The sequence below is a fragment of the Solanum lycopersicum genome, chromosome 6, assembly GCF_036512215.1.
Source record: "Solanum lycopersicum chromosome 6, SLM_r2.1".
Lineage (NCBI taxonomy): Eukaryota > Viridiplantae > Streptophyta > Magnoliopsida > Solanales > Solanaceae > Solanum > Solanum lycopersicum.
The window spans coordinates 38,619,270-38,745,767 of NC_090805.1; the positions used below are offsets into that span (position 1 = coordinate 38,619,270).

Consider the following 126,498-nt stretch of genomic DNA (forward strand, 5'->3'; position numbering starts at 1 on the left):
TTTTTTTGTTTTAATTTTTTTTACTTTTATTATTTTAGTTTTTATTTTAATTTTTATTATTTTAAGATTTGTAAAAAGTTTATTTTTTATTTTATATTATTATATTTCATTTTATTCTTGTTCTCTATCTTACTTTACGTGATTTTATGTAATTTTTTCGTATTATCTATTTCTTTACGCCATCTTTGTTTTCTCACTAGCGAAATTTTATTTGTATTCTAATTTTTAAATTAAAATAGAATTTATTGTTAAGTAAGGTTACAGATTTTCATTTTTTTTAAAAAAAAAACATATTTATACATGTTAGAAATTTACTATAAGAGTATTATGTTAAATTTATTTGTTTTTAATTTTTTCAATTTCATTTGTTTTAGTAATATTGAATTCACATTGCACGATATTTTTTAATTAGACTTGATAGATTATATTTTTATTAAACATTTAATTACTCATGACTTTTTATTTATATATTACTCTCTTTATGCATTTCAAGATGTTCGTACAAATTTCATACTTTTAGTTTTTACGATCAATCAATTGAAATATATTAATTTGAAAAAAAATAATTCAATTATTATTTTTCATATTATTAGTTAAAGAAATTGTGTTTATTAATTTATATATTTTTAAAAAAGAATATATATCTTAAAATATTTAATTTCATGTCATTTATAAAGTTTCTTATTTGTTTAGTATAAATTTTAAACAATTAATTTTTATTTTTGAAATTTAGTATAATTTTATAATTGTAATTGTGCATCCAAATAGAACATTTGTAATTACACTGTGACATCCAAGCAGAACAGATGTAATTACACTGCAATTACATTGTGACAACCAAACAGGTCAGTGTAATTACTAGACTAATAATTACTACTCTAATAATTACACCAATTTCAATTGTTAGATGGCTTTCTAAACAATGTATATATCAAATGAATGAAAAATTATCCACATAAACATTTGAACTAATCAATGTTTAGATATATTTCGTTTATCATGGGGGTGGTAATTCAAATAAAAAAAATTACACGCATAATAATTTAATTACGAAACTCAATAAAATGGATAGTTAAAATATTGTTTTAATCCTTAATTTTAATTTAAATATATAAATACAATTTACTGCAATATAGTTGGCTTTAAAAAAGAATTTGGTGGTAATATTAGTAGTTTAGAATTAGTCACGTGCAATAATGTACGTGGTCACATAGCATTGGCATGTGTGATACGTTTTGGGGTGCTAAATATGCCAGCCTATCGCAGCTAAATATTTTTATTATTTTTATATTTCACCGTTATTCGATATTTATGTTAAAGTTTGATTAAATTTAATTTTGTATTAATAAGTCTCACATTATCAATTAAATATATAATTTGTGTTCGTAAAAAGCGAGAGAAATTGTTGTAAATTACTTTTTGTTTGTGTAAATTTATTTTGAAGAGGCATAATAAAAGTATTTTTTGTCATGATCGTTGAGGAGTATAAAAAAAAATTAACGACATTCAAAATGATAAAGCAATAACTAAAATATATGAATTTAAAACTAATTGTCATAACTAAAACGGATTTCATAATTTTGAAAAAAAATTTATATACTACTTAAACTAAAGTAGAACAAAAGAAGTAATTAACTTTAAAATATTTCCGAATCACGCTGAAGCAGGCGTGTCAACGGAGTCATGTCTGCTTCAACGTGAAGTCTTGAATTTATAGTTAAAAGTCATAGCTAAAACGGATACCATAATTTTTTTTAAAAAAAATATACACTAATTAAATTAAAGTAAAATAAAATAAATAAATTTTTATTTTTTTCAAAACATATTGAAACAGGCACGTTGTCACGACCCAAAACCGAGCCGCGACTGGCACCCACACTTACCCTCCTGTGTGAGCGAACCAACCAATCTAAACCTTAACGTTTCAATATAATATCAACAGAAAGTAATGCGGAAGACTTAAAATCATTAATAAAATCAATAACTATTATTATCCCCAGAATCTGGAAGTCATCATCACAAGAACATCTATGATCAAATTACTAACTAAAAATGTCTAATAAGCTAAAAATACATAAGAAGCTAGTCCATGCCGGAAGTTCAAGGCATCAAGACTTGAAGAAGAAGATCCAGTCCAAGCTAGAAGCATTAGCTCACCCTGAATTTCCGGTGTAGTAAAGACTGGCTTGAATTACTGTTGAGTCGAAGACGACGGCACGTTTGCTGCACTCCACAAATAAACAAGAAGAAAACATAAAAGTAGGGGTCAGTACAAAACACGGGTACTGAGTAGATATCATCGGCCAACTCAAAATAGAAAACAGTATATATTAAGCAATATCATAAAATCAACTAATATCCTTAGCATGCAGCATTTACAGTTACCATAACCCTTGGTTACAACACCGAGCACATCAATGAGGACTCACGCCTCCTCATCATACTTATTTGGGAATTAAATTCATTAGATTGAGTATATTAATATCTTTCAAGATTTCATTATCTTTATTCCTCTCGTGTCGGTACGTGACACTCCGCTCCTCATATACTATCCTGGTACCGGAACGTGGCACCCGATCCATATTCTATCCTGGTACCGGAACATGGCACCCGATCCGTATACTATCCTGGTGTCGGAACGTGACACTCCGATCCTCATATACTATCCTGGTACCGGAACATGGCACCCGATCCATATACTATCCTGGTGTCGGAACGTGACACTCCGATCCTCATATACTATCCTGGTACCGGAACGTGGCACCCGATCCATATACTATCCTGGTGTCGGAACGTGACACTCCGATCCTCATATACTATCCTGGTACCGGAACGTGGCACCCGATCCCCTAATCTCACTACTTTCGTTCATCAAGCCTTCTTTTATACCAAGGCATCATCATTAACAAAGTAGATTAGGGTTTCTCAAGATTTATGATTCAATAGTTTCATCATGCTTATTATATTACAATTACATAATCACATTCATGCAAGCATACAATTAAGCATATAGAAGGGTTTACAATACTACCAATACATATTATTCGCTATTAAGAGTTTACTACGAATAGCATAAAAACCATAACCTACCTCCACCGAAGATTAGTGATCAAGCAAGCAAATTCCCAAGCTTTGTTTCTCTTCACTTCTCCTCTTTCTCGTTCAACTTTCTCTCTCTTTCTCTTGTTCTTTCTATTTTCTTTATTCAAACCCTCTTTCTTTTACCCTAATTAGTATATAATTAAGAATAAAAGATGGCAATAATAACTCACTAATTAACTTAAGGTTACCTCTTTTAACCCCCAAGTAATTAACATTAACCCACTAACTTTATAATTAAGGCAGGAATAGTCAAAAACGTCCCTTAAAATAATTAAGGAAATCCGACTCAGACTGGGATTACGCAGCCTGTGACGGCCCGTCGTGCCTGCGACGGTTCGTCCTGCTGCCCGTCACAGAGTTCAGAGACTCAATTTCTCTGAAGAGTCTGTGACGGTCTGTCACACCTGTGACGGTCCGTCCTGCCATTCCGTCGTGCCCATGACGGTCCGTCGTGCGGTTCGTCGTCTCTGCCAGTTTTCCAGAAATAAAATCTGCTGCTCAAAACGACTAAACAGGTCGTTACAATAGATACCAATTTACCCATCGTTCGTCCCCGAACGATCACAAGAAGGAAAACAAGGGCGAAAAGGAGTACCTGAATCTGTAAACAGATGTGGGTATCTTTCTCGCATATCTGCCTCCTTCTCCCAAGTGGCTTCTTCAACGGGTCGATTCTTCCATTGAACTTTGATGGATGCAATCTCCCTTGATCTCAACTTGTGAATTTCTCTATCTAGAATGGCAACAGGTTCCTCCTCATAAGACAAATTCTCATCAAGCAAAATTGAATCCCAACGGATAATGTAGTTTCCATCCCCATGGTATCTTTTCAACATCGACACATGGAATACCGGATGCACTCCGGACAGCTCTGGAGGCAAGGCTAACTCATAAGCCACCTCCCCTACTCGCTTAAGTACTTCAAATGGACCAATATACCTTGGGCTAAGTTTACCTCGCTTACCAAACCGCATCACCCCTTTCATTAGCGAAACCTTCAACAAGACTTGTTCACCCTCCATGAACTCTAAGTCTCTAACCTTTCGGTCTGCATATTCTTTTTGCCTACTTTGCGCCGCTAGAAGCTTTTCTTGAATAGATTTCACTTTCTCTAATGAATCCCTCAAAAGGTCCGTACCCCAAGGTCTAACCTCAAATGCATCAAACCACCCAATGGGAGACCTACATCTTCTCCCATATAGTGCCTCAAATGGGGCCATATCAACGCTTGAGTGATAGCTATTGTTGTAGGAGAACTCTGCTAAGGGTAAGAAGCTGTCCCACTGACCACCAAATTCTATCACACATGCACGAAGCATATCCTCCAACACTTGAATCGTTCGCTCAGACTGACCATCGGTCTGAGGATGGAACGCAGTACTAAGGTCCAACCTAGTACCCAATTCCGCATGCAATGTTTTCCAAAACTTAGAAGTAAACTGCGTACCTCTATCTGATATAATGGAGAGTGGAACCCCATGCAATCGCACCACTTCCGAGATGTAAAGTTTGGCTAACTTCTCTGCATTGTAAGTCACCTTGACCGGAATGAAGTGAGCAGACTTAGTTAACCTATCAACAATTACCCAAATAGAATCAAACTTTTCCAATGTCTTTGGAAGACCAACCACGAAATCCATTGCAATCCTTTCCCACTTCCATTTAGGAATGGGCATTCTCTGAAGTGTTCCTCCGGGCCTTTGGTGTTCATACTTTACTTGTTGACAGTTTGGACATTTGGCAATAAAATCCACAATATCACGCTTCATTCTACTCCACCAAAAGTGTTGCTTTAGGTCACGGTACATCTTGGTTGCACCCGGATGTATCGAATACCTTGAACTATGAGCCTCTGTCAGAATAGTGTTGATCAAATCATCGACGCGGGGTACACATACCCTTCCCTTAATCCTCAAAACACCTTCCTCATCGATTGTTGCTTCTTTAGCCTCTCCTTGCAACACTTTATCTCGGATTCGGATCAATTTTCCGTCATTAAACTGCTTTCCCTTAATCTTGTCAAGGAAGGAAGATCTTGCCTCCACACGAGCTAAAAATCCTCCCTTCTCATTTACTTCTAATCTCATAAGGTCATTAGCCAGAATCTAAACCTCTCTAGCCAATGGGCGCCTAGAAACTTGCAAGTGAGCTAGACTTCCCATGCTTCCCGCTTTTCTACTTAAAGCATCTGCCACAACATTCGCTTTTCCCGGATGATACAAGATAGTGATATCGTAGTCCTTTAGTAGCTCCATCCATCTCCTCTGTCTCAAGTTCAAATCTTTCTGAGTAAAGACATACTGAAGGCTATAATGATCCGTGTAGACCTCACACTTAACCCCATATAAATAGTGTCTCCATTGCTTTAATGCAAACACTAATGCAGCCAATTCCAAATCATGAGTTGGATAGTTACGTTCATGCACTTTTCATTGCCTCGAAGCATAAGCAATCACACTCTTCTCTTGCATTAGCACTGCACCCAAACCAGAATAGGATGCATCACAATAAACAATGAAGTTCTTACCCTCTACTGGCAAGGTAAGGATTGGTGCGGTAGTCAACAAGGTCTTGAGCTTCTGAAAGCTTTCTTCACACTCGTCCAACCATACAAATGGAACATTCTGCTTAGTCAAGTTCGTCAATTGGGAAGCAATGGAAGAGAATCCCTTGACAAATCGGCGGTAGTAGCTAGCTAACCCAACAAAGCTCCTTATTTCTGACACATTAGTAGGTCTTACCCAATTCTTCACTGTCTCAATCTTAGAAGGATCCACCATCACTCCATCCTTAGAAACCACGTGCCCCAAGAAGGATACTGCATCTAGCCAAAACTCATACTTAAAGAACTTGGCATAAAGCTTTTTCTCCCTCAACATTTCTAATACCATTCTCAAATGCTCTTCATGTTCCTTCTTGCTCTTTGAGTATACCAATATTATCATCAATAAATACGATCACAAATAGATCCAGATATGGCTTAAAAATCCCGTTCATCAAGCTCATGAACGCAGCAGGGGCATTCGTAAGACCAAAAGACATCACTACAAATTCGTAATGCCCATACCTCGTTCGAAAAGCAGTCTTTGGCACATCCGTTGCCCGTATTTTCAATTGATGATAACCGGATCTCAAGTCAATCTTAGAGAAGACACAAGCACCTTGTAACTGATCGAATAAGTCATCAATGCGAGGAAGAGGATACTTGTTCTTAATAGTTACCTTGTTCAACTGCCGATAGTCTATGCACATCCGAAAACTCCCATCCTTCTTCTTTACAAACAAAACCGGAGCACCCCAAGGAGATGCACTTGGTCTAATGAAGCCTTTGCTCAACAACTCTTGAAGTTGGGCCTTTAACTCTCTCAATTCGGCGGGAGCCATTCTATAAGTGGGTATATAAATGGGGCGAGTACCCGGTTCAAGATCAATACAAAAGTTAATATCCTTATCCGGTGGCATACCAGGAAGATCTGCAGGGAACACATCCAAAAACTCACGGACTACCGAAACTGACTCAATCGAGGGTACTTGGGTAGTGTCATCCTTAAGATGTGCCAAGAAAGCTAAACACCCTTTACTAACCATTTTCTTAGCATGAAGAAAGGAGATGATACGCACCGGATTGGAAGTGTAGTCACCCTCCCACACTAACGGATCTGTCCCAGGCTTGGCTAACGTCACCGTTTTAGCATTACAATCCAAGATCGCAAATTGCGGAGAAAGCCAAGTCATACCCATAATTACATCAAAATCAACCATTTCTAAGATAACCAAATCTACATAAGTGTTGCTCCCCACAAAGTTCAAGACCTATATACCTTTTTAACTACCACAGACTCACCCACCGGAGTAGAAACACGAATAGGTATGTCAAGTAATTCACAACGTAAATTTAGACCATTAGCAAATGAGGAAGATACATAAGAAAATGTGGATCCAGGATCAAACAATACAGAAGCCATGCAATCACAAATCAAAAGATTACCTGTGATGACAGCATCTGATGTCTCCGCTTCAGATCTCCCAGGAAAAGCGTAGCAATGGGCCCCATTACTTGTCTGTCTGTTGCCCCTACCATGTTGTGATGTAGTGGCTCTAGTTTGCCCATCACCCCGTCCGTTTTGGTGACCACCATTACCTCGACCACCGCATCCTCCAGAATGACGGCCTCTTCCATAACCACCTCTACCTCTAGCTATTGGGGGTCGGTAACTCTGTTTTGGACAATATCTCTTAATATGTCCAATCTCCCCACATCCATAGCACTCTCTGGGTTCATGCATAGGTCTCTCAGAGAAGTGTTGACCGGTCTGAGGTGGACCCCCAACTACAGTCTGTAGTGAAGACTGAATTGGTCGAACTGAGTAACCTCCGGAACCCTGTTCTCTAGAGTAAGAACCATTAAACTCACCTCCCTTTCGAAACCTTTTTGATGTCGATGTCATGGTGAATTCATCTGGCTTCACTCCTTCCACCTCTAACACGAAATCTACCACTTCTTGGAAGGATTTTGCCGTAGCCGCTACCTGTAAGGCTGAAATCCGCAACTCTGACCTCAACCCCTTCACAAAACGACGAATCCGCTCTTGTGGACTGAAACAAAGTTGGGTTGCATATCTGGATAGTGCACGAAACTTAGCCTCATATGCAGTAACCAACATCCTACCTTGCTCTAGACTTAAGAATTCATCTCTTTTCCTATCCCTCAAAGTCCGCGGGATATATCCATAAACAAACTAGAGAATGATGCCCAAGTCATAGGTGTTGCCTCTGTCGGTTGACACTCAACATGTGATCGCCACCACATTTTGGCGTTCCCTTGAAACTGATAAGTCACAAACTCCACACCAAACCGTTCTACTATACCCATCTTGTGTAGTAGCTCGTGACAGTCAACCAGAAAATCATAAGCATCCTCTGATTCAGCACCCTTGAAGACTGGAGGTTTCAGTTTCAAGAACTTACTGAAAAGTTCATGCTGATCATTTGTCATTATAGGCCAGTAGTCAGACGTGGAAACGTGCCTATGTCCAATGAGGCATCCATACAAGGAGCCATAGTAGCCGCATGTTGCACCCCCGGAACCTGAGGTGCTGGTGCAGAAAACACTGGAGGTGTCTGGCCCTGATCAGATAACCCACTAAGATAAGCGAGAACCTGATTGATCATCTCTAGGGTAGGTTGGGGTGGCAATTCATCATTTTGCACTTGTTCATTCTCCCCTTCCTCACCCTCTCTTACTACTTCCTCAGTCGGTGGAGGAGTCACCGCCCTAGCATCAGATGGGCTAGGTACTCGTCCTCTCCCTCTAGAGGACGTCCTCCCACGACCTCTACCACGGCCTCTTGCCGTTACTCTTCCTCGAGCCACAGCCCCAGTGGCTGGCTCAGACGTTTCTTGTCTTGCCGGTGTTGGTGTTGGCGCAGTCGTTGCTCTAGTTCTAACCATCTGCGAAATAGAGTGAAGATGGTCAGATACCAATTTGTATCACCTAGATACCAATTGGACCCAAGTAATAGCACAAAAGAAAGAATGAAAGAATGGAATTTTCCTAAAGTCTTATAGCCTCTCAAAGAAAAGTAAAGGCGTCAGACTCTACTAGACTCGTTCTTGTGTGATGAGACCAACGAACCTAATGCTCTGATACCAAGTTTCTCACGACCCAAAACCGAGCCGCGACTGGCACCCACACTTACCCTCCTGTGTGAGCGAACCAACCAATCTAAACCTTAACGTTTCAATATAATATCAACAGAAAGTAATGCGGAAGACTTAAACTCATTAATAAAATCAATAACTATTATTATCCCCAGAATCTGGAAGTCATCATCAAAAGAACATCTATGATCAAATTACTAACTAAAAATGTCTAATAAGCTAAAAATACATAAGAAGCTAGTCCATGCCGGAAGTTCAAGGCATCAAGACTTGAAGAAGAAGATCCAGTCCAAGCTAGAAGCATTAGCTCACCCTGAATTTCCGGTGTAGTAAAGACTGGCTTGAATTACTGTTGAGTCGAAGACGACGGCACGTTTGCTGCACTCCACAAATAAACAAGAAGAAAACATAAAAGTAGGGGTCAGTACAAAACACGGGTACTGAGTAGATATAATCGGCCAACTCAAAATAGAAAACAGTATATATTAAGCAATATCATAAAATCAACTAATATCCTTAGCATGCAGCATTTACAGTTACCATAACCCTTGGTTACAACACCAAGCACATCAATGAGGACTCACGCCTCCTCATCATACTTATTTGGGAATTAAATTCATTAGATTGAGTATATTAATATCTTTCAAGATTTCATTATCTTTATTCCTCTCGTGTCGGTACGTGACACTCCGCTCCTCATATACTATCCTGGTACCAGAACGTGGCACCCGATCCATATTCTATCCTGGTACCAGAACGTGGCACCCGATCCATATACTATCCTGGTGTCGGAACGTGACACTCCGATCCTCATATACTATCCTGGTACCGGAACATGGCACCCGATCCATATACTATCCTGGTGTCGGAACGTGACACTCCAATCCTCATATACTATCCTGGTACCGGAACGTGGCACCCGATCCATATACTATCCTGGTGTCGAAACGTGACACTCCGATCCTCATATACTATCCTGGTACCGGAACGTGGCACCCGATCCCCTAATCTCACTACTTTCGTTCATCAAGCCTTCTTTTATACCAAGGCATCATCATTAACAAAGTAGATTAGGGTTTCTCAAGATTTATGATTCAATAGCTTCATCATGCTTATTATATCACAATTACATAATCACATTCATGCAAGCATACAATTAAGCATATAGAAGGGTTTACAATACTACCAATACATATCATTCGCTATTAAGAGTTTACTACGAATAGCATAAAAACCATAACCTACCTCCACCGAAGATTAGTGATCAAGCAAGCAAATTCCCAAGCTTTGTTTCTCTTCACTTATCCTCTTTCTCGTTCAACTTTCTCTCTCTTTCTCTTGTTCTTTCTATTTTCTTTATTCAAACCCTCTTTCTTTTACCCTAATTAGTATATAATTAAGAATAAAAGATGGCAATAATAACCCACTAATTAACTTAAGGTTACCTCTTTTAACCCCCAAGTAATTAGACTTATTAACATTAACCCACTAACTTTATAATTAAGGCAGGAATAGTCAAAAACGTCCCTTAAAACAATTAAGGAAATCCGACTCAGACTGGGATTACGCAGCCTGTGACGGCCCGTCGTGCCTGCGACGGTCCGTCCTGCTGCCCGTCACAGAGTTCAGAGACTCAATTTCTCTGAAGAGTCTGTGACGGTCCGCCTGTCATTCCGTTACGAAGTTCAGAGAGTCGATTTCAGTACCCAAATTTCAGAATTTCTAAGTGTTTTGAAACGAGACTCCCTCGACGGTCCGTCGTGCCCATGACGGTCCGTCGTCTCTGCCAGTTTTCCAGAAATAAAATCTGCTGCTCAAAACGACTAAACAGGTTGTTACACACGTCGACAGAGACTTTCCAGCTTCAGCGCGAACTCTCTTATATACATAAAAAGTATAATAATAATTTGTTACTAAATCAATATTATATTTTATAGTACTCCAAAATTAAGTATCTATCATCAGTAGGGATGTCAAAAAAATATGAAAAATTAACTAAACCTAAACGAAACGACTTGATTCATTTTATTCTTCAATAATATTGCGAACTTTTATTTGAGTGTATAAATATCTGTTTACTGATTGACCAAGTTTCCTAATTAATTTATTAATTAGGAATAAAAAATCAAATGGAAGCTCACATAATACACGCCAAGTAGAAGTAGTGTTAACCTATTAATTATAATTTACCCTCTTTTTTTTTTGGGCAAATCGATATAATGTCAATTAGCTATTATATACAGTTTAATTATATTAGGACCAGATTATGACAGAACAATAATAATTACTATAAATAATTAAAAAAAAAAAAAGGTAAGCTGAAAACAAACACAAAAGAAAGGCCTGAAGGCTCTGCAGATGACAATTAACTATTGATACTGTAGGAAAACAGTTTAATTAATTAAATAATTCAGCCATATATGAGAGTCCATTTTTCGATATGAATTTGAATTAATTTAAATTCAAGAATATATAAGAGTGGAAATTTTAAAAAAAAAAAATGCTACACCAAATAAAATATATTAAGTGTCATTACAGACAAAAGATTCAACAACTTAGGTTAAATATTTTTCATTTTCTTAGATTCAGTAGGTCAAATATTTTAAAAAATATTTCTTTTTAAATAACATATTCCTTAAAAATGAAAGAAAATACTTTTCCAAAATAAGTTCACAAATGGTTTTCATGTCAACACACCTCAACTTCATCGCCTATCCTCCACTCCCACCTCCTATAGTATAGTATTTGCCTAGACTAAAATAGAGAAATTTGCATAAATCCACTAGTTTAGGACCTGATTATTAAGATACACTCTAGTTTATAATACTACTTATCGTATTAAATTTTGGTGTGTCTAAACACGTTAAAATTTGTTTAAGATACATTGTATTTAAGTGGGCTCGCATATATCTGGGATACAGAATAAATCTTGTTCGCCTCCTTTGCCACTCTCTCATGTAGCTCACCACTGTCCTATATATATGGTATACAGATACATACAAATACATATATTTTGTTTGTCTTTAATGTATACACATGCATCTAGGATCATAACAAAACTCGCTCGTCTCCCTAGTCGCTCGGCTCTCTCCCAATTTTAATGTATTTGATAACAAATATATTTATAATTCTATATTTATATAAATAATAGGAAATTGTTAACTAGGGTTATCTTCAATCATATCCTCTATTTTACTCTTCAAATATAAAATTCTCCATTTCTTTTTTAAAATAAAATAGAAAAATTATTAATTTAGGTGAAAGTAGTAACTTGTTAATAATATATTTTAATGTAATATTAAATTAAAAAATAATTACAAATGATAAAGACTCAATTAGAAATATAAAAAAAATAACAAAGATGAATTGGAGATGGCTGACAAACTCATTCCCTGTTTTACCCTTTAAATATAGTGAATGGAAAGTATAATAGAGATGGATTAGAGATGGTCCTAGTAACTCATATTCTTGGCTTTTTTGCTATTCCATTTCAATTTTTGGGAATTTTTCACTTTTTAATAGTCAAATTAACTAATTTTTAAAATTAATTTGAATTTGTTTGATTGAATATTTTAAAACTAGAGTTTAAATATTTTAAAATTATATGAAAATATCATAAGTTGAAATTCTTTTCATGCTGATATAATTAAAAATAAAAATCAAATTTTATATAATTTAAATTTTGGAAAATATAATGTGTCATAATTAATTGGGGCGTATATGGGAAGTAAGTTAATATTATTCAATGAACAAGTATAGGCATTCCATTCTATAGCTCATATAAAAGATATGGTCTTTATATCATTGGAAAATATTATACTAGCTATAAATGCAGGATTACCAAACTTTTTGGAAGGAAATAATAAAGAAATTTTATTATGGTTAAGGCTCGAATTAACTTAGTTAATTAACACATAATCACAATTATAAAAGAAATATATGACACTTAACTAAAGTTTGTATTTAGCCAAGCCTAGAGTTTGATTGAATCAGTCAAAAAATACATATTTATCTTCAATAGAATGAAAAAGAAAACGATAGATATTATATGATACCAAAATAAAATTGAAACAATCTATAAGTTTTTAAATTTTGATGCTAGCGATCTGTTTTTGCTCGTACTTTTCACTATTTTTCTATTTCGAAAGGGTTAAAACTTTTGCTTTCTTTTTGTTGGTTAACTATTTTAAAGTAAAGTCTACTTTCATTTTTAGAATTTTAACAAATCATGTCATCCATATAAGTTTGAGAATGAATGGATGTTTTCAACGAATCATGTCATTGATGCAAGTTTGAGAATGGATTAATGTTAGATCAATGGTGTGAAAACATTTTTTGCGATTCCTTCTATACAATTGGTTAAACCATATTCAAGTCAATAAATCGACCGATTACAATTAAAAGTTGCGCGAAAATACTTTTCGTTAAAAAAAACAAACAATGTTACTCTATGCCTAGTAAAGAAAAATATATACAAAATGCACCATATTCGTAAATTTTATTATACACCTTGAGGATATACAATTTACATGGTTGTATATCTTAATGATAGTGTGATTAAACTATCTTAAATATTAGGACAACTTTCACATATAACAAACATAAAATTAATAGTTGTATGTTTTAACAAAGTTAATTGCGCTCCATAACAAACTTATATATATATAGTTCGCTATACATATACAATTCAAACGAATTGTATAAAATGAGAAAGAGAGAAATATATACAATTTGAATTGTATAAAACGAGAAAGCGAGAAAGGCATAACTGAATTGTATAAAACGAGAAAGCGAGAATTTATATACAATTTGAATTTGTATAAAACGAGAAAGAGAGAAAGGCAAAAAGAAACTTCTGCAGGGAATATACAATTGAATCGAATCGTATAAAACGAGAAACAGAAAAATTATATACAATTTGAATTTGTATAAAACGAGAAAGGCAAAAGAGACTTGGGCAGGAAAATATTTGTATTGTATAATTATAAATGTATAGAACGAAGATATATGTATTTGCATGTGTTTATACAATTTTCTCTCGCTTTATACAATTAGAAACACAATAATACAATTCTATTGTATCAAGAGAGAGAGGCAAGCGACGTGAATAAGCGAGCGAGAGAGGGAGAGTGGCGAGCGAGAATATGAGGGAGAGAGGTACTGACAAACAATTTGCCATGGAACACAAATAAATCAAAGGATAGCTATTATATTTATTTTTATATTATTAATTTATCATTCTATACAATTATCCCTAAGTATTATAGTTATATTATTTAGATACATATGAAATGTAAATTGCATATCCTAATATATACGTGATAAATAATAGTTAGTCTAAGTTTTCACGGAAAGAACTATATTATATATAAGTAAATACAAGCTAATAAATATTTTGCTCCATCTTAATAATACTGAAAGAAGACGTAAATAAAGAAGGGGGCTAATCCCAATTCTCAACTAAAATGAATAATGGACCAAGACTCGGCCTCATTAATCTGCACTCTTTTTGAGAGCGTAATTTTATATTTATGTTATTATTTTTTTAGTTTGAAAAATATATCTCTCTCATTATGGTGTGTGTAATATACTGTCTTTTTTATTTTTGAAATTGTCACATCACATTTCACATGAACAAAATATTCAACTTTGACAAAAATTTTAAAAATTATTAGTATTAGTTAAAAATTAAAAACTAAAAAATTATTATCCAAAAACACAATTTTTTTTAGAAATAAAATGTAAAATATTTTTCTTAACCATCGATCACTTCCTCTCACCCCCCCCTCCCCGCACACAAATACTAATTTAGTTTTTTTTAAAAAAATTATTCTACCCACCTCACCTAATCTAACCCTTTGTTTTCAATTTTTTTTATTTTATGTTAGATATATACATCTCGGATATATTTTTTTCTTGCTGCCGCAAGACATTTTTAAATTTTTTACTTATTTATGTTATATTCGTTATACTAGGAGAATTTTTTTCAAAAAAAATATATGTAAGTACATATCTAACACAAAATGAGAAAAATGTAAAATAATAATAATTAGGAGCGGAAGGTTACATGAGATGAGGTAGTATTTTTTTTTTTTTTTAAAATAAAATGATATCAATTTTCTTTTATTTATTTTTTTTTGGGGGGGGGGGGGGGAGGGGGTACATGGAGGAGGTGGTGGAGTGCGGTAATTAAAATAATTTAAATTTTATTTTTAAAAATAATAAAATTAATAGATAATAGAACTTTAATCTTTGATTTTCAATTAAAATTAATCGTTTATTATTTAATTTTTGTTAAAGTGAAATATCTTATCCATGTGGAATGTCATGTGTCAAGGTTTTTTCAAATAAAGAGAGTGTATTATATACACCACTGAGATGTGTATCTCAAACTAAAAAATGATAGTTTAAATATGAAATTCACACTCTCAATAGTTTAGGTATGAAACTCAAAAAAGGAGGATAGTTTAAGTGTATTTTTGACTTTAAATGTATTTCTGACACTTATCTCTAAAATCTACACAATTATTATGTGGATACAGGGCTTATTTTACTCCTTTCAATTCCGCTTTAAAAAAAGTATGATTTATATAAACTCGTAGTGTTAAAGAGTTAATTAGCAGATATCCAGTTGCATAGGAGAGGGATGTATACAAGAATGAGGGTTTATCAAAGAAGAGAGGACATCTTATACATAAAGGAGAGATTTGTCAAAGAGGGAAGGAATTTATCAGAGAGGGGATAAGACATCTTATACATAAATGAGAATTTTATCAAAGACGGGAGGGGTGTATCCGAGAAGAAAGGCAATGGCGAAGCCAGATCAATAAGGGGGTTCAAAATTTGTAAAAATAGACACACGGAATAATCGAAGGGGGTTTCACATCTACTATATAAATAAAATATTATTTTAATATATATAAATAATAAATTTTCCGTTGAAAGAGGTTCGAATGAACCCCTTTGTACCAAGTGGCTCCGCCCCTGATGAAAGGGATGTATCAGAAAGGGGAGGGGTGTATCTAAGAGAGAGAGAGACATATATATGTATTGGTAAGAGCAGAGTAATGTAATCGAGACGAATTTTTGAATTTTTTTTAAATGATTGAGATTTTTGAAATTATGATAAAATAAGACGTGTATTTAAGTAAATTTTTTCATAAAATAATCACCTAACAAAGCTATACTATTGGTTTAATAATAAATTGACATGATTATACCCAATTTTTTGTCTCAAGCATAATAAGATGTTGTATTTGACTATTTTTCTCTCTCTCTCTCATCTATATCATTTATATTTCTCTCTGTCATGACTCCACCAATTTAACACAATTTACTTTTAATTTCTTTAACATCTAGTTAGAGATTCTCCTAAATTCACATTTTCATGATTATCCATATTAGGTAAATAAATCAATTCTGTAATGTATCGAAAATGTATCATGATATATCACATTTTAAACAAGAGGGTATGTTGCTTGGATGGTTAGCATCACTCACTTTCACTTCAAAGATTTTAAGTTCGAGTTATGAAGAAAGTAAAAAAGAAGGAGCTCATAGAGAGAGGTAAAACACAATAGGTCGTGTAATTTCATATCTCAAAACTGTTGTATCAAAACTTGAATGTTGATACACCATAACAATAGACTAACTCCGAAGAAAATGAAGTAAACAACGCGTAAGGCGAGACATTTTATACAGTACATGGCGAGGTGTAACCCCGAGATACGGGGCGTAAGTCCCATAGATTAACGAGGCGTAGTCTTCTGCATATTCGATTTTATAGTTTATTACTAATAAAATAAGCAAAAGCAAGCCTTTTAATGATTTATGATTTTTATTTGCGATAAGTATTAATAATCAATAATGAAGAAAAAAAAGTATTATAATTACTATTTCGAGAAATATCATTACACCAATAATAGAAATATGATTTAGAGCAAAAAAAATTTTAAAAAAAAAGTAAACCAAAAATGTTTGGGCGTACGTTTTTACTCGCAGAACTTACGTTTTTATGTTCGAGGCTTACGCCTCAAATTTTAGGAGCTACACCTTATGGATATACTTCTTTAACTTACGTCCAGAGCATTTTTGGAAGGCCCCGCCCTAAGACTCCAAAGACGTTTTTGAAAACACTGGTGACAAAGTAAATAAAATTCGTCAATTTCTTGGGATAAATCATTATCGATGTCTTATTTATAGTTATATGACAAACCAATAATGTAAATCCCCTAAAATTATGTAATTGATCATACTATTATATCAATTATTCACATTAGTTAATTTAACGAGAATAAAATGAATTTTATCAATAATACAATTGCGTCAAAATTCTACACCATTTTTTTAAAGCAATATTACACAATAACAAAATTTAGCTGAACAATATAGCTAGCATTTGACCATATATTTCCAAATATTCTTGATAAATATTATCTGAGTGAAAAATTTGGTGAAATTTCACCATGTGTTTTGGCCATAGTATTTGGGAAATATATTTCACATTTTTAGAAAAATATGATTTATACCCATAAGTTTTAAAAACTATCAAAACTAACTATAAGTTTGTATTACAGTCAACTGGATGTTCGTTGCAACAATAATAAATAATGTCCATGACACCAGAGTAATATGATAGTTTAGAGTGAGTGCAACAAACATTATTCTATATATCGTGAAGTAGATAATACACATGACTTTGTTACCTTGAGTCAATTTTTCATCATTTTCATCAATAACCATATTATTATTTATTGAATATTTCAATACTACTTTGGTGTTCACGTAAAAAATTATGTAATACAATACAAACAACTATTATAGATGGTGTTTCCGTAAAAGATAAAAGTTTGAGGTAAAATTTTACTTTTCAAAAAATCCAAATAATGAGATTTGACCCAAATAATAGAAAAAACTAGTACTTGAAAATTTAAAATATTTACAAAATAATAACAAATTGTATGAGCAAACATTATTTGCCAAATTTTCTCCTAAATAATTTTTGAGAAATCTTTGGCCAAACAGGCCCATAATATACATCTATACTACAATCTTTTATGAATTTTTCTCAATTTGTTTTTTCAATAACTAATCTCTTTCATATCTCTTCCAAACTAATCCTCTAAACTCTAACCTTCCACATATAGTCCATAGATGATTTTAGCAAATATAGTTTAATATTCATTCTACTTCTATTTATGTGACCTATTATTCTTTGAACCTATTTTAAAGAAAACATTATCTTTTTCATAATTAAAAAAGTAGCTCAATTTTTTTTAATGAATGTAATACAATAAAATCTCATTAAATTAATATAGGTGAGACTATAAATATTATTATTTTGTAGAGGATTATTTAATCGATAAATTAATTTTTATTAACTTAAAAAATATTTCGATATCGCAAAAGTTGTTAGGGAATGAAATCTTAGAGAATTTAAATGAAGCCACTTGTGAAAATGTTATTCATGAATTTAAGGTCATATTTAATGATCTTGGTTACCGCAATAAAATGAACTAATAAACCTGCTGAACGGTGAAAATAATATATGTTCAGATGTCCAGACCTTAAAAGAAATTGTAGATATTATTGAAAAATATAATGTTGATGATAAAGTTGAAGATGAAATAATACATTTGAAATCAGTTACACGTAAGGAAACACTTATCGCATTAAAGATCTTCACAATTTTATGGTAAAGTTCGAATACAACACCAAAACTTTCGGATGCAATAAGAAAAGTTGAAGATGATCTTTAATCAGATTTAAATTTTAATAAAAAACTAAACACAATGAAATAATTTTTTCACTAAAATGTCTTACTTTTAAAGAACAATTAATTTTTAATATTAAAGAGATCATATATTTATTAAGAGTCTTATGAAAATATATTATCTTATCAAAATGAGTGATTTTCTTTATTGATCTAAGTCGAAACAAAAAAAAAATATTATCTTATTAAAATTATTAATTAATTAATATTAATTTAATGAGGTTTTGCAAAAAAAAAAAAAACTAGCTTAAGAATATTTTTTGTTTTGAATCATAAATTTCAAAAAATATTTTATTTAATTTAAATTTCTTCTAGCTTGAATTTATTTTATTTTAAAAGTACATAAAATAAGTGGATCTAAAAAATTGTGTGCTTCTCCTTCATTCATTCATCTTTAATGGTGCCTTCATTGCGTTGCCTTGGTTAATGGAGACACGTCTTCATGGAGGGTCCCACTCTCACATGACTCTAAAGAGTACCACTGCTCTATATTCGAGCTAATTTTAGTTAAACGATTATATTAAAGTTTGATTAAATTTAAAATAATATTAATAAATTTTAAGATAAAATATTACGTATATTATATATATTTATATACTCAAGGGGAATAAGCTTTATTCATCAAACTTACATAAATAAATAAAAAATTATTTATTTTTTTGTTATAATTTAAACACAAAATTTCATAACCTTTTTATTGGTGCTAAAATATGTAAGCTCTTTTGACTTTTTGCTTTTAAAATATAGAATTTATATTAAGATATTTTCACTTGATTTTTTAAAAAGATTTTGAAAATAACATTATCTTTAATTTGGTGCGATTTGAAATGGTCATTTAATATATTTAAATTTTTTTCTCTTTCTCGATCTCTTTAAAGTCACTTCACGGGAAATAAATATCTTTCTATAATTATGATATTAAGATAAGAATTTTCATTACTTGATAATTTCATGAATACATTACACTTTATATCACTAATAAATAGCATATAATTTTAATTTTTGTATACTAAATCACTAAAAAAATTTTTTTTTGTTGAAACTCAAATACTTTATTGGTTACTAGTCAGTGACGAAACTAAAATTTTAAGGTGCTGAGTGCCATATTTTAGAATAATTGTGTGATTTTGAAACTTACATAAGAAAACTCTAATAGCCCGTTTGGGCCCAAAAGTGATTATTGTTTTTTTTTTCCTTAAAAAAAGAAAAGAGAGAGAGGTATTTACAATTTAATCATATTTTTTAAAAGAAAATAAGTGTTTTTGGCAAGCAGCAAAAACTGTTTTTCAAAATCTTGAAGAAATAGATTTTCCTTGAAAAAGTGCTTTCAATTTTTTTTTCCAACTATAGACTTTGTTATTTGGTTGATAAAAATTACAATTGGACATAGTTGATAAAAAAAATATTTTTTTAAAAAAAGAATGGCAAAATACTAATTACAATTCATAAGTGTTTTTTTAAAATTAATTGGTCAAACAAAACTCATCAAAAATATGTATTTTAGAACAGTTTTGGAAAAGAAAAAGAAAAAGAAAAGAGAGAAATTTCAAAATAATTTCATTTTAAAAGTTTGCTCAAGTATAAAATTTTATTATTATTTTTGAAAATTAGCATATTTAGCATGTTGGTTTATTTTAATATTAAATGATCTCATGGATTCGAATCTAGCCAATCTTAATATCTTTTTTCAAATAACAAAAAGGTATATATTTGTAAGAAAAAATGTATGAGCCAAGGTTCGAACTGCTGACCTAAATAACAAAAAGGTATATATTTGTAAGAAAAAATATATGAGCCAAGGTTCAAACCATTGGGATGGCACTTACTATACTTATACCAATTTTGATACATACATACCTATAAATATAGAGTTCCGATTGAAATGACTAAGTGCCATGACACCCCACGTTACTACATAGATCCGCCTCTGTTACTAGTTCATGCTCTATATTTATGTGTCTTGTCCATTAATATTAAAATTAATAATGATGAATTCTTTTTAACAATTTTAAATATATTTATATCTTTTTTTAAAAAAAGAAACAAAATTGGAAAAGTAAAGTTGATTCTTTTTTATTTATAGTCATTCTAAAAATGTGACTTGCACTAAGTATAGGAAACATAGCATATTCTCTCTTTTTAAAAAAAAAATTATTTTTAATGATTTTATGTGATACTCATAATCCTAATAATTAATTAATTAAGTAGTGTGTTATAGAAGTGAGATTGTACTAATTAATAAAGAGTTAAAAGGCTAAAACAATCTGCGTGTGAAACCGTGTGCCAACCCACCATTGCCGTCCTCTACACACCTCTTTTTTACAAACAAAACTGCAAATGCTAAATTATGCGAACTTTCTCTAAAATTGCACCTTCCGCCATGGCTTCCTTCCCTTGTTCTAAGGTTTTTCTTCTCCTTTTTACTATGCATATTCTTTCTATATAGTCTGAATTATACTAGAGATTTTTTTTTTCCCGATTTTTTTGAATTATTCTGCGGTTTATGAGGAAATTTGAAGTAAATTGGAGAATCTGACTGATTCATTTCGCCTTTGTGCTTTTTGATGTATCTAAATCTGAATTCGTATATGTGTGTTCTTGCTGGTTGTGAGATTGATGTGAAGTATTCAACTGTTTTTCACTTGTTAATTAGGGCTGCTGTTTAGATTGTTTAGATGTTGAGACTGTTTTAAGATTTTAAAATGATTTTTTTCCCTCTTAAGTTGTGTATTAACTTTTATCTGATTTCTCGTGGTACTCAGTTAATGCTATTCATAATTAGGGTTTTAAAAGGGAATATACTTTGTCTGAGGTGATGCTTTAATTAGTGTGTAGATTCTTCGTCTTTTGCTTGCATTTCTTTTTAATTTAATTCTATTTGTTGATTTTCTTAGTCTCGGACGGGGGTTTGTGTATGGCCTGGCATGAGGCAACTTTCTCTTAGGAAGAATCTATTGTATGGGTTTATGCAGCTCCTTTCAATGCCGTTCAAGACTGTACGTGGTGTTAGTCGATCACTTCGAGTTTCTAAACTCTGTAGCATTACCAGTACGTCTTCATCTTTGCAAATTGAGCTGGTGAGTCTATAGTATTGGGCATTTTTAGGTTCTTATGTATACTGCAAGTTGTATCTTTATTTTAATAGTAAACACATAGCCTGTAATAATTTCATTTCTGGCTTGATTTCGATGTTGGGTACATTTAGAAAGAAGAGTGTGCTTAGCTTAGCGGTAAAAGGTAATGAGCAAAAATAATTACTTTATATGAAGACGCTCGGTATGACTGGGGTGGCTTTTTGATGTGGTATTAATCTTCCTGTATGTATCTAAAATCTGGCTGTGTACCCTGAAGTCACAGTGATTGATGATAGTCAGCTTTACAGTTAATACACACTGTCCTAATCATCCTGGAATTCTCTCTGCATTTCGTTGACTTTTGAGTCTTACACCTAGTTGGACAAAACAGGGAGTATGTTTGCTTCATGTAGAGCATATCTATCATATCTTCTCTTGTATGGCATAGGAAAACTTGGGTCTTAATCTTCAACCCCCCCGCACGCTCTATTCTGAATTAACTGCTGCACAACTGTAACAATCGGAATACTAGAAGAATGAATAGGGGAGGAGCTGGGTAGTTGTCCCTCATACTCTAAATGTGAACAGATTATTCCAGATTCAATATTATTTAGTTTAGACTTTTGGAGCGCTCCTCAGATTCCAATGGATGAAATTTTTGACTGGGAATACCTTTCTTTTAGTGCTTTGTATTCTCTTCTTTTTGTACTGGATAACATCCTTTTTGCCTAAATTTTACCATAAATAGGCGAAATGTTTCTTCAATGTTACCTTTGTATAACAAGAAAAAAGGCAAAATGCCCCTACGTTAGTCTTGCTAGAGTATCAAATGATTAAATAAGTTTCAGCTCAAAAAATGGTACTATGCTACTTTCATTTTGGGTGGAGAAGATGTTAAAGCTTGTTCGGTCTTATTTTCAGGAAGCCGAAGAGATTTACTAGCTGAGAATGAATAATATAATTTCTGCCCTTTCTGCTTCTCCTCCACTTCTTTCTTCTATGGCTTTCTTTTTATGGATGCGAGAGCATAAAAGAAATCATCTTCTTGACTCTACGTTGTAACAAGGATCTCCACCTCTAATGAGTTCTGCTGATCTTTCTGTTGTCAATTGTCAGGTACCATGTCTCCAGGATAATTATGCATATCTATTGCATGACGTGGATACTGGAACAGTTGGTGTTGTGGATCCTTCTGAAGCTGTTCCGGTTATAGATGCACTGAGTAGAAACAACCGTAATTTGACTTACATTTTGAACACACATCATCACCATGATCACACTGGTGGCAACATGGAGTTAAAAGCAAGGTATGGGGCAAAGGTAAGATGATGTTTTCCTGTTGCCACTCTCATTTGAAGTTGTGACGTTGTACAGAGATAAAATATATTTACTATGGAATTCAATAGCTGCTCTTGTGTTGGGATTACATTATCTATCTGTTTATATTTTTTTTTTAAGAAGGATCTATCTGTTTATATTGCAGTCACAAGTACCGTCTTATAACTAGTGTGGTTTTATACTTCTCTTAGAAGATAATACCTTCTAGTTACACGCAGCTATAATTTAAGTCTAGGGGTGAGTTGTGTTATGATGCAAAATATTTTCATGGAAAACAAGTGCTTGTCTTACTTTTCATAGTGTTTTGTAAGTAAGCAAAGTAATATTGTCCCAAGAGCATATATGTAATCTAGCATAATATTATGAGGGTGTGATGGGTGGGGAGTGGGGTTGGGGGCATTGGGTGGAGGGGAGGAGACAATGAACATGGAATGTAACTTGTGGAACTTGTTTCCCTACTATCATTAGGAAAGTCATTTTCCTCATTTTTAAGAAACTTTTTTTTCTCAGAGAAAATGTTTTGACCGATTGGGGAACATCTTCCTCATACCAAACATCCCCCAAGTCCAGTTTTTTCTGAATTACTCCAACCGTTTCATTTTCCCTTTCCTGTTTTTAATGTTTTTTTCCTCTTATTTTTTGAGTGGGTGGGACTGGAATGAGCGAATAGATAGGCAAAACTTCACCTGGATACAGGTTTTGGTTCAACATAGTTATCTTGTAAAATGGAGGAATGTAAAGTTGCTTTACCACTTCGCTCCTGTTGCCATAAATCTCAATGAAATGCTTTAAGAACTGTTGTGGCAACTGTCAGTATCTCTTCCAGGCGTTACTGGGGCTGATCAGTTCAGAGTACTTTGTTGAGAAAAAACCGTTCAGGCCCAGCTAAAAGCACCATACATTTTCAACATATTAACTGTTCTTCCAAGCTCACAATTTTGTTGTAGAGTTGGATAGAGATTTGGCTATAACTTCAAATTGATATTGCACTTAAAAGATCATTGGTAACTATAATGAGCATTTCTCTTTGATTAACAGATTAAGGATTAACATGTTTGTGCCAATTGAAATTTTGTCAGAAGAGGCTTTCATTTCGTACTTGATTTTGTAGGTGATTGGATCTGGAGTAGACAGTGATAGAATACCTGGTATTGACATAGCCCTCAATGATGGAGACCAATGGATGTTTGCAGGCCATGAGGTGTTTGTCATGGAGACTCCTGGTCATACACGAGGTTGTATTCTAATGCCTGATATCATTTGAAAATTGCCTTGAGTTGTCTCATAGTCTTCGTTGCTTTTAACTGTTAAGCTATCTGACGAAATAAATGTCCATTTCCCTGTCAAATGACACACTTCTTATTGTTTTGGTTTCTTCCTTTGTTTTTCTGCTTTTTGTCATGGTCAAACATCGGGTTCATTTTGGGAGCACAACACTATTTATCTCTCTGTAAATTTTCTTGATCTATTCTTTGTTTTAAGAAGTGACTGGTTCTTCAAGTTACTTTCTGGTCATGTGCTGAAGGAAATATCCGTTTAGTATAGGTGTTTGAACTCCAGTTGGGAGTTGGTTGACAAGTGCATACATGTTGATAAATTTTTTATCCAGTAGTATAATAACATCTAACATCTAACAAATGAGAACTTAGACTTTTACCACGATAATTATTGTCTCCTGTCTAATTTTACTCATGGAGGTATAAAGGAAAAAGATGACAGATCAAGGAAAAAATTATGTCTATCAGAAATGTGTTCCACTAAATGGAGCTGTAAAACCTTTTGAATTGCTTACTTACACTGTTCATCAGATCCCATTTCATGTTACACCATTTGATTGGGCATGTTCGTTTTATGTTACACTATTTGGTTGGGTACAATATCTAGGAGATATTTGTCACACTATTTGATTGGGTACAAAATTAAGGAGGATATTTGTTTGACGGGTAAATATATATGATATATAAATTTTAACTTTCTATAGTTTCTTCAGCTCATATCTATCTAACTAATCAGTTTAAGATTTGATGGTTATCTATTCAAAATTATCAAATATTATGCTAGTATAGACTACAGAAACTTTAGAGAGTTAATATTATTAATAGAATGATGTCAAACATGTTGGTGTGTTCCAACATAAAGGGTGTGTCATATGCTTTTGAGGTATAGTTAAAGTATGCCTCTTCTATATGGACCACAGTTGTTGGTTCTTGTCACATGATTTATAATGAGGAATCATAGATTTAGTTAAATTTAACTTTTTTAGACTCCACTGGTGGACCACACGGAGTATGTTGTTATAGATTTAGGACCAAGTGGGGAATGGGGATTACTTCCTTTTTAAATTGTTATCTTTTAGATGATCTTATGTGCGGGTTTAAAATCTCCTCAATTTTACTAATACAAAAAAATGCATGACAGGGCATATCAGTTTTTACTTCCCGAGATCTAAGGCAGTTTTCACAGGAGACACACTGTTCAGCTTGTCTTGTGGTAAACTTTTTGAAGGAACTCCCGAGCAGGTAAAGTATAGTTATATTTTGCAGGCTGCAACATCTGTTTTTTTCCTTTTATTGGACTGCTATATTGATTTTTTTTTTTTGATTTGGAGAATCAGATGTTGATGGTTGTCAACTGCCAATCTGAGTTGGACTAATTAATGACAATAAGTAAAACCAGTAGTTTTTCTTGTTTAACCTAAAGACTTGTTGTTACTGACGCAAACACGTGCTACTTTCTTCTTGTAAAATAATGGGATACATATTGTCAATTTGCTGATGGTATCTGTTTTTGTGGTATAAAAATCAAGCCCTCTTTGGGTTAGCCAACTAACGGTAGTTGATAACTGCCAAAAAATACTTTTTAAGTATTGAAGTTGATTTGTATAAGCAATTTATGTTCAATTTATGTTTTTAGATAGAAATTGTGAAACTGATGAGAAACAAATGTGTCCAAGATTTTTTTTTTTTTGAGCAAAAGGCAGAGACAATCAACCATCTGTTTTTACACTGTAAAGTGGTTAGCCAACTATGGAACTTGTTTACTAATTTCAGAGGCATAAGGTGGACTATGCCTAAAAGGGCAGGTCAGGCTCTAGTAAGCTAGACTATGAGGTGAGTGGTAGCATGGACAAAAACAGATGGAAAATTGTCCCAGCAGTGATATGGTGGATCATTTGGAAGGAGAGAAATTCGAGATGTTTTGAAAGTGTTAGCAGTCCTCTGCATAGGATTAAAACGAACTGCATTATCACTTTTTGCTATTGGTGTAGTTCGGAATTTATAGATGATCCTGTAGCGATTGTAGACATCTTATTGTAAGATGAGATAGGATCTAGAGATAGATTTTCCTTTTTTTTTTGGGTTGCTACGCCTACTCAGTTGTAAGTAGTTCTGTGATGTAAACTTTTGGGACCCAGCCTTAGTGCTGAAGATTTATACAAAAACTTGTTACCTTTGTCAAAAAAAATAAAATATGGAAGCAGACAACAGATTCTCAGTTGTTGGATCAGGAGAGGAGGCAGCAAAAGTTGAAGAAATGACGGAGAACTGTCTCACTCCGTATATAATGGACAATATGGAAAGAAAGAAACAATAGATGTTTTGAGGATAGTTTTATTCCTGTTCATGAGAACAAATGGAATTGTATTATATCCTTCTATTTTTGTGTAATGAAGAAAAAGTTGAAGAAGCTGAACAGTTAGAGGATCTGCTAGGGTCATAGAAATTGATTAGTCTTTGTTGCCTAATCCTCAAGTTTTCGGATATCTCCAGCATATCGTTAATGTTGTGGAATTCATTACCATTTTGACTTTTTTTAACAGAAAATTGGAATGAAGATATCTGGGACAAGGTAGGAGTAGCCTCTGTGTTGGACATGATGAGGTAAGGGACGGTGAGATGGTTTGGGAATGTGAAGAGGAGAAATATAGATAACCCATTGAGGAGGTGTGAGCGGTTGACAATGGTGGGTATCAGGAGAGGTAGAGGCAGGTTGATTGGGGAGAAGTGATTGCATAAGACATGAAACCTCTTGAGCTTATTAGGGACATGCCTTAAAATAAGAGGGTTTGGTGGTAACAAATTAGGGTAGAAAGTTGGTTGTTGAGCGATATCTCGCTTTCCTGAGGGATAGGATCGGTGTCGTACTTGTACCTTCTTTCTTACTGGTGGTATTAGCACCTTTCTCGATGTTTTTGGTTCTTTGATTTTGTTTATCACCTGTGTGTTTTGTGCTTTAGGTTATCACATTATTTTCGTTGTCATTACTGGTCTTTCTTTTGTATCTTTTGTAATGTTCTCCATATCACATTATTTCGTTGTTGTTACTACAACCACATATGTTTTTTCTTTTTCAACCTGCTTGGAAATGCGTTATTTAAAACGAGGATATAAGCAACTACCTTTCTAGCCCTACAAGGTAGGGGTAAGTTCTGCGTAAACGCTGCCCTCACCAGACCCCAATAAAACTGGGTATGATGTTGTTGTTTATAGTTAAAAACGTTGCCAAAGCAAAAGTGTTTGTAATATGAAAAACATTAGTTGGGAAGATCAACTTATTGTCTAGAGGGTGTTTGGATTGGCTTTTGTAAAAATAACTTATTAGCTAGATCTCATAAGTTGGTCGTATGAAACTTTTAGCCTTTTAACTTATTTTTGTACTTCTTTGGCCTAAATTAAGTGCTTTAAAACACTTTTTATCTTTCCTAAACACCACAAAAAATAGATAGAGAGCTTTAATGCCAAAAACAGTTGAAATAAGCTAAACCAATCCAGACACCCTCTTAGACATATTTTGACTTATATAAGCACTGTGATGTTTACAAAATGCATACATGAGCCATAAAGTGCTTATCAGCAAAACAATACTTGAAGCAACTAGCTGTCCTACAGTATTGTGATTTTTCTGTTTCTCTTCATTTTGTGATACTCATGTGTTTCACTTTCACCCGTTATTTTCATTTTGATTTTCCCTTTTTGTTCGTGTATTCTACTTTCTACTATTGCCTTCAAACACTGACGGTAGGTTAATTTGCTAGATGGAAACATATTTAATTGTAATCAAACCCAAAAGTCATTGCACCTTCGTTTAATGTAAAGAATGTGATAGGATGGAGTAATCCACACTATAACAAGACAAAATGCTGTAATGGTAAAAGCACTTCTGCCAACCAAGTGGTTGGGAGTTCAAATCACTAAGGGATAGAAATGGAAAAAAAGCACTGATGGTTCTAGGGAGGGTATTTTTGGCAGGTGTGGTTATTAGGAATAAGCTTACAACCTATCCGAACCATATACATGGTTGCTGTGAGCTAGCCAAGCCTAAAATGTGGTTGTATTGGAAGAAATATCGCTACCTATCCTAGGCAGTTGTTGCCTATGGTGCAGATTGATCGGGTTGTGAAAGAAGAAGTTAGACTCTGCCCGTTATAGTGCTATCTGATCTGCAATTGAAATGTGAACAAATGATGCATCAACCTATCTGAACAGATCTATGTCTGTTGGGCAGAAAATATATTTGAGAGGGATAGCTTGCCAACCAAAAATAATGAATAGTAGAGTATATGTTCCTGTTTATACTTATCATCTTAATGTTACAGATGCTCTCTTCACTGGGGAAAATCACATCCTTACCAGACGATACAAATGTCTACTGCGGCCACGAGTATACATTGGTAAATTGAGTTTTGAACAACTGTTTCTTGTTGATAACTCAGTGCTAGCATTGACAGTATCTTCTGACCTGATTATTTGACATGTTTCTTAACAGAGTAATTCGAAGTTTGCACTTTCTATAGAACCTGGAAATGAAGAATTGCAGTCATATGCTGCACATGTTGCCAATCTTCGCAGGAAGGGCTTGCCAACAGTAAGTTTATTTTGCTGAAAACTGTAATGAGAACAATTTTTCACTTGACCTGAATTTTAAACCTTAAAACTTTTGGGACACTCGTATGAGTCACGAGAATGCTTGGTTGTTTTGTATTTGACCCTGTTAAATATTTTCAACTTACGCCTTTACCCATTGGTGTGCTAAGGTGCCCAATAATATCTTAGTAGGATAAAAGATTTATTGGTAACCAGTGACATCACCAAGAAGACGCTAAAATTTCCAAAGATATACCATAGAACTTGTAGACTGAGGAATCTAGAATTAAGCTATTGACTTCTTTCATTTCAACCAAAACACTGCGTAGATAAAATCATGTGTGGTATATTTCTGTTAATAGTCAATATTTGCTAAATATTTCATTTATGGTGCTAGATTCCAACAACCCTGAAAGCAGAGAAGCTATGTAATCCATTTCTTCGAACTTCAAGTACAGAAATCCGGAAGTTGCTGAACATTCCAGCCACTGCAGATGATGGAGAAGCCTTGGGAGCCATTCGCCGTGCCAAGGATAACTTTTAGGTTGTCATGGGAATTGGCGCCATAGACGACCCAGAAAATGTGTTAAGATAACTAGTGCCTTACCATTTTTTGTACAGGAATAGTACATCTACCAGCCATGGAATACCTGATTCCTGTTCATGTTCACAATTAGCTTGTGGAGAGTCCAATTGTTGCCTTGAACAGTCTTGATTCAACCTGGTTAAACTAGACCCATTATAGATGTTACAGTGACAAGTGCTCTTTCCTTTTTTTTTTCTTTCTTCAAATTACTAATGTTTCTTTTGTGCATCAAGATGGAGATATATTTCTGTATTTTGTAATGAAGATAATGTCCATTTTTCTCAATCCTGCAATTAAAGATAACAATCTGCAAATCCAAGAAAATCCCATTCCCACACCGCATCCCATCTATTAAGCAACAACTCAAGGTATTGTTAGGGGTTGTTTCGTATGTTGGACAAGTATAGAGTTAATATCTTAAAAGATCACTCAATTTAAGGAATTTATCTTAGCAAAGTTATTAAATATATTTTGTCTCACTAATATTATTCAATTTATGTTTTTATAACAATAAAATTACTTAATTAAATTTATCATTAATTTAATATATAAAATTACTTTTATTGATTAGACCCAAATTCATTCACAATACTGCAATTTCATCTTCCTGCAATTTCTCTGTACATTTTGAGCCTGGTTTTAGTTATTACTGAAGAAGTCCCAAATTTAGAAACTTTTACATAATTAAGCTGTCGATATAGACGAACCATTTCGAAATGACACATACAATAACGAAAATATGTTGCATAACCCGTTATCAGAACAAATTGGCAGTTATCTATACTAATGAATCAAGATTTTGAATTTTTTACAACTGAAAAATTTAATAACTTTGTAAAATCATAAGCTGAATAAAATATGGTTGTAACAAAAGGGGGAAAAATATCGTGTAAATAATATGGAAGAGGAAAAAGGGAACAAATTAAAATTTGGTTTTAATTATTGCTGAAGAAGTGTGTGTGTTTTTAGTTAGGTTAGTGGGTAGAATTGTGAATGAATTTGAGTCTTAACTGTATGTGGATATAAAGAGAATATTATATTATATATTTATAGATGAATAATAAATTTAGTTGAGTAGTTTTATTGATTTAAAAACATAAGTTGAAAGATTTTAGTGATTTAAAACAAAGTTTAATCACTTTACTAAATAAATTTTCAAAGTTGAATGACATTTTGAGATCTTAACTCGACAAGCATACATAATTTATTCTTGTAGAGGCGAACTAATAGTATTGAGATTAGTTATTTTAGTATAAAACATTGAAAAGGATAAAAGTACCTTTGAGGTTGTTCAATTTTGTTTTCTGTTCATTTTTATTGGTCATATTATATCTTTTAAAATAATTATTTAATTAATTTTTAAAATCAAATTTGTTTGATACGTTAAACAACTTTTTGTATGTTAAAAAGTTATACTAAAAATACTGTAAATTGCTATCTTTTGTGTATCAATAAAATATTTTAGTGAATTTTTTTGTAATTTAACTCTGAAAAAAAATTATGAAAATTAAAAATGAACAAAGATATAAACAAAATACCTCCTTATAGTTCGTTTTATGATATCTAGTTATGCAACCTTCCCAACTAGGGATATTTATTATAGGCTAAAATATTTGCTATTGTGCATAGTTTTTCATTATTTTATATTAAAATTGATAGCGTTTAGGGGTGGGCATTCAGTAATTCGGTTCGATTTCGTTCTTTTTTCATTTTTTTTGATTTTCGATTCTTGTACAATGTGTACCGAATACTGAAACGAAATAATTCGGTTCGATTCAATTTTTATTATTTCGATTCGATTTTTATTATTTCGATTCGATTTTTATTATATCGGTTCGGTTTTGTTATTTCGATTTTTGTAATAGGCCTGCTTAGTTGGGCTATTAAATATTTACAAATTTTTTTGTTTGATTTTTCAGCTTAATGAGCTAAAAATAGTTACATCAAAAAGTGTCTTTTAATTTTTTATTTTAAATTATAATATTTATTATTTAACATTAATAATTAATATAATATAAATATATATTATAATATAGTATATTTCGGTAAATCGAAATACCGAGTAACACAAAATTACATACCGAAAACCGAACCAAAATACCAAAAAAATACAAAAACATATACCGAATACCGAAAAACCAGAACTGAAATATCAAAAAAATTCAGTTCGATACGGTGTTTCGATTTTTCGGTGTTTATGCCCAGCCCCAATAGTGTTAGACTCGAAGAAATAAATAAAATAAATAAAAGAGAAACCAAAAAGAAAAAGAAAAAGAAAAAGGACAAAGCAGAGGGTTAAATCTGTCTATTTACAATTACAAGCACATGTAACCCACCTACAACTTTTTGTCTTCAACCGAAAGCCCCTTATATCAATCGTCGCCTCTTCATCTCCTTCCCCTCTTTTAAGATAAGAAAAAAAAAACCTAAACGCCATTCACAAACCTCAATTTGCTTCTTCTTCTTCTCCGTTCAATCAATAATCTATCTTCTTCTCGATCTAATTACTACTTTTTCTAGGTATCGTTTTCGTGTTTGATTAGTTTTCTAGGGTTTCAGTAATGGCGCCGCCTGGAGAAATACCGTCGAACAATCTATGGGTTGGTAATATAGCACCAGATGTTACTGATGCAGATCTAACGTCTTTGTTCCAGAAATACGGACAGCTTGATAGTGTAACCGCTTATTCTTCTCGCGGATTTGGTTTTCTCTATTTCAAAAACATCAACGATTCTAAGGAGGCTAAAGACGCGCTTCAGGGATCCCTCTTCCATGGAAATCCTCTTAGGATTGAATTCGCAAAGCCGGTTTGTGTTTTTGATTTTCTGTCTATTCTGATTCTCATTCGGATGGATTTTTGTTGTTTATTCATCAATTACTTGTTAATTTTTTTTACTAAAATTTTCAACCTTGTGTTTCTCCTTAATCTATCGTCTAGAAAAAGTTCGCACTCTCAGAATCAAAACAAAAAAAACATATTAAAAGACCAGACTTACGCAGATCTGCGAGATTATGAGTAGATGCGTAGAAAAAATAGAAGACATAGATTAAATACATTAGGAAGAACAGTATCACAGAATTTCTTCGTAAATAGAGGAACGTATCGATTTGGATGGTATGCGATGAACGAAGATAATCGTACAATTGTATTCTTTTCATATATCTGAAAATTAAAGTTGAAAATTTACCGTTTGCAACATATATGCGTCTGGTATTCAATACCTTTACGAGATCCATTCGTATGGTGTTCATTTCCTTCCCAACCATTGACCGATCGATCTCTTTGTAACTAAACTTGTTAACTGAACAGAACTAATTCAATATAAAATACAATTAATTGTCTTGAACCAACAAAGTATGTGGTGCACTTGCCTCATCCACGGCTCATGATGTCTCGGGTTTGAGTCCTGGTTATGAAAAAATCCTTTGGTAGGGAGTGCTTTCTCGAATCTGGAATAGTCGGACTCTAATATGGTTCCGAACACAAATTAAAAAAAAACTGTTGCAGATAAAGTGATTGCACTAATTGATTTTAGTTTATGCTGCTGAAAGCTTCATTGGCGCGTAGCGATCTCAGATGTAATAATAGTACTAAAAGTCATCTTCTTCAACTATTTTTCTCAGATTTTTAAAGTTTAGACATTGAAATTTAGACTGCGAAACGTGCTCAAATTTTGATCCTAACATGGTAGATGTATTATATTGTTCTGGCAGTGAATAAATCAAAAATTTTGATCCTAACATGGTAGATGTATATTGTTCTGGCAATGAATAAATCAATTCTAGAACGTTACATACTGCTTCAAACATTGAAGCACGATCTGCAGTTAATACCCTTTTGCTTACGATCTGCAATGAATACCCTTTTGCTTCCCCAAATTTGATGCGCAACCATCCTAACATTGCAACGTGAGTTTCACCCCAGTTTTAACTTAAATATTATAGATATTTATAATTTATATATACAGTCTAATTGATAAGAGTCTTGTGCGACTTAGATTTCAAGTCCTTTTTTAAGTGTTCAAAATGTTAATTGATGTGTTGAAATATTGTTTAGGCATATGGCTGAAAGATTCAAATTTTATATAAAATTTTAATACAAATTCTATTTATTGACTACTTGAGAAATAATTCGTCGTTTCTCCAAGAGAAATGTGTATCTATATTATCAAGGAAGTCAAATACAGGTCAGAATAGACTAAAGTTTCACCTATCAATGCAATGGGTATATCGTGTACGCCATCCCTATATAAAAATAAATTAAATAAAATTAAATATAAATAATAATAATAATAATAATAGAATCAAAGAGAGAACTATATGCTGTGAATGTTTAGGCGGTATTTGTTAACATATGGAAAATTATTATATAAGCAAGCATCCCCTTAATTAAAAGAATTATTGAATAAGCATTTTGCACATGAAGTATAGGAGGTTCTTAACTCCTCCCAAAAGTATGATCAAGACTTCATAATATTCTGAAAATGACCCTGTTTTGTCACCTATTTGCTCAGGGAATAAAAGAGAACCAGGCCCTCCATGAAAATAGGCACCTGAAGCAAAGTTAAGATACTCTATTCAGTTATAAACGTGTGTGGAATAAAACAAATTATATGCATATATGACGAGTCTCTTCATATACATATTGGACTTGGAGTCTGTTTGGTTGGGCTTATAAAAGTTATTATGGCTTAAAAGCACCTAAAATAAGTTTATCCAAACAGACTCTTTAAAGCAGTGTTAAGTTTGACTTGTAGAGGGTGTCTGGTGATGCAGTTTTTAAATTCTGATTGCTAGAGGTCTGTCTAACTGTATATTCAAAAAGGTGGTTATGAGCTATTACCAAGAGCTAATACTTGCTAAGAGATACGAAGAATGAACATCCTAGTACCAAAAGTTCAACTTCTCATTCCTTGGGACTAGTCATCAAACCAACTTTAGTTGGATTACATGCACTTCTAATGACTAGAGAGCTCTCTCTCGCTTTAAATAATGATATGTAATATGTTTATCCCTCAAAAGAGGCTATATCTTATTCTGGTTATGATAAATTAGGTGTGGATCTCCATGTGTTCCCTAATGTCCTTATGTACTAAATGCATCCCGCTTCAGAGGTAGCTAGTCCCTCGGGATCCTTAAGTGATCTGCTTATTAATTTGAAATGGTTGGCAAAAGATGCATATGTATATGGATAGTTTGGGAAGGATTCAAACTGAACTATAGATGTCATGAATCAATATTTACTGGGAATAGACAAAGGGCATGTCCATACAAATAAATTTGAGTTCATTTGTTTTTTGGGATTGTGATTTTGGCAAGTATATGTGATACAGAATTGTTTTGGGATATCCTCATTAAATTAACTAGGAGACTGCTCCCTTGTACTTAATGCCTTCATCATTTTTACTGATGGTAAAATGTGCACTATGACACTGTGTTCATGTGGAATTTCTATAACTCTACACCTGTTGGTTGAATCATTGTTGTGTTTTGTAGTACTTGTAGATCCTTTACCACTATGGGTACCTTAACTCTCATCACTTGATGACTGAAAACATTTTATGATTTTTGGAATAGTAGTCAAAGTGCTGATTTATTTTCCCGGCATGATTCTTCTTGCATTTCTTTAGTTACCTGTCTGTTACTTGTGGTTCTCATTGTCTATTGTACTGTGTCAGGCAGTTAGTCTAACACCAGTTATGCTGTCTGGTTTGCAGGCAAAGCCATGCAAAAGTTTGTGGGTAGCAGGGATTAGTAAGTCTGTGTCAAAAGAAGAATTGGAAGATCAATTCAAGGGATTTGGTACAATTCAAGAATATAAGTTCATCAGGGATCGCAACACCGCATACATTGATTTTGCTAGACTGGAAGACGCAGCAGAAGCACTGAAGAACATGAATGGAAAAAAATTTGGTGGCGAACAGATTCGTGTGGATTATCTCAGGTCACAACCTACGAGAAGAGTAAGTTTTTTTCTCTACAGAAAGGTTTACTCTTACTAAAGAGATTTGATTCATTTTCTGCAGTGCTACATTTTGTTGAGGAAAATGTGTTATGATATGGAAGTAGATGTGTCAACCTTAAGAATGTTGGTTTTAGCTTTGGTAAATGTGGTTTGGTGTCTATACAGAATTTCTTCTGCGCGACAGACACCTTGCTGGCACGAGGCATATAGAGTTTGGTGATAAGAATCAGAGTCCGAATTGAAGAGGAAAGTATATTATTAGTTTTTAGTTAAGAGATGGATTGTTAAACTCTCGCATGGAAGCTTAGCAAAACTATAGTAGGTCCAAAGTCTGAATAAGAGAGGAGGATCGTGGTAGATTGTCGACAAGCTTAGGATAATTTAATTACGATGAAGTTTATGAATACTTTCTATGGGGCTTGCCTACATAGAATGTGTTCTTGAATAGATTCAAAAGGATTTATAAGTTGAAACAAAAGGATGTAAAAGACTCATATATCCGGAACCAACTAGTTTGGGTTGACGTGTAGTTGATTGATTGATTGTTTCTTGCTAGCACAACGTTTGGGTTCACCCAGTAATCTTCTTTTTGAGTTATGGATATTTATGTTGCATGCTTCCATGAATATGATGGTATCCTAAATCTTTCAGGAGCAAGGACCGGAGTATCGGGAAATGAGGGATGGACAGTATCACAATAGGAACGTTGGCCATCCTGACAGTCGGCTTATGCCTCAAGATTTTGCCAGGAACTACTCTGATCCTATGCATGCTGGCTTCAGAAGGCAACATGTAATGCTCCTTTGTCTTTGAAAGATTTCCAATGCTTTTCTTAAAAGTTGTTTTGAGTCTAGAAATACAGGATATGTTTGAGTCCTTTGTTGTGTGGGATTGTCATCTTTCCTCCTTTTGTACTGTTTGGTATATCCAAAAAAATGAAGGAAAAATAGGCTGTTAACATGGTTCTATAGTTTGAATGAAGTATGCATGTTTGTGAGTCCTAATGTTCACTCTGTTTTCCTCTTTTGTGCAGCCATTTCAGTTGCCAGTGGGACAAGGACATGGACAACCTAGTAAAATCTTGTCTATAGGTTATCCTCCTTCTGTCCATGTCGACGAGGATATGCTACACAATGCTATGATTTTGTTTGGTGAGATCAATGGAATAAGAACATTTTATGATAGAAATTTCTCATTGGTTGAGTTTAGAAGTGTGGAGGAAGCCCAGCGTGCTAAAGAGGGTTTGCAGGGCAAGCTTTTCAATGATCCGAGGATCACAATTGAATATTATAGCAGTGGTCCTGCACCTGGCAGAGAGTATCATCCTTCAATTATAGGCCCAACAACTGACTCTTATCCCAATGAAAATTCATTCCAACCAGCACAGATGGGTATGTTTGGCCATAACCGTCCTATGTTGGCCTCTAATGTACCTGGACATTTGCCACCTTTTGGTATTCATGGTCCTGAAATCCCAGCTAGGCCTTTGGGTATGCAAGGCAGATTTGACCCTACTATTTCAGGCCCAGAATATACTGATTTGCCAGTAGCCAGTAAATTGCGAGATACAAGTCCTCATAATGTTGTGGGGGGCCCAAACTGGAAGGCGGCATCTCCAACACCAGGGATGCTTTCTTCTCCTTCAGGTGTGCAGAAAGCACCGAGTAGATCTGCCATTCCTGGCCGGGATGTATTTGATTCTAGCCAACTTCAAAGAGAATCTAAGAGATCAAGGATTGATGGGGCATATGATAATTCTTATCCCCATAAAAGAACAAGTGACAGAGCTGAACAATATGGATTGGGTCCATTTGGTACTAATGTTCCTTCTGGTCCCGTTACAGTCGGTCAAGCAAATAACAGTGTTAGCCCTCTAGATGCAAGAATTTCTCCTGGACAGCGCCTTCCTGGGCATAATTATATATGGCATGGCACTATTGCCAAGGGCGGAACGCCTGTGTGTCATGCTCGCTGTGTTCCTATTGGGGAAAGTATAGAATTTGAGATGTAAGTATCATTTGTACTTACCTTATTGCTTCTTGAAGGACATATGAGTTTTTGGGATTGTCTTTATGATTTAACGCTGTTTCAAGATTTCTCAGCTTGTTGATGTCAGTCAATAATCATCTTTCCAATTTATTTTTTCAACTGATGGTCTCTACAATCTATAATTTTTTCTAACCTATGGGGGCCTGAAGGAGTGGGGGGATTCTGTCAAGGAAAGCTGTTAGCACTGGCATATGTTTGATTTTCTTTGGCTAATTGAAGTTCCATGATAAGCTTTCTTCTTTAATAACATTCATCTTTGTTAAACTAATTTGGAACTAATATATACAACATCTTATTGTTTTTTCTTCATTCAGTTGCATGCACCGTATTACTTGTAGATGTAATATATTCTTAACTCCTTCCATGTTTCTTTCTGCAGCCCTGAGGTAGTCAATTGCTCCGCGAGAACGGGACTAGACATGTTGACCAAACACTACGCAGATGCTGTTGGGTTCAACGTTGTGTACTTCTTGCCTAATAGCGAAAAGGACTTTGCTTCATACACCGAGTTCCTGGGTTACCTGGGTTCAAAGGATCGGGCCGGGGTTGCAAAATTTGCTAATGGAACCACTTTGTTCTTGGTGCCACCTTCTGACTTTCTTACGAAGGTTCTGAAAGTTGTTGGTCCAAAACGTCTGTATGGGGTGGTTCTAAAGTTTGCACATCATATGCCTAGTGGCACATCCTTGCCACAAGAGTCCAGTCAACCTCAGTATGTCGATGCACCACGGATGCCATCTTCTCAAGCTGCCTATGATGCAATGCCTTCCGTGGAAAGGGTTCCGCAGATGAACTATAATCAGGTTACTCTAGAAGATATGAAGCTGCCTTCAAAAGATTACGGTTCTCTAACTGCTGCATATGCAACAAATACTGTGCAGCCAAGTAATTCTGCTGCATACCCCTCGAGTTATGTACACCAAAGCAATGCTGCAGCGCCAGCCCAAGCAGGCGTCTCTTTGACCCCTGAACTTATTGCTAACCTTGTGAAGATTCTACCAGCTAGCCAGTTGCTAAGTGTGGAAGGAACAACCATGCCTGCAGGAGCTTCTGCTGGAATGCCTGCATCGGATGTTGCTGTTGGACCTGGTAAAGTGCAGCAACAATCTTGGAGATATGACCAGCAAGCTCCTGGTCAAGCTGCTGATCACATGTTTTCCAGCCAATTTAACAACCAAACACAGGTTTTACCACAGCTCCAAGCTCATCCGCAAGTCTTGAACACGCCTAGCCATTATTCTCAAGGGGCTACTAGTTTTAACCAAATTCAAGACCACAACCTCAACCTGCAAGCACAAGGTGGTCCTCCTCAGACATTGCCCTCGACCATCAATTCTCAAGGTACACAGCTCTCAGCCCAGCCCCATATTGATCGGCAGCTTCAGCTTGGAAGGCATCAAGATGCTGCCAGTGCTTCCGGGATAGCTCATGCCACAGATGCCGTAGGACATTATGGTTCATCTGTTCCTCAACAACAAACAAATCTTGCATCATTGACCAACCAGACTCATGGTGCTAATGTTTCCCAGCCACAAGCTGGCATGCCTGGTGCCTCTGGCATGGGGCTTGCAACTCAAATGCAGCAATTGCAGTCTGCACTTTATGGGTCAGCACAGGAGGGATCAGAATCGGAGGTTGACAAGAACGAACGCTACCAGGCAACTCTATTATTCGCAGCTAGTCTCCTCTCTAAGATACACAACCAGAAGCCAAGCAGTCAAAGTGGGCAAGGATCAGACAATCATTGAGAGGATCTCCTTGAGCTAGGTAAATGTCCAACTCTTGACTTGTGGATTGCTTTTTAAAATTTTTCACTCTCGAGGTATTTTTGTGCTTAATGGGCTCTCTCCCTTCTTTTTGACTAGTTATGTGGTTTCAGTGTCTAGTCCACCTCTTTTATCCCCCTCCCCCTTCCCTTTTGTTTTTTTCTAAAAAAAAATGACTGGTACAATCCATTCAAAGAGAAGAGAGAGGATCAACGCTCTAGCTAGTAATTCTTTTTTGGAAGTGTAGACATTCAGTATTTGTAGGCCTGGAGATGAAAGTGATCTAGATGCTTAATGATGGTTGGGTGTTAAGTTTGGCATCAAATAGAAATATTTCAATAAGTGAAAAGCTTTAATGGTTGCAGAAAGATTGTGACAAGTTGGAAGTTTGCTTGTGAAATTAGTTATTACTGGATATTTTTACTGTAGTCTTGTTAGAAATTTTCCAGGAGGCACTTTCTTTGTCCATATGACTATATTTAATAGGAGAAATCAACGGGATAAGTCAAAATGATTCATGGACATTTGAACAAGACTCCATATTCAATTGGTTTTTCAGTGGTGAAAATTGACGAGGGTCATAGATGTCTAGCATCTATTGTTTGCATCAGACGTTTTAGGTTGACAAACTTTAGTGGTGGGATAGTAGTTCTATTCTGAATATATTGCCTTTAAGCCTTCATGCTCTGGAATTCTGTAGATCAGTAGGGATCCTCTCTTTACCAGTGACACATTTCTTTTTGTGAGGCGGTCTCTCTTTTTCAATCTGACCATTTATATCTACTGATTGTTGAACCCAAAAAAAAAAAAAAGGAAATTATCTATTGAATGTGTTCGCCATGTCCAGTTGTTTAGCATTTTTAGAGCCTCGCCTTTATGCACTCTAAGCTAATAACATAATATTATGTGTTAATTACTGCCACCGTCTTATTGGTTTAGTGGGAGCATTCTTCGTTTTGCCTGCATGATTACCCCAACTTCTCTTATTTGTTAACTTTTTCACCATATTTTTGTTGCTACTTTTATTTTGGTCTCGTGTTTTTCATATGCATTAGTTTAGGATATGGTGGTTTATACTGATATGGTATTGTAGCTTTCTTTGGATGAGCTTCAGTATTTTGACTATAGTTGATCTATATTTTCTGTTAGTAGAATTCAAATAACAAATGCTTAATATTACTAAGTTGAGTTGTAAATTGGCGTTGTGGAAAACTATAATTCTACTGAATCTTGGAACATATATTCCTGCAGTATTTAATATGCTTGCTCTTCATCAATATATATTTTAGGAATATACCAAGATATATGAAATACAAACTCATTACAAATATCCAAAACTCTACGCAAGAACACTAGCCAAATATCAATATTCGTGTTTCCAGTAAAATAGGAATCTCTACATCTAGACAACACTTCTCTGTAACGACTACAGCTATTTGGCTGTGCATTTAGTTTCAACAAACCTGCACATTGACTTAAAATGCTATCTTCCAATCGCTTAAATGTTCTCTCAAATTAGTAGCTCTTGCCGCTTGCTTCCCCCTAAGAAAACCATTGCTGATGCATTCACTTGGACAAGGTGATGATAGTGCAGCAAACGAAATCGTTATCAAAGCTGGATAGGCGATAGGCTAGGCAAGTTCTTAAGTAACAATTGAGTCTAATCCCTTTGGAGGATGTTTTGGCCTTTCCATGGGCGACTATGGCTTTAGTAACCATGTTAAAATTCAAGTTTGGGGTAGGCAAAAGAGTCTACACATAAGAATGATAACTTTGTTTCACTGTAAAGCAAAAATAGCACAAAAATGTGGAATAAATGAACTTTGTAAACCTTGAAAAGATAAGCACTGCGAGTTTTTTGTCTTAAAAAAAAAAAGGAAGACCAAAATCCCCCCACTTGAAATATAAAATATCATTCGATTTAAACATACCTGCTTAAGATCTCTACTATACTATGCTTTGCTGCTATTATATTAACAACTTAAACATTATGATTTGCTGGATAACAGTAGATATGTTTTAGTGAAATCTTCCTTCCCATGTTCGTTATTGAACTCCATTCTAATGTTGCAAACATAAATCATTCCCCCATCTTCCCTTAAACTTAGGAATTGAAAATTGGAGAACATGGTTCAGTTCTATTTTATGTATGTCCCTTTCGCAACGTCCTTTATCCGTTTACTAAATGCAAAGACTATTAGACAGGCAAATATTCATATTGATGCAGCTGGGCGAGTTTTATTACTATTAAAACACTGCTCATCGCTTGGTTGGTCCGTTCCAAGAACGTGGCTAAGTGGTCAATTAAAAAATGTTTTTAAGATTCGGGTTCTTTTTTATTTTTGTCCTACTCCTTTTCTCATTTGATGATCTAAATTTTAAATAAAGTCAAGTCTCCTTTTATAAACACAATTCATAAATTAAGTAAAAATATTTAGAATCTACAGCCTGGTAAAATTCATTTTTTTTAAAAAAAAGATTGTTGAATCGTAGTCTTAACTTCTTATGTACTTGGAATAAAAATGATTAGGGACTCTTCTCATATTTATGGCAAACAAAAACCGTTTATCTATTTGACCTTTTGGCTCTGCCAGGTGGGTTTCAGCGGCAAAAATATTAAATTAGGAAAAAAGAAGCCAAGATGCTAAAGCATGTATTATAGAAATAACCTTAAAATTAATTTGGTGAAAATTACTTTTTGCGGTTACATGTAACATTTTGTGTTTTTATTTTCCAGTAAATAAATAGTATAAGACTGACGTTGACGGTAGTAACCAGAAAATTCGAATTCAATTGACTTCTTTTAAATCGCATTTCTTCTAATTCAATTGATTATCAGTTCTATTTATACATTTTATATGTCAATTTCATAGCTTAAAAAATCAAAATTTGCTTTTAAAAAATCCCTTTTTACAGTTTTTTTTTTAAATTTTTTATGCTTTATAGGTAGGGATGATGAAGATCGAGACAGAGTAGTGTGAAGGCTAAATGGACCGACGCAGATTAGAACTTTATACTCAGCGTTTAGCGTTTTGATTGTAACTTTTCTGAAAAATTGAAACAAATTTTACTTAATGTTTGTTTGTTAGCATGAGTTGTAGACATATTCAAACTCTTTTGTAGTCTCTTCGAAAATATTGATTTTCTTAAATCAAAGGGTTAGTGTTAAAGCTTATTCAATCATGAATGTTGGTAGTAAGTTTGAGTACCTTTTAATGATTTTAATTCAAGAAGTTTATAAACTATAACAGTACTTCTGATTAGATTTCGTTATATAAAAGGCCTGTTGCCTCAGGGTAAAGTGAGGGTTCGTGTGTTCAAATGAATCTAATAGTTTTTATGTAGATTATATATTTATATTTGAAAATTAAACAAATATATGTTAGATTAATTTGTGAAATTTTTACAAAAATAATTGACAGTTCAATAATATCATGAAAATACTTTTCATGCTATAATTGGGGTTCAATCCCTCTCCCTCTTTTTTTCTTTCTTTTTTTTAAAAAAAATTAAAACTCTAAACTCTTAATTTTAGCTCCGCATTTAGTTACCTTTAGTTGAAAAATTGGAGGTATTATATTATATATTAAAACCACAGTCCATTTCTTCTCTATTTTCTTTTTTTTTTGGTAGCATCCAGACATGAAATTTGAACTGATAAATCTTTCTCACCAATCTGTAATATTACAAATATTTTTCTTGTAAAGTGTGAGATTATTTTATACAAATAAAAGGAATAACTACAGTTGAATGCATTCACTTTTTCTGGTTCTGTTTTGATCGACATTAAAAAAAAGTTTTTTTTTCCAAGTGCTTTACGTTTTCTTTAAAAAAAAAAACTTTTTTTTCCTTCTATAATTTGTTAGACTTCTAATTTCAAACATTTTATCGAGCTTATTTAAGATCATAAGACTTAGAAAGAATTTTGATATGTTAACCATATCTTTGTATGATACTACTGAGTACTAAGAGTCGTTTGATAATGAGAATTGTTAACTATTATGGAATAATTCATCACGTTATTTCAAGTAACTTGTGATTATAAGGTTTACAAATCCTATTTGAAGTTTGATTTTAATTTTGATTCGGTGCTTTAAACTATAAATAAAATATTTATAAATTTCCAATAAAGTATTTTAGAAAAAAGGATCAAAAATATCTCTCAACTTTTATTTATTAGTTAATTTTACTTTTATCGTTAAAATAAAGTTATTTTTACCTATGCTGGTACAAAACTGAATGGATCTACTACCCTTTAGTTTGACGATTTCCCCAAATTAACCAAAATTATCTAATTTCAATCAAAATTACCTGATTTCATCTTCTTTTTTTAACCCAAATCCAAACCCAGCCACAAACCAAATTTCATATGACAAATTAAATTCCAAAATTAATTTCTTCTTCATCTTCTTGTCCCCTAGAATATTTTTTTTTCATCTCCCCTTCCTCCATGAAAATTTCATACATTTGCAACAACAATAACTTAAACTATAATTCTTATGAATTCCCTTGAATTTCATCTGCCATATTTGGTATGTTCAGAGGATGCTCATCAGGCTAGGCAATTCTAGTCCAATTTTTATTATTTTGGTCTAAACAAAATGTTTCTTATAATCACACCATAAATTTATATTTGAAATTTTTCTTCCCAATAAATCATTTATGAAAAAAAAGGGATAATGCACAAGTATCCCCTCAATCTATGTCCGAAATCTCAGAGATACACTTATACTATACTAAGGTCCTATTACCCCTCTGAATTTTTTTTATTAATAATTTTCTACCCCTTTTCGGCCTACGTGGCACTATCTTGTGGGTCCAGCGTTGGTTGACTTTTTTTTCAAACTAGTGCCACATATGCTAAAAAGGGTAAAAAATTACTTTTAAAATAACTTCAGGGGATAATAGGACCTTAGTATAATATAAGTGTGTCTCTGAAATTTTGAGTATAGGTTAAGGGGTACTTGCGCATTTTCCCAAAAAAAAAATATTAAAAAATATAGTAGTAATAATTTGCATCTAAAAATGGTAAGAAAAAAATTTAAATATGTATATTTAAGTTTTAAGCCTCTCAATTGAAATTTCCTCAATTTATATTAAATCGCTCCTGACAACAGAAAATTTGAGACAGAGTGAGCATTAATTATCAAAGATTGTTTAATTTAATGGTCTAATTATTATTTAAATAACTATGACATATTATCTTGAATATGGCAAATTGGCAATTATGTTTTACACATCTAAGATTTGAAAAAATGCGAAATGATTTGATAGATTTTTGTATTTGTATGAGTTTATATTTTGAATCATTTTATTTGATCACTTGTCACTTGAATCCTTAAACTCGGTGAAACTAAACATTTTAAATCCCTTTCGATGTGTGAACTTCAAAAGCTTGACAAAAATAATATTATCATCATCCACATCATATTTTAAACGGCATATCACTTATTATTATTTCTCCTTCGTCCCTTTACCTTTCTCCCTTTCTCTTTTTTTTTTTTTTTGCATTAGAGATACCACCACACCCTTCAATCACGGATACCATTACATTCCTAAATAACTAAAAATTATCGTTTGAATTTTATTCAAATTTCTTTCACTCACGGCTTTTAATCGTATTTCTTTTACCAACATATACATCTACTAATCCAATCACCATAAATCTCTTTTCCCCACTGATTAAATGATTAGCCATTAAAATATTTCAATATACTCTAATATTTGTACACAATTTTACACAACACATTTGACCTAATTTCACAAAGGCATTTAGCAATCACTTTTCATCTTTCAAGCGTGTTAAATCTTTATCACATTATAAATTATAAACTACCCAAAAATAAAAGAAAAACACGAATGTACAACAAGAATACAAATTTGTTTCTATTCCCGAGAGGAAGAAAATTTGAAAAAAAAAAAAAGAAGAAAGAGAGAAACAAGAAATTGGAAAGGGGATAAAGAAGAGAAATAGAGGTTTGAGAGTAGAAAGTAAAAATAGAAATGAGGATGTATGATTGAAAAAAGTTAATTTCCTCATATTTTTAAAAAGAAAAAAAATGTTTTTAGTCTAAAATTTGATTTTACACACTCCCTCTCTGCGTGACTATCAACTCAATAATTAAGTTGTCCTATAAGCTTGGTCAACGATCAGAAACAGAGTTTCATTGAGTTTAAGATTTCAATTAACAAATAGTTAAGTAGAGAAAGTCCAAAATAAAAATACAAACACAAACACAAACAAGTAGGTGCAGAAAATGGTTATAAGGATTATTAGGATGCTCTGGTCATAGGAAATTATAATGATCTCCTGTGATGATGTTGACCCTGACATTATCAAAGCTGGGCTAATGTAATATAGAGAGCATACAAGTTTTGTATAATTTTGTGTTCTAGGTTTCATTCTTTTGTGTTGACTATCTTAACAGGAGAAACTGCAAATCAAATGTAATATATAGACCATGCACTACAAATTTTCATATCAAAATTCAAGTTTTCAACTTTCAGTTCATAGATATTCAAAATTGATGGCAAAAAAATATGACAAAACTGACAACAGAGAATGCTGGTAGTTCATGGGCTCTCAATGTCTGAGGGTTACCTGTTAAAACCAAATCTACCTTCTTCTCTTCCTCCTTACACCTGGAAATACAAGCGGAACAGGAAGTGTAGCCAACACAATGTTTTTCTCACGAACAAGCTTGCAACCTAAGTACTCATAGAAAGGCCGCAGTGCTACAGCATTAATTCTCAAATCTTTGGCTATATCAGATGGATCACTACGAAAGTCATCAGCAAAGAGAGTAAGAACCAACACATAGTTGATAAGAAGAGTTACTTTCTCTTCCGGCAGCCTTTTTGAATCTGAAATGGAAAACATTGAAGTGAACTTCTGGGACAAGATGCCAGGAAACTTGTGATGCTTTGCCGATGATACACCATCCATAGAATGTTTATCCTTGAACTTAACAAGATGAGTAATGAATGAAAGTATGCCTGCCAGCCTTTTCTTCTCATCTTCATCCTACAACAAAGCAGGTGAATTTGGCACGCCAGATAAGGAAAATATGGAACTGTTGATCTAATACGTACGACTCAAGTGTTCACTGATAATACAGGAAAGATGATATTATGCAATTTTAAGCATTTAGTACCTGTATATGTTCCAATTTGTAGGATCTGTTGCGAACAAAGCTTGGATAAAGATCAGGTGTCATTTCTGCTCCAGCTTCCGTGAGTTCAAAAATATCCAAAAGAAAATCCCACTCTCCTTTGGAAATAATTCTGTCTAGTGGATATGCCAACTGGGGTATTGTGGCATCTAGATCATGTGGTGGTATATTCCGAGCACTGTCTGTTGCAACAGTTACTTCAAGAGCCTCTTTATTTATTGCTCCAGCTATATTCCTGTCAAATTCCTCTTGATTTCCAGTATCTTCTTGTTGACGCAGGGAATCAAGCTTCCTAGCCTGGAAAGAGAAGACTAGAACAATATAAAAAAGGCAACACTACTATTACAAAAGATTGATGACAAATTTATCTGCTCTTTCTTCTACATGGTCATGTACTAATTCGGAAAATATAGCTAACAATGACAGCCAGCTTTGCTTTTCCCACAATTGAATAAAACAAAGATATACATAGATTATGGAAACATATAACCTTTTAATTTGGAGTTCCCACTTTTAAAGTAAGAAAAAGGTGTATTTTCTAAGTTAAAAACCTCATTCATTGTCTATGAAGTCACAAAATTACACCCAGCATTCTTTATAATAAACTTTGGTAATCATTGCAAGAAAAATCAATAGAGTCCATTAAACGTTTCCATGACACACAAGAATCAAGATGAAGTTGAGATGTCAAAATGAAATTGTTGGAGTTTGTACAGTAACCTCACTGATTTTAAATCCAAATCCAACTCTAATCTTTAATCTTACAACTTTTAAGCATGTTTAAGAAAAGACAATTTGTAGATATCAGTTCCTAACAAATGCTCAAACACTCTGAAAGCAGCTCCGGATACTCTCAAAGATTCTTTAAAGTATGATATCTTAGGCCTCATTTATTTACACTTAACAAAGAGTCTCCAGATCTTAGGTCATTAATGCATTCGTTTACATTAAGATTTGCACTTATTTGGTCTAAATAGGTCCTAATCATTAAGATCTTGAACAAAATCTTAGGGCCTGTTCGGTACGAAGGAAAATATTTTCCAATTTTCCCATGTTTCAGTTGGTCCAACATTTACCTAGGAAAACAAACTCCTTAAAAATGAGTTCCCTAATGAAAGTAGAGAAAGCAACTTCTACTAGTGACATAAAACATAGATTGTATATCTTCAACCCCACTGCTCATAGCCCTCATCTCCACAATCCCACACCCTTACCTCCCTACCCCGTTTCTCATGTATTTGTCCAAACCATATACAAATGCTTATAGGATAATAGTTATTGCTTTACCTACTGAACACAAAAAAAATAAATAGGAAATCCACATTTTCCTTTTTGGAGAAGGATAAAATCCACAACTTAGTTTTTTTGAGGAGGATAAAAAACATGTTCCTTCGTACCAAACACACTCTTAATATCATTAAGTGGTATTTTTATGCGGATAATTTCACCACCACTCTATCAACAATAACCCGACGCCACCATTAACCACCTCTGCCGTTGCTTTATGGAGAGCCGTACTGTCATTGACAAGAAGTGGAGCAAGATCAGGCTACTTTTAAGCTCACTCACAAGATCTGTAGTAATGGAAGTCTCACTCTCATCAGCATCTCAATGGATAGGTTCCAATAGCACATGAAGTTGAACACAAGGTCCAAATACACCTAAACTTTTTTACTTGTTTTTGTTTTCATAATTAATGAATCTGCTGTTAAGTTTTATTAGTTCTGTTAGTTTAGTTATCTTCATGGACTAAAATAGATGAGCTTGGCAATATAAGTGCAGAAAAAATCGGTCTACTGATGCGGAGCTCTTTTACAATCAGGTTATAATGTTCAATCAGACAAATATCTGTTTTGCCAATAGGAGACTATTAGGACACAAAAGGCACTACTGATGATCCCCTGATTATTTTATCAATTATGTAGCATGAAGCATCTGCGAGACTATAGAACGAACTGTTAAATTCGAACTGTTAAGTCTTCCGGAAGAATTTTGATAAAAAATTAATTTGCAACACACATCAGAATTCTTTAAGAGAAATGTGCAGGATATATACACCTCATGAGGAAGACATATGTAAAGAAGTAACTTCTAGGTGATATCAGCATTTGTGCTTGGAGAGTGAGATTTCTCACCGATGCGCATTAAATTGCTAAAACTAATGTTTGATTAGGCTTTTAAAAATACCCCAACTAAAAAAGAACACCACGATTGATAATATGCATACCAGTGATTAATAGAAGTTTCAACAGATAACAATGGTTTCTGCTAAGTAAACAATTAAAAAAACTTACAAGTTGATAATATGGAGATAGATATCTACAAGGATTTAACCGGGAAAAATAAACAGAACAAGTAGAGCAGCAGCGATGTTCTGATGATCAAGTACAGAAAATGGGTAAGAAAAGTGAAAAGGGAAGACAACAGCTTGGTGAAAGAGTACTAGACACCGAATCTGATGTCGACAATAGAGAAGATGAAACTGTTACTTTCTCAAGAAAAAATGGAGAAGATGAAAATTGAGAAAATAGACATGGGGGAATTGATTTCTAAAGACGGAGAAGTAAACGGCACAGCTCTCTGCCGAGAACAGCATATTAGAGATGCTTAAAGACATGAAAGTGAGGACCAAATAGAAATTAGGGAAGGTTAGTTAATTATGATAGAAGAGTAATTAGCTTAAGTAGGTTTATTAGAATAGTATTTACGTAATTTAACTTTTAAATTTGGGGTTCTTGGTTTTATAATAATATACACAGATAGATAGACCAACTTTTTCTCTTCCACGAATTATCTTTGTCATTTAAGTAAAATCTATGAATTTCCAGCAACTGCAAAGTAGAGAATCCTCAATGTTCTTTACGTAGGTCAAAGATAGCGGAAAACGGGAGGAGCATACCTGCCGTATAGACTTCTTTGATGAGTACATTTGAGTTAACTCTCTCATTTTGTCATTCCTCTCTTCTGCAGTGAGTTCTTGCTTGGCAGTATCTGGATCTTCAGCATCCGGTACTTCTGACCCTCTAACTCTAGGTTCCAACCTAATTATCTGTGATCATAAGCCAACAAATATGAAAGAGAATAAGATATTGAAACAGCTATTACACTCATCATCTACTTAAAGTAAATGAAAATCAGGCTATACGAGATCACCAAAGTTATGTATGATAGCCTAGGTAATATCACAACTATTGGTTAGACAACAAACTGAGTTTGTGTGTAAAGTAGAATACGCTCCAGTTTCTAAGCATTTCAAAATGGTAAGCTCACTGAAGCTTCCTTGCAAGAACCTTTGACCAAACAAATTAACAACACATAACACTAAGCAAATGTCAAAACTCCCTGTTTTATGATCACATTCAAGCAAAACTAAAAGAATGATATGGATCAATAACATCCCGTCCAACCATAATCAAGTGGTCATTCAATTTTGATAATTATAAGACTAGAACCAGCCACACCGTAACATATTCACAGCAACATTTGATTGCTGTGTTAATCTAATAATATCTTAGCTGCTGTGGCTGGGATTAAATTTTATTTTCATTCAAGTGGATTTGAGAAAAGAAAAGAACATAACGCCAAAATGATTCCATTCTTTATTAAACATCTCATAAGATCAAACGAAGGAGCCAATTACCAAAACTTACTCTGCCTAGTTATAGACTAAGCAGCAAAACCTTCTTTTTACTCTAACCAATCAAATCCTTCAGAGCCATTTACTTTGTTATTATAATGGTAAATGTTTCTATAAAAAAGTTCCTTTTTGATAACCGAGGTGTCCAGGTCAACGTGTGCGCAAGACTAAGGTAACTCTATCCAACTCTATCCGCGAAGGCTAAGGGTAAGGACTGATGAAAGGTAGGCACCTAGTGGTTTTTTTTTTGTCTCTGTAGGGGTTTGAACCAGAGAATTGTCAACTCAATTCATTGACCATTAAGCTACACCTTTGGAAAGTTCTTACTTTTCTAATCACCAATCAAACATAACTAACCTTCGGAATCGAATTCACCTTGTGTGCTGCAATAGGGATAAATCTCAAATAAACTAGCTTCTTCTACCCACCAACCAAACACAATAACCAGAGAGAAAACAAATCTACCTTGTACACTAAAACATAAACAATTCTCATGATACAATACCTTCCAAACAACCAAAAAAAAATTACCTTGTTAGCTGCAATAGGAACAATCTTGAGAGTTTGAGTTTCCTTATCCAGTATCCCAAGCGAATAAGTACACAACTGAGCAGACGTCGCCTCGCCAGAATAATTAGTCCCAACAAAATCGACCTGCGACCCATAAGGGCTCACCACAACCTGTAACCGATTATTCCTTCTAACATTCCTATACAACTTAGTACTCAATTCCTCCACACCGTCATTTGTGTTCCTTAAAGGGTCATAACCTGATGGAAAATAACCAACCATCGGAGAAATATTATTAGGATTTTCAGCGATGGTTTCCATTGTCACAGTATGCGTCTCCTTCTTCTTCTTCTTCGACTTCTTCTTAATCGATTCGCCCATTTTGCCTTCTACTTCGCTAGGGTTTTGTTCCTCTAGCGTCTTCTTCTTCTCTTTGTGTTTAGCCACAAGGAGGAGGAAGGTGAGGAGCAACAAGCATAAACCCTACTGTAATAAAAATGAAAAAATTAGTTTTGAGTTGATTTATTGAGGTGGTCCTTTGTAATATAGAATTTTGCAACTTTAATCCTTTTACTATGTATGGGAAATGGTTAAAATATCCCTCGATTTTGTTTTATTAGTTAATTATGTCTTCATTGTTAAAATGAAGTTATTTTTTCCGTGTTATCTATAAAATTGTCACATATACCCCTCAATTAAAAGGTAAATCTCAATTCAACAAAAATAACTTAATTGACTTAAAATTTTAACCTGACCCGATCTACCAATCATTTAATCCCACCTATATTCATTTTCATTTTTAATCTAATTTATTAACCATCACCATATTACCTATTGTTATGTTCATCTCATCAAATAAAATCCCCCTTGAATTCTAAAAATCTCCCTTGAAGCTTCACGCTTTTTGTCCGTCTTTTCCGCAACTCTCATTCCAAGCATCATCATTGCCATTATAGGCAATAGCCCACTCTCTTCCTTAGAACCTCCCCCAAAATCAGCTACTTCCAGCAACGTTAGACGTGAAATCTCATTAACTATCGTTGATATTCTGCCTGATGAAGCCGACTTTGATTTGTAAATTGATGCTATGAATTTTGAACTGATTAACAATTTAGTGAAGCTGTAGAAATGGGTTTCAGAAAAAATTTGCATCATGAAATGTGAAACTTGGGAATAAACATAAGGTGTTTGACATGTGAAAATGGTTCTGGAACAATGATACAATGAACGAGAGATAAATCGATTGAAACACATCATGCTTACGACAAAAGAGCTTCTGACCGAATTGCTTGGGCTATGTAATGGGCCCAAAACAGTGATTACGACGGCAATGCGTTTAAGTGTTTGGGAGAAGTAATAAGGTTGAGGAGGTTGAGGTTTTAGGCCTACTTGTATAGACTTAATCGGATCCGACTTAGGCCTCATTTATTTGCACTTAATGGAGGTATGAATCTTAATCATTCAAATTCAACACATTAGGTATATTTGATTTTTAGGTATGAATCTGAATCATTCAGATTCAACCCATTAAGTTAATTTGTTTTATTTAAAAAAAAAAACCTCTTAATGGTTCTGAAGAAGTCTGAATGAATCAGATATGTAAGAGACTATTAACAACATTCAGACTTATTTGATAATAAATCATCACTTCTCTGCTTTGGGCCTGCCTTTTTATCTCATAACTAAAAACTTTCTTTCTCTCTTTTCTCAATCAAACACCAAATTTTTCCTCTTGATGTGGTAAGTTTTCATAAATCCTTTCACCCCACATATTGTCCCCCCCCCCCCTAAATATTTTCTCAAATTCATTCTTTTTGCTGCAAATTAATTTTTCTCATAGTTCTTTTCGTTTTGTCATATTTATTTTTTCAAAATCTCGATTTTGTATGTATTTTTGGTGACTGTGCGTATAAGGTATTGAAAAATAAAAAAATTCTATTGATAAGCTTGATGAAGCTTCAAGAATAACAAATGATTTTTGTGAATTTATGAAATATATTTAAAACGACGATTACAGATTTGTTGGTGTTGGGGTTGAGAATGATGTGAGGAACTTGTTGAATGATTGGGGAATTAGAGTATGGAATATGGTTGATTTGAGGGAGTGGGTGATGGAGGAACTTGATAATGAGAATCATTGGAGTTGTGGGCATAAGGATTTAGTGAAGGAAATTGTTGGAGTTGAATTTACAAGCCGAATTTGTTAGCTAAATACTTTTGTTGAGATTATATTGATTACATTGAGCCGTCATCGTAAAGATCAATAAAATCAAACCAATAAAAATACAATACGATCAACACAAAAAAGAGATGAGTAAATCGAAGCAAAAAACAAAAGAGAAGAAATTTGAAGAGAAAAAATTGAAAAAAATGACGAGAAACACTCAAATTTGTCCAACAATGGTGTTGAATGAAAATAAAGAAGAAAAGATAGTCTTTAAAGGTGAAACTCTGACTTTTAAAGGCATCTCATGCTCTAGTTTTGAGTGTATTACATGCTCCACGTGGAGTCTTTCCACACAGGATGCCACATCAAAAATTGTGTTTAAAATAATGTGTTTGGATGAGTTCAGGGGTTCAGATGATAAAAGGATAAGTAGAAGCGTCCAAAAAACAAAGAGATACAAGTACAACGGTCCACAAGACCATTTCGCATTATTGAAATGAAAATTTTATAATATTTTATCAATATAATATTCAATTTCACTTGCACATTCAGATATTGAAACAAACAACAATAATTATTTAGTGTTAGATTTAAATGTCACATCTTAATATTTAGATGTGTATACAGATCAAAACACTCAGATCTTAATGCTAATCTTAGTATTCAGATGTGCATTCAAATTCAGACCTCTTAATCTTAGTGGAAACAAATGAGGTCTTAATCCCTTTAGTTATGGAAATGTTATTCATGTCTTTAAAATGTATTTCCTTCCATTGTTTTTTGCTTTTATGTATATATCCAAAAGGAAAAAGAGTCAAATATGTCCCTAAACTATTCGAAAAGATCTATATATACCCTATGTTTAAAGGTTGATTCACTCATACCCCCGCCGTCCAACTTTTGGTCTAAATATGCCCTTATGGGGTTAGTTGTCATGTTAGACATATCCAACTCATTTTTCATTTCTTTAAATGTCACATGAAATTGTCATGTCATTTTAACCTTACCACATGACATTTATATGAAAATGGAAAGATATCCGGACTCATAAACACCTAGTACGACCCTTAAATCAACCCCCTTTTAAATAAATTATTCGATCGATTTTCAACAATTTTTTTTGATAAATTTCGAAAATGAGTAATTGATTAATAAAAAATTAGGAAGAATATGAAAAAATATAAAATTAATGTCGAAAATTCACAAATAATTATAGTAACCTTAAATTCAATTTAAACACTTTTGAAAAAATTATTTTTTTCAATAAATCCCGAAAATGAGTAATTGATTAATAAAAAATATGAAAAATATAAAATTAACGCCAAAATTAAGATTAAATACAGTAACCTTAAATTCAATAATTTTAACATTTTTTTAATTTTTAATTTTTTTGGCAAATCTCAAAAATGAGTTTATTAATAAAAAATATGAAAAATATAAAATTTACGCAAAAAAACCACAAACAAAAAATAGGAAAATATGAAAAAAAATATAAAATAAAAATAAATGTTAAATTGTTGAATTTAAGGTTACATATTTATTTGTGAATTTTGACGTAAATTTTTTATTTTATTTTCATATTATTCCTTTTTTTATTAATAAATTACTCATTTTTGGGATTTGTTGAAAAAAAATAAAAATTATAAAAAAAATTGTAGAATGAAATGTTACTATATTTATTTGTGAACTTTTGGTGTTGATATCATATATTTTTTCAGACTTTTCATATTTTTTTTATTAATCAATTACTCATTTTCGAGATTTACCGAAAAAATAAAATTCTGAAAAAAATATTGAAATGTTAGATTTAATGTTACTATATTTATTTGTGAATTTTCGGCGTTAATTTTATATTTTTTCATATTTTTTATTAATTAATTACTCATTTTTGGGATTTACCGAAAAAGTAAAATTAAACAAAATTATTAAAAATGAGTCGGATAACGTATTTTAAAAAAGTTGATTTATGGGTTTCATTAGGTGTTATGAGTCCGAATATCTTTCCATTTTCATATAACTGTCATGTGGTAAAGGTCAAAATGACATGGCAATTCCACGTGACATTTAAAGAAATGAAAAATGAGTTGGATATGTCCAACATGACAACTAACGTCCATAAGGGCATATTTGGATCAAAAGTTGGACGGTGAGGGCATGAGTAAACCAAATTTTAAACGGAGGGTATGTCTAGATTTTTTTTGAATAGTTTAGGGGCATATTTGACCCTTTCCCCTATCCAAAAAGATGAAGATGAACATAGGTGGATTAAATGATTAGTTGGTCGGGTCGGGTTTAAATTGATTAATTTAAGTAAATCGGGTTATTTTTGTTGATTTAGGATTTTTCATTCAATTGAGGCGTACATGTGATGAGTTTGTAAACGACAGAGGTAAAAATAATTTCACTTTAACAGCGATGGTATAAATCAACCAATATAACAAAGTCGAGTGATATTTTTAATCCTTTTCACACTATATATTTACTAAAAATTGAGCACCTTTTATCTTGTTTTATTATAACAAATAATATATTAAAAAAAAAGGTATATTTAGAAAGTACTTAAAATATTTAATTTTAAAAGAATAGAATGTTAGTTTTTAATTCAATTGAGTCAAAATTTTCTAGTTGTTATATCTGTTGTATGGCCAATAAGATTAGAATGAAGGATATTGAATTTTGAAAAGATTTTGTTGACTGTTTTGATGATAGTGACCTTCGAACCTTGGTGTAGGTGGAACATCCAAGATAGTGTTTTTTTTAACTCTCTCGTTGTCACAAAGTATTTAAAATGTTTCTCAGTTATCACAAAGAGTAAAATGTTGATCAATTGATCTCGAAAGACAATACTAGTGAGGGCTTTTCATCATGTCCCGTCGGGCTTGCATTGCTTAGATGTTTTTGCATTTCTCCGCCAGCTGTCCACTCATCCCTCCCACCCTTGCTTATAATTAGGATTTTCATCTGGTACGATTTTTCATAGATTTACATGAAAATCTTCGTTAGATCGATCATGTAATTAGGATCAATCAGATCGGATATAAACTATCCCGTTCTTTTAACTATTTAGGTATGAAACTAAAAAAAGAGGTATAATTTAGATATGTTTTTGACATTTATCTCATTTTATTTTTAAATATTTATAATTGATATACTCTTAGATATTATGTTTTTTATTTTACTTGAGATTTATATTAGAAAGTACGTTTATATATATATATATATATATATATATATTATTTTTTTTCAAATTGTAAATATAACTTTGATTTTGTTTTTAATTATTGACATAAGCGAATAACGAAACTGAAAAAATTCAAACCAAAAAAATAAATAAAACTAAACCAAATTTATTTCGATTTAGTTTACACTTCATTAAAACCAAAAACAAAAAAAAATCAAATTGAATAGTACAAAATCAAATCAAAAAATATATTTTGAAAGGTAAACCCTTCTCCCTACAAACATTATAGGCAAACAAAAATATTATTTATAACAAAGTAAAAAAAATTCTTATAATATTTTTTGTGATATTTTAATGCAAGATATTATTTGATGGATGAGTTATATGTTAGCACTTTGAAAACGTGGCAGAATAGGGGGCGTTGAAAAAATTTGAAAAATTGACAAGCGGTTGATAACTACCAAGTTGGCATGCTTATTTGCTTTAAATTAAATAAGGTCTACATGTAAATAAAATTTTCTTTTGTAAATGTAAAAAAAAATGACATTATTTTTTTAGGTTATTTAAAAAAGGGGAAAAGGTGTGATATACCCCTTAACTTTGTCATTTGGAGCTGATATACCTCTCGTTATAAAAGTGGCTCATATATGTCTTTACCGTTATACAAACGGCTCACATATACCCCTGCCGTTACAAAATGACTCACATATACCTTTCATTTGATGAAAATTAAAAAATTAGTTTCATATTTAAATTTATTACTTGTAATTTTTTTTTAAAATTATTTAGGAGTATATATGATTCTTCTATCAAAGTTCAAGGTATATTTTAATTTTTTCATACATAAATTATATTTTGACTTCTTTTATTATAATTATTTGAGTTTCTTATTCTTATTTTGTTTTTTTTCTTTTATTCCTTAGTTTAAAGAAAAAAATTTAAACTATTTCTTTTGTGTGTATTGTAATTTAATTTCTTATTTGAAGAAAAAATTTGGTCATCTACAATAAGTTTTACAAGAATATTAGTGAAACATAAATAAATTTGATTATCAAAATAATAATTTTAAATTAGTCATTGAAATTAAAAAAAAAAGTCAAAAAAATATGTTTGATGAGAATTAAATTTAAACATATGGGATTATATTTTTTAGGAAAAATAATAAAAATTTAGATTAATTTTTTTTTCATTTCCGTTGGAGGAAAAGGGTATATGTGAGTCATTTGTTTACAAGTAGAGGTATATATGAGTCACTTTCATAACAAGGGGTATATCAGCTCTAAATGACAAAGTTAAGAGGTATATCAGACTCTTTTCCCTTTAAAAAAATATTTTTTTTTCAACACTTTAACTTTAACTTTCCACATGGCATGTTTAAAATCACAAAATTAAAAGATATTTTAGTACATTTGACATAACTTTAATTTAGAACTAAGGCTGCGTATCGATCAGTTCGGTTCAGTTTTGAAGTTTATCGGGTTGTCTATAGGTTATCAGTTTGTAGAGATGCTAAACCATTATAGAACCATTAAAATATTGACTTATCGGTTATTGGTTTATCGATTTTTCATTGTTATCAGTTTGGTTATCAATTTAACCGTTGAGATTTGACACAAAAAAAAAACATTAAAAATCACTTAGAAAAAAGGTGACAAACCAAATAACCATGCACTTGAGTTCATATGTTACATCTTGGTCAAAAGCAAACACTTTTACATTGTTGAATAACCAAGTGTTTGAGACAACCAAAAATAAAAGTAGGAAATCAAACTCTAAGTCGAGTACTTTCTATACAAAATGGTATAAATATAATTATTTAATTTAGTATCGGGTTATCGGTTAACCCGTTTAGAAAAAACTTCAAACCGTTAAGAACTGATAACTCGATAATAAAAAAAATCAAAATCACTAAACCAATAACCCAATTCTATAAACCACTAACGTTTTTATCGGTTCGGCTTATCGATTTTGGTTCGATTTTGAACAGCCCTATTTAGAACCATAAGATTAAAAATTTTTATTTCGTTTCTTAAACTCCGTTCAAGTCAAATTGGGTTATTGTTTTTGAAACGAAAGGAGTAATATATACATACCATGTAAATAAAAACTATTCCAATGGAATATTATTTTTTCCCCATTCACCCCTTCATATTTTATTTTTGTTTGTTTTATATTCGTAAAAGTTTTTATTTTTTACTTAATAATTTAAAAAATTCATAATCATAGAATTCAAGATGGAATTTGTTTATTCTATATATAATTAATTCGGATAATGTCAGTATTAATTCTGTTATAAAGTAATTAGTTTGAATAATACATATTTACGTAATAACAATAAAGACAAATTTGATTTAATCGATAGAAATTTAAGTTACGTTTGAATTCACTTTTTTCTCTCTCTATTTTTTTATCAAAATTTATTTTCTTAAATACTTATTATTTTTACCCTTTTTGGAAAAGAAAATAATTATTGTCACATTTCATTTTGTCAGCTAACATATATATATATATAACAAAAAAAAAGAAGAAGAAAAAACAGAAAACTCTACGTAAATAAACCAGTTCCTCTCTTCTCTTTCATCTTAACTCACTTTGGCGTTTCTATTATCTCCGGCGGCCGGCGGTAGACGGCGGAGGAAGAGAAAAGATGGATGTAGAAAGGTTAGGTGGGCTGTCGATGCATATAATCTTATCAAAATTGACGCCTCAAGATGCTGCATCTGTGGCTTGTGTTAGCAAAAGGTTTAGGAATTGGAGCTCCGATGATTTGCTATGGTCCAAATTCTGTGCCGATGATCTTGATTTATCTTCTCCAATTGACCCACTTGGAAATCCTATGCCGTCTTTCAAGGTATAGATAGCTACTCATAACTCAATTTATGCATTTCACTGAGGTTTTAGTCGAAAGTACTTTTTTTTCGTCCTAAAATAAATGAGGGTTGAAAAATGTGATTTTTTGGTATGCGAATGTAGACATTTCTTAAATTTATTACTTTGAATTTGAAATTAGGATTTTTTTTTAACTGGGTGTTCTGCCTGTGTCAGAGCAAAATCTGAAGAAGTAAGTATAGGAACTAGCCGAAGAAGCTTAGACATCTACTATATATACAAATAAAAAATAAAAAAATTAGTTATAAATAATATGATTTTCCGCCAAAGGGGGAGTTCGGGTGAACCCCTGACCCTAGGACCTAGGCTGGCTCTGCGCCCTGGTTTGGGCCATCTTGCTTGCCTACAGAGGATACCTCCCACTACCAACTGGTAGTACCAGCTAACTCTCTTCACCAAGTCTAGAAGAGATAGAAGAAATCACCTAGTGTTTTGTCTTGTGTTAGGATTTGATCTAAGACCTCATGACGCTTAACCGTTGGATTCTTTTTGGAACTAGAAATGTAAAGGAAATTTGTGAAAAGTGATAATTTATATTCTGATTGACTCATCAGATGGTGATAGGGTTGTATATGCAGCGTGTAAAGAATTGCAAGTGATTGTAGCATTCTTGAGCTAATAATATGCTTGTACTAGAGTAGCTTTTATTAACAAACAAACCCAAAATAAGAAAGAAGAAACAAATAAGAAAAGTAAGTCATTGTATATGCAATGATCATGTGAATATGCACCATTAGTGTGCATTACTGAAACACTCTCTGACATCTTGGCATGTTTATGTTGTTTGCTTAGGCATCTTATCAAACATGGCGGGAGGATTTCAATCAATACCCATGGCCATTGATTACTCGCGTTAAAAGATGTTGGGACAGGCTAAAAGAGTGGCTAGCCATAAATTTCCCTGAAGGTTTGTCTACATTGCGTAAAGGTGCATCTGAGGAAGAAATACTGGAGTTGGAGAAGAGTTTGAAAGTAAAACTGCCTCTACCTACTAGGGTTCTCTACCGGTTTTATGATGGTCAAGAACTATCAAGTGAGGAGTCCAGTGGGAGCGCGCCTGGGAGTTTATTAGGTCTCATGGGAGGTTACTCCTTTTATGACCATCTGGTGAATGTATCTTTGTTGCCTTTACATCAAATGATAATAGAAACGAAAGAAACTATCAGACATATCGGACTCGGCAATCGATCTAAGTATGTTGTTGTAGCGGCCTCTTGTGGTCACAATGAAAAGGTTTTCTTTCTGAACTGTTCCACTGGTCAACTTAATGTTGGTACAAGGAATCTCACAACTGAAGGAGAAGTGATTCCTTGTGTACCGAGTGCCTTGATAAGTTCAGTGCATAATGTAAAAGCAACTCAACCCCAAGATGCCATGCTATTGTGGCTAGAGGAACATGTCCGTCGCTTGCAACATGGAATGATCAATGTCCGTAAAGAAGGAAAAGTGAGAAGTATCAGTCTTTTTCCAGAAGTACCTCCACTTTGTTCTCTTGCTGTTACAAATGGTGTAAAGGTAATTGTTCTGATACCATGCAGCAAATAAAATGAGCGTTGCTCTTGTCAGTTGTTTCTGGTTTTAATTCCATTCTATAGACTAGACTGATAGTTAAATCATGTCAGGTCCGTGCTTCTTCTGTGTTCGTCCCAGAGTTCAGTACCATTCAAGATGAATATGAGAAGAGTTTTTTTGCTTATTCTATCCGCATGTCTCTTTCACCTGAAGGATGCATAATGAATGGGATGGCCTTCAATTCCTGCCAACTATATTGTAGACATTGGATCATCCGCTGCAATGATAATGTTGTAGATAATGTAAATGGAGAAGCGGTGATAGGAAAGGTATCATTTTTGTAAAGTTTTTTTATGAGGAGACCACCCTTATTAATTAAAACGTTGAGCTTCTGCTGTGGATCATGTTTCTTTCAACTGTTAGCTTGTTAGCAAGTTCTTCGTTAAACAGTTTCAAAGAAAGCTTGTTAGCAAGTTCTTAGTGGCACCTTTCTCATGTGAAATGCCAGTATATTTTTTTTCTTTTCCAAAGACACAAAGAATCTACTGCCACTTGGGGATCTTCTATTTTGTTTTTCTCTCAAGCTATATAAATAATAATGATTTGCTTTTTTTCTGAAATGGAAAACAAAACTTGCTGGAAAGAAATAATAGACGAGATGATATTCTTGTTGATCAGATCACATAAAGGACTCATTCAAATAATATATTCGGTAATAACCTAGTTATATAGCTATCTTGATTTTGGGGAAGGATGATTATGCGTAAGGTTATGAATCAGCCTCTTTGCTCTTCTGCTATCAAACTACAGAAGCTGTAGAAATGATGGAAAGACAGCCCTAAAATGGACATCTTCATCAAAAAAAAGAAAAAAGAAGACATCCCTAAAAGAGACATACCAACTCTCATGAAGTGTAGGAGTTCAGGCTTTCATAACCGGCGTTTATGGAAATACATATAATACAGTTATGATAAGACTGATAAATAGGTTTTATTTGTTCGATAAGTTTCTTTGGTTTTCTTCTAGATAAGAAAGGAAGTTACAAGGAAAAAATGTATTTTTTTTAAGCCTGGAACGTCATAGCAAATGATACTTCTCTAGTTGAGGCTGAAATTTATGTTGTCTAAAATTCATGACGAAATGGATGTGCTGAATTCAGTTGGAAGTATCTTTACATTGATCTAATAAATCAGTTCAGTTGTGTTAAAGAAATATGGAAACTAGATATTTCTTTATTCAGAGAGAGAGGGAGAAACACCTTTTAAGCTAGTTGTCAAATATTTACTTTTATGGCACAAAATCTGAAGTTCTGGTGGATCTCTATCTTGACAGCGTGTCAATTTCCCCAAAGCTCTCTGTCCAACTTCTGCAGAATAAATTAACTCAACTTTAATATCAATGAACTCCTCCCTTGATGAACAGCTCCGGGCTCTTTTCCTTCCCCAGTGGCCAGGGGTAGAAAATGGCGGGGGATGATTGAAGGGTTATTGTTTTTTCTTTTTCTATGACGATTATGTAATTCTTCTTTGTATTCTGTTGACCTGAATAATTTCAACTCTTTATTAATGTAGTATTTTGAGAATTGAGATGAAATCTGGACACAATAGAAAAAAAAGAGCACAATGTTGAGGGTGGAAGTGTTGATAGAAAATGGTGGTGGAAACCTCTTCTGTTGTAGATAGTTTTTGACCCCATATTAATGAAAAAAAGAGCACAATGTTAATGAAATGACTATTTGATTTCGGCAGAATAGTCTGGTGGACCCTCGTACTTGTATCGGACTGTATTATGGACTCTTCTACTTAGTTTTTTGTCATCTGGACCCTTATACTCAACATAAAACAATATATTATACCCCTGACCATTGATCATCCTTATGTGGCATTAATATAGATGAGTTGGCAAGAGAGTGTAGTCACACGCCTGCAAAGGCAAGTGAACATTTTTGAAATTTCAACTTTTACTTTTAAGTTATTAAAATTATTTTTTTTAAAAAAATAAATTTAAAAAGGAAAAAAACTCCATCTTCTTCCCCACACTACCTTTTTTCTAGCCATTCCAACCCCAACCTATTTTTCTTTCTTATCCACACCCTATTGTTATTTATCTTCATTTTTCTTTCACTTGTTTCTTATTTCCCCCACCCATCCCTATTTTTTCCTCTTCAATCATCACTTTCCCTCTTTTTCCCCTCCCATACTTGAATTTCTATCTTTTTGCCTTTCCTTGCTCCTTTTCAACTTCTTTCTTGTTTTCTTTTTTTTTTGTTACCCTAAATAAAAAACGAAATTGGGCAAAAAATTTTGAACATAATAAGCAAAGAAAAATCAGAAATTAGTGGAGTTGTTGATATTTCTAATTAGTAACTTGACCTCTTTTGGTGTCAAAATTATTCTGATATTTGTAAGCAATTTGGGTGTGAAATAGTAGTTAGCATTGGATTATGAAAAGTTTGGTTAAATCTGGTTGTTAGGTGGCTTGGTTGTTGTTATTGTGGTTGTTAGATGACTTAGGTTGTTGTTACTTTGATCTCGCCGGTAAAATGGCGACGCCGCCGTCAAAAATGGAGACGACGCAATGGCTCCATCATTTCTCCGACATCGACGAGATCCTCTACCTTGTTTCGACTAGTTTGTATTGCTATCCATGTCGGAAAATCGGAAATGCTATATTGGGTTTTACAATTGGATTCTAATGGGTTTTACGATGCCGGCTTGGTGGCGAAATATTGAAAATAGGGAGGATTAGAAATGTCAATAATAAATTAAAATGGCACTAGCGGGGAGTGAAGTAGTTTCATGACTTTATCAGATTGCTGGATTGTGAAAAAATCGAAGAAGAAAAAAATGGGGATATGGAGATGGTGGAGTTTTGACAGTGATGGTGGGTTAGGGAAGGTGGAAAATAATAATTTTATTTTGTTTTGATAAAATAGATTTTTTTAAATGTCTTTTATTTAATATTTTTACTAATAATTAAAAAATTATTATGAAGAAAATTATGACTTGACATTAATATATATGACATGGATATAACATGTCATCTATGTAAGGGAGAGTGAGATACACACATGGTAAGAGGGATTTAAAAATCTCATTTTGGTTAAGTTCAGGAGTCCAGATGACAAAAAAGCTAAATAGAAGAGTCCATAATACAATCCGATACAAGTACGAGGATCCACCAGACTATTTTGCCATTTGATTTCCTTCATCAAAGAAAAAAATGATACTTGATTTCACAAAAGAAGAGGAAAGAAAGAAAGAAAGAAAGAAAGAAAGAAAGAGTAGGTGTCAAGGAAACACGTTTTGTTTATTGTCAAAGAAATGAAAGAACAAGTAGATTCCCTTGTGCTCATTTACCGCACTCATTATTGTGTTACTTCTTCTTTAGCTGCACCAATGACCTCTTTGACCAATATCCAAAGCTTGATGAGCTACTTCTTTTTTCCCAGCGATAGTTTAACTATGGGAGCTGGTGCCTTAATTTTCTGTTAATGTGCATTATTGTACAAATAGGCGCTGTTTGTACTGGAGATTATCTAATTTTTTGCGCTTTTGATGATACTTGCAGTTTCCACTGCTACGACCCGGGGAGGAAGAATTTGTCTATCAGAGTTGCTCATCTCAACAAGATTCACCAGGCTCGATTGAAGGATCTTTTACTTTTGTACCTGGAAGGTATGTCACATCACTGCAATTGGTACACCATCAAAATGACATTCTATTGGTTGTTCCCTTGTTAATGAGTCATTACTCCTTCACATGCACCCTAGTATGGATGGTAATTGCACTTTCATGTATATACCCTTTTTACCTGGCCAACCTGTAGATCCTAATCCGACAGATTCTTATTTTGATCCTGAAATGATACAATGGTTATGCACTCTTACTAGGACTTTTAGCTTCATAGAAGACATTTCTTGAATCCCCACCACCCACCTTCTCAAAAGAAGGCATCAGTGATCTAGTCGAATACCAACTTCAAGTATGTGTCCTTGGAGTGACATGATTTTACCTGAATAATCAGGTGAGCATTTTCTAGCCTATTAAGTTGTAGGGCAAAGTCGGTTGGTGTGTTCGAGCAGAACAGACCATATAGATTCAGTCATCCAATTGTTATATTTTATAACAGAAGAAAATAAGTAAATTTGGCCATGTGTTTTTTCATTTGATTGAAGGCAATACTCAGATTTGAACTAGGAAATTAGGAATTAGGATCTGCTTTTCATTCTAATGCTTCTTGCAGAATTCTTGTATTGGGCTGGTTGGTGTTAAGCCTCATCCGCTGTGGTCTGCCTGCTGGATACTTCTGTTTCTGCCTCTATTATATTTTAAGAATGGTTGTTTTATAATAAGATTTTCCTCTTCGATAAATGATTAGCATGGTCCCTTATCAAGGATGACATGCACAAATTGAGATCTGGTTCATATCTCTGTTGATTATGAAAAAAATTTCATTTCAGTAAAGGATTCATTTACTCTCACAAACTAAGTTTGGAGAAGAACTTGATATTTCAGAGCCTAACATGTTTTACAAAAGCTTTCGCAATGTGATAGTAGTGCACTTTATTGAAGCTGGACCATAGTAACCTTCAAATTGTACGAAATCCTTTCTGCAGTGAGAATCTGAAAGACTGAAACCTCCAATGCTGTATCCTTGGTCCAGAGGATTCTACTTTTGCCTTTTCATTTTTATCCTTTCATAGTGAAATTTGTGTTTGTTATCACTTTATGGTTCTCTTTACAAAATTTAATTGGTTGTTACTTTGTGATGGCTTTTTTCCTTTTTGTATATAGAGCAGTTTACATATTTGAAAGAGTTGGGGTTACTTTTTTCTTGGCTGATACTTAGAACCTTACTGTATGTTCCCTTTTTCCTCAGATTAGCAGATCCAAAAGGTAGTCCGTTCGAAGCTGTGGTGTCAAGATTTCCCCTTGTGATGCCGGACTATATTTTCTGATGGAACTCATTCGAAGTCCACTCTTCTGTGTTATGCGGTTGGTTTTGTAGTGAACAAGCACTATCTTTACTCCTGTTAGTCTATGTGTGATTTTCATCCATCCTCCCTTCCTGTTGTGCTTCATTGGTTTACTATTATGTTCTTTTCCTTTGAGAAGAAAGTTCTTTGAACTCCGGCCAACGTAGTACTGTCTTGTAGAAAAGGATATACAACATGTAATACCAAACTTCGCGTTGTGTCGAAACTGTTGAACCCCTAGAAATGTTGTGAACAAGGAATGCTGTATATATAGTGTTAATGCCAAAGCAGCAGGGTTATGGCCTAATCAGATTTGCAGCTACAATACATGGTTAACAGACATGTCAATATTTCTGTTGAAGGCAAACAAATGGAGTTGAAAGCCTGACCAAATGGAATTTTGGACTCTTGGTTTCCAATTGACTTTATCTTAGGTGGCGGGCGAACACTTTTGCAAAATGCACTTTAACAGTGAGCGAGATCTCTGAAATTCAATCAAAACAATATTCAATTTTTCTATCGGCTGAGAAGTCAATCATTTTGCCATGTTTTATAATGTTTTCGATAGTCACCGTTAGTTTTTAAGTTCATCTGTTAGTTGGATCAAATGTGCTTTCTTTTAGTAAACTTAAGGGACTAAAAATGCTCAAGTGATTTTACAAGACCAAAATAGACCTACTTGTATAGACAAAAGGACAATTTTGGCTAAAAAAATTCAGCAATTAACACTAAACAAGTTCAATATTATAACACCTAATAGCGTTTTGAATGTTAATTTCCCGCCACTCCTTTTTCTTAGGTATGGTTTCTCATTCAAATATTGTTTAGTATAAAGATTTTGAGTTTAAAGAAAATAAATAGTATAATTGTTTTTGTAGAAAACACTTTACCTTTTTAGTAGTTTTATATGTTATAAAATTTAATTAATCGAATAAGTAAATTTTGAATCCGTGTTAATCTCGAAAAGAAATCAGTATATGATCAATTGAAATTACAATAGCTTCACATTCTTGTGCCGAACTTTTATTATTTCCTTCGTTTTATATTAGTTTAAGATTTTCTTTTTCATTTTAACATTTCCATTATATTAAAAATAAAATATTTATTATTACTTATCCAATTTAATAAATCAAGAGATGATTTGTCAATTAATTCTTAAATTTATTTAACATATCTATTATGTATATCTTCTATAATATTAAATTTATTATATTTAATGGGTGATTGTGCAGATTACTATTCTATTTAAGAAGTCAATATCCTATAAACAAAAAACGATAGATGAGAGAACTTGTAAAAACAAAATATGACGGAGAAAATAATATGTTTAATTTACAAAGGAATAAAAGAAATTATGAAAATTAAGATATGACAAAGAGCGTAATATTTTTGTAATTTGCGAACGTGTGAAAGAAACTATGACAATGAATATATAACGTGAATGTAATATATATTTTTTATTTATGAATGTTAATTGTAACAACTAATACAGAACAGGGAGAGAGTAACAATTATTTTTTTGGGAGAGACCATATGATAAAATAAATAAATAGGTGAGAATATAAGTGTCCGAACATGTCCTCCCTGTCCGAATTTATAGTGTTTCCATTCTCACACAGATTTGCCTCTTTGTTTATCGTCTCTCTTCTCCACAAGCTTTTCCCTTTTCTCTCTCGCATGTGATAAAGCTGCTTCCTTCTGCTTCTGCTTCCCTTTTCACATTTTTCCCTTCTCTGCAGATCTAATTTCAAAGCTAATCGAAACCGTGTAAGAATTTGCCCCTTTTCTATTCCATTATTTTAATGCATTGTTTTTCATTTTCTTTATCACCCATCTCCTTGATTTGTTGCCCTGTACTTCTGTTTTTGTCTGTGTGTGTTAAATTGAGAAATGGGTTTTGAATTTCTTTGATTTTTGAATGCTGGGTTTGTATTTTTTTTCTTGAATCTTTGTTGTATAGAGTTTCTGTTTATCAGAATTCCATCTTTGTATCATTAAGTTTTGTGGGTTTTGTTCATTTTTTTGTTTTTTTTATTTTCAGAGGGAATTGATCTGGGATAAGCTTGTTTGGTGTTTGCGGAATCTACAGGGTCTCAGCAAGGGGTTTCATGTTCTGGTATAGCTAACTTTTGTTAAAGTAATTCGGTTTCGGTGGAATTTGAATACCCCATGATTTTAAATGCAGAGGAAAAGCAACTTGGATTGTGATTTTATGGTTTTCCTGCTATAATGTTCTTGCTTTGACCGGGGAAAAGTATCATTACTTGTTGATTTTTGGTTTTCTGTTGGTACGGTTCTTGTTGGAGTATATATATATGTGTGGGATGTTGGGTTTGTTCCTGTGCTGTTAACATTTGGAATTTGAAGGGTTGGGGTTTTTTCTGTTTGGATTTGGAGGGTTTGTATGGATAAGGATAAGTCTTCTTCAAGCCATATAGGAGGTTCGTTGCCTCCATCAGGGAGATACTCATTATTTTCACCTCCCGGTAGTAGCTCCAATGTAAAGTCAGAACAACCTGGATTAGCAAATTTACCTCCCTTAGGACCTGGAAATGCTTCAGAATCAGGTCATTTTGGTCATGGTTTGTCGGCAGATTCAAGCCTGTTTAGTCTTGATATAAGCCGAATGTCTGATAACCCACCAAGAAAATTTGGTCATAGGCGTGCCCACTCAGAAATTCTTACTCTTCCTGATGATATTAGCTTTGATAGTGATCTTGGCGTTGTTGGACTAGATGGACCGTCTCTGTCAGATGAGACTGAGGAGGACATCTTGTCAATGTACCTTGACATGGATAAGTTCAATTCTTCAACTCTGTCTTCTGAATTCCAAGTGGGTGAGTCTTCTTCAGCTGCTCCAGGTTCATCACAAACAACAGCAATGGCTTCAGGAACAAATAAATTTGCTCCTACTGTTAGTGAGAAGCCAAGAGTTAGACATCAGCATAGCCAGTCCATGGATGGTTCAACTACAATCAAGCCAGAGATGCTCATGTCAGGAGTGGAAGAGCCTTCTTCAGCTGAAACTAAGAAAGCCACGTCAGCTGCAAAGCTTGCTGAACTTGCTCTTATTGATCCTAAACGTGCCAAGCGGTAAGGCTTTCTATGGAAATGTTGTTGCTCATTTACTATAGCAGTCTCTTTAACATTATTTTAGCTTGGCCTTGTCATTATATTTTGCTAAACTGGCACTGCTTAGGATGATACCGTTACGTGGAGGTCTGGTGGCAGACTAGAGTCTCCTAAACTATGAGCCCACTAAATGTGTGCTGGATGTTTAAAGCGGGCTTAGATATTATGCTTCATTGTTTTTTTATGAAAGCCTGCTCTGTTTTGGTGATAATCATTCATTCTGCTGGTGGTTAGGCATTTTATCTGTATTTTTCCTAGCTACTAGCTCCTTGAACTTTTGGATTTTGTTTAATGAAGCAGTTCTTGATGGAACTTCTAAAGGTCTGCCTGCGGCTTCGTCTGCTCCCTTTTCCTGTTCTAAGGCTGCCTCTGGCTGCTTCTGTCATCTTTTGCTGTTCAAAGGTTGAAAAGACTGAAATTATGAGAGTTACAGGAAGGAAAAATTAAAAAGAATAGACTGACCAGGCCCTTCTGTCTCTCTACTCTATCTGTCCAGCAAGTTGTTCCTGCTCCCCGAGCATTTCATTTCAATTTCTTGTCCTCTCCAGCTCTTCCTTGAGCCTACATCTGAACAAGCTCAGCTCCCCAAAAGTTGGTGTGTTCCAAACCACCTTTCAATAACAAATTCCTGCTTTCTTGGGTCCTCTAAATTAGTTAAAGTTAAACCTTTGTTGTTGGCTATGGGGGCCCACTGCCCCTCCCTTACTTTATAGACAATTTAAATTTATCTTCAAGAGGGAGGGGAAGGGTCAGGGAACATATGAGATTGAACACCCAAGGATATGACCTAGTGGCCAATGATGTGGGTGCAAACTCTGGAAACCCGTCCTAACAGAGACAAAAAGACGCTAGGTAATTTCTGGGCATTTGCTTAAGCCTTGCTGGCTGAGTACCCAGTAAGGTAGAAGGTAGCAAGTAGCCGGTGAAATAGTCGAGGTCCCACCATTCTTGTCTGTGCTCCACCTTAATGGAAAAAAAATAAGAGATCAAAAAAACTATGGCCCCTCCAAGGAGTGTGAAGCAGACAATTGTAGCTAATGAAGAAAGGTAAATCAATGGTGGCACATACAGAGAGACTGTGATTGTCCTTACAGGATTAGAGCCAAATACAATTCAAATGGCAGTAGAAATTTTTTTTATAAGGTTACTGGCTTGCACAAATTAGAGAAAAGTTATGGGATGGTTCGGTGTCTTAAGCTTATTTGTTGTCCTAGTCAAACTGTTCTTTTCCGGGTCCCATGCTTTTTTTGCTCAGCGACTTAGCAGTAGGCTAGTAGCTTCATTATGTTTTGTTTTGGTGGGAAAACTTAAATGTTGGTTCATTGCAGATGAAACTATAGTAGTACTTTAGTCTTGGTCTTTCTCCTGATATTAAATTAAGGCTCTTCTTATCTTTTGCTTTCTCGTGTCCTTTTACTTAGCAAAAATATTAAATAGACTTAAGGGAACTATATTACAATGTAGAGTGAGAAAATTGATTAATAGGAGCTGAATAGCAATAATGTTGTTTCTTTTGGACATCTAAGTTTAGTGACTATACTTGTAAATTAAAAACGGTTTTATAGAGTATTATCAAGAGTAAAATAAAGACTTTAGAATGCTAATATGCATGTTAACCAAGCCCGGTTTTATAGAGTTTAGTCAAGATGATTAAAATAAAGACTTTATAGGCGTCCACTATCAGTCAATGAACCAGGTCTCGACTCAGTAAGAACAGAATGTAAGCACAGACAGTAGTTAGCATCCACTATAGTTAACGGACCAGGTCTTGTGACTCAGCAAGAACAATAGCTGAAATAAGTGCAAAAAGTAAATAGCTGAAGGTAAAATTTGCACAAGCACTTTACGTGGAAACCTCCTTGCTCAAGGGAGTAAAACCACGACCTATCACACATGATTTTCAACTGTTTCACTAATCTTCTTTAAGCAAAAGTGAACCGCAGTTACAACCAATGTGAGAAAAAGTTATTAATCTCACGACCAAGTAATAACCTATTACTTGAAGAGTCTAAGCAGATGTTAGTCTGCCCACTAAGCTATCACCACTAGACAAATTAGGATTTGACTAAGCAACACGCAGGTTGCCTACTAAACCACCTAACTAAGCAGCACATACGGCTGCCTACTAAGCTATCACCACTAGACAACTTAGAATTTCAACTAAGCGAATGTCACACCGCCAACTAAATCACCTACCACTAGATAACTTAGAATTTGACTAAGCAACAACAATGTTGCCCTCTAAATCAGTTAGACTCAACTAATTTAGACCTTTTCACAAACCAAACTATCTGAATCCTTTATAGACTAGGAACAAGTTTACAATATATGGACGAAAATATAACTCCTAAGACACACTCTAATGCTTGCAACTTGATCAGGTCCTTGTTGTGTTTGCCGGAGAATACTTCACCAAAATGGTCTTTGCTTGTATACTTCAGAAGTTTCAAGATGCAAAAAAACTATAAATGAAAGAGACAAACTCAAACTCAACAAAGATGCTTCAACACTTTATAGATCTTTTTGATGAGTATGAGTATTGTTCTTTCTTGAAGATGGCTTTTTCCTTTTAACCTTGTGAGTTTTAATTTGCCAAAATCTTGTGTTTGTGTTTTGGAGAAGAGATTGTATCACCATGAACACAAACTCTTGGGACAAAGCTATTGGCCGAGAGTACGCTGTCATGAAAAGTTGTGCACCAACCACATCAGGGTTGACAACTTTTTGATAGTTGTCTTTTCGTCCTTTTCTCGTACGTAGAGTTTTCGGGACCAGGTCCCTTGCTGCGTTCTTTAATGCTTGAGTTCTTTGACAAAAGACTTGCTGACTTTTTCTCTTCTTGAATGAATGAACTTAATATGTTGTTTGTCATGTTGAATGTATCAACTCCATTTTGATTGGTTCAGTATGCTGGCGCCTCACCTACCACTGACAGGACAACTTTACAATTGTACACCATTATTGGTGCAGTACGCTGCACTTTTTACCTACCATCTGACATGGCATCTTTTTAGCTGTTCCCAGGATGAATTCGGACATTCTGCCAGGGGCCCGGTCCCTGCATTTGTGAGGATCATCAAAACATCTAGAATATTATATTTTCTCCCTTTTTGATGATTACACACAAATGTTCCTCACATTGAGTTTATTCATTAAGTTGCCCTGTCATCAGTCCCAATAACAAGGATCTGTGTCCCTTGTTAGATCAATAAGTTTATTAAATCATCAAAACTTAACATTAGCTCCAAAATAATATTTACCAACTCCATGAATGGTAAGGCAAAGTATAAGAACAATGAACATGTCTATTCACTATGACAAATAGAAAATTATTTTGAAATCCTCGACCAATCTATAAGAAAATACTTTTAATTTCTTCTGCTCAAACAGTAAATTATAGAAATTAGAAACTAGTACCATATGAGAATGGAGAAGTTTAAAAAGGTTATATAAATGAAGGATGTATATCCCAAGCTAGTGGTTCATTCGCTAAATCTATCAGAGAAAAAGATGGATGGTTTGTAAACAGTCCTTTTACCTTTTGGCTATGCTATTACTTGAAGTGGTGCTGAGGTTTGCTGTCTCCAGTCTGAAACCATTTCTCTATGTATCCATGAGGCCTTCTTTTTCCTGTCTTTTGCTCTCTTTTTAATCAGACAAATCATTAAGTTTGCTAAATACTGTTACTAGCAAAAAAAGGTTTCTTGTTGCTATCTAAGTCTTTGCACAGCTTTCTGAAAGTATTCATAGTGCATTGATGTAGGAGATCCACCTGTTTTAAGGTCTTTTGTGTTCCTTGAATTTGTTTGAATTTGTCTGATGTAGTTGTTTAAAAGTTAAGCCAATTAGTTAATCATCACTGTATTTGCTTATGCTGTGCAATAGGATTTGGGCCAACAGGCAGTCAGCTGCAAGATCAAAGGAAAGGAAAATGAGATATATAGCAGAGCTTGAGAGAAAAGTTCAGACTCTGCAAACGGAAGCAACTACTTTATCTACTCAGTTGACCCTATTGCAGGTGTATATCAGTTTCTCTCATTACTCAGTTATTTTTTGTGTTCTTTCCTCTTTTTATTTCTGTTGTTTTCTGTTATTGGAAACATGTCTAGTGTGGTTGAAGTGATGGAAGTAGATAAGTTCTTGGTCTAGAATCTGCAGCATTTGCTTGCACATGGAAAAATGTGCAGATATATGTATCTTCAGCCTTTTTCTCACGTATAACATAAGACTATTGGTTTTGATTTGCCTTTTTTTTTCTCCATATGAAACAGAGAGATACAAACGGCCTGAATGCTGAAAACAGTGAACTTAAACTGCGTTTACAAACAATGGAACAACAGGTTCACTTGCAAGATGGTAAGAATCTGAGCATGACTTCTTTTAGTAAACTTTTTGCCCATAACCCACCTCCTCTTTTTATCTGTCTGAACAATGGTTGCCGTTTCTCAATGGCATCTAGAGTGACTTTAGTTCAAGTGTTCGACCATTTAAGATGATTCAAAGTGGATTTGTTGTCAACCGCAAGTTAATATCTGGCTGTATTTAGGCTTCGTTGGTTTCAAGAATTTCCTCAATTTCAGAAGAAAGTAAAAATCAATTTTGATATACTTGATCATTTTCACATTGGGTGTGTTAACTGCGTTTTTTGTGGTTAAAAATAAAGTAATTCTGCCATATTCTCATCTTATGGTACAAAAACCGAGATAACATGAATTCCAGTTTGACCTTACAAGGTCAAACATAGTTTAAATTTGGACCGGGTTGACGTAGATATAGGAATACAATATATAGTCCAAATAATTTTGAAGTTGGTACTTTTTGAATTCTAATAGTTGTACTGGAGGTTAGATTTCAGATGTTAGAACTTCAAAAGCTTTTGTTTCTCATAACATTATCCTGTGGTTATAGAAGTGAACATTGAGAAATTCATATTGTTAGTGTCATGATTGGCACCCATGTATTAGGTAATATTCTGTTTAATCCGTAAAAAATCTTGATAAGTATGTCAGTGTTAAGAAATGTGAGGAAGTTATCAATAAGGTGGTTAGGAGACACCGAGAGGCTGCTAATCACCTTGTAGGTTCTTGAAACCATTGAAATTTTCAATGATCATATTTCAACCAGAACCTTGTTTTTCTGCTCTCCGTGAACAATGCAATTAGGCAGATAAGAACTTCTTCAGTCAAATTCCGCTTGCAACTCTATGTGGATAATGGATTTAGCACCTGACTACTGAGTAACATATGCCTAGGGAAAACACTTCCATGAGATTGCTAGAGTTGCATATGTAATTTCCTTGGATAGGAATTTGTGAACAACTAATTCATCTCTACCAATTAGTTGGAGTTTTTTGTGTAGAGTTGCTAATAGGTATTTTGATCTGTTTCTTCTTCTTCTTCTTTCTATGTAGCGTTGAATGATGCTTTAAAGGAGGAGATACAGCATCTGAAAGTGCTAACTGGGCAAGGCATAGCAAATGGTGGACCTATGATGAACTTCCCAGCAACCTTTGGAGGCAATCAGCAGTTCTACTCTAACAACCAGGCAATGCATACATTGTTGGCTGCACAACAACTTCAACAGCTCCAGCTACATTCTCATAAGCAACAACACCAGTTTCAGCAACATCAGCTACACCAGTTTCAGCAGCAACAGTTGCAGCACCAACAACAGCAACAGCAACCTCTTATGCAGCAGCAGCAGCAGCAGGATCAACTTTCACAAGCCGGAGATGTGATGTCAAGAGGTTCTCTGTCATCTCCTCAAAATGAAAACGCTTCTGATGTTAGTTCTGTAGCAAAGGATTGAACAGCTGATGGCCAGAGAGACAGGAGATGGTGTATGTTTTAAAAATCATCATGTGTTTTCCCATCTAGCAGCTCATTTTTGTGTTTCAAAATCATCACGTGTTGAAACAACATCTAGCTCAGGTTCTCTTGCTTTCAGTTAGCTCCTTCATCTGCATTTTAGTACTTTTGTAGGGTCATTTGACTTTTAGTTGAAATTGTTCAAATCCCATTCTATGCATATGTCATTTTGTCAACTATCAACATGATTTTCTTCATGTTACCAATATTGTTGGTGGTAGTTTTTTTGGACATCAATCACTTATATCTCTCTCACACTGTTCAGTGTTCACATTTTTCGAATAATGTTTTGTGGCTTGCGCGATCGTGGAGGGTAAAATTCTCATGGTGCTCCTCAATAGGTAGGATTTACCAGAGGCGGATCCAGAGCGTAAACTATGGGGTTCAAGGAACTCCATAACTTTTATCTAGGCCTTTAAATGTATTCGTTAAATATTTGATCGTGAACTTGGTTAAATATTGTAATCCCCTATCCCTGTACATAATACTGGTTGGTTCCATCTTATAACTGTCTCTTCTAAATCTGTTATATCATTTCAGAGAAAAAGTTAAAAGTGATTTTCACTCCATCTCCTCTTGTCATCAAGGCTACTGTTAGGCTAACTGTTCTGAGGAAGTGAATGGCAAAATAAAAATATGTGTTTATATTTTAAAAGTAAAAAGGTGCTAAAATTATAATTTTTCAATAAGAAAGCATCAAAAAAAGTTTTTGAAACTTCAACGTGAATTTATATTTGAACGGTCCAAAGATTTAAGTGTTAATAGATCGCATCATATTATTGTATCAAACTATTAATTGAGGATTTTTTTTGTTAAATTTAACGTAGTTTAGTAACCTTCTTAAATCTTTTTTGGGGAATCATCATTCAACAAAATCAAAAGTAATGATAGAATATTTTTCGGAATAAAATAATGATAAATAAACTTATTGATGAAATGGACATTTTTAGACCAAGTACTATTATAAAAGAAAAAGTCTTCGTTCAATTTCATTGTAAAATAAACATATGTTAAAAAAAAGTCTTCCTTCAATTTTGATCATAGTTTAGGGGAGTACTTGTGCATTTTCCTTAATATTTTTTAAGTTTTTTTCAACTAAAAGTATAAATATCTAAATAGAAATATTAACCTAATTGTTTTGATTGTGACTCTCTTTGTTTTTAAATTTTAATATTATATTATATTTTTAAATGGATAAATTACTTAAATACACACTTTTATTTTTTATAATTTTCATTATTCTCTACTATTTTAAAATATCTCCAAAATCCCTTCTTTTCTTTTCAAATCCCATTGTTCTAGTTACATTAAGTTTCACATTTAAGCACACGTTTCTATTCCTAATTTCACTCCCTTAATCCCTCCCTATTTCACTCCCTTTAACCTCTTCCTATTTTTACTCCCTCAATTTTTACTCCCTTTATTTTTTAATTTTCAGATTTATTCTCTCTCCATAAGATTTTTCAAGAATCAAGTAAGTTTCCGTTTCACAATTTTTTTCGAAGAACTACCAGATCTCCTCCATTTCCACATTTTTACAAAATATATAAGGAAAAAGTGAAAGAGATGATGTATCCTCATTGCTCCTTGCAACATCATCGTTTTCACTGATCGTCTTTTGCTGATAAAATCATTTTCTATTGTTGACAGTGAGACAAAGATACAGAAGTTGGTATAGAGCAAAGTAAAAGTGTAGGGGGATTTCTTGGTCATTTGTTAAAAGTGTAGGGGGATTCATTTGTTTCTTTTTGCTTTCAACAAATCAATTGTTGATTTATTTTTTTTTGTACTTCATCCTTTATAATACATGATTTCATATTTAATATAGTTGATTTTGTTTCTTAAACTAATGTATAATGCCTTCGTTGATTTTCAATGTAACTCGTTGTTTAATCGATTTACTGATACATGTATTAGATATGTACCACATATTATAATGTTTAGTCAATGCACTGATACATGTAGTATATATGTATCACATGTTTTTCATATAGTATGAATTTTCTGAAAACTGATATCATGTATCAGTAAGGTATTAGTTGTTTAGTTGATGTACGGATACATGTTTTGAAAATTGTTATAATGTATCATTCACTAAGTTTAATAACTGCGTCATCAACTGTGCTTGATGATACATATAGAATCAGTGTGTATAGTGTTTTGTCGATGTACTGATACATGTATTAGATATGTACCACATGTTATAATGTTTTAGTCAATGCACTGATACATGTAGTAGATATGTATCAACACCGATAGAAAACGAAATTGAATCTCCAACAACGATTTCGTCGATTTTGTAACTTTCATACTGCAATTCGTTCACCCAAATTCCGGAATGTCTCATCAAAATTGAAGTATTCATCTTGAAAAAATCCACAGTAACAACAATAAAATTACTGTAGTTCGAAATTTAACAGATTGTTCATAAAAAATGTATTCAAACTAGATGATATAATCTTTGATTTTCAAAATTTGAAATTAATATCCAATTACGTGTTGAATTTATGCTGATTAATGATCTGTTACCGTAAAATAAGCTGTTTTAGTAACAACATTAAATTTACCATTTTTTTCTCAACAGTTTAAACTTACCATGTATCACTAGAGTCTAAAGTATCACGGCACAACAAATTTAAGGAATTTTTTGTAAATACTAAATTTATCGGGACAGAGTGTAATTATTGAATTACACTATGGGATTCCTTAAATTTTTACTTTTTAAATTAATTTTTATTGGCCCACGGGCCAGCTCTACCATTATTTCTCAAGCCCTCCAAATGAGCAGACTTATTCAGGTCGGGCTGAAAAGTCCATTTCTTAAATGGCTCCAAAAATCTTAACCTAATCCTATTAAATCTCGAATTAGACCAAGACGACCTAACGAGCCTAGCCCATATTAACCATTCTAAAGAGAAGTGTGCATTTGCCTGCCGTGTCTGCTACTTTTATTTGATTCAATACCAATCAAAGAAAAGAAAAAGGGAAGTAATCTTGAATTTATTTCTCTGAAGATTTTTTTAAAAAAATTATAATTCCTAATAACCAAAAAAAACTTTATTTTATTTCCTCTTTTTTCTCTTCCATTTTGACAATTCTATTTTCACGATCATTATTTAAAACAGAAACAAGACCTGATCAAACTCTGTTCGAGGTATGTTTTTTTTTTCTCTTCAATTTCATCAGTTCATACTTCTCGTAGAATTATTTGTACAAATCGTTTCTACTTTCTTGGATTGTGGATATTTTTTAATATAATTCTGAAACATGACAGGAGAAGTGGGGTTTTACTTTTTTTTTTTACAAAATTTAATGGCAGAATTCGACAAAAAAAAATGTATTAGGTTTCCTGGAAATTGAGTGTTATGATCGAACTAATAAAACTAATCAACTGGAACTCAACAATTTTGGGGCAATTTTCTTAGGTTTATATTAAGCAAAAACTGAACTTTATGAGGAAGTAGAAACTACTGATACCAAATGGAAATAACTGAACTTAGAACAGCTGAGTGAGAACTGAGGAAGGTGAGAAAAATGTCAAATTGAGTTTATGCATTTCTTTCCCTTTCTGGGAATTAGTTATAGGATGCTCACATGCAATCACGAACTTCTTAACTTATTAAATCTCGTGTGTACACGTGTTATAATTCTATTAGCTTATTTATTCATGTCATTAGGTTGAGATACTTGGATTCTTTTAAGTTATGGGAGTGTTGGTTCGTAAGCAAAACAAATATCATCCTAAAAGCATTTGTATATAATCTACCCATACTATGGGAGGTAGGGGTGGGAGGGTAATGGAGATGGGAGCTTAGGGGGTGATGTGAAGATGAGGTGTGTTGGAGGGTAAGAAGGACACGATCAATGTAGTAATGCTACTTGTGGAATTTGTTTGTTTTCCAACAGTTTTGACTCCTCGCCCCTCGGTACCAAATACACCTTATGTTATAGCTTTAACTATAGTATGCAAGCCATCTTATTTCCTTTACCTATGTAATCTATTTGCATTTTTGGGATTCGAACGAACTTAATCTTACAATGGCTGTAGATACTGATATTGAACACAGACATGTTTAAAGAATATGACCATTAAATAATGTAAGACTTATATTTTCAAGGGGAAGTATCTGTAATATCCTTAAATCTCTGCCCCAACCGCAAGCTCTCTCAATTGTGGTGCTTGTTGAATTTTCACTAGTTCCATTCTGAGAAGTATGTTACTGAAAATGTAAATTTGATTCCTGTTGGATAAAGTTTCAAAATGAGTTCCTGTCTTTCTTGTAATGAACAAGACAAAAAGTTGACGACATCAGGGATAGGGTGTTAGGAACTCCCAGTAAGTCGACCATCCTAGAAAAACGAATTCATCTCAGGTTCACATGTTTCCTAAATGGCTTAGATTTTTCAAGTTAAGTTGAGATAGTAGTAGCTTATAGATTATGATCAGATAAGATGGTTTTAGGTTTTGATCACATTATTCCATTTTTTTCCTGATAAGATTATGCACTTGATAATATGATGTATTAGGAAAGTTTAGGCTTGTGTTCCAGTTGCCTTTTTGCTTTATTTTTATTTAAATTCGCATGAATGTTTTTCAATTACGGAAAACTTGGTCCTATAGTTTCCGTTAGTAAAGAGAATCAATTTCCATCACAAAATCACTTCAGGGAATAAAATTGCAGTAAGATAACTAGATAAGTGAGTCCAAATCTGGCTACTTTACTAGGCGTATATACAAGTATTAAATTTTAGTAGGGCAACTTTGAAGAGCACCTTTTGTATTGAACTATTTTTAAATGGAAAGGAACACCTTGTAATAGACTGCAATTCTCCTAGACTGCAAATAGCATGCAACTGAGATAGTAACAAATATTGAAGGCAGGTGGCAGCCTTCAATATTCCCAATGCAGCTTAAGTATGTTAAAGAATATGCAGAATGCAGTTTGACAGTGAAACCTCCTAGTGTCTTTTCCTATCAAGATTGAGAGGGATAAAGATCGGATGACTTAATGAAAGACTAATATATAGAAATTTTAACATATTTTAAAGCATGACTGTTATGGAAATGAACTGGCAATAATATAGTAGTTAAAACTAGATAGAGCTAACTCAGATCTAGTATCCATTATGGTAAAGAAGTTAAAGGAGGACACTACTTGGTTCCGGAAAGAAAGAGTGATTTCATCAGATTGATGTTAGCCTATGAGTTAATGAGACTGTAGATACTATTATGGTTTGTTACTGTATTTGTTAATTAACTTTAAAAAATACTATTATGGTTGGAAAATAGCGTAGAATCACTGGATATCTCATAAGTTGAGACTTTATGGCTAGACAACATACCCGTTGTTTTTTCATTTTTTATTCCTGATAGTTAGACTTATCTGTTAATATTTTCAAGCTTTTTAGATTTATTATCGAGAACTGGTAAGTTTGAGGGGAGCTAATCTCTCGTACACTCTACCCTCCCCAGGCCCCACTTTGTGGGATTTCACTGGGTATGTTGTTGAGGGGAGCTGATCTGCAGTAGTTTTACATTCTAATAAATTTGAAGTAATGTTTTTAGTATATCCGTTCTGATTTATTTCAGAAACAACATCTGGTAATAAAATCCTTTGATTTTAATCTAAGTTGGTGTCCTACAGATTGTTTTCATTGCATATGGCCAATCTTGATGGAGATAACGAACCTGAATGGATAAAGAGGGTGAAATCAGAAGGTTCCATTCCCTTTCTGGACCCAGATAATTGCTCAAACGGTTGGGCTTCTCCACCAGGGAATAGTTTCATGGTAAGAGGTCCAGAATACTTTTCAACAAAGGTTAAAGTTCCCGGTGGTGAATTTCTTCTGAAACCTCTTGGTTTTGACTGGATAAAAGGTCCTAAAAAGATTTCTGATATTCTAAATAATCCAAAACACCGTATCAGGATGGCTCTTCAAGATGAAACTCCAACTGGTTGCAAGCCCTTTATTTGGGCTTTCAACTTGCAAGTTCCTAGTAAGGAAAATTTCAGTGCTGTTGTATATTTTGTGGGCCTCGAACCCGTCCCTGAAGGGTCTTTGATGGAGCAGTTCTTGAAAGGAGATGATGCATTTAGAACTAAAAGGTTAAAATTGATTGCGAATATTGTTAAAGGACCTTGGATTGTAAGAAAGGCAGTTGGGGAGCAAGCTATATGCGTAATTGGCCGTGCACTGACTTGCAAGTACTCTATAGCAGACGATTTCATAGAGGTAGATGTTGATATAGGATCTTCGGTGATAGCAAATGCGATTGTTCATCTCGCGTATAATTATATATCAACTCTTACTGTTGATTTAGCCTTCCTTATCGAGAGTCAAACTCAATCAGAACTTCCAGAACGGATTTTAGGAGCGGTAAGATTTTCGGAGCTGCAGACCAGTTCAGCAACACTAGTTGAAATGCCATCCAATGGGAACATGGGAGAGTTCCTTCCTTCTTTCCCTTCAAGGTTATGGAAGTCATTTGGAAACAGTTTCTCCCACCTTGTTCAGGCAGATACTCAAGATGGTAGCTCCAGCTCCAGCCCCTCACTTGTAAAGGAGGTTGTTGATAATGGTCTCTCTGAAGAAGGTACCAAAAAATGGTAAGTGATCTTAGAATTTAAGAGGACATCATCAAATGCATGACATAATGAAAGAAACTTGAATTTTCCTTCTGTTAGTTTCACTTCTTCCCTGTTTAAGTATGACTGCATTTTTTACTTTATATAAACACTTACCATGGTAAAATGAGTATTTTTTTCTATTGCTAAGCATGACAACTACGAAAGTTTGGCTCATCCTCATTTGATCCAAAAATTGCAAAACCCTGTTTCATGGTTGGACTTCTAAGTTCTTCATTAAAAAAAGGGTTAAACTTCTGAGTTCATGCTTTATTTGACTTTATACCCTAAAGGCGCAACCTCCTTAACCTCCTATCTAAGGTCATGTCTTCGAGAAGCTGAAGCAGGACCCAATTTTCCAAGGACATGACCTTAGATAGGAGGTTATGGAGGTTGTGATTAGGGTAGAAGGTTGGTAGGTAGTTGAGCGCTGTCTCGTTTCCTAGCTGGAGGACAGGCTTGGTGGTAGGTTGGTGCATTGGACCTGTTCCCCTATTTATAGTAGTAGCACTTTTCTCGTAGTTGCATGTCTTACGACTTTTGTTACTCCATATCATTTATTGTGCTTCAGTTATCACATTAGTTGGTTAATGTTATTGCTCCTCTTTAGAATGTTATGGTATGTTCTCCCTATTATTTTTTATATCCTTTTCACTTCTTATTTTTCTTTTAACTGCTCTGATGTTCATTACTCGTGACGAGGGAAGATGATATCCACTTTACCGGTCCACAGAATGCATCAAATCATTTGAGATTCTTCCCTCATATATAGTGCCAATGGTTGTAATGACTGTCTCATCTCATGTTCGCAAATGACTCCTAAATCCGAAGAATATAAACAATGAGCTTAATAGCCAAGTATATCTACTTGGCATTTCTACCTATTTCCTTCACGTATCAAGTCTCTCGTCCAGTAGTCTAGTATAACATCCTCAGGAAACGTTATAATTTGCCAAATCTTTCTCAGAAACATTTACATTTACTCATTGCTTAAACAAAAAACATGAAATTCGTGTGTAGGTGCTAGTGTGCTGTTCTTGTTTTTCAATTTCCAATGAAGACACATCGTCAATATCCATGGAATATGTCCCTTGCGCTCTCCTTATTCTTCATTAGATGGTTCTCTCTCTTTTTTTTCTTCGTTGGACGTTTCAGATGAAATTGTTATACTCATGTTATATGCATTAAAGATATTTTTTTTTCTAATTTTCTAATAGCTTTAATGAATCTTTATATCTTCGTTTCCTCTCTGCATTCTGAAATTGAGTTTTCGTAGTAAACTGAACTTCTCTTAATCATTTGAACTTTGCAGATCTCCACACTGTAAATATGATGCATTTCTGAAACGTTCAATGGCTCCAGGCTCGGAGAATTCTATTATTGCGGTCTCATATTGTTGGTTGTGATGGCTACATTCACCGCTATTTATAGCTGTAGAAATTACGTACTACAAAAATATGTATACATTTCTGGGGAGCGATTTAGCGACATGGAACTCCAGTAGCATTCTTCACTATTAGCCTCTGCTCATCTTCTCATTTCTTTCTGAAAAAGAAAAAAAATACTCCAGTTGCCCATTCATTTATATTCTTGATATTGATTTTTATTTATTTATATCATTTACTTGGTAATAATAGGTTACTAATTTGAAGGGTGTTGATTGATTACACAATTTTGTCACCCAGATTGCAAGTTAGGATATTTGTTGCAGATGCTTTAAATCTTGATTATGCAGTTATTGCATCTTAATTTTTAGATTTTTCTTCCAATGTTAAATATCGATTTGAGCCAAAAGTCTATTAGAAACAATTTCTTTTAGTAAGATTTGCGTATACTATCCTTTCCGGGCTCTATTTATTGGGTGTATTGTTGTCAATTGTTCCATATCAGTTTGAGTGGTATTGTATTGTGGTTTGCCAAGGGGAAGTTATGCATATTTTTGCACAAATCTAACCAATATCAGCAAATCGATGATCAAATTTGAATTTTTCCATCAAAATTACTAAAGATAAAGGCAGGGTTTGAGGTTGTTTTCCATCAAAAATATTTTTTCTAGAGAAATGTTTTTCAAAAATTTCACCGTCAATGTGGAATGCCGTAGAACTTGTTTCATTTGCTTCTATTGAACGTGTTTTTCTAGAGAAAATGTTTTTCAAAAATTTCAATCAAAGAAACATAAAAATATATAAAAAAAAAGATTAGATTTTACTTTCACTTTTCACATATCAAGCAAAAGACAATTCTTTTTTCCTCAATATTTTACCCTTAACATTAATAAATTATTTCCCATATCATTTTCCAAAATCTAATACTAAACGTCAATGAATAAAGATAGTGTTGTAAAATAGTAATGATATTTTCTTAATGGATATGTCAAAATTCAAATATGACAAGTAAAAGTGAACGGAGGGAGTAGAAAATGTCTCCCTCCATACCGAACACACCCGATAAGTAAAGAAAAAGAGACTCTTGAATACTCTTCCACAAGGGCAAAGCGGAAATCTACATGATTCAAAACACAATTTCAACAACATACCCCGCGTTATCCCACATAGTGGGGTCTAGCGAGGGTAGAATCTATGCAAATCTTATCACTACATAAGAGGTAAAAAAAATTTCAATAGACTCGATTCACGAAAAACCAGCCCAAAATAGTAGAAAGAAAGAAATAACGAAAACGAAGACAATTATGAAAAAATACTACAAAAAATCTCACAAATCATCCTAAACAATAGTCATAACAAGATATAATGATAATTAAAGTGAAAAATGACCAAGCTCAAAGGACAAAAACTACAAGAGTACAAGGGCTATTGACACTCGGTGCAAAACTCGGTGGATAATGAACGCGCTTCTCTACATTCTCCACTTTGAGTAACAGGCTTTGGTCTACAACACGATTCCAACTTGTTCAAATTTTGGTCAGGGGTTGCAAAACTATGACCTTCCAAAGGATCAAAGAAAAACATTTCCACCTTGTTCTACTCAATGAAGGTAAAGGATGCTACCTGATACAAAACTAACCTAAATATTATAGCTGAATCTTTCAAAGATTGCAAATATGATCATCCAAAAGGTCTAAGAAAAAACAGTTCCAACTTGTTCATTCAATGAAGGTACAAGGATACCACCTCACCAAAAAACTAGCGAACATGAGGTCCTATTAAGGTTCAAACATTAACATTTATACTAACAACAATTAACAAAGCTAGTACAAGGCAAATATCTAAGAAATAGTTCCAGATACTAGAAGGCGATCTCACCCCAATCTATACAGTTATACCAGTGCCTTCTTACCTTTGAAGGCTATCGTGGTACTTAGCAGGACTTTCTTTTTCTTGACTAGATATTGAATGTCCCCATGTTTTCTTTGTTTCCTGTTTCTTTCATTGGAGGGTAGCACGGTGGTAAAGGGTACAAGCACGCAGCATGAGAGAGAGAGAGAGAGAGAGAGAGAGAGGGAGATCAGTAACTAAGATTGAAGCTTTGACAGTATAAACAAAATCCACGAATCTACTCCGACATAAAATAAGCATTATAATGGAACTGTAAATGCAATTGTTCAGTACGTAGCGTAAACAGCAGACAGAAATTCTGTTGAGATTTGCAAATATCACCCTGCTAAATCATTTATAATGCATAGATAGGACACAAAGGCTAAAGCAATCACAAAAATTTAGTGTTAAGTGGAATACATCATGGTTCATCTATATCATATAAAATGTAATAACAACTTTTCGCACCACAGTTATAAATGACAGTGGTTACCTAAAAAGTTGGTTCAATTAACAAACAGGTTTTCGAGAACCAATGAATGTATCACCAGGTAAATGATGGTTTTGGAGGTAAGTATGCATAATCAACAAGTCATCCAGCAAAATGCTAATACTAGAATTACGTCATGATCCCCAAGTAAGCAATGAAATCTTCCAAAAGCTATACAATATCTGCACCAGCATCTGGTAACGTACTCATCTGTAAACTTCTACCAGTTCCAGCTGCGAAAAAACGTACCGAAGGCAGAGAGGGATCCGTGACAGGTTCAATCTCAAGAAAGTTCAAATCAAATGTACCAGACTTTTTCAAACTGAAAACAAACACAAGCACAGTCCATCCCAGCATTGTAACTGCCCAGTAATTGTTCATCCCATGTATCAAACCCCAACCAACAGCATAACCAACAATAATTCCCGATAAATGTCCAATAAAACTCGCTTGAGGAACAATAATGGAAGTGAATATGAGCGACTCAAATGGCGCAAAGCTGATCGGAAGTGAAAGAAAACCAAAAAGATTCAACTTTGACGACGGTTGCTTGACCGAAAGAATCGTCATCCAACCAAACACCACACAAGAATATCCAACAGCAGTAACTCTCCGAAAATACTCTAGCTTAAATTTCTGAATCAAGATATGGTACATTCCGATGACAAGCATGCCCGAAAGAACAACCAACACCAGTGTATAATGAAGATAATACTGCACACCAAGACCTAAATGCCCCAATTGTTCAACAACTCCAAGACTCCAAAGTGCACTCATATTGAAAACAAGATGAAGCACACTAATATGTGAAAGTGCTGATGTTATTATCCTCCAATAATGACCCTCCAAAGCAGTTTCATAACTCAAACCAACATGTGAATAACCAATATTTGACTTCTGAATATAAAACCAAATTGCACTACATATTCCAATTGCACAACTGGTTGCTGGCTTCTCCAATATCTCATAAAACAATGGTTTCCCCATGTGAAGAAACCTTTAACCCCCTCAGTTACTCACAATTCCTTCTTCAACTTTATTGCTAAAATGCTTACAAATACACTACTTCCTCCCCTTTATTTAACCTTCTTGTAATGTCATTAATCAAATTCAATACAGAATCCTCAGAAAAATTGAATCTTGAAACAGATATAGAAAACCCCAAATCAGAAAATCAAGAATCTTGCACTTCAGACTAATTTATTGAACGTCAAATCACATAAAGACCCAAATCAGCAAACCCAACTTCAGAATTTCTTGATTGCAATCCTATTCAGATCCAATACAACTAAGAATACTTTGTACGAAGATCAATCAAGCTATCAAATTTCAATAAATTTAGAGAATTTGATGGTACCCCAAATCTAAAAACAAGCAAAATTGAATGTATGAATACTTACAGATTTCTTGAGGAAATGTTGCTAGAAAATCAATGTAATTAGAAAGAGGGGTTTTAGTTGTTTCGCTTGTGAAGAAGAGTCGAGGCTCCTCTGGAGTGACATACGCAAGCAAATGCAAAAATTACAATTGTGGTCTCTTGTCGGGACTAGTTTGATAGTTTCGTGTGTAAGGTATAAGATAATAATAATCTCGAAATAAAATGCATATGTTTAGTTTTGGAGAAAATATATAAAATTATTATTAAAATTGTATTGTATTTGTATAAAAATATTTTAATTTTAGAAGTGTTCTATCACGTCACAAATTTTTTTAATATCTTTGTAAATATATCATTTTGACCCATTCTTTTGTCTATGTTATTAGGCCTGATGCTGTAATATTCATTCAACTCGTTCCGACCCTATTTTTTTTTTCAAGAAAAAGTTTTCTTTTCTTTTGTTATTTCTCAACTTTTCCTAAAAACACAAAATATAAAAAGAATCTTCTCGTTTTCGTTTGGTGTTGAATGTTTCTTGGTGAAGATTCATGGAGGGACAAGGGAATGAAGGTCTAACATATTAGGGCTCTACACTATATGATAAAGATTTTTTTCTTTTCGATTATTATGATTTTAGGAATTTTTATAGTGTTAAGAATGTTGATATCGCGAAAATTAAAAGAGAACTCAAATTTCCACCTTATTGCGCTTGGGAAGATGATGAATTCGTCAAAGAGAGAGTACCAATGTTGATCTTGCTTTGAAAAAGATGAAATTGTGAATTTATGCTTACCAATGGCTATTTGAGTTTAAATTTGGAGAAGATGATGTAAATTAATTAAATAATTAATAATAAAGAAATAAAGTGACATATAACACTTTTAAACTGGTTAATGGCATTAAAAAGACTGCATCATGCGTCTTATGTGCTTAGTAACAACCAGACAAGGAAATGAGTTAAAATGACTCATTTACAAAGATATTAAAAAAATTTGTGGGGTGATAGAACACTTCCAAAGTTAAGGTGTCTTTATGAAAAAGATATATTAGACCCTAAACTTGCTTCAAATTTTAACTTTGACCTTCAATTTTCATAGTGCACAAATAGACACTTTAACTATCCAATTTTTTAAAAAATAAACACGCGAGTCCTACCTGGCAAAACGCGTGATGTGCACGTATTTTACGCGAGTTAGGAGTAATTTTTTAGGCCAACAATAGTAAAAAAAGATGTTGAAATGACAACTCCACCCTTAATGAATCCCTTTTATATATATTTTCATATTTCCAAACCAAAATCTCATTTTAATTTTTTTTTTTCAATTCTAAAATGAACATTTAAAATATTTAATTAGTTGGCAGTCATTGAGTGACTCACTAATACATGTGGGAGCGTTTGCATTTCACTCTCTTTGGCTCCAAAAATCGCGTGTTTATTTATTTAAAGGTAGGATAGTTAAAGTGTCTGTTTGTAAATTATGAAAGTTGGAGGTCAAAGTTAATATTTGAAACCAAGTTTAAGGTCTAACATGTGTATTAGGCCTTGCCTTATAAAAATGTGGGACAATTTAAGTGTTGACTTTATGTTTTTTATCTTAGTTAAAGGTATTGGACAATCGTGTGATTATTTATGATGTCATTTAGTTATCTCATATATATAGTGGAATAATTAATTTCAGTACTCAATCAAACGATCCCAAATATCTTGTTTATCTTTATTCGAAAATACTACATAATTAGACATATCTTATTTGTGTTTATATAAAATGAGAGAGATTTGATTTACAAATACAAATAATTTAACTCGATTCAATTGTATAAGAATTCAACTTTATGTAGATATACAAATACATATACAATATTTACATATATACAATTATTTAACCAGTATACATACATAATTCACCTCTATCCATTCTCTGCCCTCTCTGGCTCACCTCTCTCATCTCTCTCCCAGTCTCGCTCGCCACTCTAGTCTAACATAGAAAACATATACATATACAAACACAATTTTTATAGACAGACGAATTAGCATCCCATTTATATGATTCACCACGATTTATACAAATCAGATTCTCCATAACAAACATAATTTGGCTATGGGGTGCAAACAACAAAATTGTTGTTGTAGAGCGTTTATATGATTTTAATCTTTGTTATTCCTAAAATTTACTCTATTGTATTTATATTTGAAAAATGTTATAAAATATATTTATATATTAAACTTAACATATTGTTAATATAAAATATACATGTATGGTTATTCTGTTTGGTTCAAAAAGAATTTTGATTTTTTTTTAAAATTAAAAAGACCATCTCAATTATTTGTAAAAGTTATACATTTAAATAAAAGTCCACAATCTTAATTTTAAAATGACACAAATCAACTTCTACGATTAGATTTAATTAGTCGATCGATTTTTCATATTTTTTTCACATCCCTACTATTATTGTCAAAAAAAAAATTAGTCAAAATATTTTTATAAGTATCCAAAATTACAATCACAAATTATATACTACATTTAACCAAAAGAGAGATTCACCATAAATCATAAAATAAATAACCTCATTTTAAATAGAAGAAAATGCATTAACCTACCAATCTTTTTATTTCATTCCTTTTTTCTTTTGGGAAGATTATATTTAATATGTTATTATATTCCTTTTTTCTTTGGGAAGATTATATTTAATATGGTAATTAAATCTTTATGTATCACTCCTAGGAAAGTGATTGTGTTGTCCTATATTGAAATAATAATTAAAAAAATCTATATAAAGCAAGAAAATGGGGATAGGTATTTGTACAAAATAAACATCTCATCACAAATTTGTTGCACACTTTTTTTAATCATGGCAATGAAGAATGCATCCATCACATTGCTCTCCATGGTTTTTATAATACTCATCACAATAGGTATATTTATCCCTCTTTTATTTCCTCATTAATAAAATTGTATATTCGTTAGTATGATTAAAATCACAAACGATATATGTCTAATCAGTAATACAAAAACAACTTCTTGGGATTTTGATATATAAATTCATTTTCACAATATTATTCCTAAGAAAATATATTTGCATATATTAAAATCATATTTTGATATTTTCAACATGTGATCTATCAATAATACCAAATGATAATTTTTTTTTTAGGTTTGGAGAGTGGAAAAATCATCCTTGATAGGTGAACCATGTCAAACCAATGAGGATTGTGCTCCATTTTGTGGTAGTGTGACACCCCTTTGCTACAATTTTCGATGCATTTGTACTATAACTAATAGCAATAATAGAAAAATTTTAACAACATAATTAATTAGGAGTTTATGATTATACTAGGTAAGAGTTGCCCGTGCAAGCACGGGCCCAATGTTGTAAAATTTTTGTGAGTTCGCAAGGATAGTGCATACATGGAAACATACAGAGTCACACATATATTGTAATTATGGTTGACAGTTGTTTTGTTTGTTGTTATTGTTGTGTTATTTACATTGAATGTTGACATGCTACTTCATTTCGACTGTTTTGGAGTGTTACTCAGCGCCAGAGGAAAAATATCTGTGAAATAAGAGTAAAAATGAATTTAGTATGTAGCCATAGGGAGGAGTAAATGTGAAGTATAGCAGAGAATTTATGTGACAATCCCCTCGGGATTCACATATTCAGGTATTGTCTCTGCCATGGGCGGCCATTCGCTCTTTTAATCCCCTCTTATTGGCATGCAGCCTCAAGGGAGAATCGAACCCGTGACCTATGGCTCCTTTACATCCCTCCCAAGGCGATCTCCTTGGGAGGGATGTAAAGGAGCCATAGGTCACGGGTTCGATTCTCCCTTGAGGCTGCATGCCAATAATAGGGGATTAAAAGAGCGAATGGCCGCCCATGGCAGAGACAATACCTGAATATGTGAATCCCGAGGGGGTTGTCACAATTTATGAGCGATTGCAAGATGCAAGTACTTGACAATTTTCAAGAAGCAGGTAGCAAAGTCCATGCTATCAACAACATAAGTGAATGCCATCAACATTTATAGTAATTGAGTAGACAAAAGGAAAATAGTTGAGTAGACAAAAGGATTGTTACTTAAATTGATTTCACACGGGATCGATTACAAAACGATATATCAAAATCAGACAATTGACAAGTTTATTAATTGTTCAAAAATTATCAACTCAAGACACTTTCCTAAGATCACATTTAATTTTTGTCTAATAGATCATCAAAATCCTTCAGAAAAATACAACTACACCAAAAACTCATTTTTGAAAGCATTTTACCAACCAAGAACCCCAAAACAACATTATTCATCCTCAAGTCCAAAAGGGGTCATGGAATAACATAAGTATCCACATAAAAAAAGTTTCCAAAAACATCAGTAAAACAGAAGAACAAGTTAAAGTCTGAAGATAGAAACTTCATTTAAACATTAGTATAATCACATATGACATAACATAAAGTATAAAGAATAAATTTTAGTGAGGAAAAGAGTCAAATTTGTGAAGAACTTTATCAGATTAAGCCCAAAAAGTGTGAGAAGAGAAAGAATGAGGAGAAAATCAAACATAAGAAGTGGGTTCAAAAGGGGATATGTAATATTACTGGATAAAAATTGAAAGTTGTGTAGAGAGATTACTTTTTAGTCTTTCTTTGTCATGATTTTCTTCAATTTGCGTTTGCTGCTTTCTAGAGTAGTCGGTGCAGTAACTGGCAATGGAAGGTTGCTAGCAATATCCTTTTCGGTGATTGACATGATGAACGACTTTGCTAAAGATGCATCCTTGTTGATTTGCTTGCAGTCAGAGCATATTAAATGATCCACCATTTAGAAAGAATTGATCTTTCAGCAACTCTTCTGCAGACGGCTTAACAGACATAGGAAGCATACACTTCTCAATAATATCTCTGTAATATCTTTCACTCTGTAATCCTTCACCTTTTCGAGAGACAGGCTTTACACCAGTACACACTTTCTTAAATATATGCATTTGATTGCTGCATTCCATATATGGATATTTACCGGTAATCATCTCAAGAAGACACATTCCAAATAAATATACATCGATCAACTCATTGTATTCACCATTGTAGCACCCTAGAGCCATGAATTCATGGGTACCTTTAGGATCTTTTTCTTTCACAAAATCACCATTCATAATACAAACAGCCAACTCAAAATCTCCAAAGTGTAACTTGCTTCCCATCACTAGCAACAAACACATTGTCACACTTGATGTCTCGATGAATAATCTTAGGGCTCTGGCTATGAAGAAGCACATGGAATAAGATTTTAGGTAATTGTTCCTCATACTGTTCATAAGATCTTTCTTTCCCTTTCTTCCTTGTCCAATGATGGATTTTTTATGTCTTGTCGTCTCCTTTAATCAGAAGAGTACAACCTAAAGCAAAAATTTCACTTATATAAGTGAAATTGAAATAAACACAACATTACAGATTGTGTAAAAAAAGTTGAACCATGCTAAACCGTCTGAATATAATCGAAATGTCATATATTCAAATGAATGTTCCTAATGCACTTTTCTAACTTTGATTGGTCAGCATTGCAATGTGATGCTATCGCAATAAGGTTCAACAAAGGAAGCACAACATGGTAAAAGTAACGCTACAAGTCAAAAAAAAATAATCATACATAGTATATTTCTAAAAAAATAATAATCATGATCCCGTTTAAATATTTTTCTCGACTTTGGATGAGGAACAAAGTTCAAATTCGTGACGTGCACATTCCTCACTCTAATTTTTCTCTCAATATCTAAAAATCATTGCGAAGATCAACACATTGAATCCTTGCTCTTTGCATGAAAGCATAGAACTTTTTAAATTTATAGCCTCTACCACTTGTATGTTATTTATCAACAGCAAGTGTTCCTCATCAAAACTCAGAAACAACAATATTTCAACTAACACTACCAAATATAGCAAGAGGAAATGTCTAATTGAAAAGAACAAAACTCTAGTCTTTTACCTACTAGTTCTTTTATCCAAAACTTTAAATTAAGACTAAGGAAAGAATATAATAGTACCCTTAAAATTGGGAAAGACTTTTAGAAATTATAGACTCGTGTTAACTTACTTTTTCAAAAGAGATGTAAATACGAAATTTTTTCACCTTTTAGTTGTTAAATGATGAAAAATGAAGAAATATAATCTTTTATATTAAAGATGGAAATGGAAACTGGGTCACTGACCCAAAAAATATTGGTGGACATACCTTTAACTACTGCTCCAATTGCTTCACTATGGATATGAGAAGGCACAATGTCAATAATTGTGAAAAAGAAACCACAAAAAGCATAAACTAAACGACTCCACTTGCCACACACCATCAGAAATCAAAACTTAATAGTAAAAAGAGAAATGTAGCATTCAAAAATTAAACGTCAAGTCTGTAACTGAAATGTCAAGAATCAACTAACATGACTGCAATAAGTTTCTCATTTTATCAATTCGTACATCCTTTCATATTTATTAATCGGGGAAACTTCTTTAAGATTCTTAAGAAGATAACTCCTTTTTAAGTTAGTGACAAAAGAAATAAGAAGAGCAGAGCAAGGAAATTTACAGAACCAAGTAACCTCATATGACAAAGTAAAGATAAAATAAGCTAATCACTCTTATAAACTTTACTTGAGCAATATAAACTTTTCTCTTTATAAGTGTTGTATCTAGGCTACCTTGTGTGAACCTCGACCAATCCACCGGGTACTTAGTGTTGCCTAGCAACACAAATATTGAGCAACTTCGTTCACTAAGCTCCTAACAACACAAATCTCGAATAACTTCATCCACTCAGCTTAGGTAGATGCGAGAAATTTCTGCACTTTTTCAAAATTCCTCTGTCGGAACCTAGCAATACAACTATCGAGTAACTCCATCCACTAAGCTTAGGTAGATGCAAGAAAATTCTGCACTTTTTCAGTTATTTCTCTGTTGGGATTCCAACCTCGATTTTCAATCTCCCCTAGCAATTACTCAGTCGCTAGGCTATTCCAACTAAAATTCATTTGTTGCAATTTCTTTTATTTAAAACATCATAAAGAGATAAAAGATATACTAAAACCAAACCAATACAGTATCGCAACGCTAGTTATATACACAAGTCGGTGGAGTAGTATCAGAATCTATTGGGAAAATTTTTAATGTCATTGCCTACAAGCTCCAAAAAAACTCCAAAATAAACCCACAAAAACTCCAAAACAAACCCACAAGAGCCCAAAAAATTGATTTCGATAGAAAGCCCATATATGAATGAAGTTCAAAAGAATTGTGATAAAAAAATCAAACTAAAATAAAGGAACCACAAAGTTAATTCCGAAGGTAAAATACCAAATTAGTTACTGCATGTGAAAAAACACAAGAAAAATCCAAATGCAATTTCATGACATTCCAAATTAGAACAGCGAAAGCATAATCACCAAACCCAAATTGAAAATTGGGACTTCAAAAACACAAGTAAAATCAAACAGCAATAGCAGACCCAAATGGAAGACTTCAGTTTTGATGAAAAGAAAAATTATACAAAAAAAACTCAATGAAGACATGGAAGAACCTTACCTCGATAGAATGCTGAAGAAAACCGAAAGAACTTCTTGCGCAATTCATGCTTTTCTGTTTTTATGACCAGAATTCTTTGAATTCAGCCATGTGAGATGAGAAATGAGCTTCAGAACCAAAAAAGACTCCAAAACACAAGAAAAATCGAACATCACAAAAACCCAGAAAATTAATTCAGATGGGGAAAACCCATACATGAACAGAGGAAGTTGAAAAGAATTTTGATAAAGAAAATCAAACTATACATGTAACAAAAGACAACCAAAATCTATTGCATGTGAAAATATATGATTTTTTCATATATGAACAAAGGCTCAAACAAACACAAAACTAATCAAATATACAAACTTTGAAAGGGAAACAAAAAACCCATTTAGGCACAGAAATGAAATTTATAAACTACACATATCCACCATTTCTATATTAAAAATGAAATCCAATTTCATTCTTGTTTTCACACCATAAAAGCAGAGAGCTTTAAAAAAAATTAAAAAAATAGTTCTTCCATTGGCAATAGAGTCCAATTGATGCACAAAACCTTTATTCCTTCTAATCCATCTCTTATAAACCTCCATACCACACATATCCAAATCAAATTTCATATATTCACACACCTAAATCAAACTTAATCACCCAACCAAAAGGATAATCCAACATCAATAAGAATCTCAAATGGGAAAATAAGGGAACATTCGCACAGCCAAATGAAATTTGGAACTTCACTTTGATGAAAGAAAGATGACTGAAAAAGCTCAATTGAAACATGCTTAATCTTACCTGGTAAATGCTGTGAACTTTGATGTGAAAATAGTGAAATCAGTAGAGGGAAAATAGAAGGATGACATAGAGGAACACATGCATACATTCAGATCACCATTGAAAGACACCTTGCAATAGGAAACTGAAAGGGCAAAAATTGATTAAGCAACAAGATGACACCTAGTCATTAGAGAAAATTGAAAAGACAAAAATACCCCTAAATAATGAAGCAAGCATGTTGAACTATCCTTTTCTACTATAGTAGAATACAAAAATAATTGTACTATTACTAAGAAATCTATATGTTATAAAAAATAACAAAGATTTCCAATATTGTGAGAATTTAATTTGTCTATTTTTTTTTATTTTTTTTGATTTATTTTTTGGAAAAAGATTCAAACTTTTCATATTTATCTAAAATGTCAATATTTTAATTTGTTATGTATTTGATTTATGCATTTTTTATTTGCTTGATTTTTAGGATTACGATTATTTAGAAAGGAGAAAATCAAGGGAGATAATTTTTTTTTTTAAAAAAAAAGCTACATATCACTTAAGATTCTCATCAGTTATCATTTCTAAAAAAAAAAAAAATCCTTTTTTCATCTGATCGGATCAACTTTCCATTTTACTATTTTTTCATTATAATTGTACCAATAATTTTACATTTTATGTGCTCACTTTACCATTCAAATTAAAATTATCTCTTTTACTTTTGTAGTAAAAATTACAAATTGTATTTCAGTGATCAAAATTATATTAATGCCAAATGTATTTTGCTTTTATTTTGTATTACAAAAATATTAATGACAATATAATTTATTACATATTAATATGATTTATGAAAAAAATACAAGATTTTGAAAAAAAATAGCATATATAGTGAAAATAATATAATATGTCGAAAAAGTATATTATACTTTTAAAATTTCCAATGTGAGAATTAAATTTGTCTATTTTTTTGTTTGTTTTGGATTTAACTTTTTATATCATATTTATTAAGTTATGACATTTTGACTTTCAAATATTATAAATGATACTTTGATACATTAACTCGAGTAAAAACAAAAAGATTATTGAATTTGTACCACTAACTTTAGTGAAAGGACAAAGTTTGGGTATATTTTTTAAAATATTAAAAGTGAAAGGACACTTGTTCTTCATATTTTTATTTTTTTTTGCGTTTTTTCTTAAATAAAAATAAAAATAAAAATTTGGGGTCAGGGATGTCCAATAAAATGAAAGTTTTGATTGTTGACCATTTTAAATCTATTAAAACTCTGAAATACAAGTAACAAACATAAGTTTCTTCGTAGTTATAATTTTATTTACGGTTGCAATTCGTATATTTCACTTACGAATATATAAATAGGGTAAGTATATATAAATTATATATTTATATGTTTACATTTTTTTCTAAATTCTATATGGTATATTTCACTTGCCAATATATAAATATGAGTCTGGAGTCTAAATGGTATAAAATATTAACAAAAATTTTAAAACGGTATATAAAATTTTATATCAACCAAAATGGCAAAATCACTTTAAAAAAATTCAAATCGCTACCTAGGCAGCAATTTTTTTAAAAAAATTCTTTTTTTTTAGAAAATCGCTGCATAGGCAGCGATTTCCCAACTTTTTTTTTTAAAAAAAATGGAAATCGCTGCGGGCAGCGATTTTCTAAAAAAAACTTTTTAAAGAAAATCATAGGAAAAAACAAATTTTATTGATTTTTCAAATATTTTTTTGAAATTCAAATATATAGCTTATAAGAAAATATGCATTGTTTTAAATTAAGAATAAGTAAGGTAACAAAAGTATTTTATTTCTAATAAAAGATATTATATTGAATTTAAATTTAAATGATGTTTGAGTTCAAATAGAATTTAACTTTTTAACCTCTTTTATTTATATTTCCACAATGTCATATAATGTTAATCTTCATATTTTTTCATCACCGATCATTAGTTTCATTGGTGAGTTTACTACCTTCTTCATATTCTTTATTTATCATAGATTTTTTTTTAAAAAAAAAATTATTTTCTATATGCAGATGAGAGATTGTCCATTTTTAAAAAGAAATTAGTTTTTTTTTAGAAAATCGCTGTCTTTCATTTTTTTTTAAATAAAAAATTTAAAGAAAATCTCTTTTAAATTTTCTTTTTTTAGAAAATCGTTGTCTAGGCAGCGATTTCCATTTTTTTTTTAAAAAAATCGCTGCCTAGGTAGCGATTTGAATTTTTTTTTTTTAAAAAAAATAGATTTTGCAAAATCGCTGTTGTTCCAGCGATTTTACCGTTTTGGTTAATATAAAATTTTATATACCGTTTTGGAATTTTTGTTAATATTTTATACCCTTTAGGCTCCAGACTCATATAAATAGGTTAAATCATTATGATTTTTTCATATACAAATTGCTAGGATAAGTATATACACAATTCTGAATTTATACAATCAGAAAATGAATTATACAAATTCTGAATTTATTCAAATTAGATAAATAGCAAGAATTAAAAAACTGTAACCGCGAATTACAATTTTCTTAAACCGTATCTAGAGTAGTTAAACATGCAATGTTAAAGTACTATACATCTTTCACTTTTTCTTTCCCTTTCCTTAATTTCAAATTGCAATAGTCTTAAATTGAAATGATTCAAAAAATTATATAAAGCAAGAAATTAGGATAGGTGTTTGTACAAAATAAATTACATCTCATCACAAATTTGTTGCTCAACATGGTTTATGATACTCATCATAATAGGTATTTATTCCTAAAAATATTTTGTTTAAGCAAATGCATATCAAAATCCTATTTTGATTATTTTCAAGATGTGATCTATCAATAATACTATATGATAAAAAAAAAAATAATTAAGGTTTGCAAAATGTGGAAAGTTTATCAAACTATTTGAGTGAAAAATAGGGGAAGGGATACAAGGTTGGAATTGAAATCTCATTTAACAAGGTAAACAGTCTTAATTTTTGTTTACCTTCAAATTTTTTGACAAAGAATTTAATGGTAAATTTATTGACCATCTTAAACTCTCCACTCATTAAGTTTTAATGGACCAATTAATTTCAACTAAACCCAATACTTTGAATTCCCAATTTAAATCTGAATCGCACACTGCAAATCTCAATCGAGAGATAGCTCTCCAACATAATTTTTTCCATACTCAAGACTCAAATTCGAGACCTTAGTATTTTTTATAAATACTCACTATTTATTCACCCTGTATGTACAATAGGGGCTACTAGCACAACTCAGATCAAATGGTTCTTGATTGGCCCAGTTTCTCTAATTAGGATCTCTTAAACAACTGATCTTTAACCACATTTTAAAATTAATTTAAGCTTCAACTCAAGTTAAAACATCTATGGAATTAAGATGTATCATTTTTTACAAATAAATATATAAATGACGTTAGTTTGTTGCGACCTACTATCTCAAAAGTAAAATTTGCAAAAAGTATTTTTAAATGAAAAACTCCTTGCTTAAAAATAGGTAAAAATCACAATCTATCTCTATATAGGATTCACTCGACTCAATTTAAGGTCACAACTCTCTTTGGACAACTTGTATGAATAAACCGGTTGATTGAGACACATTTTCACCGAGTTGATTTTTCATATGATCATATAAAGTCACATCTTAATAAAACAAATTGAAACTAAAAAAAAGAAAAAAGAGTGACTTTCTGAAATAATAACTACTAACTAAGTAATCATATAAAAAAATCAACCCCTGTTTCACCATTAGGCTAATAATATGTATTTTTTTGTAGGTATTACAAATCAAATTATGTAATACATCTAGACTTCAATATATAGCACTATTTATAATTTAGTATACATATAGTTTTTTTTTTCATTCATATACTATATGATAAATGAAATAACACTTGTTCTAACAAGTGAGATTATCCCCAGTATCTACACCAAGTTGTTTGCAATACTGAACATAATGTTGAACCCTTCTAGACACAGGCTCAGGAAGGGCACCATCACACTCAAGAGGACCATTAATAGCTCGAATCGTTGCCCCGAAACCTTGCCCAGAACTTAAGAGAGGTTGGCAAGTGTTCATCCAGTACCACAGGGCAGTTTTGAATGATATTAAACTGTCTCTAGACACAATATCGGGGTCGTTAAGCCCATCGAATCCGATGTCTTTTCCAGCAGGACCATAGTTGAAGTTCCATGATAGTTGTATTGGTCCTCTACCATAATAATTTTGGCCAGAAACACAGGGGTACTCTGAGTTTGTCATGTCACAATAGTCCCTAGATGAACCATTTATCTCATTTATGTAACACATTTCTGCATATCATAAAACTATACTGTTACTTGTCATATTGTAGGTGTGAAAAATGTTGGTATAAGCCCAGGCACAGATTCGATCAAACTTAATAACTTTTGCTTAAATATATGTGAAAATGCACAGATATCCCCCTAGACTATGATCGGAATTTCAGATACACACCTTAAGTAAACTAAAGTCCTATTACCTTCCTAAACTTATCTTTTTGTAATTTTTGTGCACCTTTTGTCTTACGTGGCACACTCCGTGACTCCACGCAATTGAGGTGCGTGAGAGATGTTTTGATGCGACGTAAGCCAAAAAGTGCATAAAATTACCAAAAAAATAAGTTAATGAGAGTAACAGGACCTTATTTTAGTTAAGATATGAATTTAGTTAAGATATGTCTCAGAAATTTCGATCATAATCTAGGAAATACTTGTACATTTTTCCTAGAATATATAAAATATTAAGTTTAATACTCATATAGTTAGATGGTTCATAATTGACAAGACATATCACATGAAGAATCCAAGAAAAGTGTTTTTTTTTTATATAAAAAAAAAAACAAAGATAGATACTAAAATTAAGCATATGATATAAAAATTTAAGAAAAATGACTCACGTCCGGTCTCATGTGTGACATGAGCAAAGAAAGCAGCAATTTCGCGCTTATTATCATCATCAGAAAAACCGATAGTTGCGAATTCAGGATAAGACTTTAAAGCTTCAAGAAATACAGATCTCGTGTAAAATCCTTTGCCTTCACAATTTGAAGCAGCTTGATTTGCAATTCCATTGAAAAATGATTCACTAACAATATCAGAAACTCTATTGGTATTATTATTATTATTGTTATTAATATTATGATTGTAATTTTTGGTTGAAGAATTATAACAAGGCCCTCCTTGACAACCTTGTCCACAATAAGCTTTTCCACTGCCACAATAACCCCATCTACTGCAACACAATCCTTCTGTACATCCACAATATTGTGTAGAAGCCAATTTTGGAATTATAATTATAGCTATAGTACATGTTAATAACAAAATCAACAAAATTCTTGAAGAAAAATTTATCATTTTTTTTTAAAAAAAAATTGAGAGGATAAAAAGAGACCTCTTGTTTGATGGTATACTAAATGATATAATGAGTATTTATAGAAGCAAAAAAAATTGAATTATTGTTTAAGGTTCAACAATTTTAGTGTTGGGGGATTTTAGGTATAGGTATGTTTCAATTTTTTTTCTTATTATGGGTGTTGCAATAAATTAGGAAGGATATGGTTATGTCATTACTCATAAGGTCCTAGCTTATTAATTAAAAAAGATCACAAGAAATCCTTGAAGCTTTTGATAATTGCAAAGATTTTTAAAGTCTTCAAGTGAAATTACCAGAATACTCAAACTCGAGATCTCTGATTATTAAAGATGAAGAAATATTCACTAGTCACTACATGATAAAAAAAAATAGTGGTAATTAATTAATGAATAATTTAATTACTGTTAAATATGTGTTTTTGACAGCAATTAGCTAGCACTTTTTTTTATATATAAATGTTCCTAAAGCCTATAGCAACATTAGATTCAATAACAAGTAATTAATGTCGATCGTATTGATTTTGAGCACTATTTATTAAATGTATAATTATTGCTTCTCAAAGCTACCCAATCCTTATTTGTAAAATAAGAAATGTTAACTATAGTACAATTAATAATGTTAAAACACTAATCACCAAGCTTGGAACTAAAGCAATTGAATTTAGCTTGGGCAGGCAATTATTTCATAGGTAAATTCTGATTGTTCTCTTTTGAAGCTAAGTTAATTCAATGATTCCATATTATGCCATTAACAAAGTTGATTAAAGTCGTGATTGATTGATTTAAATTTACATAATGTAAACTTTATTTAAAAAGAAAATACTTACTAACAAAATATTTTTGATACTCAAAAATTAATTTAAAATTTTTTTAATTTATAATAAATAAAATATATTTTAATCTGCTTCACCATGATCCTCGCTTGATATTAACGAGGCGTTTTTGGTATATAGTGAAGACTTGCAGAGGGACTACTTTTATAAAAGTAAATATTAGTGGGCTTTACTGGACTTCCACGCAACTATCATAGAAATCATTTACCTCTTCTTTTTATTAGAAAAAGAGTGAGTTTTTGGTATGATAATTACCCTTCAAATCTTCAATACTATCATTGTGAGTTCGAGCCCTCGAGAGAATATATATATATATATATATATATATATTATTCAACTCGGAGATAAAAAGTGACAAACACTAATAAATAGTGAGACAGATCAAAAATCCACCTAAAATATTTTGATTTTTGAAGTTCTATACTCAAACTTTCAAGTGTTTGAACTTCATACTTAAACCATCACCAAATATTTATCGAAATACATCTCTAACTTCCGTTGTTCACTTTTCCTGGTTGAAATGCCAACCAGACCACAAGACTGATCTCCTTTTTTATACATGCAAAGGGCTATGGAGCTGGCATCCACTAAATTAAAAGAAAACACACCAAACAATGTGCCAATTTCATGACTAAATGGTTTTGGAACAGTGGAAAAAGAACTGGTTGAACAAAAAGAAGCAAAAAAATGTCATTTTAAGTTCCCACAACCAAAAAGTATGGACATATGCAGTTGACATGACATTCAAGTATGTAGGCATACTACTTTTAATTTGGTCCCATCTACTTTCAATTGCCAAAGCTGTTGTTCAAGGAATTAAAAGATCAAGATTATGACAAAATTCCTTCAACTGTTCCATAACCCAACAAGCTCTTTAAAAAGTTTGACTAATTTAGATGTGAATAATCAAATTGAGTAAAAACACCTCCTTTCTTCATTCTATGCAGTGGAGTTGTAATGAAGTTTCAGACTTGTCGCCCCAAATGGATGGGGTTCAAATCCTACAACTCTATCCTAGAAACAAAATGGGGGAATAAACCAAAGGACTAAAGTTTCATGTAGAGGCTTTAGCAGCAGCAGATTTCTTTTTCGAAATATCCATCTTTTTGTCAGAATCAGTAGCCTTCCTCTTGTCCTTCCTCTCCCTCTTCTTTAGTGCAGTCAACCGGGCCTTCAGCAAAATTGCATAAGATGCTTGGAAACGCTGGTGATCTTTTGCTCCAACCTGTTAGTTCAATATAATCAAGTGCATCATTAGAGCCACAAGAAGTGAAATGATGCATCAAAACATAAACAACAATTGTATAAACTACATAAGCAACAAGCAAAGACGTGAATACAAATAAGATGACACCACCCATAAGGTGCCTGTTTTATAGATGATTGGTTTTCCTTTCGTAGAGAACAATATTTTGGTTTACATTCTTTATTTTTTGGTGTATGGCTTGTATATGGGATTTCTCCAATCATTAATTAAAACATTACCTTATCAAAAAGAGCAACAAGCAAGAGATGAACACAAACAAGATGAAGAAAAAAAAAGACTACTAAAGTAAAGAAAATTCAAGTTGGTGTTCTTGTCTCCATTTTAGGATGAGGAGAGGCATTCAAGAAGGAAAATGGGGGAGGGCTAACTAGCAGACATACCAGATAAAGTTCTATACTAAAGGGACGTTCACATTCTTAGACACATGACGGGCTGTATCAGCCCATACTTCATGAAATATGTACCATGTGAAAACCTTGTAAATTTCTAAATTTCAAGAAGTAACAAATCAACCAGTATTTGCATGTGCAGGTGAGCGAAATTTAGAACAGAAGTGTGCAACATGCAAATGCTGAAAGGGCTAGCTAGCAGACATACCAGACAAAGTTCTATATTAAAGCGACATTTCACATTCTTGTAACATGACCAGATGTTTTAGCCCAAAATTAGTGCCATGTGTACCATGTGAAAAATCTTGTCAATTTCTCAATTTCAAGAAGTAACAAATCAAAGAGTATTTGCATGTGCAGGTGAGCAAAATTCAGAACAGAAGTGTGCAACTCACAAATGTTGAAAGGGATAGCTAGCAGATACACAAGACAAAGTTCTATATTAAAGAGACACATTCACATTCTTAGACAAGTGACAAGCTAAAAAACTTCATGTCATGTGTATCATGTGGAAAACCTTGTCAATTTCTCAATTTCAAGAAGTAACTAATCAAAGCATATTTGCATGTGCAGGTGAGCAGAATTCAGAACAAAACTGTGCAACTCGCAAATGCTGAAAGGGCTAGCTAACAGACATACCAGACAAAGTTCTATATTAAAGGGAAGTTCACATTCTTAAAGACACGTGATGGGCCGTGTCAGCCCAAACTTCATGCCATGTGTACCATGTAGAAAACCTTGTCAATTTCTCAATTTCAAGAAGTAACAAATCAAAGGAGTATATGGATGTGCAGGTGAGCTATATTCAGAACAAGTGTGCAACTCGCAAATACTGAAAGGGCTAGCTAGCGGACATACCCAACCAAAGTTCTATATTAAAGCGGCTCTCACATTCTTAGATACATGACGGGCTGTTTCAGCCCAAACTCCATGCCGTGTGTTGTACCATGTGGAAAACCTTGTCAATTTCCCAATTTTAAGAAGTAACAAATCAAAGAGTATTTGCATGTGCAGGTGAGCAAAATTCAGAAATGTACAAACATCCTAAAATATCTGCTAACTGCTCTGCTATTTCTAAACCCTTTCTTTACATCAAAAATACAAAATATTCATACAATTTTCTTTGATTATCTAGATTGGGTTAGAGATATCCTCAAAGCATCTGTTGTTTCTTCTCTCCATACTGACCACTATATGCAATATGGTATTATCTTACCGTCCCTTCTGACTCTGTTCCCTCCCTCCACTCCTTATGCATCAGCTAAGTAGGTCAGCAATGTGTTCAGGCGTTACCCAATTTGCTCGAGATATACTTGGAAACACAGACCAGATCTGTGATACAATCTTCCAATGAAGAAAAGATGATTATTAGTTTCTTCATTCTCCTAGCCCAAAAACAAAACATCTGGATACCATCTGAAAGCCCCTCCTTTCCAATTTTTCATCAGTGAGACATGCTCTTCAGGTCACCAACCAAGTGCACCTTGTTTGGGACACTGCACTTCCAAATCTGTTTCCAAGGACCTGGTATGTCCCCTCCTTCCTGGTTGCTCCACCACTTCATTTCTCTAGAGTCTTCTTAATAAGAACTAGTCATCACTGTCATGTTCCCACCTCATTGTGTCTGATCCTGTAGATAAACCTAAGAAACCACTAAGCACTTGTAATAACTCAACAAATCTACCCACTTCTCAATCATTCAAGTGCCTTCTGAATGTGAGATTCCACCTTGAGGGGACAGAGAGTGTGTTTGGTATGAAGGAAAACATTTTCTGGAAAATGTTTTCCAATTTCCACATGTTTGGTTGGGACAAAAGTTTCGGAAAATGATTTCCAAATCAACTCATTTTCCTCAAAATTAAGGAAAATGACTTCCCTTCAAAAATTAAGGAAAACATTTTCCATAACTCACCTCCAATTTCAAATTACTTTTTTTTGGGAAAATCATCAATTTAAATAAATATTTTCAATTTCAAAATTTTATTTTTTCACCAGATCCTTGACCCTAACCCCCGGCCAGCCCCCCCCAACCCCAACCCCAACCCCTCCTCAAAAAATTAATTTTGCTTTTTAAAAATATTTTCAACTTCAAATTTTTTATTTTTTAACTCCTACCCCTCCCCCCCACTCCCGGCCAGCCCCCCTACCAGCCCCCACCCACCCCAATCCCCAAAAAAATTAATTTTGTTTTTTAAAAATACTATCAAATTCAAATTTTTATTTTTTCACTCCTATCCCCTCCCCCTCCCCCCGCCCTGCCCCCACCCCACCCCCACCACCACCCAAAAAAATAATAATTTTGATTTTGAAAAATATTTTCAATATCATAAATTATTTTTTACTCTAGTAAAAATAAAAAATGTCTCTCAAAAACATTTTTCATTCATAAATCAAACACTAAAAATCATATCCAGAAAATATTTTCTACTCACCAACCAAACATGAGAAAATAAGTCCAAAATTTACTTGTTTTCCAGGAAAACATTTTCTAGGAAAACATTTTCCATGGAAAACATTTTCCTCCATACCAAACTGTAACGACCCGTTTAGTCGTTTTGAGCAACAGACTTCAATTCTGGAAAAACTGGCAGAAGCGACGGACCCCACGACGGACCGTCAAGGGCACGAGGGACCGTCGCAGGGTCTCGTTTCAAAACACTTAGAAAATCTGAAATTGGGTACTAAAAATCGACTCTCTGAACTTTGTGACGGAATGGCAGGACGGACCGTCACAGGTGTGACGGACCGTCACAGACCCTTGGTGGAAATTTGGGTCTCTGAACTCTGCGACGACCTGCAGGACGGACCGTCGCAGGCACGACGGCCCGTCACAGGTTGCGCAAATCCCAGGCAGAGTCGGATTTCTGGTTAAGTTTTAAGGGACGTTTTTGACTATTCTTGCCTTAATTATAAAGTTCGTGGGGTTATATTAATAACTCAAATTCTTGAGGGGTTAAAAGAGGTAACCCTAAGTTAATTAGTGGGGTATTATTGCCATCTTTTATTCTTAATTATATACTAATTAGGGTAAAAGAAAGAGGGTTTGAATAAAGAAAATAGAAAGAACAAGAGAGAGAGAGAAAATCGAACGAGAAGGGAGAAACAAAGCTTTGGGAAAATTCTTGCTTGATTCAACTCTTCGGTGGAGGTAGGTTATGGTTTTCATGCTTTCATAGTAAACTCTTAATAGAGAATGATATGTATTGGTAGTATTGTAAACCCTACTATAAGCTTAATTGTATGTTTGCGTGAATATGATTATGTGATTGTGATAAGATAAGCATGATGAAAATATTGAATCCCAAATCTTGAAAGGAAACTTTAATATACATTATTAATGATGATGCCTTGGTATAGAAGAAGGCTTGATGAATTAAAGTAATAGGATTGATGATACCTTGGTATAGAGAAGGCCTGATGATTTACAGAATGATGTAGGGGATCGGGTGTCACGAACCGACACGTAGATATAGGGGATCAGAGTGTCACGTACCGACACAAGAGGAATAATGAATATGAGGGATCGGAGTGTCACGTACCGACACAAGAGAATTAAAGATAATGAATCTTGAAAGATGTTAATATACTCAATCTAACGAACATAATTCCCAAATGAGTATGGTGTTGAGGCTTGAGCCCTCATGGATGAACTTGATGGTACTTATTGATGATTATAATACTTGTTGTGGCTACATGTTGAGTTTTATAGTTGATTTACGATAATATTGATATATACTGTTCCCTATTTTGAGTTGGCCGATGATATCTACTCAGTACCCGTGTTTTGTACTGACCCCTACTTTTATGTTTTCTTCTTGTTTATTTGTGGAGTGCAGCAAACGTGCCATCGTCTTCAACTCAACAGTAATTCAAGCCAGTCTTACTACATCGGAAATTCAGGGTGAGCTAATGCTTCTAGCTTGGACTGGATCTTCTTCTTCAAGTCTTGATGCCTTGAACTTCCGGCATGGACTAGCTTCTTATGTATTTTTAGCTTTTAGAATACTCTTAGTTTAGTCATTTGATCGTAGATGTTCTTGTGATGATGACTTCCAGGTTTTGGAAATAATAGATGTTGAATATTGATAGTTATTGAATTGATTTTATTAATGAGTTAAGTCTTCCGCATTATTTTCTACTGTTATTACATTGAAATGTTAAGGTTTAGATTGGTTGGTTCGCTCACATAGGAGGGTAAGTGTGGGTGCCAGTCGCAACCCGGTTTGGGTCGTGACACAAACACACCCAGAGTGTCAACTATTGATGCTTCAGAGTTGCTACAAAATGAGAACAGTTCCGAAAATGAGCTCATTAAAGGCTCGAGTCCAATCCATTTATCTCTCGGAAAAAGGATCTAGGTGTCATTCCACACACTACAGTCTATATTCCCAGCCAACATAGACCATATTAGAACACAAATAGTTACTCTGCCCATATTTTTATAGTTACTTCCTTCCAGAGTGCATGATCCTCACCAACAAACCTCCATTTTGTCAATAAGCATCTGTTTTGAAGCCCCAGATTCCTAATACCAAGTCAACCATAAGCTGAGCAGTTTGGCATTTCACTTAGTGAATACCTCTGCCCTCCTTATTACCTAACATAGAAAGTCCTCAACTTGTATGGTATCCTCCACCTGAAGGCATTAGAAATAAGGACATGACATGTGTTGGCAATGAGTCCAATACTGAGTTCATAAGAGTACTACTTCCTCCAAGAGATAAACATCGGGCTTTCCAATTGGCTAGTTTTTCAAGTGTTATCAAACGCGAAAAGCGCAAAAAAACTCTAAGGCCCATTGGACCTTTATGTGCAAACAAAGAATGGGCTTTAATGAAAAAAGGCACAAAGGGAGAAAAAATTACAAATATATATGCTGAGTCCAAGACGAATAATTATAAACACAAATAACAAATATATGACTGAAGAAATCGAAAAAAATAATGATAAAGTACCTTTTCAAAAAAAATGTGATTAAGTGAAATATCAATTGTTTAGTGTCACCTCTTCGGCAGAGACACATTGGCAAGGAAAAATATGTCTTAGAACACTGGTGACGACACCGAAGCGCACATAAAGCAAGTCGAGCGCTCAACACATTTTGAGTTTGGTTACTAATTTTTTCAATAATCTCATCCCAAACTTCTAGCTCCTTATGATTGTTTCCAAGGGGCATCCCCAAGTAAGTTGGTCGGGAAATTCTCAATTTTACAACTCAAGATGTTGGACTGATGACTTACATGCGTCCACCACAAGTCAATGGACCAAGTCCGTTCACATAGTAAGAACAGTGCAGAAAGAAAAACTTAAAATAAAGAACACAAAATGTTTACGTGTTAACCCCCTTGCTTAAGGAAGGAGAAAATCACAACCTGTCTCACAGGATTTCGCCAATTCCATTACTTCAAAGAGTTAAGATCCCGATTACAAACTCTTGCAACCTAGGAAATGAACTCTTAATCCCTTCTCCTTTCGTAACAGCTTTGTTACTCATAAACAAAGTAATACCTCTATTGCCTACTACGCCAACAAGCTAAGTTAATGTAGACTTCAAGAACACGACATAGCTAACTCTAGCTACAACTCAAACTTTTAACAACGATTACAACTGAAATGATCTGATTCCTTTATAACATATGAACAGATCTTACACTGTATAAACACGAGACGATAAACTAAAATAACAACTAAAGGGAACAGTAGATCACTCGATCAGATCTCTTGATGCATATGAGAATATTTCTTTTTGAGAGTGGATTTTGCCGTATGGAAATCTTCAACTCAAAAATTAGGAAACGTCCCTTGACAAGATGACTATTATAAGATGGACAAACTACCTAGTGCAACGCCATTGGCTGAGTACTATTCCTCTGAAAAGGTGCACCAACCACTGCAATTGTGGCAGCAGTTGCAGCTTTACAACTGTCCTTTGCACATTGCCTGAAACTCTCAGTCCCTCATGGGATCAGGTCCCCAACTAGATGTCATAGTTTGTTAAATCATCGAAACTTATAACATGGACAGGCATTGAATTTGTGGAACTTCTTTGACAGGGAAACTACTACCTTTCCTCCAATTTTACAAATGGACCAAAAATTGCCCAAAGATCACCAAAATCATTCTGATGTACATGATCTGATCTGCTTTAGCATCTTAGAAAACAACTATATCATCAGCAATAATGAAAGGAAATCTACATCTCTTCCCCTGCTTGATTGCCTATCCTGAAACCTTTTATCCACTGTTCTGAATAGTACCTCTCATCATACTACTGAAACCTTCCATAGCTAATATGAAAAGGCAAAGAGAGGGGGGTCTCCCCGAGTCCTCTTTCTCTGAGGGAAAATTCCAGCAATTTCTCCTATGACTAGAATTCAGGACAGTATTGATACAAAAACCATCCACTTTAACCATCTTCCACCAAAACCCATTTTTTAAAGAAGGTTGAGAAGTAACTCCCAGTTGACATGATCATAATGGGTTCTCTATAGCTAGGTTTCACATGATCCCTGGATCTTCACCTTCGAGTCTAGAATCCACAGGTTCACTGACTAAAAGAGTTGCATCCATAATTTGTTTGCCTTTTATGAGAAATTGTCCCTTTATGTGCTCTAATATTGTATTACAAGCATGTACGATACCTATTAGTTATCAATCAAGTAAACAAGGACCACGACTCCCATTCTCTATGCACCACAAGGCTACCATCCTTTTTTTGAATTTGATGCTCTCAATCTCAAACATACAGGCCAGGACCTAGAATTATCTATATTTGCACATTTAAACTTATGCTAAAAAATAATTCATACAACAAACTAACACCCTCAATGTTCCAGAGAACATAGTGCCCAACAAAGCAAAAAAATGGGGAAAACGACAAGACTTGCAAAAAGAAGGTGATGGAAAAAGGTAAGAGACTTTCTATTGTGATAATTACCATTGTGGAAATATTCTTTTTCCCATCAGTTGCTCGGATGAGGCACTTAAATTCAAGAGTTTCACCAGCTGTCTTCATCTTATTCCGTTGGGCTTTAGATTTATCAGAAGCTATACAAAGGACAAGATTGCTCAATCAGTATTACTCATAAAGAGAATACAAAGCACAAAACACAGGAAAACCAACGAAGAGGCAAACTCACAGTGTTTAAGCGTAACCCAAACGGAACCATGCTCAGTAGTTCGCTCAAACATACTCGTCAGTTCATTGAGGAATGGGTCTGGCTGTAATCGCACCTGACAAATCCAATTCAGATCAGTAATTGTCAACTTATGTTCTACCAAAAAGATGGACAAAGCCACTTCTTTCAAACTTCCCAAAAATAAGCAAAATGCCATATAATTTTGTATCCACAAATAGGAAGCACATTGAACTCCACAATGTGATTACTTAACATAAACAATGTGAGCATGCTTCACCAGTGCCACCTGAATAAAGGAGGAAGAAATACAGTAGTTGGGTAGCTTGAGTGTGTGCTCAGGAGAGAAAGCAAGGATGAAACCAGTGTGTAGACTTAGAAGATTCCTGTAATTTCGCTTATTTCTACGCTGGCTATCAACCCAACCCATGTAATCCTCCTCCTTTATCCAGTTAAAGGATGAAGTAAAAACATCAGATTCAACAAATTTTCTAACCTACACATCAAATTCATCAGCACTCGAGTATAATGCTAAGTGGGAAAGTTTTCCATCACCTCAACCCCCAATTAGTTAATTCAATCGATAAGCACCATTTTAAACTGGTATTAACTAATTTCCACAATTCAATATAGTGAGATTCGGGATACATACATAACAACTCAAGAACACAAAGAATCTAACATGAATTTATACTCTACAGAAACCCATAATCTCAAAAAGGAAATATAGATCAAATAAAGCTGAAAACGGCGTAAACAAAGAAAAATTAACATCAAAAAATTCTACATTGTTTGATTTCCAGATTTGATTCGAAAGAGTATTGCGATCAATTGATTTTGATGAGTTGAAGTTAGCGCTTACCATCTTCGAACAGCAAATCTCAAAACTCAAAAACCAAAACTTCAACACAGCGATGAAGAGAAGCGATGGGTCAAAGAAACGTCAAGGGGTATATATTTCTGTATTAAAATTCAATAAAAATGTATTTATTACTCCTATGACTCAAAAATATGGTTTTTTCATTAAATTCATATTTCTTTTCTATGTAAACACATTTTTTTCCTAATGATGTTTCTTTTTTATTTTTTTTATTTGTAGATGTTTATCTTATTTCAATTTGTAAAAAGATTAAAGGGGATCTTTATTGGTATCTAGATGAAAAATTATGGGAACTTTCATATATAGTCACTCAATAATAGCCTAATTACTCTGCATAACTATAGTTTGATAATTACAATTCGTAACATGTTATAGGAAGGAAAGAGGAAGCAAGATCGAGAGAGAGGAGAGAGGACAAAAAGTGGAAGAGAGGTGAATTGTATATGTATACTGATTAGATAATTGTACATTATACATATGTATTTGTATATATGGCAAACAAGATTTGGAGAAGGAGGAAAGAGGCGATCAAGATTGGGAGAGAGAAGAGAGAGAGGACAAAAAGTGGGAGAGAGGTGAATTGTATATGTATATTGATTTAGATAACGGTATATTATGCATATGAATTTGTATATATGACAAGCGAGATTGGGGGAGAGAGGAGAGAGGCGAGCGAGAGAGGAAAAAGAGTGGGAGAGAGACGAATTGTATATGTATATCGATTAGATAATTGTATATATCCATATGCATTTGTATATTTTGGCGAATTTACATATACAAATGTGGCTAATTATACAAGCTCGAAGTCAACCCACATAATTAATGTATAATGTTAGTCGTAAGTGGTAATTATAACAAACTATAGATATGATGAGTAATTATGTAGTATAAGTTTGCTTAACCGCATAATTTTCTCAAAAATTAATGATGAGATTATTGTATCTTTTTTCTTAAAGAGCCATGTATCATTGGTTGAAAAGTTACCCGAGGTTATTCTATTTTAATTAAAATTTGATTGAAAAGAAAAGAAAATATTATTTTCTAATGGTTTGCAATTATCATGATTTTAAAATAAAAAAATAAACATAGCTTTCTTTAAAAGTAATATTTGTATTTGGAACAAAAAAAAAATAAATAAATATATATATATTACTCTTATTTGTACGAACACAACAATTAAGTATGGTGAGTTTAGTTGTACTATAAATGTCATTGGTTGTGGATTTTAGGTTGTTTGCTTAACACGTGTATACTTCTTTTTTCCAGTAAAACGATTGTATGTCAAAACACATCAAAGTTCTGCCTTCCTTCTCCAAATGAGCTTCTCTTTTTCTCTTCTTCATGTCTTTCTATCTCATTTTTATCTTTCACTTTGTTGTTTTGCTCTCATTGTTTTTCCTTGCTTTCTCATCATCTTCTTCTTCTAAGTGTTTTGATTAAATTTTGTTGAATCTTCCATTTTAATTTTGGTTTTGGTTTTGGGTTAATTTTATATTCTATTGTTTTGATAGTACGACCAATTTTTGTTGGTATGTGGTTATAGGTATATTGCATGGACGGAATTTCTATGTTGAGTCCACTTCTTCTTCATCTCATATTTACAAAAGCGTAGGCCCATCATAACTTTGCAGTGATGAGTTCTATTATAAGTGGGTAAAGCAAAAAAGTTATTCTGTTAACAAACACCTCTAAATATAATTATGTATGATGACATAAACATATTTTGTAGATGACAAAACCCAAACGTGGAGAAAACACTAAGGAGAAAAAAAGCAATCCCTTCAAAAATAAAAAAAGATGGAAGGAGAGTTCAAAGAGCCCGCGGAAATGCAATATCTGTCAAGGTAAATTCAGCAAAAAAATTTGTCGATATCCCAGAGCACACAAAGGAATGTAATGCAAAAAAGGTTAGTACTAATTTACATTGTTAAGTGCTAGCAAACTACTTAATAATTTGGGTCTTTAGATATGATAATGTCAAAAAGTCTGCTAGATTAGGTTCTAAAGAAATGAATGAAACCTTGTTCTTTTCTTTGTTGTACAGACTATGCATGCTTAATTCATACATTGTAATTCTGTTCATAACTAAACATTTATTTTGAAATATGTCTTTATTAAGTAGTGGAGTATAGACTATTGTCCTGTCCCGTCAATTTTTAATAAGATTTTACATCCAGATAGGTGCGAAAGATTCTAGAGTTTTGGAGAAGTTTATAGAAAACTCTATAAGCCCTTAGATATTCTAAGAAAACTCTATAGTTCCTTAGGTATTTCCTTGGAAGACTCTAAAATAACTTAGAAGATGTCTTAGAAAGCTTTGGAATATCCTAAAACTTGTAGAAAGTTTTAGAGAGGGACCAAAATGTAATTGTTAGGAGGACTTATAAAATAAATATTATTTACACTTTAGCCCCTAGATTGTAGTACAAATAAATGGGCACTCATTTGTAAATCAACCAAACAAAGTTATAAGCAATCTTCCAAAGTTAATACAAAAGTCTTCTTCAAAGTTCTCATTTATTCTTTCTACATCTTTCTTTACACTATCTTCGCAATCTTAGCATAAAGGGTTTACTTGAACTTACAATATCGTGAAAAACTTATGAGTAAGTTGTCAAGTGTCACACGGAGCTTTAATAAGACTCTAAGTTTGTGACACTATGCATACTTAATTCATACATTGAAGCTATGTTTATAACTAGAAATGATTGTTTTGCGTTGTTATATATGTCACTTTGTTTTGATAGACACAATGTAATAAATTTATTATGATGGGGAAAGGATAAAAAGAAAGAGATTAGTAACACTATCAAATTAGTTACTAATTCATTAAAACTATACTTATATATAGAATACTTGTTAAACAAATGTGTAGGGGAAATATTGTATTCTATTACTTAATAATTTGGGTCTTTAGATGTGATGATATCACATGTCTGCTAGATTATAATGGGGAAAGAATAAAAAGAAACAGAATAGTAATATGTTCCAGTTTAGTTTCTATTCATTAAAACTATCCTTATATGTAGAATAGTTATTTAAACTAATTTGTGTAGGGAATGTGTAGTACATATTAATATTGTCCTGTTATAGCTTAGAAGTATACCACTACTTAATTTAAGTTTTTAGATGTTATAATACCAAAAGTAACACAAATCTATATTAGAGTTTTAACTAGTTATTTTCTTCATTGAAAACACCATACATGCTAATTGATATTAACTCTGTTTAGAACTAAAATTTCATTTGTTTTATTAAAATTTCAGATAAGGCAACTGCAAAGGCAGCACAGGCAGCTAGAGCTATTCAAGCTGCTCATAAAAGGAAGAAGGTCAAGAGCAAGTTGTATTAAAAGAAATATGAAAGACTTATTTTACTTGATCACTTTTGGATCAAAGAATTAAGGCAGAAGCAAGTTCTATTACTAAATATATTTGCTACTACGTTAATGTTTTCTCATAATTTTATGATAACTATAATGTTGTAACAGATTACTGCATCATTGTTGTTATGATGCTTTTCTCTCATTTTTAAAAACGTTGATTTACTAAAGATACTATTAATACGTTACTATTTTCTCATAGTTTTTGTTGACTATAATGATGTAACAGATTACTACATCATTGCTGTGATGCTATATATCTCACTTTGAAGACATTGGTTTATTAAAAATATTGCTATTACGTTTATGTTTTCTCATAATTTTATATTGTCTCTAATATTGTAACGGACTAATGCATCATTGTTGTGATACTGCCTATTTCTCACTTTGAATAAGTTGGTTTACTAAAGATACTGCTACTACGTTAATGTTTTCTCATAGTTTTTGTTGAATATGTTCCCTTATAGCTTTGGAGAAATGAACTCAATTTTTGCTCTTTACTTAACTTGAAACTTAACTCTTACAGAATACTTAATTCCCTTATAGCCTTTGAGATGTTTACTCAACTCTTTACTTTTTGCTCAACTTGTAACTTGATCCTTAAAACAAGGTTAGACCCTTCAAATTAGACAAGTTTTCAACTCCATACTCCACTAAGGTGAGCTTTTTTTTTTCTTTATAACAAATTAAATTTTTTTAAATAATCAACTAGTTGAAACAATAAATATTGATATTCAGTATAAATATCACTAAAATCTCTCAATTAACACTAAATGTATTGTTATTAAATGTCTCTTTTGTTGCGATAAATCAATCGATCAAGTAAATTTGCCATAAAAAATAATTCAATGCTTGATATTTTTCTTTTCGTAGTCAACCAAGTCCTATATATTATGCCTTAATATACTTATTTCTACCCGATAATTTTATACCTCATAAACTTAAACATAATTTAATTTAGAAAAAATTATGTGGATAAGTAAATATATATTAGTTAATTAGTTAACATAGCTACAATTTGCGTTAGTTACAATTTGTGATCAACTTTTTGTTATAATTAAGTTTTTTAGATTTGTATAATTTGTGTGTTTGTACAATTTAATTTGTATGTGTATAATGTAATTATATATAATATAATTTGTATAACTTTTAAAATTAGGATGTTTATGTTTGTATAAATTCGTTAATTCGAGTTTATACATAAATAGTTGAATTATACAAATGTACAACGAATTATACCAAAGAGTACGTAAACTATAGTTACAACTTACAACATGTAAATAAACAAACTATAGTTATGAAACATAATTAATTTTAGGGAAAATGGTCAAAAATACCCCTCGACTTTGTTTATTAGTTGAATATGCCTTTGCCGCTAAAATGAAGTTATTTTTACCCTTGCCATCTACAAACTTATTACATATACCCCTCAATTGGATGAAAAATCCTAAATCAACAGAAATAACCCGATTTACTTAAATTAACCAATTTAAATCCAACCAGACCCGACCCACTTATCATTACGTGATAATGCTGAATTTTTTGAACATATTTTTTTCATTACGTGATAAAATTTCTCATGCACCTATTGAAGAAATCATGAGAACACCTATAATATTGATGAACTACAAAGGAGCAAAAGGCCAAGAAAAGAATATTTTTCTTATGGAAATTATTTTTAAATTTTTGTTGTTGATAATGAATCATTAGATTATTTTGAAGTTATATATTCTTCAGATGCTAAATTTTGGAAAGAGGCAATAAAAATTGAAAGTGATTAAATAATGAAAAATAAAACATGAATTTTGACTGACTTACCTCCTGGTGCAAAACCTATTGATTGTAAATGAATTTTCAAAAAGAAACTTAATCCTGATGGATCTATAGATAACTATAAAGCTCGGTTAGTAGCAAAAGGATTTTCTCAAAAATAAAATATTTATTATTTTGATACTTTTGCACTAGTGACCAGAATTTTTCTATTCGAATTTTAATTGTCTTAGCATCTATTCACAAGCTTTTTATTCACCAAATGGATGTAAAAACAACTTTCTTAAATGGTGATTTAGAAGAAGAAATTTATATGGTATAACTTGAAGGATATATTATTCTTGGACAAGAAAATAAGGTTTGTAAGTTAATTAAATCTCTTTATGGCCTAAAACAAACTTTTAAATACTGGCATGAAAAATTAAATCAAGTCTTATTGATAGATAATTTTACCTCTGTTGAAGTGGATAAATGTGTTTATACCAAAATTGTTGATAATGATTATGTGATAATATGTTTATATGTTGATGACATGCTTATATCTGCTAAAAGTTTAAATAGGGATAATGCACAAGTACCCCCTCAACCTATGCCCGAAACTTCAGAGACACACTTATACTATACTAAGATCCTATTATCCCCCTAAACTTATTTTATTAATAATTTCTACCCCTTTTCGGCCTACGTGGCACAATCTTGTGGTCCAACACTGGTTGACTTTTTCTTTCAAGCTAGTGCCACGTAGGCCGAAAAGGGGTAAAAAATTACTTATAAAATAAGTTCAGGGAGGTAATAGGACCTTAGTATTAATATAAGTGTGTCTCTGAGATTCGGGCATAGGTTGAGGAGGTACTTGTGCATTTTCCCCTTTAAATATTGTGAATAGTACTAAATTATTTTTGTCTACTGATTTTGATATGAAAGATATGGGTGAAGTAAATATGATTTTGGGAGTTAAGGTAATAAGGAGTGAAGATGGTATAATTTTGTCACAAGAACATTATGTGGAAAGACTTCTTAAATAGTTGAACGTTTTGAGGTGAAACCTATAGCCACTCCTTATGATGCTAACTCTAAATTGAAAAAAGAATTATGGTGACCCAGTTGCTCAATCAAACAATGCTTAAATTATTGAAAGTCTATAGCATTTGATGAATTTTACTAGGCTTGATATGTCTATGTTATTTTTAAATTGAGTAGATATACTCATAATCTCAAAAATGAGCATTGATTTACATTTAATAGACCGATGAAATATTTGAGAAAAACCATGAATTATGATAGTACGTATAGTGGATTTGCTTCTACTTTAGAAGGGTATTATGATGCAACCTGAATCTTTGATTCATATGAGACAAAATCCACGAATGGATATCTGTTCACCTTAGATGGTGGTGGAGTATCCTGAAAATCAGCTAAACAGATGATCATAGCTAGATCGACTTTGGAGTCAGAGTTTGTAGCTCTGGAGCTGGCTGGTTCTGAGGCTGAGTGTCTAAGAAATTTTTTAGCGAATATCCTTTTGATAAAGGATGAATTTCCTCCAGTGTTTATACATTGTGATTCTCAAGCCGCAATTGCTATTGCTAAGAATAAATTTTATAATTGTAAGAGCAGACACATGAAATTGAGGCATGATGTCATTAAGCAACTGCTGGAAGATGGAGTAATTGCAATAGATTATGTTAAGTCAAAATTGAACTTGGACGATTCATTTACTAAACCCGTGGGAAGAAAATTAATTTCTCAGACCTTAATAGAGATGGATTTAAGGCCAATTAATAGTCAATACAGATGGAAACACTAACCTATGTGATTGCAGATCCCATGAAGTATGTTTATGGTAATAACAAGTCGATATTGGCTCTGCACACTAAATGAGAGTGTTTGAAACTGTTATTAAAAATGAGGGATGAGTTATTAACTCTTAATGAATTCATAGTCCTTAATTAAAAATGGTGTATTTAAAGTAGTGTACACTTGATGAATTCACCTGTATGAGAGTTGTAGTGTGGCCGCTCCTACGAGACTTTGGCCTAGTCTCTAGAGCTCTCATGAATACCAGGCATGCACATGACCTAGTGGCGCAAAACCGCGTTGAACAGCAAAATTATTGTGGTCAAAATGTGATTGGTAAAGTCTCTGATTTACAACTAGAATTATTTGGTTCATAGAAATATTATATTTCACCAATAATTTTGTAAATCAATTTTATTGATCTAAGTTTGATTTATAGTCCGAAAGACACCAAATCTATTGCATATGTCTTGAAAATTCAGCAAGTTATATTTTATTCGTATAAAATCTTTTGAAATAAGTAGGGGATCGTATGTAAAATAATGATAGTATTTTATTTCAAAAGAATCTATATTTTTAAGATAAATTATTTAAAAGTGTAATTAAGATATTTTGCATTACTCGGGCAAATGGCAACTTGGCCAGCTGTTTCTTGAAAACCATTTGAACTAATCAAATGGAAAGCTTACATTTTGGCCTATAAATAAACATTATCTTTCACTTTTCAATTGACATTATATATATTTGTTCTGTTGTTTCTCCCTCACTCTCGTTCTATCCTCTATTCTCTATGACTTTCTAGTTTAATTACTTTATTATATTGTTGGTTATTTATTTTATTTTCTAAATCCCTTGCTGATGATGATTAATTTGTTGATGATTGTATCGTCTATTTACATTAGGGAAGTGCCTGTTTATTTTTAGGGAAATATTTCACGCCGTTGAAATAGTTTCTTAGGATAGTGTCCAACACAGCTCAAGTATTAATTTTGTGCACTATTATTATATATCATCGTAGTAATTTTTATCTTAATTTCAGGACTACTATTTTGCTAAATAATAAAGTTAATTATTATTACTATGAAATTTTCTTTTATTTCACCAACAATATGTACTAAGTATGATAGTCATGCATGAAATATTTGAAACCATGAGAAATATCTACGGCTCGACTTCTAATTTTGAATTTTTTTCAAGTCTGGGCTCACCTATCAGACCTATCTAAGGCTCGTGCATTGAACGACGGACCGTCCTGGAGAACCATTGAAAAATATAAAAAAAAAAACTTGACATTTCGAAAAAAATCTAACTCACCGACCACGCCACCACCTACAGACCGTCGAGCCACCTATGGTCCGTGGATTGTGTCGTTGGGTCTGACACAAGTCTGTTAAAAAAGAAGCTTTCTCCCTTTTGAATCTGAGGTGTTACACAAAGTGTATCGTCGTTCAAATCCTCGATATCCTTTAACATAAGGAAAAGACTAACATTATTCGTTATTTTCGGGTCATTTCGTTGCATTCAATATCAATAGTCTTAGGAGACATAGCATCTACGTTCTTTTTAGTAAGATATCTGAAAATACTTTTGGATACCTTATCAACATTTTTTCAGACACAATTAGAGCATTTCAAAATTACCGTTACGCGAACATCTTTTTTCTAAGTTAGGAACCGCAATCGAAATATGATTTACTCAATTTTCTATTTTTAATTCAAAACAAAAAAAGGATAAAATAAAAATTACTAACTTATCGAATAAACCATTATCTCGTTAAGGATTGTCATACCTGCACTTTTACCTTCAAGGATATAAACATATAAAGTACATATTATATTATAAAAAGGAATTTTTGCTCAAAAATAACTTATATATGCTTCATAGTTATAGTTTGTCAATTACGATTCGTAATTATATGTTAAAGGCATGAGAGAGGAGAGCCAGATAGGGCATAGAGCATAGAGAAGCAAATTATATATGTATATCTTCAAAAATAAGTGTATATATGCAACTGATATACATATGCATTTGTATATCTGGCGAGCGAGATTGGAGAGGGGAAAGGGGGAGAGGCGAGCGAGATTGGGAGAAGGGAAGAGAGAGGCAAGCGAGACAAGGTAGAGAGTGGAGAGAGACTAATCATATTTGTATAAGTAACACCCCGTAGCCAAAACAGACCAAAAATTAATTTTTCAGAAAAATCTACAGGTGCAACCGATGTGATTATCGATGGACCGTTTCCTGACCCACGGTCCGTCCTGCACAATCGTCGATGGGATCAGAGACTCCCAAAAACTCAGTCGGAAAAATTGGCTAAGTCTTGATCTACAGACAAACCTACAGTCCGTAGGTCAGACAACGGTTCGTAGTCTGTGACCGTCGATCAAGACCCCTATTTCACCCACTCTCTGACAAGAGCTACGGATGACCAGCACGGTCCGTAGGTGGACCTGAGGTCCGTAGGTCTGACCGTAGGTGGGAAATTAGCAGACAGTTAAGAAGAAATGTAGTTGGGTCAACTTCAAATGGTCATAAGTCTTAGCATAAAATGAATTAGGTATCTCATGACCTACCCACAGATAGGTAATTGAATTACCTTTTCAAAGCCACCGACCTTACTAAAATTAGACCTCCGAGTAAAAATTTATGCCCGTTTTAGTAAAGGTCTGTCGAATAGGCCCAACCGACGGGGCGTCGGTCAATCGACGGACCGTCAGTCTTGGCCGTCAATTGGTCTGACATAAACTTTCCTATGGGTCTTTTGGACCTTTCTCACTTTATTTAAGCCCTAAGTTACGTCGTTTTGACCCTAAATCACCACATATTAATCAGTTTCAGCCTAGAAACATAATTAAAACATATCTAAGTCAAATCATTAAATCATAACTTAGAAAATTAGAAGCAAGAGAGGAGAAAAAAGCTCAAGAACCATAGGTCAAAAACGCCACAAGATCCTGCAGTTCAAGCTCCGAATTCTAAGTATTTTTCCGTGGATTTCATCATCAGGTATGTGGGATTTCACTGGTGGGTTCCTTTCACCCATTGGGTCCCTAGTTTTCAGTCAGATTCTTGATTCTATTAATCATGATTAAACCTAGGGTTTCTAGAACTTTTATAGAACTTCATGAACTTATTAAATATATATTTCAAAATAAGATTATCATGTTATTACTCAGATTATCACATGAATTTCAGAACCCTAGCTTTGTATTTCTTTAGTCCTTGAATTACACATGCTAGGTTAAATATTTCAGTTATTCAGTTATACATGCCTCAGTTTTTAATGCATCATTATCAGTTTAAAAATGTTGCATTCTCAGTTTGCATGTTCAATTTTGAGCTATCCAGTATTTACAGAAAATTCAGACATAATCAATTAACTATATAAATCTATGGGAGTAGCATAATACCGAGTTAGACTAGGGTTCAGCATACCCAATAGTCCCAGAACTACTAGCCAAGTAGCTTGTAAGTCCCCTTTGTGGGAAATCAGTTTAGTGATCATGCCAGCATGCCTTTATACCTTTGGCAGGGTATATTGGGTCCTTTTGATGGGGCGTATACATCGGACTCCACATTTAGCTCATGTGGTTTTATTATCGTTTATTAGTAGCTCTCACAGATCAGTCAGACCTCTTCATTGACCATTTATCAGTATATTCGGTATTTAGTTTCAACATGTTATAAATTGGTCATTGCATCAGTTAGCTCAGCTTTTAGTTTATCATGTCAGATTATTATACTGTTTTTATCCTTGTTCAGTTATATTTTATTTCAGCTTTAATCTACCCTACATGCTCAGTACCTTTCAAGTACTGACGCATACATGTGCTACATCTTCTCGTGATGTAGGTTCAGATTCACAGCATCTAGATCACGCATAGATCGATTTCCGATCTCTAGTTCAGCAGATTCAATAGTGAGTCCTCATTATCCGAGGACAACAGTCATGATTTTCATTTCAGTATTTTAGTCATTTAGTTTCAGTTTTTGCTAGATTTAGCTGGGGCTTGTCCCAGTATTTCTAGTCCAGTTTAGAGGCTATTTTCAGACATAGTTAGATTCAGCTTAGTATTGAGTTAATATTTTCTTTGTATTAAACTCATTATTTTCAAATATCTCAATTATAGAATATGGGTATTCCCCATCTTTTCAGATTTAATATGATTTAGCTTCTGCATCAGTTTATTATCTTTAATATGCTCATGATCATGCCAGCAGGGTTAGCTTGGGATCACTTGTGGTTCTAAGTTCCGTGTTCGCGTCTCGGGGGTATCTCGGGGCGTGACAAAACTTGGTATCAAAGCACTAGGTTTAAGTGTCCTAGGATTTCTGAAAAGTCGCACTAAGTAGAGTCATTTTTCATGGGTGTGAAGTGCACCACATCTAATGAGAGGGAGGCTGTGAAGTGTTTTAGGAAAAACTTCACTTTCTTGTTACTCTTATCGTGCGTGAGGTATGATTATTCCATTCTAAATTGACGTTCTACGTTTCAAATCATGTGAATGCCATGAATCAAATGCAGCTCTTCCAGCCCCAGATCAGGAAGTCTCCAATGTTGAGTTCAAAAATGCCATACAGATGTTGGCTCAGAGTATGACTATCCAGAATAATAGGGTTCATGCTCATGTGAATGAAAAAAGTGGATCATTAGCAGTAAGGGTCCTTGACTTTGTTAGGATGAATCCGCATGAGTTCTTAGGAGCGCAAATTAATGAGAATCCTTAGAATTTCTCAGATGAGATCAAGAAGATCTTTGAGGTAATGCAATTCACTGGAAATGATCGAGTCGAGTTAGTATCATACCAGTTGAAGGATGTTGCTTATATTTGGTACACTCAGTGGAAGGAGAATAGGGGTGCGAATGCGGCTCCTATCACTTGGGATTGCTTTAGTGAGACTTTTCTCGACAGGTTTTTCTCAATAGAGTTGAGAGAAACAAAAGCCTATGAATTCACGAACTTAAGGCAGGATAATATGATAGTCCAAGAGTATGGACTCAAGTTTAAACAACTCTCCAGGTATGCTCCTCGCATGGTTGCTGACTCCAGGGCTCAGAAGAATAAGTTTTTTGTATGGAGTGTCAGATTTGGTGAAAACTGAGTGCAGAATTGTGATGTTACTTGGGGATATGAACATCTCTAGACTTATGACTCATGCTCAGCAGGTTGAGCGTGATATGCTCCAGCCCCTTCATCAGCTAGTGTTCCATCCTCCAAGAACAAGTATGACCAGAAGGGTAGAGCACCATGCTCTAAATTTCAGAAAAGTGTTTCAGGCACCAAGACTTACCCCACTTGCCCTAAGTGCGGTAAAAACCATCCGGGTGAGTGTCTTATAGGAAAAGAGGGATGTTTTGGGTGCGGGCATTTCGGTCACATGTTGAAGGATTGTCCTTCTAGACAAGGTCAAGGAGATGGTAATGGTAGATCTCAGTCTACAACTTCAGCAGCACTAGCAAGTCGCCCAACTCAGTAAGGTAACTCATTTGATACAGGTGGTTGTCAGCACCAGAATAGTTTGTATGCTCTTCAGGCTGGCCAGGATCAGGAAGGTTCTCTTGATGTAGTCACTGGTACGTTACGTGTCTTTGACCTTGATGTTTATGCATTGTTAGATTCAGGGGCTGCTCTTTTGTTTGTAACTCTTTACATAACATTCCAATTCAATGTCAGTCTAAAAATTCTCTCAGAACCTTTCTCACTCTCTACTCGAGTCGGTGACCCAGTTATAGCTAGACGGGTATACAGAAATTGCCATGTCACAATCTCTTAGAAAGTCACCTCAATAGATCTAGTAGAGTTAGAAATGGTAGACTTCGATGTCATTCTAGGCATGGATTGGTTACACTCATGTTATGCCTCAGTCAATTGTAGAACTGGGATTGTTCGGTTTCAGTTTCCATATGAACCAATCTTAGAATGGATGGGTAGTTGTTTAGCGCCTATGGGTCAATTTATTTCTTACCTTAAGCACAAACATGATATCTAAGGGTTATCTCTATTATATAGTTCGGGTTAAGGATTCTAGCCTTGAAACCCAAACTCTTGAGTCAGTTCCAGTAGTTTGTGAGTTTCCAAAAATATTTCCAGAAGATCTTTTTGGAGTCCCTCCCGAAAGGGAAATCGACTTTGGAATTGATCTCCTTCAAGATACCCAGCCTATTTTTATTCCTTCTTACAGAATGCCTCTAGCAGAGCTAAAGGAATTAAAAGAGCAGTTGAAAGACCTTCTAGATAAGGGTTTCATCAAACCTAGTATTTCATCATGGGGTGCACCAATGTTGTTCTTAAGGAAGAAAGATGGTTTTCTCACAATGTGCATTGACTATAGACAGTTGAACAAGGTCACAATCAAGAATAAGTATCCCATCCCCAAGATTGATGAATTGTTTGACCAACTTCAGGGTGCTAGACATTTCTTAAAGATAGACACTAGATCGGGTTATCATCAGCTTAGAGCCAGAGATAGTGACATTCTGAAAATAGCCTTCAAAACTCGATATGGTCATTATGAATTTGTAGTTATGTCGTTTGGACTAACTAATGCTCATGCAGCTTTTATGGATTTGATCAACATAGTGTTCAAACAGTACTTGGACTTATTCGTTATCGTCTTTATTGATGATATCCTTATTTACTTTAGGAGTGAGGAAGAACATGCAAGTCATTTGAGAGTTATTCTGCAAACTCTCAAGGATCGCCAGTTATTCGCTAAGTTTAGTAAATGTGAGTTCTGGTTGCAATCCATTGATTTTATTGCTCACATTGTATCTAGCGAAGGGATCCGAGTGGATTCTCAGAAGATAGCAGCAGTGAAACAATGGCCCAAACCTACCTCTACTACAGATGTCAGAAATTTCTTAGGTCTAGCGGGTTATTACAGAAGGTTTGTGAAAGGATTTTCATCCATAGCCTCACCATTGACTAGGTTGACACAGAAGATGGTCAAGTTCCAATGGTCAGATGATTGTGAGAAAAGCTTCGCAAAATTGAAAACTAGATTAACTACAACTCCTGTCTTGACTCTACCAGAGGGTTCAGATGGTTATGTGATCTATTGTGATGCATCTTGAGTTGGACTAGGTTGTGTGTTGATGCAGCGAGATAAGGTTATAGTGTATGCCTCTAGACAGCTTAAGGTGCATAAGAAGAACTATCCAACTTATGACCTCGAGCTTGCAACAATGGTGTTTGCACTCAAGATATGGAGACACTACTTGTATGGTGTTCATGTAGATGTGTTCACTGACCATAAGAGCCTTCAGTATGTGTTCACCCAAAAGGAGTTGAATATTTGCTAGAGGAGATGACTTGAATTCCTTAAGGATTATGATATGTGTGTGCATTACCATCCTTGTAAAGCGAAGTAGTAGCAGATGCTCTTAGTAGATTATCTATGGGTAGTGTAGCCTATGTTGAGGAAGAAAGGAAGGAGCTAGTGAAGGATGTTCACAGGCTTGCTCACTTGGGAGTTCGCCTTATTAACATATCAAACAATGGTGTAACAGTTTAGAATGGGGCAGAATCTTCTTTGGGGGAGAAGGTTAAGGAAAAGCAAGACAATAACCCAATATTTCTTGAACTTAAGGGTGCAGTCCATAATCACAGAGTGGAGGTTTTCTCCCAAGGGGGAGGATGGTGTACTTCGCTACCAGGGTAAATTGTATGTTCCTGATGTGGGCGAGTTGAGACAGCATATTCTTGCAGAAGCCCATAACTCTCGGTATTCTATTCATACAAGTACCCCTAAGATGTACCGCGATCTGTGAGAAGTCTATTGGTGGAATGACATGAAGAGGGATATAGCAGACTTTGTGAGTAAGTGCCCAATTACCAGCAAGTCAAGGTAGAACATCAGAAACCAGGGGGTATGACTCAAGAGATCGATATTCCTACTTGGAAGTGGGATGTGATCTATATGGACTTCATCACAGGATTACGCGTACTCGCAGACATAATGACTCCATTGGGTGATAGTTGATATGATGACTAAGTCTTCTTGCTTCTTGGCGGTCAAGACTACATATTCAGCAGAAGACTATGCAAGGTTTTACATTAATGAGATTGTGAGGTTAAAACATATCTAAGTCAAACCATTAAATCAAAACTTAGAAAATTAGAAGCAAGAGAGGAGAAAAAGCTCAAAAATCCTAGGTCAAGAATGCCACAAGCTCCAGCAGATCCAACTCTGAAATCTAAGTATTTTTCCGTGGATTTCATCACCAGGTATGTGGGATTTCACTGGTGGGTTCCTTTCACCCATTGGGTCCCTAGTTTTCAGTCAAATTCTTGATTCTATTAATCATGATTAAACCTAGGGTTTCTAGAACTTTTATAGAACTTCATGAACTTATTAAATATATATTCCAAAATAAGATTATCATGTTATTACTCAGATTATCACATGAATTTCAGAACCCTAGCTTTGTATTTCTTTAGTCCTTGAATTACACATGCTAGGTTAAATATTTCAGTTATTCAGTTATACATGCCTCAGTTTTTAATGCATCATTATCAATTTAAAAATGTTGCATTCTCAGTTTGCATGTTCAGTTTTGAGCTATCCAGTATTTACAGAAAATTCAGACATAATCAATTAACTATATAAATCTATGGGAGTAGCATAATATCGAGTTAGACTAGGGTTCAGCATACCCAATAGTCCCAGAATTACTAGCCAAGTAGGTTGTAAGTCCCCTTTGTGGGAAATCAGTTTAGTGATCATGCCAGCATGCCTTTATACCTTTGGCAGGGTATATTGGGTCCTTTTGATGGGGCGTATACATCGGACTCCACATTTAGCTCATGTGGTTTTATTATCGTTTATCAGTAGCTCTCACAGTCAGTCAGACTCTCTGCATTGACCATTTATTAGTATACTCAGTATTTAGTTTCAACATGTTATAAATTGGTCATTGCATCCAGTTAACTTAGAATTCAGTTTATCATGTCAGATTATAATACTTGCTTTTATGCTTGTTCAGTTATGTTTTATTTCAGCTTTACTCTATCCTACATGCTCAGTACCTTTTAAGTACTGACGCGTACGTTTGTTACATCTTCTCGTGATGTAGGTTCAAGTTCTCAGCATACAGATCAGGCATAGATTTATTTCCGATCTCCAGTTTAGCAAATTCAGTGGTGAGTCCTCATTCTTCGAGGACAACAGTCATGATTTTCATTTCAGTATTTTAGTCATTTACTTTCAGTTTTTGCTAAATTAGCTGGGTCTTGTCCCAATATTTCTAGTCCAATTTAGAGTCTATTTTCAGACATAGTTAGATTCAGCTTAGTATTGAGTTAATATTTTCTTTGTATTA

At 33.5% G+C, this 126,498-nt stretch overlaps 9 protein-coding genes and 3 long non-coding RNA genes across 13 annotated transcripts; 7 read left to right on the top strand and 5 right to left on the bottom strand.

The window, feature by feature from the left end:
• Positions 1-20,640: 20,640 nt before the first annotated feature.
• On the top strand, positions 20,641-29,682 carry LOC101266523 (hydroxyacylglutathione hydrolase 2, mitochondrial). The gene is made up of 8 exons (XM_004240933.5): positions 20,641-20,939; positions 21,430-21,612; positions 22,726-22,929; positions 24,059-24,182; positions 25,366-25,466; positions 28,544-28,618; positions 28,714-28,812; positions 29,209-29,682. The coding sequence occupies exons 1-8, from the start codon at positions 20,883-20,885 to the stop codon at positions 29,353-29,355; spliced, it is 990 nt and encodes a 329-aa protein (XP_004240981.1). The 5' UTR covers positions 20,641-20,882; the 3' UTR covers positions 29,356-29,682.
• Positions 29,683-31,722: 2,040 nt separating this feature from the next.
• On the top strand, positions 31,723-42,357 carry LOC101267242 (flowering time control protein FPA). The gene is made up of 6 exons (XM_004240936.5): positions 31,723-32,204; positions 35,115-35,360; positions 36,014-36,154; positions 36,396-37,369; positions 37,791-39,178; positions 42,124-42,357. Exons 1-5 carry the CDS (start codon positions 31,959-31,961, stop codon positions 39,157-39,159), a joined length of 2,976 nt encoding a protein of 991 aa, XP_004240984.1. The 5' UTR covers positions 31,723-31,958; the 3' UTR covers positions 39,160-39,178; positions 42,124-42,357.
• Positions 42,358-45,612: 3,255 nt separating this feature from the next.
• Positions 45,613-51,010, bottom strand: LOC101267531 (uncharacterized). Its single transcript, XM_004240937.5, has 4 exons — positions 50,518-51,010; positions 49,249-49,398; positions 46,332-46,646; positions 45,613-46,201 (listed from the first exon to the last, which is right to left on the bottom strand). Exons 1-4 carry the CDS (start codon positions 50,875-50,877, stop codon positions 45,794-45,796), a joined length of 1,233 nt encoding a protein of 410 aa, XP_004240985.1. The 5' UTR covers positions 50,878-51,010; the 3' UTR covers positions 45,613-45,793.
• A 7,358-nt stretch (positions 51,011-58,368) lies between these two features.
• LOC101267814 (F-box protein SKIP16) lies at positions 58,369-65,530 on the top strand. The gene is made up of 5 exons (XM_004240938.5): positions 58,369-58,695; positions 59,526-60,248; positions 60,356-60,574; positions 63,816-63,922; positions 65,127-65,530. The coding sequence occupies exons 1-5, from the start codon at positions 58,492-58,494 to the stop codon at positions 65,203-65,205; spliced, it is 1,332 nt and encodes a 443-aa protein (XP_004240986.1). The 5' UTR covers positions 58,369-58,491; the 3' UTR covers positions 65,206-65,530.
• A 1,214-nt stretch (positions 65,531-66,744) lies between these two features.
• LOC101268111 (probable transcription factor PosF21) lies at positions 66,745-74,459 on the top strand. Of its 2 annotated transcripts, XM_069298746.1 has the most exons (6): positions 66,810-66,988; positions 67,265-67,339; positions 67,409-68,316; positions 72,241-72,373; positions 72,627-72,711; positions 73,766-74,459. In XM_069298746.1, the coding sequence occupies exons 3-6, from the start codon at positions 67,628-67,630 to the stop codon at positions 74,161-74,163; spliced, it is 1,305 nt and encodes a 434-aa protein (XP_069154847.1). In that variant the 5' UTR covers positions 66,810-66,988; positions 67,265-67,339; positions 67,409-67,627; the 3' UTR covers positions 74,164-74,459. The 2 variants fall into 2 exon arrangements, with proteins under 2 accessions (XP_069154845.1, XP_069154847.1); XM_069298744.1 differs by having other exon boundaries at positions 66,745-66,988; positions 67,265-68,316.
• Positions 74,460-77,163: 2,704 nt separating this feature from the next.
• LOC101268401 (protein ENHANCED DISEASE RESISTANCE 2-like) lies at positions 77,164-82,670 on the top strand. Its single transcript, XM_004240941.5, has 3 exons — positions 77,164-77,376; positions 79,868-80,830; positions 82,161-82,670. Coding segments are annotated over exons 2-3 (948 nt in total). The 5' UTR covers positions 77,164-77,376; positions 79,868-79,883; the 3' UTR covers positions 82,162-82,670.
• Positions 82,671-84,506: 1,836 nt separating this feature from the next.
• LOC101268873 (RHOMBOID-like protein 13) lies at positions 84,507-86,198 on the bottom strand. The gene has a single exon (XM_010323935.3). It carries the CDS (start codon positions 85,598-85,600, stop codon positions 84,785-84,787), a length of 816 nt encoding a protein of 271 aa, XP_010322237.1. The 5' UTR covers positions 85,601-86,198; the 3' UTR covers positions 84,507-84,784.
• Positions 86,199-89,300: 3,102 nt separating this feature from the next.
• LOC112940631 (uncharacterized) lies at positions 89,301-94,497 on the bottom strand. Its single transcript, XR_011221503.1, has 5 exons — positions 94,338-94,497; positions 93,561-93,634; positions 92,218-92,243; positions 90,622-91,384; positions 89,301-89,546 (listed from the first exon to the last, which is right to left on the bottom strand). It is a non-coding gene; the product is annotated as an uncharacterized lncRNA (long non-coding RNA).
• A 3,555-nt stretch (positions 94,498-98,052) lies between these two features.
• On the bottom strand, positions 98,053-99,910 carry LOC101243897 (endochitinase PR4-like). Its single transcript, XM_004240943.5, has 2 exons — positions 99,248-99,910; positions 98,053-98,642 (listed from the first exon to the last, which is right to left on the bottom strand). The coding sequence occupies exons 1-2, from the start codon at positions 99,702-99,704 to the stop codon at positions 98,230-98,232; spliced, it is 870 nt and encodes a 289-aa protein (XP_004240991.1). The 5' UTR covers positions 99,705-99,910; the 3' UTR covers positions 98,053-98,229.
• A 1,407-nt stretch (positions 99,911-101,317) lies between these two features.
• On the bottom strand, positions 101,318-110,288 carry SRP14 (signal recognition particle subunit SRP14). Its single transcript, NM_001317927.1, has 4 exons — positions 110,210-110,288; positions 109,351-109,444; positions 109,149-109,258; positions 101,318-101,780 (listed from the first exon to the last, which is right to left on the bottom strand). The coding sequence occupies exons 1-4, from the start codon at positions 110,210-110,212 to the stop codon at positions 101,610-101,612; spliced, it is 378 nt and encodes a 125-aa protein (NP_001304856.1). The 5' UTR covers positions 110,213-110,288; the 3' UTR covers positions 101,318-101,609.
• LOC138349151 (uncharacterized) lies at positions 101,775-106,342 on the top strand. Its single transcript, XR_011221753.1, has 3 exons — positions 101,775-101,919; positions 102,354-103,225; positions 106,048-106,342. It is a non-coding gene; the product is annotated as an uncharacterized lncRNA (long non-coding RNA).
• Positions 110,289-112,692: 2,404 nt separating the features above from the next.
• On the top strand, positions 112,693-113,797 carry LOC138349053 (uncharacterized). The gene is made up of 2 exons (XR_011221580.1): positions 112,693-112,833; positions 113,494-113,797. It is a non-coding gene; the product is annotated as an uncharacterized lncRNA (long non-coding RNA).
• The last annotated feature ends 12,701 nt before the right edge of the window (positions 113,798-126,498 follow it).

Bases quoted from the DNA above. Each gene is read 5' to 3' on its own strand.
- LOC101266523 (XM_004240933.5), top strand. From the start codon at position 20,883: ATGCGAACTTTCTCTAAAATTGCACCTTCCGCCATGGCTTCCTTCCCT. The intron at 22,930-24,058 runs GTAAGATGATGT...TTGATTTTGTAG, and splicing joins AAGCAAGGTATGGGGCAAAG to GTGATTGGATCTGGAGTAGA. The intron at 24,183-25,365 runs GTTGTATTCTAA...AATGCATGACAG, and splicing joins GACTCCTGGTCATACACGAG to GGCATATCAGTTTTTACTTC.
- LOC101267242 (XM_004240936.5), top strand. From the start codon at position 31,959: ATGGCGCCGCCTGGAGAAATACCGTCGAACAATCTATGGGTTGGTAAT. The intron at 36,155-36,395 runs GTAATGCTCCTT...TCTTTTGTGCAG, and splicing joins CTGGCTTCAGAAGGCAACAT to CCATTTCAGTTGCCAGTGGG. The intron at 37,370-37,790 runs GTAAGTATCATT...TTCTTTCTGCAG, and splicing joins GAAAGTATAGAATTTGAGAT to CCCTGAGGTAGTCAATTGCT.
- LOC101267531 (XM_004240937.5), bottom strand. From the start codon at position 50,877: ATGGGCGAATCGATTAAGAAGAAGTCGAAGAAGAAGAAGAAGGAGACG. The intron at 46,647-49,248 runs GTATGCTCCTCC...TTCTCTTTCCAG, and splicing joins CAAAGAAGTCTATACGGCAG to GCTAGGAAGCTTGATTCCCT. The intron at 46,202-46,331 runs GTACTAAATGCT...GCTTTGTTGTAG, and splicing joins ACAAATTGGAACATATACAG to GATGAAGATGAGAAGAAAAG.
- LOC101267814 (XM_004240938.5), top strand. From the start codon at position 58,492: ATGGATGTAGAAAGGTTAGGTGGGCTGTCGATGCATATAATCTTATCA. The intron at 60,249-60,355 runs GTAATTGTTCTG...AAATCATGTCAG, and splicing joins CTGTTACAAATGGTGTAAAG to GTCCGTGCTTCTTCTGTGTT. The intron at 60,575-63,815 runs GTATCATTTTTG...TGATACTTGCAG, and splicing joins GAGAAGCGGTGATAGGAAAG to TTTCCACTGCTACGACCCGG.
- LOC101268111 (XM_069298744.1), top strand. From the start codon at position 67,628: ATGGATAAGGATAAGTCTTCTTCAAGCCATATAGGAGGTTCGTTGCCT. The intron at 72,374-72,626 runs GTGTATATCAGT...CATATGAAACAG, and splicing joins CTCAGTTGACCCTATTGCAG to AGAGATACAAACGGCCTGAA. The intron at 72,712-73,765 runs GTAAGAATCTGA...CTTTCTATGTAG, and splicing joins ACAGGTTCACTTGCAAGATG to CGTTGAATGATGCTTTAAAG.
- LOC101268401 (XM_004240941.5), top strand. From the start codon at position 79,884: ATGGCCAATCTTGATGGAGATAACGAACCTGAATGGATAAAGAGGGTG.
- LOC101268873 (XM_010323935.3), bottom strand. From the start codon at position 85,600: ATGGGGAAACCATTGTTTTATGAGATATTGGAGAAGCCAGCAACCAGT.
- LOC101243897 (XM_004240943.5), bottom strand. From the start codon at position 99,704: ATGATAAATTTTTCTTCAAGAATTTTGTTGATTTTGTTATTAACATGT. The intron at 98,643-99,247 runs GTGAGTCATTTT...TATGATATGCAG, and splicing joins TGTCACACATGAGACCGGAC to AAATGTGTTACATAAATGAG.
- SRP14 (NM_001317927.1), bottom strand. The intron at 109,259-109,350 runs GTGAGTTTGCCT...TCCTTTGTATAG, and splicing joins TTGGGTTACGCTTAAACACT to CTTCTGATAAATCTAAAGCC. The intron at 101,781-109,148 runs GTAATTATCACA...TTGAACTAACAG, and splicing joins AAAAGAATATTTCCACAATG to GTTGGAGCAAAAGATCACCA.